The 121896-nt window shown below is 41.0% G+C and overlaps 1 protein-coding gene across 3 annotated transcripts; it reads right to left on the bottom strand.

Annotated features, from left to right (window-relative positions):
- Nucleotides 1–610: 610 nt before the first annotated feature.
- EGFLAM (EGF like, fibronectin type III and laminin G domains) lies at nt 611–75196 on the bottom strand. 3 transcript variants are annotated; one of them, XM_039383786.1, is made up of 24 exons: nt 74952–75196; nt 57799–57911; nt 55806–55889; nt 54190–54216; nt 49750–49867; nt 49365–49500; nt 42680–42846; nt 34000–34115; nt 33419–33755; nt 30840–30940; nt 29520–29620; nt 28299–28443; nt 26265–26454; nt 22453–22578; nt 21475–21718; nt 17033–17144; nt 15374–15490; nt 11764–11944; nt 9268–9291; nt 7034–7112; nt 6047–6190; nt 3362–3445; nt 2188–2291; nt 611–1651 (listed from the first exon to the last, which is right to left on the bottom strand). In XM_039383786.1, exons 1-24 carry the CDS (start codon nt 75070–75072, stop codon nt 1497–1499), a joined length of 3126 nt encoding a protein of 1041 aa, XP_039239720.1. In that variant the 5' UTR covers nt 75073–75196; the 3' UTR covers nt 611–1496. The 3 variants fall into 3 exon arrangements, with proteins under 3 accessions (XP_039239720.1, XP_039239721.1, XP_027570396.1); XM_039383787.1 differs by having other exon boundaries at nt 57799–57908; XM_027714595.2 differs by lacking the exon at nt 9268–9291.
- Between the last annotated feature and the right edge of the window lie 46700 nt (nt 75197–121896).

The following is a 121896-nucleotide window of genomic DNA, read 5'->3' as shown; positions in this document are numbered from 1 at the left end:
ACAAGATCTTTCACCTAAGCGATCGCGATCTGAGTATCCCTTTCATCATGCAGGGCAGAGCTGGGGTCTCCTTAGTAGGATTTTGCATGTGCCATTATCCAGGTCAGTTATAGTTAGGATGAGTCTAGGGAATATCTTTGAGCACCCAGGGACCTAGGGGCACTCTGAGACCAGTAAAAATGCAGCAGAAACTTCCACTACTTCCACCTCATCAGGTCCTTTTAGCTCACAGGTATTCAGATGAGCTTGAGCCACTGAGGAGGTTTGTGCTTGTCCCACTGCGGGCATGGGGCAAGCTCTGGTGGGTCTCTCTTCTTCCCCCCGCCACCCCCAAAAATGGCTCACTCATCCACTTTGAACAAAGAATTAAGGAAGAAAAATCTCCAAACTATGAAATTCTGGACCATTGTCTAATTGTGTCTCAACAGCATTCTGTTTGCCTGATTAAATTACAGTTTGGTAATCAAGCTCCATAAGTGTTGTTCCAGCGCCTAGAAAACATATTACTTTAAGAGGACTGTGACCCACCAAGGTCTCTTGCAATCCCTTTTCTCATTTCTCTGGGGGAAAAAAAAAAGGTGATTTATAATAGCACAGTAGCAGGCATTTGCTCTTTTTTCCTAATCTTTTAATCTGTTTAAGACAGGAAAGCTTCATAATGTACAATTTCAAACTGTCAAAATTTACAGAACAAAAAGAGTCAGATGTAAAACTGGTCATAATTCACAAATATCCCCATTAAAACTGTGTAATACAGACATTAAGCCACAGGTCACTTTTCTATTTTTAGGAAAGTGTGCAAAGAGCTAACTGTATAGTACACATAAATGTTAAAAGTGATGCCATGTAAGCAGGTCTGCTGCTGCTATAAAAAATAGACAAGTATAAAATTACTTCTACAAAATTGGTTGGTTTTGTTGCTTGTAATAAAAAAGTAGACTTGTAAGAACTTTCCTCCTCAACAAACAACAATATTTTGAAACCAGTGATTTTAGTTGTTATCCTGTTACACAGGATGAAACATAATTTAGCTAAATCAGAGAGTCGTAAGATCTGCTTGTTCCAGGACCAACATGTGATTGCTGAAATACACTGCCTGATGGTGTATTTGTTGAACAGCACAGTCACTGTATCACTGCAGGGTGGGATGATTGCAGGTGCTTTCTCTGATACTACAAAAGATAACCTAAGAACCACAACACAGTCATTGAGCTACTCACAACATCACACTTTGCCATTTGCACTGATGCACAACCGTAAGCGTTCACTAAACACTGTAAGGGTAGAGGGCACGGTTCATACACAAAAAATACTTGGTTTCATTTGGTCAGGAAAGGAGAGCGAATGAGAGGGGAAAATGTTCTCTTTTTTGGGGTTTCCCTTTGGCTTTGTCACCTTCCCAGATGGCAAACGTGGTCCAGCTGTAGAGGACTGTGTCACACTCGGCCACACACACAAGCACACGATGGGTCCTCAGCACCGGGATTCCTCTCTTGTCACTTAGTCCCACATGTGTTGATGTTCTTCCCATTGGAGGCGTCCTCCACCAGTGAGATGTGGTAATCAGTTGACAGCGTGAGGTGGGAGATGCAGCCCACCAGCCCCCGCAGGTACTGACGGTTCGTGTGCAGTGCAATTTCCTTCATGCCACCTGGGGGAAAGGCAGACATCAGAAACTCTTCATCAGCATAGGTGTCTGCTTCTGTTTGGCAGACTGCACACCCAGCAACACCATTAGCTTTCCTAGAGCACCTCAGAAGGGAATTTTGATTTACAGGTTCCTCAGTGTTGTTTTGAATACAGATTTTAAGTACTTGAAAATACAGAAGGGATAAGCTGGAGGTAATGAACTGGGATGATAATTATTTATTGCAGAAACTGTAGCATCAGTAAGAGCTGAAGAAGCCTGTGCCCAGATTCCTACTAAATTTGGTGTGGGGTTTGCAGCTGCCACTCACTGTTTCTCTGTGCACCTGCCAAGGGTATCACAGTGCACCCCACGGTGCATCCCCCCCACCCCATCCCAGTCAAAGAGGCCTCCTCACACTAACCAGGCTGTGGACCACTAGAGGCTGCCACGTGATGGTTCCACCTTGAGCTGGACAGAGTTGGGACACTCTGCCTTGCAGCCAACCTTGCAAACACAGAAATTATTCTGGGTCCCAAATGTGAACAATGAGCACTCACCTACATAGAGATCCCCACTGATATTTAACTGCCTCATCTTCCCGGGGGATTTACCAGTCCTGGCACCATAATCATCCACGGTTACTTTGCCAGACTGTCCATCCCTGAAATGAAAAGCAAACCAGTCTCATGTGTCCAGCCTACTACCAGGCAGAAGGAAGAGCAGCAATATCTTCCAGTGGCCAGGAGACCAAGGAAATTCAGTGCTTGGCAGGGTTCATGGAAGAGGCTTGGGACCCCTGCCGGGAAGCCCCACAGACAGTGTGTTACGGCAGTCCGAACTCTTCAGGGTGATTTTTTTTTTAATAAGGACTAAGATATCAAAGACCTGCAAAGGGTGTGGGACACATTTGCAGATAAGAAAGAGCTGGGAAAGAAGTAAATTGCACAGCTAGAGCAGAGAGCAGGATGGACAGCTTCTGACCTGTTGTTAAAAACCAAATCTAATATTAAAACTAAACAGCAGAAGCTTCAACAGAAGGGAAAAACCAGGCAAGCTGAGATAAAACATACTAAGAGGCAGTTTTGCTTCTTACTAGTGCCTTTTGGCCACTTCCATTCTAAGTATGGTCAAAAACAGCATTGACATAAATGCCACTTGGTATTCTCACTGAATTTGGTAACAAGTTGGGCTAATGTCAGACTGTGATTTCCAGGGAACCAGCATCTCATGAAGAGAGGCATGTGTGCTTTCTGTGCTGGGCACAGTTACCTCTCATTAGGTAATGAGTTATAAATATCAGTTATATATACACTGCAAGATGTCTATACCTCCTCCAAATAGAAAAAGTAGGTTTACACTGTCCATGCTCCAGTGCTTGTGCCAGCCCATAAAATGCTCACTAGGGAATTTCAAAATGCAGACATTAAAGAAAAATACTTTTAATCCAAACGGTATGGGTTTAAGAGAACGTCTGTCACAGCCCCAGAATAGCCCTGCATGACTTTGGCAGCCTGCCTTGAGCTGTGCCAAGTTGGCACTGCCACCTCCAATATAATAATCTTTGTGTACATCATCCTGAAACAGCCAAGTTGCTAACAGTTCCACTCCTAAGCCATGTCTGATTGTGGAGCCACAGTGATTCACACCCAACCAGCATCCAGACACACCAGCCAGCATCTTTAATGGCAGGGTGGCTCCAAAACACCTCCCAGATGAAGCATGTCTGCTTACCGAACAGCTTTGACCCTGTGCCACCGCCCATCGCTGAAAGAGCCGTTCACCATGATGGAAGCAATGCCGCTGCCCAAATTGTAACTACAATTAAAAAAAAAAAAAATCATTAAAATGTTGCTGCCTCCCTCACAAGGACCAGTTGCCTGCCAAGTTGTTCAGGCATTCTTACTCCCTTACAGCTCAGGTTCTGGGGCAACCATTGGAGTCCTTTGGAATAGTCCCAACAGCAGCGCTCTTATTTTACAAAGTCAGGCTCACAGAGGAGCAGTCAATATTCCCTCCTTCCCAGGTCAGAGTGGGTAGCATCACCACCATACCATGGGAACAAGAAGGGAGCCTTTGCAAGGCAATTCCACTCTGAAACAGGGGATTATGAAGGTCAGTGACCTTTGGCCTAATGGGAGAAACAGTGGGAAGTTGCAAACAAGGTTAATAAATACATCATCACAAAAGCAAATTGGCACAGAATCTATAACAAATTGACAACTCATCTGAATTATAGACAAGGTTAAGACCTTTTAGAATGGATGAAGCCTAACAAATAAATGCAGAGATAATCATGAAGTTTCCTGCTTCTGCTGCCACCCTAATTATTTATTTGTGTCTGATTCTACTAAAATTATTCAGCAGACATAGCGTCCGCATCATGTTTACACTTCAGGCATCTTAATTTCTAGGTCCCAGAAGTTTGGGCCACCCTTAATAAAGGGGAAGTAGATGATACAACACAGTGAGCTATTGGGTGCTCAGCTGCCTAATCCAGCAGGATGAACTAGCCAGAGTCAGCTGCTGCCTGACTTCAGCCCATACCAAGCAAAAGAGATTAAAATCAACATCGCCTCTTCAAAAAGGCTGAACATGAAGTTAATTCATGGCCAGGATAAGGTACTTGAGAAGAGCACATAAAGTCATGAGCTACCCAGAGCAAAATGGTTGCCCTGAATTTGTTTCTGCCCCAGGGGTTTAAGTGAGTCTCAAGCAAAAATCTCCTTTTAACACAGGATGCAGATACCAGTCTAGGTCAGAAGCTACAGAAGAATTTAGGTGTTTAGGATTGTATCAAGTTGTTTGTAAAAATGAGATTCATATCCCTTATGAAAGGGGATCCCTTACAACAGTGATATAACTTTCCACAGAAGCAGGAAGCAACAGAAAGGATTTACAGCAGCAGGTACGTTGTACAGGGAGTAATGCCATAGAAAATGGGAAAGAAAAGATAGGTTTTGGATTTCAAACTGGACCAGAACACAAATGTCTAAACTTGGGCTACAGAAAAATGCTTCTAACCAATTCACAGCCCTGATATTCTACTGACCTCACCTTTCGAAAGGCCAAAAACTAGCATAAAGATCAACCTTTCTGAACGACCATTTTTTTTCTGCATTTATCCTTTCACCATCTTCTTTGTTGCCCTCCTTCAGTATGCAGTGATTGCTTATGAGAGTTTTACTTTTGGAAATTAATTTTTCATGTTCCTAAATGTAAAAGGTACAGTAAAATTTCAGTAAAATTCAGCTGTTTTCTCCTAAAACCTTTGTGTATCTTCATGTCTGAGGAAGAGCAACAACTTTAATAGAAAATGCACTGTGTCTGGAAAAATGACAGAATACAGTAGCCGCTTACTACCATGCATACCAGGCAGACAGGCTCTTCCAAAGACATTTAAACAGTGTGCAATTTCTGCAGAGTCACTGCCTTGCTTATACAACAGTGAGGAAACTAAGGATTTTTACAAAGTTAACCACTGAAAATCTCATTTTAAAAAAGCTTAAAAGAAATTAAGTAGAAATGTGCAACTTATCTATGTATCCATGGTAACAAATGACAGCCAAGTAAAGTAAAAGATGGCTTCAAATTAGCTTAAATAACAAAATCTTTGCCATTTAATCAACAGTGTCTCACAACAATCCATAATAATGATTACATTTGTAGTTTGCTGTTTCAGTACTTGTCTTGCACAACCTAAAAGGGAATCAGAGGAAAGACAGGGCTTTCAAAAGACAGGAGGCCCAAAAAAGCATCACACAAAAAGTTGCAGAGCCTGCCTGAGTGCCTGCAAGGGAGAAAGAGGTTCTGGAGCAAGAACCCAACATTTCCCAATAGTCCCCAACTTCAGCATTTTGACAGCAGCATTATTTCTTAAATGACCAATTCTGTGCATGGTGGTACTAACAAGGCCTGGTGACAGCTGTGTGTGTGTCACAGGGTAGAATATCTGGGGGCTTGAGATGGCAGAAGCCCTGCTCCCATGTGCACTCTCTGGCAAAGAATGAGCCCACAGTGAGCACTGGCATCAGCAGTTTGTCCTTGACCTCTGATCCCTCTGCCAACACTACTCTGCTCTGCTTAACTGAGATGGTGAGTGCTTCAAGAAGCATGATCCCCTCGTAAGGTAACTTTTAGATAATAACAACAAAAAATTATGTTTTAAAAATTGGGAGAGAATAGAAATGATGCAAAGCTTGCAGCATGTTACCTGTTCAACTCACATCCTTTTCTAGACAGCAAATGGGACCCAACACTGAACAAAATCTTGAGGTTCTGAGTGTATCACACTATGCCAAAGGACAAGTTCACTGGATGTGTTGTGACAACTCCTTCAAGCCCTGAGTGTACTGTGCGCTACACAAATATGGGAGAGGAATTTTACCTGAATATTCAAATATGGGAGAGGAATTTTACCTGAATATTAAAGCTCCTTCCTGAAGGCCTAGAGAGATGAAATCACTGTTAGCTCGCATGGGACTGTTTCCCCTCCACATCAAAAGTCCTTCCTTCATGGTAGTTTTAAATCTCATAAACACGTTCGTTCTTGTTCCTGATACCCTGTTTAATGTGGAAGAAAATAACAGTAAAATAGTGAACTAGGACAGTCTTCTTTCAAAAAAAATCACAAAAGATCATGCAGCATTTCTTCTTGCTGGTCTTGTGGGTTGCTGTCTTGCAACACACCTACATGCCGATGTGCGAAGGATTCTGGTTCACATCCCCATTTCCAGAATTTCAGTGGAAGGAAATTGAATTTGTCCCTCCAGAAACCCAAACACAATAGATACTAGGTTATTCCACACAAATAAGAGAAAATCCTTTTCTCCTCAAGCCTGGTGTGAAATTCCAATAAGCAAATTTTGAGAATTAGCCAGAAGACAGTGGAAGAAGCATAAGAAGGCCAAATCAGGAAGTCCCAGTAGGTGAGAGCTACTGAGTTGCAGGTGAGGACATTGGTGAAGCCTCCTTTAGTCAGTGGCTGAAATACAGGCAGATGGTTGAATTTGTTGAAACAAGCCACAGTGTGCTGGGGATCTTCTAGAGTACACAGCAGCCAAAAAAAATAATTTCGAGGATGTAAATGTTAGGCTAAAGGAGGAGTTAAAGTCCTCAATCTCTTTAAAGATACAGGCTCTGTATGTCTGGTTTTGCTCTAAGGAAGCATACACCAGTCCATGTCAGATGTATGCATGCCATTTCTCTACAGGCTGCAAGATGCTCAGATATTATAACTAACTGAGCTGTAAGGATATGCATTTAAAATGTATTTTTTCCCTGAAATATAGAAATATGGGAAATACAGCTTAAAACACCTAAATATACAACAGCCTCCCACATGAGGGTCCTAGCATTATAACAGTTAACAAAACAGAATATTTCTGTTCACAGCAGATACATTACCTTTTCAGGATATCTGGATTATCATATGTGAGGTAACTGCGACCAATAAATTGTGGGATTTCAATTGCTTCTGTAATGGCTGAGAAGTAAGTAAAAAAATGAAGATGAGTGTCAGTTAGCTGATATGGAAACAAAAGGAAAAAATAGAGACAAGACTTTTATTGATTTACTGCTTCATTGGCAGGCACCTGCAAGTGAAACAGAACAGAGCTGAACACGCTCAGCTTTGCAAAAAGGCACTACCAGTTCATACCTAAATGTAGGGGCAGTAGTAAAGGCAATATAAACTGCTGACAGTCCCTCCACCTACAGTCTTCATGTCTTGGGCCTAATGTATTGCTCCACTGCAAATGTTAGCACAGAAGAACGTGAAGTATTGGGAAAAGATTGCAAATTTTATCTTTATCCCTGTTTCCACATTATTTGATTCTCTGTGTGATTTACCTTCCCTCTTGCCACAGCTTATGCATTAACCGCCCTTGTTCATAGTCTAAGAAACTCCTCCCCATTTCCCAACAGAGCACCATATGCAGAGCACATTTGGGACCTCTCACCCTGCAAAAGAAGGCCAAGAGGCAGCACAGCCTGTGAGCTTCCCATGTTCTCCTTTAGTATAAGTGACTTTGCACAGAGTGGCTGCTGTCAGTTCAGAGCTCACCTTTGGGGTGCAGTGTGGGGTGAGGCAACCTCCTGGGAGGATTTACAGGGGGTCCCTGGTCACTTTAGGTCTATTGAAAGTAACTGAGACCATGCTAAAGGCTGTATGGCAGAGGCTGTGAAGCCCCTGGTTGTGTGCATTTGACACTGCAGCGCTGCCTTGGAGGGTATTTTGCGTGTCCCCCACAGAGCATCTTCCATGTCTCTAGAGACAGCCCCAGGTACCCTCATGTTGGTATGGCTGCTGAAACAGCAGCACACATTGCAGTCAGACCTGGAGCTGGTGCACTGCTGCCCGTGGAGAAGACTTGGTAAAATAACTCAGCTGTGTGTGATATAAATCATTGAACATCCTTGATACAGAGCCCTTCAGTAGGCTTTGGAAACTGGCCTGAACAGATTTTCTGTTGAGTGAACATCCTACATTTTGTTGCTGATGTTCCATAACTGACTGCTCCATTAATATAAGCCAGTTGTATAAATTACTTAAAATAGATGCCTTCATCCTATTTTCTTCCCTAGGGCTAATCCCTTCAACTCACAGCTAATCCCATCTATATAAATTTCAAGCTTTCCAGGGCAAGGATGCTTGCTTTTTTTACACAACACAGTGGCTGGCTGGGCTTTCAGAGTTAAGTGTAACATAGATATGCAACAATTGGTGTAGTCTGGCAGCCAGTAACAGCAATATGAAATTTAGCTCTAGGTGCCAAGACTGAGAATTTTAGACAGTGACAAATGACTGTTTTCATCCATAGTGAAATCAGGAAAGTTGCCTAATGTGTCTAAAGAAACCATCACAGGCCATGGCCAGTCTTCAGCCTGCCAACGTCATTGGAAGATGGCAAAAAATGTGTTACACTGACCAGACATTCCTTGCCAGGTCTGACACTTTCTGCACTGGAGAGTCTCTGACCATGTCGAACAGCAGCAGAGCATGAAAGGAGCCCTTGTTCCTTCATCACATCCTGCACTAGAGCCCCACTGCTCTTGCCTTCAGCTGGGGAAGGTGCCTGTGCCATGCAGCAGCCCTTGCTCAAGCACTCTGATTTCCTCTTTAGAACTTGATATGCATTTATCTCTGCTTGCCCTTCTGTATGCTCTTCACTTGCTACACTGAATTTGGTTGTGGAAGACCAAACAAATTTTAGCAGTACCCTTGATGCATGTAGGATTTTGCAGCTGGGAGGGAACTGGGGCAGTAAGGAGATCTAGGATGAAACACCTCCACTCTTTGCTCATTATGATTCAGCAGAGAAGCACCAAAGCTCCTCATGACAAGGAGGAATGACTTCTGAACTGCAGGGCAGCCTGAAGTAGCACCTACCTCCACAAAACACTCAGCCAGCTGCCTGGCCCCTCTGCTCTGTGAATATAGGGACAGCTCTACAGCCACTGCTCTGAGTTTGGCAGGTGCTTTGGATGCAGTTTGAAATATCAACAGCGTGAAGTTTAAGGAAGTACTACATAACCTTAGAAAATATTTTGGCTTATTGACAGAAACTTGCAAGGCTTAATGGAAACCCAGCACAGACACACAGTGACAGAGCAGTTTTCACATAATTTGCAGTACTTACTGTTTAGGCAGTAACTTCCACACTCTGCAGTGAGTCAGCACAAAACAAAACAAGAACATTCTGGTTTTATTATTCTAAAGCATAAAAATCTCCCTTAGTCTAGTTTCATGCCCACTTTTCTGCAAATGTGTAATCCCCCACTTACCATTTTCGTAAGTGACTACAATCACCCATGAAGGTAGCACTCTTTTGTTATTGTTTTGCCCTAAGTATTTATGTTTGCCCACTCAAAACACTCAAAGGTGCAGACAGTTAGGACCAGCACCAAACCCTTCTGCTAGTCCTAGCTTTCAAATCCCAGTGACTCACAAAGATTTACCCAGCTATCAGCTCTAACCAGGAAATCATGAACATTTAACCAGCTCTAAACAGCACTTTGCTGTTCTACTCCATCTTGTAATTAAGTACAAAAATACCTTTAATACTCACCACAACTTGAACAATATAAAACCTAACAATGCCAGCAGAAACTCTATTGAATCCTCCATTACAATATGAATCAATATCTCATTTACCTCACACCAGCATTATTTGAGTTTTTAAGTGGTGTGTATAATTTTGAAGAATGATGTGTAGTCCCTCACAAGCACAAGGTTTTTAAGAGTGTGGAGTTATAGCAGCTCACCAGAAAGAAGGATGGAGATAGCACCTTCACGTCACATAGCTTCTGAGTGCACTAACCAAAACCCTGTTCTGAAATAGAAGTGGACACAGATGTGCATCCTGCCTTTGCCACATCTGAACCCCACCAAAGAGACACAGGTAAGGATTATTTTGAGAAACCTATTTCAGGTTGTCCTCATCAAGGCTGTCATGGACTGAGTTTCAGGAGGGACTTCCATGCTCTCTAGAGCACATCCATTAGCAAAACCTTGGATTTTCGGTGGCAGCTGAAGCTGCACAAGTGCAGGGAGGGTGAGCTGCACCGGAACAGGAGCCACAGGTAGCCAGGACAGAAGCCAGGTGACTTGTGGTTTTGGACACTTTAAAATGAATCAAGGTTGGATTCACATAGGAAGCAGCACCCAGGATCCAGCTGTCATAGGCACAAGGTGCTTCAGACTGTCTCTGAAAGCCTGGACACTCATTCAGCTGACAACAGCAACCAGTAGCACTGCTGGCACCACGAGCTTGGCACACTGCTCCCAGGGCTCAGCACAGGTCAGGAGCCCAGGAGTGGTGAGGAGCTCTGGCACCAGCAAATGAACAAGAGCTCATCAAACAGACAGGGAGTCAGACACTGAAACTGCAAATGATTCCCTTGCCTTTACTGCCTTTGGAGATGTCGGTCCACCTAAGAGAAGGTCACTCTAAACAAAGCTACATCCTGGGGACCTCACTGCCACTGTCCAAGCTTTGCTCGGCCCCGGCAGATGAACCTCAGGACTAAAGGGTGGGCTCAGTTCAGCGCACGCTGTGTCTCACCTAAAAATCCACTGCGCAGGCTGGAAGGGTTAACTGACCTTTCCCAAAAATCTTCGCTCGCGAAGACTGGCCATTATATATATACATACCTAGAAAGCCAAAATTCTAATTCTCCCTCCTCCCCACAAAGTAGACAGGGTAAATGACGTTGGTTTGGCTATTAGTTAGACCACAACAGCGTAAGCAAAGGGGTTGCTTGCATTGTATCTTAATAAAATGCTTTTGTTCTAAGATGTTGTCTGTTATGAAGAAAAGGCCAATCTATTCATCACAGTTTAACCAGAACCACTACTTTTAACTTTGAAGTCTATGCCTGTGAGAAATGAAGCAGTGGGTCAGTCAGACCTTTCGAACTGAATTTACTGTTACATTACAAAACCGTCCCTTAGGAGTTTTTCAAGACCAAGCCTGACAGAAGGGAAACATCTCCATCTAGTGGAATAACCCAAGGCACATTTTTCAAAACACTTTTCATGCAATCTTAACACTTTTCTGAATCTAAGGTTTGAACTATTACAGTGGTTCTGAGGAAAGACGAGTAACATGCACGTAGGTGAGTCTTCCTTCTTGGTTGTCTCTTTTGCCATACCAAGGTAGTGTCTGTGCAGATGATGAAATTACTATTAGAGTAGTCAGTATCTAAAACAGTACTAGACCTTTTTTTGTATGAGAACAGTGTTTGCTGTCAGCCCCACGGATAAAATTACAAGGGTTATTGATGCTTGTGCTTCAGGATGTAACACAATTGCTGGCTGGAGGACACTGTCAGGAATTCCCCCTTTGTATATCACTGCATAACTAGGGGGTTTATGCAGTTGGCCACCACAAGCAACCAGATACCAGGTTACTATCTATGGATCACAGCTCTGTGCTGGGATAACAGTTACCATATTCCTAAACAACAAAACAAATTCTTCCCTGGGTACATGGAAAGTGCACAGATGCAAAGGGAGCTCTGGCCTCCAGGCTTTCTATTTCAAGGGATGTTTAAAACAGTGGTTGTAGGTGCTAAATCTTTCTTATTTTTGCAATCAGCTCCAAATTTCTGGGTTGAAATGCAGCCATCATTACCTTTTTGGCAGTGTTGCCCATCGAAGCCCAGGGGACAGTCACATTCATAGCTGTCCTTCTTGGGAACGCAGGTGCCTCCATTTGCACATGGTGAGATCACACAGGGGTGGGCAGCATTTGCTAGGTTGATGCCAAAAGTGAAATCCTGTTTCACATCAATTGTTCGGTCATTCAAGACAATCTATGTGTTAAAAAGAAAAAAAAAAAAGGTAGGAAAATAAATTGTAAAAACTCCAAAATTTACAGTATTGTACTGCTGGTTAGAAGACTTCTCTAGAAGACGTCAGAGAAATGTAACTCTCAAAACTTGGCCCAAATCCTATTTCTTGTAATGTGTGTTTTCCAGTTGTAGAGGTCCAGCTCATCCTGTTGCTCGCCTTGACCCACTGAAGATTAATTTCTCATGTGTAGTGTGACAACCCCCTTATGGGGTAAAGTTGTGTGGGATTTACCAGGCTTGTGTCTGAATACTGGCAGAGTGCTTTGTAGCCAAGCCATGAGCTAGGATGGTAAAATTAGATGAGCACTGCTGAGGAAAAGCATTTCTGAGATCAGGAAACCTTTCAGGAGATGAATGTTGACAACAGAAATACTAAGCAGAACAGCTTGTTTTTTGCATTTTCTATTGCTCTCTAGTATCTCATCTTGCCTGGAAGAAGCTTGAGTTAAGATGAATGAAAAATATAAATAATGACTTCACAAAACTGTTTTTATGTAAATGGAAGAAACTGCTAAATGGTGGGATTTTCCTAATGTGTCAGAAATATATGTTCTCCAAAATAAACCAACATTTGTATAATCTCAGCTGATATCTAGGCAAGAGAGATTACATGTGAGTATGGCTTCTGGTCTCAGCTACATCAGAAAAAGTCCATCTTCACAAACAATAGATTTTTAAGGCCAAAAATTGCACTCTAGGGAATCCTAGTGGGAGAAGGGTTTGCATCAAGCATATATGCTCTATTTGAAACAGCCCTGCACAACTCCAACAGCAGAAAAACATCCAGTCCCATCATATAGATGAACCAGGGAAGACTTCACTACCTTTTCAGCTTCTTTCTAAGTTTTGGCTACATTGTTCCAGAGGTTAAAAAGCCCACACTCATAAAAACATGTATTTTATTTCTGAGTTTAAACTTAGTTTCAGATTCCAGCCTTTGATTCTCATCTAGTCTTTTTCTGCATAATTCCAGCACCTTGTATCCAAAGAAACTATGTAGGAACTAGCAGACCACAATAAAGCCAGTTCTCAACCTTATCTTAGTAAACTAAATAGATTGTGATGGTAGGTCTTTCTACACTCAGCATATTTTCCAGTACTTGGTGATGTTTGTAGCTCTATTTCTATGCAGTTCTCCAAAATCCTACTATGTATAAACACAGCACGAAACTAAATGTCCCCAGTACCCAAAAGGCAGGTAATACTCTTCCCTGACATTCCATCAGGTCTCCGAGAATACAAATCCAAGACTGACAGAGTTCAAGAAGCGTTTGGATGATACTCTCAGGCACGTGGTGTGACTCCTGGGGATGATGCTGTGCAGGGCCAGGGCTGGACTTGATGATCCTTGTGGGTCCCTTTCAACTCAGCACATCCTGTGTTTCTGTGACCTTACTGAGTACACCTTACTGAGTACATCATAGAAATAAGGGCTCACTCTCAGAATTTCCCAAACCTTGTCACTGTCTTTACTCCAGGGCACAACTCCTCACCTTGTAAGTGTGACCTGTATTATCTGCTCCTAGGCTTCCTCTCTTGCACTCCGAAATGCACTGTATTTAGTCAAGTCTGCCTTCCCACTGTTGCCTCTGTGACTGACCTGTTCCTACCGGTATTACACATTCCCCCAGTTTCCCCGAACTTCATGTTTTCTGCTAGACAGCTGACAAAGACAGTGAAAAATGTCAGGCCAAGGGATAACATCATTTCCACTGAACTGCAATTACTTTTCTGTCCTTGAGCAATCGTTAGCATGATTCAGTACAGAGTTTTTCAATTTTTTAAATAAAAAAACTATTATTAAATTTTTTTTTATTTGCTATTTGTTTGCATTAACCTGACACAAGAACTCAATGCTTTAAATGAGGATTCAGGGCCAACCTTCTAACCGTATCCAAATTATTTTAAGTATGCTTAGGAAGAAAAAAAATAGTTCAGTTTGAACTTTCTTTTGATTATTTACTAGGACTGACTATGAATTTATATTTTCTAGAAAAGAACTGCACCCATGCACAGCTGACCTCATGGGAACATTATCCCTAATGTCTGCCAACAATGGAAAAGATATCCTCCTTTCATGTGTCCCATATAAAATCGTATGAGGGGAAGGCAGTGAGGTGTGCATCTGCAGTGCAGTGGAAGAATACACGAAGGGGACTGGAATCCATTTTAATTTTTGAACCCCAGGAAGAACAAGAAGGCCGAGTGCAAGGCCCTGCAACAGGGTCAGGGTAACCCCAAGCACAAATACATGCTGGTATTAAGAGTAGCCCTGCAGAGAAGGACTTTGAGGTGCTGGTGAGTGAAAAGCTGGACATGAGCTGGCAATGTGTACTTAGAGCCTGGAAAGCCAAACATGTCCTGGGCTGCATCCAGAGCAGCATGGCCAGCAGGTTGAGGGAGGGGATTCTGCCCCTCTACTATGCCCCTGTGAGGTCCCACCTGGAGCTCTGCATCCAGTTCCGGGGTCCCCAATATAAGAAGGACATGGAGCCCCTGGAGGGAGTCCAGAGAAGGCCGTGAATATGATCAGGGGGCTGGAGAACCTCTGCTATGAGGAAAGACTGAAAGGCACAGGATTATTCGGCCTGGAGAAAATAAGGCTCTGTGGAGATCTTATAGTATCTTCTGGTACTTAAAGGGGAGCCACAGGAAAGCTGGAAAGGATCATCGGCAAGGAGTGATAGAACAAGGGGAATGGCCTCAAACTAAGAGAGAGTAGGTTTAGATTGGGTATTAGGAAGAAATTCATCACTGTGAGTGTGGTGAGGCACTGGCACAGGTTGCCCAGTGAAATTGTGGATGTCCCATCCCTGGAAGTGCTCCAGGCCAGGCTGGATGGGGATCTGAGCAACATGGTCTAGTGGAAGGTGTCTCTGCTCATGATCAAGCTAGGGGCTTTGGAATGGATGATCTTTAAGGTCTTTTCTAGGATTCTAGGATTCTTTTTCACTCACAAGTGTATTGGTTATGTCAGACATTTAACTGTCTCAGTGTGCATACACAAGTATTTGAGCATTTCTTCCATTTCTTTATTTATATATAACGGAAGTTTGAGAAACAGAGCTACAAACATCACCAAGTTTGAGAATGCTAATCTTCCCATAGCTTTGTATGTCCTTCCGAATTCAATCCCATATGGCTTCTGCTCATTTATTAGTACAGTATGGAAATAAAGAGGGAGACTGGTAGTAGTAATAACTACTGGCTATTAAAGTTTAATGACTTTCCGCTGTGAAATAATTCTTTAAGCACTTTGTGGTGGGCTCCTGAGGTGAAATCCTAGATTATTCTGAACATTGCTAGTTGCATAAGGGCAAGTTTCCACATACAGTGTGCATTAGATGGGATGGAAATAAATGCCCCCAGTGTGTTTGTCTGGGCACATACCTTTTGGATGCTCCCGCTGAAGGGTTTGAGGATCCCAGAGTTCTTCTTCACATCATCATAACTAGGGACTCCACCAATAAATATTTCAGAGCTGCATTTAATCTGTGTAAAAGCCCCCTGCAAAAAACATAGAATAACATTTTATTAGAGTAGCTGGAACCATGCTTGTATCTTCAGATTAGCTTACATTAATTGTTATAGCCCTACATTAAATGCTATAAAGCTTACTTCAGTGCTTCCTTAATCGCATTTTTTAGTACAATTCTCTCAAGAAAGTCATTGTAGGACACTCTCTACTTGACTGTGCTTTATCCTGATCAGAAGTAGCTGGAAAATCTCATATATTTCAAAATGGCAATACTGAAAGAAGAAAGAAAGGCGATTGACTCATTGTGTTTCCCACTGCACATCTAGCTTTATTTGCAAAGCCTTTAGGTACACTGGTGCAAATCTAGAACCCAAATAAGGTTCATAAAGCTAAAATTGGAGCAAAGTTCATCCAACAGAGACTAATTTAATGTTTCCAACGTCTGAAAAGATAACCTATAGCAAGTTATGGGGCTAAATGAAAGAAACATTGATCTTGCATTAGTTACGAGAAGCAGTTGCTCAGGATACCTGATGGGAATAATCAGGGTCCTGGAGTGAACTAAAAGACATTTAACAGCTAACGGCAGGATAACTGCATGATTCCAGCCCTGTAGAAGTTCCTGTGCTTTCTTTGTTGGCAGCTCCCAGCCAACCTCCTCCTGCAGCTGCACTGAAGCACTTAAGACAAAAAAAAATGAGAGTCTTCATCTTAACCCATGTATCTAAAGAAGTCTTGACCACTCCAATTGAATGTTTCTCACTCAGTTTGTTTCTTGACAGACAACTGGATGTTCAATTTATTTAAATTGAACAAGAATAGTCTAAGCTTCCCAGTTTGCTGAAAAAGCTGCTGATTATTCTGCTAACAGGATCTGAAGTCTGGTTTTCTGTCCACACTGTCCACTAGGAAAGAATAAAGGACACTTTCTAAGCAGTTCTAACCTCAGGTTCTTGAGATAAAAAAAATACCTCTGTGCTTGCATTTGAGTGCTTAGAGTGAATATCCCACTTGGTACAAGCACAATTTCACTTTATTACGAACTTGACTCACTATAATCTCTCAGTGAGTGAAGAACAAAATGCAAGTCATCAACTGTTTGAATATTTCAGCTCTTACTCTGCCCTACAAATTACTTTTGCAAGAAGACAAGAAACAATTGTCTTTTGGCCTACCTTTCCAGAACAATATTCAGAGAGAGCTAAAGAACAGGACTTCGGGCACATACTTTTCAGCATAATTCTTCTCCAGATGACAAATTTCCTACAGCACACATTATTTAGCAGACTTAGCCACAAGTACCAAGAAAAGAACCTCCAGAATAAGTATGAACCAGACACAAAAATGTGAGTCCAGTTACATGTCAAGAGTAGGTAGGGATTTCAGCTGCTTCCCTGTCATCTGAGAGAAGACTTTGCTCACAGATTTCCAGCTTTGGGCTTAAGATGTTTCCCTAATGTGTATACTTTTTTAAGCTTGTAAGAGCTTTGAGAGCAGACTGTATAATTCACTATGCAATCACTTTTACAGTCTAACAGTTGCATTCAAGACAAGTCATATCATATGCTCACCTCTGCCATCCCTTCCACTGGCTTTTGCTTGTCCACTTGTAGGATACCATTCTTCGCTGTGCGAGACACTCGCAACTCATGCCACTGACCCAGACTGACAGGTTCTTCACTCCTGTTTTAAGGGGAAGAAAACTTTCAAGTATGTAACACTTTGCCTTCCTGATATTTTGTGATGTTAAAAAGTCAAGTCCTCTGGGAGGATTTCCTAAATAAAAAAATAACCATAAGCCACTGTGATTCTTTCCTTATAAGGGCGTAACAATTTTCTGAGTCACATCAGCAAAGACCATGTTCCTACAGCAAATAACAAGCACTCTAGCCTGTGTTTTAGCTACCTCTAAGCTAGTTTTTCTGTTCAGTCACTTATAATGAGTAAAGACAAATTTTTGTCTCAGCTGTACATCCTCATTTCACTAAAAGCTTCCCACTAAATGATTGGTCTAGTCCTACATCCTTCATCCTCTTTTAAAACAGAACTACTTCGTGTTGGCTTATCATCTCAGTTTATGCATCCTATTACAGTGACATCTATACACACACGTGCAGCCCGGATGCTGTACATTAACAGGAAGTAACTAAAATACAAGCCTAATGTGATGAGATCTTGGCTAGAAACAATAATCCCCAGCTGTGCAAAGTATTCACCAGTCTCAAAGGAGGCATTTTTAAACTGTTCAACTACTAGTTCAACACTGATATGAATAGCAGCCTGTATGAAGGGCAAAACCACATTTCACTTTACAAGTTTAACAGATCTTTGTACCTTGTTTTCAAATGTCATTTCACTACACTGGTTAAAACATTTTATGTCTAAATGAGATCTTGCAGGATTCCTCCAGGAGCAATGAAAACCTGTGTTTGATTCACTGGTCAAGCTGGAAAAACCAGAAATCCTGCTATCTAGGACTCCTGGAGACTTTCTAGCTTCCAGTTAAAAAACACAGAATTTTTGGGGATGAAATAATGGTTTGTATTTTCAGGTTATTTACATTTAAAAAAGAAAAAACATTATATATTTCAGAATGAAAGAAATGAAAAAAAATGTGATTTTAAATAGTGAGTCAATAGTGATTCAAATGCTGATTCAAAAAGGTATATAATTTTGAAAATGTGAAAATAACAATTTCTTTTTTTTTCTTAACAATCGACTTGAGTTTTGTAATCTTTCTCTTGTATCTATTTTGATTCTCCCAATTTTCTCAAAGCCTGTTTTTATCTATTTGGACGATGCTGACAATACTACTTGTCACTTCTGAATGACACTTGGTTCAGAAAAGTTCCATAAGAAAATATCATCAAGCAATGCCAGTCACTTCTTCTTCTTCTTCTTCTTCTTCTTCTTCTTCTTCTCTCCTTCTTCTTCTTCTTCTTCTTCTTTTCTCCTTCTTCTTCTTTTCTCCTTCTTCTTCTTTTCTCCTTCTCCTTCTCCTTCTCCTTCTTCTTTTCTCCTTCTTCTTCTTCTTTTCTCCTTCTTCTTCTTCTTCTTAGGTAGCACCATTTAGGGTTTAACTACCTTGGGTAAATCAATCAGAATTTAATCACCCTGATGAAGTCAATGTATACATATAAAGGGACCAGATAGGTTTGGCCACCTAGTAAGTGGCATTACAAACATTATCTCTTCTGATTAGATCATCATAATGCTAACTCACCTGCTCTGCTAGATTTAATTAGAATTAGGAATGACTGAACCTTGCAGAGTCTTCACTTCAGAGCTGCAAGCTGTTTCTTGGAATCACGGGCTTTTTGAAACAAAATTTTCTTCAGGCATTTGAACACTCCTGGCTCTTCACGTGCTGTGAGGTTACATTTCCCCATGTAAACTGAACCTTAAAAAATACACCAAATCCTGAAGATCCTGACCCTGTGCATGCCTGGCCAAGGGAAATCCCAGGGGACAACAATTTCTCTTTTGAGATATCTCAACAAATAGTTCAGTTGCTGCAACCCTTCAGAATCCCTTCTCCATGTCAAGCCCCTTGTACACACTGTGTACTTCCATCCTGGAACACACCAGGAAAAACACAAGCTTCACCAGCATCAGGTTTCCTACTGCTGTTGCTGACATACATAAATAAGCTTGCCTCATTCTAATTAAAAAGACATCATAGTTGTGTTCTGAATATATTATATCTAACAGCCCGATGGTTCTAAGGAAGAGGTAGTCAGGTTGCCCAGAGCTATAGTCCCAGAGCTAAAGACAAATGGTAAGCATGAAGCAGTATGATGAAGATCAGGGCAGAATTTTAAGCGGATATTGATCAAGCCAGCATGAAAAACAGGGAATCTATTTATCTTATGTAATCACTGACAGAGCTGACAACAGGGTGTGAGTTACACATGTTATCTAGAAAAAGGAGGTGAACAGGACAACCTGACAACTCTCAATGAAGTCGGGTTGTCTCATGAGTCTCCATTACTCAGCTATCTCACCACACTCTTCACCCAGTACCTGTAGTTCAGGTGCTAGCTGTCATCCAGTTTGCTCTTCACCTTTCAAACAGAAAGGGGCAGTGTCTACTCCCAGGCACGTGGCTGTGGCTTTTGCCACATTTTAAAAGCCTACATCTCAGTAAAACTTAAGTCTAAAGTGTTCTGAAGTGCTACAATATTCTTGGAGAAAAAAAAATTACTTCAATGTGTTATGGTTGTCAGTAACAGGAATTAGATGACTGTAATCAGTAAAGATTGAAGGCTTTTGTAAGAAGGGCTATTCTGGGTTGGAGCAAAGGTCTACAAAATTAGCTATTTCTGCCACTTTTCAGCAAGAGAATAGAACAGGGCAAGTATGGAGGGATTCTTCCCTTGATATATCATCCTGGCTTCTGGCAACTTGTCATTTAGCAATTTCCTGAGTCGGAGGCTGTATCCGTACAATTGTGTTTAATCTCTCTCAATGGAGCTTTCTTCAAATCTGTCTAATTTTTTTTTTAACCTATTTATAGTTCTGGCATCTGTAACATGCTGTGACAATTAGTTTCCACAACTTATTTATGTGCTGTCTGAAAAGAAAAAAACAACAAAAATCCTTCTGATTCTTACATAGAAAAAAATACAGAATAATCGTTCAACTCCATGTCATTCACAATTTAAAAAGCTTTATCATATTTCCACCAAACTCTTTTTCCAGGTTGAAAAGTTCTGCTGTATTTGTAGAAGCTGTTTCATCCCCTCTCCTAGATACCAACACTACACCTCTTTTTTAATTTTGCTAATTTTTTCTGAAATGAACTGACCAAAATAGCAGCAAGTTTTCAAGACAGGGTGCATTGTGGGTTTTAGCAGAGGCATTGTTCCTCATTCCATTCCTAATAATTCTCTGCATTGTACTCACATTTCTGTACTTGCCTCTGAGCAGTTAGCTGTTGCTTTCACAGAACTATCCATGACAACTCCAGGATCTGTCTGACAACGCTAACTGTTTTTCCACAGCTGTACATTGTTAGGCTTGTGCATTATTTTGCATTTCCTCCCTTGAAATTTCATCTCTTATTTTGTCATCTGAATAGGTTTGTTTTCTTGAGTACTCATTCAGTGTAAAATCAGTACATTTCTCCTAATTGCAGTATAGTCAAAATTCCTGATGTCCATCCACAGGAGTCACTGGTATGCAAGACTTGCAGGCAGTGTACACATTTTGTATAAGCTTTATATAGATTATTTCAAATATCAAGTCAGACTGGTCAAACTGGCAGACTCCCGGACCATACCCAACATACTGAGTGCCTCTGTTCAGCCCATCGCCTTTTCAGAAAGCCTAGAAACAGCTGCCTGGAAACTGGGCACTCAGTTACACAGAGAGGGAGAGCAGCCCTTTTTGAGGCATTTCAGTGCTTCTGTCCTAGACATTAATTTTGGAATGCAATGAATCATTCTCAAAATATCTGTCTTTATCTGGAAACCTGGGGAACTAACTTAAACCACATCTCTTGGACAGCTTACTTTATATAAATTGGAACCTAGCCTCGGGTTCCCAAAAACCAGCACTATGAGGAAGTGGAGAGACCTGGAGATATACCTTCTTGTGTCACCTTCACCCTGGTGCTTACTGCCTGGAACTCAAAATCAGGGTGGAGGATGCTCACAAAAGTGCCAATATTGTGAAATCCTGTGGTAGAAAACATGGATAAAATCCCCCAGTTAGCTATGGCACAATGTCATGGAGGCAAGAAGGGAATTTGTGCAATACCATACGGACACAAAAGTAACATCTACAGTAAGGTGGTGGCACTGATAATAAAGCTTTGAAACATAAACCACTATAGGAAGAAAACCCTCTCCCCCTGAATACAGTTTTAGCATTTCTGTGCTAGGCACAGAAGTAGGCACCAGAGCAGTGGGCTCACATGCCTCATCATAGCCTGTTACTCTTTCCAGCCCACTCCTCTTCCGGATTAGCACCATGGCACTGTTGGAAAGGAAACATAAGCAACACCATTTACCTGATAACAGCTGTTCCTGAGCCACAGTCGAACCTGAATTCCACATAACCAGCCACCATGTTAATGGAGAGGAAGTCCTTGCTGTCTGTGTCGTAGCTGTACAAAAGGACACCAGTCTCTAAATCTGGACGAAATGTCAGCTCAAACTCCATGAAGGAAAGGTAATTCTGTGGTTCCAAGGGCCAGGGTGTGCTAGCAAATGATCTTAAGGACTCGTTGAACTGAGGTATGGCCAAGGTGAGTGCTGGAAATCCAGAAATCACAAGCAGGTCACTTGAGGCTCAAATGTAAAAGACTGACACTTACCAACCAGTATCAATTCCGTTTGTTAAGGAAAAGCTAACATTTAGCAAAACAACCTCAAAATTTTGTCATTGAAATTAAAAATATTTTTTTATCTTAGCCAATACCGCTTAATTCCCTCCTTTTCCAGGGACATATTAGTGCTATGAAACATCACATTTCTTTTCTTTAGTGATTCACCATAAGGTTTTTCAAAGTAGGAAGCACACAATGGGTGATGGCATGAAAAGTTCTACAGCATAGAAAATAATGCTACATGTATTTTGCTATTTGTATCTCTCTGGTTTTAGCAGGAAATTGCTATTGTGTCCTTTACATTTCAGAATATACAACTGACACCGGTTTTAGGAGAAAAGTGGGTATTTTTTTAGAATTAATGGTCAGCTGTGGAGTGCTACATTATTTTAGCTTTTGAAAAGTAAGTTTGAGATGCCTAATTACCGTTAGTTTAAATAAGCAAAGAGGTTTGAGAATCACTGATTATGTAGGAGCTGGAGGTAGCTCCAAAGTGGTGAGGGAAGGGTTTCAGTATGTGACTGTAAAAAGATGAAGTAATAAGTGGTCTCTTCTGTCGATGTAACAGCACAAGACCTCCTCAGATGTCTCTATGTGGAAAACACATTGAACACTAAATAACACACAGAAAGAAATAGAAGCATTCCAGCACCCACTCACCTTCTTCACAATGATGACCTTTAAATCCAAGAGGGCAAAGGCAAATGTAAGAATCTGCTTTGCTCGCAGTACAGGTACCACTGTTGATGCAGGCTGCCTCATCACAGATGCCACTGCTACACTCACCTAAACACAGAGTCAGAACACCAATTTATCAGAGAAGTTTGCCAGAGAAGATTTATTTAGCTGTTGAACATCACTACTAACTAATGAAATATGCTCTCCTGACAGAATTCTTTCCCATTTTGTCAAATGGTATACAGTTAAGACAAAGTAATTTGATTTTTAGTATTTTTTTCTCTTAATACTAGACCAGCAAGACACCTTACAAATAGCAAGAAGTAGCCGTTACTACAAACCATAGCAAATATAGTTTTCAATCATTCCCTGAATTACTTATCTTCTGCTCTTCTTCCTATTTCCTCATTAAAAAAAAATTTCTAGATTGTTTACAAACACTGTGACTTGTTTAATTTCAATTATCTTAAGTGCTTCTTTGTTCACTGTGAATCCATGTCATGCTGAGCATGGAAGGTGTCAATCATCACCAACTAATCTTATTAGCCAAAATGAGGTTGGCAATCCTCTTGTCTGAATAAAAAGGATCCATATCATCAGCATATGTGCTTTTTCCAAGCATTTCTACTATGCTGGCACATCAACTGAAATAACAAGGAGATTATTTCTTCTTGCTGAAATTAGGCTGAAATTGTTGTAGAACAAATAATTTACTAATTTTCTTCTTAAAACTGATATCTATAAGTCAGATTATACAACAGTTAAATGTACATCTGATTGAAATTCTTGTTGATTTTGATTGCTTTCTCCTTTATTTAAGTTTCCGATCAAATAACTCTCTCCTTGTCAGTAAATAACAAACTGATCATATACATTAAGAAAACTGAAGTAAGATTTTTGTGGTGTAAAAATGTAAGCACACATTCAGAGGGACAAACTAAGAATTACACATTTATTTTGAGGCACATTGAAGTATCATCTCTGACATGACAAAAGTTTAATGAGGCAGCTCTGAAAATAGACACGGGGGAATAGTTTTTTTCATCTGAGATGACTGAGAGAAATCTTACAAAACTATTGCAGTATTTGGGGTTTTTTAAAATACAGCATTCTGATTGTAAGGATGGTCTCCAGACCAGGATTTTACACATCTTCAATAATATGCTGGTGCTAGTACAGCCCCAGCTTCACAGTTTGAATTCCCATCCCATAGCCAGAAAGAGAACCACAGACAAGTATGCAGATGTCAGTGGCTGATGTGCTGGTTCATCCTGATCACTCTGCTGTTGGCAGTGGAAAATAACCTTTTCTCACTGACTCAGGACAGAGGCAGTAACAGCTCTCAGGTCACCTGGTATAACGCCCTGCCAGATTAGGCTTGTCTCATATTGCACATCTAAAAATCTCCTGCCAGCCCATTTTTCATTGTATGGAGGGAAAGTCTGTGTACAGTAGTCATGACACAGGGCTCCAGGGCTAACTTGAGGAGCACAAACAAAATATACAAGTCCCCCACAAGGGAAACAAATGTTCTTTCTCTGTGGAAGGGGACAATTATGTCTGCCCCATACCCAGCCATGGGAGAAGGGATGCTCACAGTGCTCATTGACCTATGTTTCTCCCTTCTAGTCTGCATTGTAATGGACATAAGTGAAACAAAGCGGGACAGCTATCTTGTCTCAGATCTCTTACATATTCATCAATTATAGTGACACTAACAGAAGTGATTAGGATTAGCTCTATTTTATAGACAATGAAACAGAGCCAAGACCTGTGTGTAAACAAGGATCTCAATGTATCAAGTGGAAGACACAAACAGAAAACTAATACAACACTGATCTTTGCTGCACTTGCTGCACTCTTAATCAGTGCTGGCAGTATGGTCAAACAGCAAAGTTAAAGTCATTGAGAAACAGAAAAGGACAAGGAAGATAACAGTAGTGGGACAAGTCACGGGATCACTGGTGTGAGAAATAGCTTGAACTATAGCAGTCTTGGTATTTAAGGACAGGCTGCTCTCCCATTATCTCAGTGACTTATCACCACAACCTTTGGGCCAGCACAGGTGACTACACCGAAGAGGCAAATCTAGAGCCTGATGGCTGCATATGTTTGGCTGCAATGGCAGATGAAGAAGGAGAGAAGCTGCAGCAGGAGTCCAAGGTCCTGCTGCGCCTGCTCTGAACCACAAGCCCTGCCTCCCCTGCCAGCCTCTTAGCTCACGGTCCAGTGGGACTTCTGCTATAGCCAGCAGAGGCGGCGCAGGGGCAGGATGGTCCCCTCTCCTCCCCACCCTCAATTCCGTGATCCATGTGCCACAGCACCTCTGATTTATATACATTTTGCTAACAGAAAGAAAACCAAAAAACCAAAAACTGGCTAGCAAAAGTCATCCCCAAACCCTAGTAGAGTTTACTTGCAGGTTTTTTGCTTTTAACTTACATGACGTATAGTTTGCAAGTCTCTTCTGGTACAGTTTCATATGAATGTGTGCAGTCATGTAAGGATAGTAAGGCTTTATCACTCAGTTTCGAGTCACACATTGCAGAACACAGCATTTGTTTTTATTGATGTTGATTGTTAATGCAGTAGTATGTGGAGCATTCATGGATGGGAATGAAGCTAGCTGTAGCCCAAAAGCCGATAGAGATTAGGGCTCAGGGAACTTCAGCAGGGCTTTCATCTATCTAAAGTCCATAGATTCTCATTCTATCGTGAAATTACACTCTGCTTCCAAAGTGTTACTCTTTTCAGTAACTGTTTCTTGGGCCACTCTGTTCTCCCCCTGTATAGCACAGAAGTTTGATCATGGTATCTAGAGAATACACAGCAATCGGTAAGAAGTTTCTTATTAGTCGCTTCCTTCTTGAGGTGTCAAATGCACAACTAAGAAGAGAAGAAAGATGACTTTGTGGTTGAAGCATGGCACAGAGAGTTCAGTGATATGGCATCTATTTCTTGCCTTTACCACTCGCTTTCTAACTTGGGTTTACTCTTAAACTGTTTAGACTGAGAGGTCATTAAAGCAAGGATTTTATTGTCCTGGGTTTTTTTTAACTTCCCATTACATGGATGAAATAGATTAGTACGTAAAACAGGACTAGCCAGTCAGCTTCCCTAGTTCTCCATCTTTTAATCTGTGAAGGGGAGACAATGCTATAATACCACTTCACAAAGCTGCTGAAAGTATTTATTCCTAGCTATTTTCAAATCATACCATGACTCTGGAAAGTAAAACAATGGATGGTAGTCAGGAAAGCCTATTTGCTTCAGCAGTGATGGGGTTTAACGGGGAAAAGCCCTCTGTAACAGCCACAGTGCTGCTGTGGGTCTGAGATATCCATGTACCACTTTGGACAAGCGCAATAGTATCTTTAGGCAAAACACATTTTTTCCGATCCATATAGTTTCAAATACAGCCTCAGCATACACACTATTGATTTCTGATGACATGACCGTGTCAGTCAGGAGCATGAAAAAGCATCCTGAGAGATGCTGGCAGAAATATTGGTGCAAACGTAACATCAGCAGCATGGAGATCACTGTTTGCTCATGAGATATAGTTTTACTATTTATTATGCACAATAACTGTGCCCACAAAAGATTTACTTGTGCAGTGTGATTCTACTGTGCATTCTACTACAGACACACCACAAGCAATGTGCACAGAATAAAAACAGGCAAAAAACAGAGACCGCACCTTACATCTATCGAACCTGGACCATTGTTTCAACAGGTTAAAAAGTAACCCCTGGTTAATCACTGATTAAAGGACCCCATACCGTTACACTTACCGACATCAGCACCACTGAGAGCTTTCCCTAATGGCCAGGGTCTCATATCAATTATCTTTCCATTGATGCTGAGTGACTGGATGCAGCCCTGAAATCCACGGTTGGTGCCTGTGGCCCTGACCAGCCAGTACACACTGGGAGCACCGCCAACGTAGAAAGGAGTCTGGAATGTAATCTTACTGTATTGGCCCTGCAGGGAAAACAGAGCACAACACTCTGTATAACAGACGTAACATAGGATATTAAGCCACAGTCATTACAATAAATTTTTTTCCTTCCACAAAGAATTGTGTCAGGGAATAAGCAGGTTGCTTACTGGTAATTCCTCTCCATTTGTCATTCCTCAAATCAGTCTACCATTTTAAATAAACTTTTTTGCACCTGCATCCATCAGACTACTACAAGCACAATAACAAACTTAAAAATCACTATGTTTTGAGGAGAGATTGTGATATGACTTTTGCTGCAATTTCTTCCTTTACTTTTGCCAAAATTGTTTGTCTTCTAAACATTAAGCCCTGAGGGACAGAGACCAATGTGATATTGCCTTTTGGACAGAAACCAGCAAGTGTTTACCATTGAATAATAATGAAATGACAAAAAACAAGAGTAAAAAAAAAAAACAAGAAAAGGCAAAAGCCAATAAAATTACCACTTGAGAAGAGTTCTGCTCACTTTGCCAGTGCTAAATTTAGTGCCCACCTTTTTTGAGGGGCATTAACAAGCCTACAGAAATGTACACATACAAGTTTACTAGCACTGCTACAGTGCATAGGAAAGAACAAAAAATATCAAAAAGCAACAGAACCTTTTTGGACCATTGAATCAAACTCTATGCTATTGTGGGCAACAGAGTCACAGTTCCTTCCACAAATTGATCAAGATACGTTTTTGCCTCCTCCCCAGCGGTTGCTTCAAAACTTCACTGACCTTTAGAAGAAAATACTTAATATTCCCAGTTATTCAGGGTCAGTTTTAACCAGTGTGTGCTTGAGACAGTACCGACCTTTAGTTTAAAAGCTTTCTGGATTTTTCATCCCTGCCCTGCCCCCATAGTGTTTTAAACAATAAATTATATCACCATAGCCTATGTTCATTTGGTTAAATAAGATAAAGTTATTGAGACTGCAGGTATTCACTTGCACAGTTCACTGTAGAAACTGTACACATGTCTCCTGATTCACATGTGCCCTTTGTGTAGCATTGGAAACAGAGAGCAATACTACAGACATTGAAATTATTTTCTCTGTCATTTCCAGCTGATGAGAACTCAATGCAGTGCAATTCTTTTTCCTTCAGTGCTTGCACATGAAAGTGTACAGTAATAAGATGACTGAAGCTGCTTTTTTCAGGGCTAGGAATGACATGCTAATAGTGGCCATCAAAGGAAAGGCATTTGAAACAATTTGAAACTACCTTTTCTTCCAGTGCCTAATTTCACTTCTGTTTTCTGGCCATAGATGAGCAATATTTTACCCTGTAAGCCTTGTATGAACTTACTGGTGTTAACATAAGTCAGGGCAGAATGTCTATTTCCATTACTCTGTTTAAATCTGTCTCCAGGATATGCATCTAATTACACTTCTGTATACAAGCCCTGTGTGGCTATATACATATTATACATAAATATATATACTTGCATGCCCATATGGATCTAATTTTTATGTCTGAAGAAGCAGAGCAGCTCTCTGAGGCTAAAAAAGAAAGCAGGCAGGGACAGCAGCTGAACAATCTAGTAAACTTCTAACAGCAGCCTCTATCTGAGACTAGCAAAGAGTAGCAGAAGGGTGGCAGAGCAAGCGTGGAAGACAACAGGAAAACTGTAGTGGGATTTGGGGATATTTATCTTTGTGATTTCTAGACTACATATTTGGAAGAGTAATCTGTACACTGGTACTAGTTCACTAAATGTCCCAACACTGATGAATAAAAATGCACTTTCTAAATCTAATCAGACTTCTGGTAGCAAGAAAAAAGATGTCATCATAACTTTGACATGGTCCAAGGTTGAGCTGCAGGGGCAGGATTACCGACCTGAGATTTTCCTGTCACGGGAGCATTGTTGTCCATCCTGAGCCAGCCATTCACCCCATCTCTGAACAACGTGACACTGTGCCAGTTCCCCAGCTTGATTTTGTTTTCACTCGTTATGACTCCAACTCCAGTGCCACAGTTGAACCTGGGAGCAGGAGACAGAGAGGGCAAGGTGACAATCTCGCAATAATCAAATAACCAAAAGTCATTTTTAGACTCCAAATATTCCTTTTGCACTTGGGAACCTCTCTGTTCCACACTGCATATAAGCACAGGAAAATCAGACAGCAGGTCTAGTATATCTGTTCTAAGTTTCAAACTTCATCATCTGTCTTCCTACCGTGGAGAAGATTTTGCATTCTCTGACCATACCGGCTGCATTGCAAAGTTTGCCAACAGCTGAAACTGTTTCAGGATGGAGGGTATTACAATCTGAGTTCCTGCTATCACAGTAATTTCTCCTGGGAATTTTTCTAGCTACCTTGTGAAAGGCAGTGCTACATTAAGAACTCAGCTACTGTATTTGAAACTCAGTACTCATTGACAAGAAGACCTCCAGGAGAGTCTCTGTGGAGCTGACTGCGCACAAAATGTGCCACTTTGCCCGTCTGCCATGCAGTGCAAGTGAACAAAAACACTACCTAAGGCACATCACCCACTTTGTTATTCCCCACTTTCAAAGCACTCATTTTCCTAAGTAAGGAGATCCTGGAGATACTCTTTCACATGCTTCATATCCATCAGACTGCAAGAAACCCTCTCCTTCATTTAAAAAACCTGCAACTGTCATCTAAACAGGCAATACAAGATGAAGTTCCTGGCCCCTTTCTGGATTTTCATACATTATCTGCAAGTCTTTTGCTGCAAAACAAAAACATTGACTATGCACCCCTCGATATACCATCACCTCAGCAAATATAGCAGCTCACTGGGACTTCTGATAACATAGCAATGAGGCCCAGACTAATGTCTTGAAGAAAGCTGATCATTTTGCCTTTACACTGAGGTCTGAATATAACAGTTCAACAGGGTACAAGTTCACACACTAAAGAAGGATGAGAGAAAAAAGTATTAAAGAATTTTTAAATTAAATTACATTGTCCATTTTGTGCACTGCATGGAGCAGAAGGCAAAGACACTGCAGATATTCATCACATATAGCAGTCCCAGGAGGCAGAAATGGTTCTTTCTCTTTACATCAAATTAGGATGGAAGTTTTACCTGAACTGGAGGCTACGCCGGATGATTGCCAGTGACATAAAATCACCCCGACCATGTTCATTTTCTCCACAGTATAGCAGCAAACCATCTTCTGATTCAGCCTGTAATCATTGTATCAACATGAAAAATCAAACTCTAAGCCTCAGCGTAACAGATAAAAGCAAGCAGCAGTGGGGAACTTTTCTCTAGAAAGGGTCAGCATTTTTCAGATCGAGTTTTTAACTTGCAGAATCAGAAATTGGTTGATCAATTTTGAACCCTGAACCTAGAAAATCACTGCCTTAAGTGGTTTAAGACCATCTACTTACAGTCTGATACTATCAGACCTGAAAAAAAAGCCTGAAAGTACCAAAGACTGTTATACATGTTCCATGTGAGACTTCTGAGCACAAAGTCTAGCAAGAATGTCCTAGCAAGCCTGTTAAGTGTAGCCACATTAAACTTACTGAACATGAATACATACACCCTACTTTACATGTTCTGTGAGCCTGACACTCTTCAAGACGAACAACCCATGCCGGTAGCACTTCTCCATATGTGCATAACGGCTGACACAGCGGCTTTTTGCAGCCATCCTGCATTTTAAAGTGACAAACTGCCAGCAGAGTGTTACATCACCACATAAGGCAACAGACTGCTGCTGCTCTAGTGACAGTCTCACACCCAGGCTGTGAAGCTGGTGAGTCTGCCTTTTTGTGGGAGTAGGGATGCATCCAAGAGCTCGGCCACCCTCCCTACAGGCAGCCTCACCAGTTCTGTCCCTAAACAGAATTAACCCAAGCCAGAGCTGTATTTTAAGTAGTAAGGTATCCTGAATATATTAGCTGGTGTCTCAAACTTCACAGGTGGAAAATAACGTGCACTTAAATCCTGGAGGATGGAAGAAGAGCTCTGAATACAGGATACGGTGTTTTGCTCTGTATGACAGGATCATAGTTTCCTTTAAGCAAAGATACTACATGCCACTTCCAAACTCCAATTCATAAAAATTCCGTGTGTACTTCAGCCTGTAGCTCTTTCACATGGCTACAACCTTGCCAACGTACATTGCCACTAGTCCACAACACCAGTATTATTAGTCCCAGGAATTCTCTCATGCTGTGCCTACCAATAACGGATGCAAACATTTTAGCTGCTTACAAACTTCATTTACATTCACTGAAGGTTAAGACAGATCTTTACAGATGAAGGTTATGTACAGGTTCACCACAATTACATTATGAGCTATACTGAAGCTGTTATTTTGCTATTGTCCACTGCACTAGAATAAGTAAATAAAATTTAAAACTCCTATGTGAGCTTGGAATTGCTCAAACTTACTCTGAACTCAAGGGTCATTTGAAATGTCTGGTAGGATTTTTTCAGTGGTTCAAAGGTGATATATGAGTAGCCAGAGAACTGAGGATACTGGATGCTGATGTCTGAAAAGCAAAGAGAGAAGCCTGTTATTTAGCAGCTTTTTCCCATATAAAAATCAATATATGCATTTAGTACTAGATAACATCAGGTGGAAATGAAAGGAAGAGTTCCTCCAGAGGCCATTATTCAGCAGCAGTCAACAATCAGTTAACCTCTTGCCTTGTCCTCCCACCACTTTTCACAACTAATTCCTTTATTCCCAAGGACCTGGTGAACTTGGAAAGAAACAGGATACTGAGGGCCAAATACTGTTCAACAGTTTAATCACAGGCTTCAGAGAAAATTTCTCCAGATTTTCATCCTTGTTACAGAAGACAGAACCCATCAATTTTGTATTTATCTTCTTTTAAGAATTCATTGAACAAAGAGAGAACAAAGTAATTTTCTGTTTGGCAGGATTACGAAAACATATGCCGGAAGTGTGGCTCGATTCAAGGCTGCATTAGTCACTGCTGCTCCATAGCTGCTGCATTGAGCATCTGGAGAATCACTGGATGTCTCATAACAGCCCAGCAGCTTCCAGCACTTCCCTCAAGTTAGCTCAGGGCAGAGGCTGAAGAGAGTGATGGGAAGAAGAGGGTCCCTGTAGGCACCTCTCCATCCCTGGTTGCAACAGTGGCTCTTCTCATTGGTCTTGTCCACTGGCATTATCAATGCTCACTCTTCATTGTCTTATGTTATTCCCTGACCCTGAGAGACAATGAAAATAAGACATGTCTTACTGCTCCCTTTGCAGCTAATTTCCCTAAGAAGCACTGAGGACAGACACAGTTTCAGGCCTGAATTCTTATTTTTGCAGCGGATTTAAGTCTAATGAGGAGTCCTATTTCTCTTAGCAATTTGAATACTGAGTGTGTTTTTCTTGCATATTTGCATCTGGATACAGTTCTCTCAGCTTTTTTGTTTGCAAGGCATACATTTTAGGCTGAGGTGAAGAGGACCAGTGCTATAAAACTGAATGCAACATCAGCAGAGAGCAAGCCCTGATCACAAGCAGAACTGACTGGACCAGAGTGCCATGCAGCTGTTGATTGTGAAGAGAAGTCTGTTTCCATTCAGACTAATATACTATTTAACAATACTGGCTGCTGAAGAGAAATTCAGTACAAAGGAATATCGGCCCATGGTGCTACTACTTACTAAGGAATAACACACTCCCCAGTGAAAAATGGTGGGTTTGGACTGATGTTAACAAACCCGCTCTGCAAGTTGTATACAGCTATGTCAGTTCAAATAAATCCTCAACTCTTCATATTTGATCAAGGCCTAAAATCACATCTGCAGCTGTTTCATGTCGCTGAGTCACAACAGATTGTTTTCAGAATGAGACCTCTTTGCTCCAGCACTCCAGTTGGAAGAAGATAAAACACTCTCAGTGTCTGTAACCCTGATGCATGACACTGTGCATCACGAAGGTCTAACATCACCCTGTTGAAGATACATGTGTCCCTGGTACTCTGCTGTGTGGCAGGGTCTTGGCAGGTCAGATGAGCATGCGGAGGAATGGACGGATCAGCTCTTTTTTGGCAGGAGGGATAGCACCACTATAACCAAGAGGACACTATCTTTGTGTGAGTTCTGGCATTCATCTGACCCCTTGGTTGCCAAATCAGAAGAAAAATTACTCTGAGGGGAAAAGTGTAACCTGCTTATGGCATGGTGAGGGAGCTGGACTGGCTTACCAGGTGATCTGCTCAGCATTAACTCTGCTAAAGGATGAGTTTAGGTTTCCAAAGGGAGAGATCAAGAAGACAATGAGGGAAAAAGAAGCAGGACGGCCTCCTTCAGCTCAGCAAGCTCTTGTCCTGGCTCAGATGCCTTAAAAGAAGGCGAAAGGATGAGTGACAAATCCTGACCGGGACAAATATACCCAGACTGCAGGTCATGCTTTCTGAACTGGGAAGAGGGTTTTATTCCTCTCTTTCCCCTGTCTGCCTGACATGAGTGCTGGGGTTACCACTCCAGCACTTCTGCCCTGCAGACAATGGGGAAAGCCTCCTCTGGTGCTATTTTTACAACGGGAGCTTTGACTCACATCCCTTCTGCAGGACCAGCATCATCCAACAGACCACACTAGAAATGGGAGTGGTTCAGGGCTCCAGCTGGTGACAAAAGGCAAGCATGAAAGGAGGGTTGAATATCTCTTCTGGAAGCTGTGGATGCCACAATGGACCCTGTCACACCCAGGTGACTACCAACATATGTGGCTTCATCACCCCCTCACTCTTAGGGGGAAAGAGGATTAACCTCCCCTCTGTACCTTCACACAAGTTCTGCATTCAACTTTATTAAAGAATGACTTTTTCACCCCTAACCAAAGAAAAAGAAGAAAAGGGGATGATGTCTGAAACGGGATGTGGAAGTTGCTGCTATCCTTAGGGATCCATTAAGCCCAGCTGGCTGCTTCCAAAGTGCGCTTTGGTTGGTTCCTTGCTTCAGACAAAGAGGAGCCAGCAGCAGCAGGCACACAGCCACCTCACCTTCCGCACAGGTCTCTCCTCCTTTTCCCAAGTTGCAGTGGCAGCGGGAGCCTCCCCGGTCGTAGTCATTGATGCAGAAGCTGTCCACAGAGCACACGGCCTCGTCGCAGGACAGGTCGAAGAGCCGTGAGGCAGAGGACATGCTACCCCTCCTCGCTGCCCAAGCTGTGGTTGCTCTCGCTGGGGTGGATGGTCGTGTGGTGGTGGGAGTGGAAGTAGTGGGTTCAAAAGTGGTTGTAAGGACCCGGGACAGGAGCCTGGAACTAGATCCTGGCGCAACCTTAGTTTTGACCAGGAATTTTCTGTTGCCTCCTTTAATAGCAGGAAGTGGTCTGAGCTTAAAGGAAATAAAGAAACACCAATTCAGTAAAACCTAAAATGCTATAGGGAAATTAAATAAATACCTTTCAAGATACAGATCTGAGGAAACGAACTCACCCTCAACAAAGAAAATGAAGCAACTACATCACTATATCTGAGCACATAATATCAGATATTAAATTACCTGACAGGACCGGACACTTTAAAATATCAATACTATAAAGAAAACAGAAGTGCCAAAATGAAATCTTGAAATTTACCTCTTCGATATAAATGTCATAGTCTGAATCATCAACATCAAATCCATCACCATCACCAGTCACTGTGTCTGTGATATACCGATGCCCATAGCTTCCACTTCCTAACTCTTCAGAGCCTAAAAAGACATAACTGGCACATTCAGTTCATATATTTTTTTCTCTTTACACACAGCAATTCCGACCTTACCACCCTCCAATTCACAACGCTTAAATCTGAAGTAACGTCATTGTTCATCCTGTACAGACAACGCAAATGTCAGCCTGAAGATGGGAGATGCTGTCCAAGTGATGTCCACACAACTTAAAACAAAGGCAAGGCCTCCATTAAGTCACTTTTTAGGTGATTAAACAAACAAAGCAGGCAAAGCTCAGTTCTCCCTCTGCAAACTGACTTTTATTCATCATTCTCCCAGGACAAAATTTCTGAGTTTTTTCAGCATGGACAACATTTTAGTGACTAAATAGTTTTTAGGTCAAGCTTTTCCCTTTCATAAATACACAGTTCTGCATCTGCCCTACCAGCAACCAAATAAACTGTAACAGCAAAAGAGACGCACAAAGGTAGGGTATGCTCTGCTTAGGATGTAATCCACCTCCACTGACCCCAAAGCTCCTGAAATTAGCATCCTAAGTGTATTGTTAGACTATTTTTTAAAATGGAATTTAACACCTTGAAAAATGAAACATGCAAAACCATCTTAACTCAGAGGGTAGTTGGGCATGGGAACAGGCTCCCCAGGGAAGTGGTCACAGCACCAAGCCTGACAGAGTCCAAGCAGCTTTTGGACAACACTTTCAGGCACATCATGCATTTATTGGGATTGTCCTGTGCAGAGCCAGGAGTTGAACTTAATTATCCTTGTTGGTCCCTCACAACACAGGGTATTCTATGATTCTATGACCATGTGTTTTTCATGTACATAATCTGCTTCTGTCTCTCCCTGGAGCTCTGAACTCTGCAACAAAGGACTCTGGGCTGGGAATGGACAATTTTAACAGTAAGGGGATCCTCATAGAAAATATCTGTATTTTCTGCACTTTACAGTGCAATTTCTACTTAAACATTGATTTGCACTTTTTAGCTATTAAAATTTACCAGAAGTCATGAAGAAATATACTAAAAGCAACCACATCACTACAGTTACTTATCATTTCAGCAAGGTTAAAAACAGACATTTTCTAACCATTAAAACAACAGACATATATCTGCCTTTTCCACAAAGTATTTTCTCATCACTTAAAAACAGCATAGGTAACCCTCGCTTTACAAAGGCTCTGTAAGGAGCTGACTACAGCTGCTTGTTTATTTTAGCAGTCAGAAGATGTCCATATTTTCTGGTAGCTAGCAGGTCCTTTATACTGCAAGCTGCAGAGATGCAAAGTCTTGCTAGGTACTGCCTGTCTGCGGAAAGGAGACTCAGAAAATGCCACTTGATGGTAGTGAGAAGTACTTCACTACCAGTACTAAACAACCCGAAGGAGCCAGAGAAAGCTCACGAGGCTCAGCAAACTTTCAGAAGAAGCAATGTGCACCCAGTGCTATTGGGCTGCTTGAGTCAGTCTGACTGGGGTCAGCCATCTCTCACCCCGGTGGACAATAAAGCAAAAGTATTTCACTGACCTGATAGGGGCGGGAGTGCACTTATCTAAATCGTTTTGTACTCTTTTCTCCTTTGCTGTGACTGCAACCCAGAAATCCCAGCAGACAGTTATAATCAAGCGTATGTGCACCAGATATGAACATGTGCCCTGCCTGGCTCACTGGCCACACTCCATACGCTCTGTGGGAGTTACTTATCAATGGGGTTTACATGTTACATCAGCACACAGAAAAATTGGAGGCAAATGAGTAGAGGTAATGAGGCATACACACTTGCAACCAAAACAGCATGCTAGACTGGGATAGAATATGGATAAGTCTTTTCACTGTAGCATGTAAAGCTAGTAATCTGTAAATAATACAGTTTGGCTGTACATTAAACATTCAGCACCAAGTTCTACCAAATAAGCTGAGCAGAGAACTCTTAGCTCTATGACTGGTAATGAGATGAGGTAAACTGGACGAGCTACATCCAGATTATTTCTGCTAGTGACTGTCAATGCACAGGCAAGGGATTACTGTTACAGAATAAGACTGCACATTTATGAACCGGTCCCAATCCTGCAACCACTGGAATGAATTCCAACATATTGAAAACAATAGGTATTATCACAATGTGAACAAAAGCCCTTACTCCTCATATTCACTTTTACAGTCACTCAGGTTAATCACCTTCCAGGATAATTTTACTCCAGGCAGGAATGTAGGAAGACTAGAGTAGAGTAGAATAGAAAATTATTCTGTTGGAAGGGACCTATGATGATTGTCTAATCCAGGTGCATCTTCAAAACATAACTGCATCAGAATCCCCTTCTTTGGAAACAGTGATTCTATAAGAATGCATTTCTACAAAGAAATTTCTCTGTGTAAAACTTCAAACATAAACATTACAAATATGATTTGCAGGTTAAGAGAAACCATATCAAAGAAGCAGAGCCCAGCATTAACTCAGCTCCCAGCAGACGCAGCAATTTTCAACTCATTAGGAGAGTGTTTCTTTTAAGTCAAGCCTGTGCTATTACTAATTGCCTTTGTATTATGTATCTGAAAGTATTTCAGAGCTAATTTAGTTCTTCTAATAAATGAAACTGTAATTTACCTAAGAGCAGTGAAAGTCAAAAGATAATTTGGAAAAAAAAAGGAAAAATCACAATCATTTGTCAGGGGAAACAATCCAATCTGTATTCAAACAAGCTGTGATATACAAACTCCATTTTCTAACTTAGAAGTCATAAGCTACAACATCTGTTATAGTCCAAATGCTGTCATATTTTCTCTCTTTTCAGTCAAACTATTGGCTTAGTGGGATGTAGGTTCAATAAGAGTGCCATATCTTCATGGATATTTTGTATGAATATATATATATTCTATATATGAATATCTTTATATTCATACACATACACACACTTGCTTAGAGGTATGGACATGATTTTAAAACCATGCCAGTTTTACGGAAGTGTAACTCTCCTGATTTGAGTTGAGTTATCACTAAAGTACATTAATAACTACCAGCATCCAACGAGACATGGTAACGTAGGAGAGGCTGGCAGTTCCCCAAGTAGCAGGTGTGCTACTTTCATCTGGGAGATCAAAATGTTCCGTGCTTTTCCAACAGAAGACCCTAGGAGACAAAATGTACCCACTATTTTAAACCAGACAATGACTCCTTTCACATTATTGAACTGGTACAACATTTGGAGCCTGGAGAGAGCAAAGAAGGTGACTTATTGTGTTTGGTGAAAAGACTGCTCTGAGGCCTCTCTTCAAAGACCTTCAGGATGTAAGTTTAGCGCCACCAGAAAAAAATGTAACTTCAGAAGGTGTCCTAGTATCCACAGGTCTCTAGCACTGCCCCAAATCTCCAGTTTTACCCCTTCCTGGCTCTACCTATCTGAGTTTCAGCCAGCACACCCTCCATTGCTCTACCCACTGATCTGTGAGCAGTTTGGGTAACTCCTAATGCATCCAGGAGCAATGCAGTCATGGAATGCACTTGCTTCTGATTACGCCCTTATACAGGTGAGTACACACACGAATGACGAGATGTAAGCCCATTGGCTTCTCAGTTGCATTCTTCTTCCTTACCCTTGGCTTTTGCTCCCTGGACATGGTATGACAGTCACATGTGATATGATGTGATAAAACTACAGGATAAACAAAATGAAAGAAATTAACAGGTCCTTTTGTAGAGAAATCCCCACATCACTGTGGTGCTTTAGTGGAGAGTTCATCTCATAATGGGTGGCAAATCAGGGACAATTAAGCAAAGTGGTACTCTGCAAATACCAAAACAAGACTGAAGAGATTATAAACATGCTATATTTAATTAAATATGTTAGAGTGTGGAAGGAGATGAAGTCTGATTAAGACCCTCTACTAGGTCCTATAATCCTGTTCTATAATTAATTGAAAAACTCGTGGGGGTCATGAACCATAGCCTCTTTCCAAATAATCAGGGATTAAGTTATATTAAAGAAATCTTTCTCAAAACAAATAGAAAGCCACATAAACTTTTGTTTTGCTCATTAGGTTGCCACCAGCATGCTGATGAGACACAAGAGAGTGTAGGAGGCAGAGCAGGGGGCACTGCAACATGGGCAGGTTGAATGGAAATGTTAAGAGACTGACTGCCTTCATGCAGAACCCTTCACAAGTCTAAATCAAATACACATCAAGAGTATTTTAATGTGACTTTTGTGCTTCTCAGTGACTCACAGTGAGATGCTGCGTATCACTTGGCCTGTCCCTTGCTTTTTGTCCCTGTCCCTATAACTACCAACACCGCTTTTGCAAAGCCTTTGGAGATCATAGTTCTGTGGAAAACCTTCTCCATTTGCATTTTCTAAGACATATCACTATCATTTAAATCAAGGTTTGGGCAGAGACTGCCCTTTTCCTGTGCCTGAGCCACAGCTGACACATTCAAACTCCGTACAGAATATTTAAGCACCTGTGCCAATGCCTGCCTCAGAGTGACCCTGGCGGTGACAGCCAGGACCAGAGGAAGGGCTGTGCCCCAACTAAGCAGACACTTCTGTCACGTTTTCTGTGGAGACAAGCAGGAGGGTATTTTTAACAGAAGACACTTCCTTTGTTGGTCTGGCAAAGCCCAAGGCTGGTGACCTTCCAGGCACAGTGCAAACCCCATCTGTTTCCCGAGGAGGTGAAGGGTATTTAAGCAATTCAGGTGATGACACTTTGTTTGATTCTTGGGGAGAGTTTATTTGTTGTTTCTAAACTGAGCATGTGCAACTTTTAAATTTCCAGTAAATTGTCCTTGACACATTGAAAGATCTGACTTAACAAAACCCTAACAACCCTATAAGTGAAATACCCGCAACCTACAACTGTAATTAAGAAAGGCAACAAAAACCTGATTTATTACATCATTTCTGTCTAGAAAAAAATTAATGAAACCAAATCACAAATAAATGAGAGCCCTTGGGGGAAACTTGCCCTCTCTTTCATCCCTGAAAATGGAGCAATAAACCAAGTACATATTATTTACTAGGTAAGTGGGTAACTGCTTATAATCAAGGCCACATGTTCTATTTTCAGACCCTGGGAGGTCTGTCACATTAGGTGATACTGTCAGCATCCCTTTAGAGGAGCAAATAAAGACAATGTTTTCCTACACAAAACTGAAACAATGCAGTCAAGAGTACTGCAAAGCCACCTACCTTTTAAAAACAAAATTAGAGAATTATCTGTGAGAATGAGATAAGCCCCAGCAGAAAACATCCCCAAGTAGTGTGGCCTCATCAATACCTCAGCCTTCCTAGAAGAGCTGCAAGAAAATCTACGCAAGGCAATACAGACCCTGAAGTTCCACTGCATTTGAGGTAATGCTGGGAATTTATTATTCATTTGAAATAAGCATCAGAAAAGCACTAATTATTTCAAGTCAGGCACAAGCATCCAGCATATACAAGCATAAAGCTACAAATTCTTGAAATCCAGACACACTAACATGCTTAGGTGCCAGCTGTATGTGAACTAAGTGTAATGCAAAGGAGCCAGTTATTGTATGAATTTCTGCCAGCTTCCTGAAATATTTCAGGTATTTCTCAAGAATACACAGGTAGTCAGAAAAATAGCATCAAAAATCTATGGCATGTGGCATGTTTCACTGTTTAGACTGGAGGAGGAACTGTGGTAATAATGAAGACAGTAATTCTTAGGATATGCACCCTGAAGAATAAAGATGCTTCAATTTCAGAGATGCCAACTGTCTGACACCTTTTTGGCAACAATAGGTGACTTAGAGGTATCTGCTGGCGCTTTAAGACTGTCAAGCAACTGGTGCCACCTGAGATGCATTACCTGAGACATTCCCAGAGGATTATCAGGTGTCTGTGAGATGCCTGGGAGGCACATCCTGCAGCGACTGCTGAAAACCACGGAACCCAGAGGACCTCAAATATGCTGAACACTTACGCTTGAGCAACTGAAGTGAGCCATTAACTGTCCAAAGAACTGGGCTTTTTGACTACTAGAAGTGGGAAAATGCCTTCAGATACATAATGTGAATTAGGAGTAAGTTGGTTGCCCTTGAGTTTAGCATGCTTTTTTTTGTTTGTTTCAAGAAACTTGTCAGTGGTTTAAATCATTCTTCAGGGTTTTTTAGTGCTTTGGGGAAAATTAAATGTTCAGGCTATGCACAGCTTTAATCAATAGCATTTTTTCACAACAGAAGTTTAGGTTTTCTACTAATTCACAATGTACTTGTGTATCTGGTTATCATCAAACCAGTCTCCTACATAGACATCACAACTAAAGACAAGTGAGAGCTGCTGTCAGCTACACTATCATCTCAGCTACACTCCCCCGCCCCCAGAAAGCCACAGAATTTATTTCTAAAGGCATGCATCCTCCAGTACTTTTGAACACCACTCCTCGCTCTGCAAAAAGCTAGTTATTGTGAGGACAGGTATCCACAAGGTGACACAGGCTTTCAAGCATAGTGGCTATGCACAGTTTTTAAGCCTATTTTCAAAATCCACCCTGTAAACCTAGAGCAGACTGGCAAAGGAACAACACTTGCATTTGCAAAGGGCCCAGAGTTTGCCAAAGTAGCCCCAAGTACAAGTAACCTGATGCGAGGCTGGAGCACATTACAGACACGACACAGCCCTGCATTGAAGGAGCTCTGCCCCTCATGAGGGTCTCTGTCCAAGCCCTGACAGCCCCTTAGTGCAGGGAGACCAACCTCTCAGCCACTGCAGTACCCACGTGCCTGCCTTGGACCGGCACAGAATTTTTAAGCCCATTCAGAGAAAAGTGAAACATGCATAATGCATTGACTTTTCAGATCTGATCCAGGCCCAGAGAACCAAGCTCATGTCCCCTGTGAAGCTCTCCAAAAATCAGTGCTTATACACACTGGTTGTGAATTCGATTCCAACTTCTAATGATAGAAATCCAGGCCTCTGCAGAACATGCAGCTTCCAAAGGCAAAGTGCCTTCTCTGGACTACTGCAGTAATAAGCAGAGCATGAAGACGATTCCACCCTTATTAACAGAGCTAAACACTTTATCCTTTCTGACCGAAGGATGCAACCACCTACATCCAAAGATAAACAAAACACCAAGGAGCACACATGTGTGCCTGAGGCAGCAAGAGTTGATCCCGGAGGATCGAGGGAAGGAGGAACCCCAGAACACACTGCACCTTCAGACTTTTCACAAATATTTACTTCAGGATTTAAACTTATGAGTTCAGCAGCCCTAGCAAACTACGTGCCAACTGTTTAAGTGACTGAATTTATGACAGAGGAATAAAAAGAATGGAAACTACCTTATAAGAGTCAGTGAAAACAAGGATTCCAAGATAAGGAGGTAATTTAGAAATAAATCCTTAGAGGGTCACACTGGTGGATCACTAAACCTGTTGTCCACATTTCTGCAGCATGCAAAATCTTCTTGCAGAGCTCATAGTCCCACCTAAATATTCACTGCTCATTTCCTGCTAGTTAATTAAAGTTGATTTGCAAGTGAGGGGGGTGAAAAGAAAAAAAGTCAGTTTTTCTGCTCTTTTTTATAGTTCATTAATCTGCTCAAATTTTATTCAGGCATTTTCTTTTGTGGTATTCCATCCCCTATAAACGCCTTCAAAACTGGAACTTAAAAGTACTGATACACTTTTTTATATAAAAATTTGAAACATTAAGGATATAGCCCAGATAGTTCCCATAATTTGCCAGTTTTGGCTCCCTTTCCTCCATTGTTTCTCTTTGTGGCATTAGTTCTCTGTTTGAAAGATGCGATTTGCACGATTCCCAACACCCTCTGTGTTGGCTTGGTCAGGATCCTTGCATACAAGCTATGACTTTGGGTGTGATGAGGAGCAACAGCCCCTCAAAGTCAGTCCAGAGGCACACCAGCACTGGCAGAGAATTGTATACCAAGGAAGGCCAGCAGCAGCTGGACCCACACTTACTGCAATGTACATAGCCTACCTTGCTATACAAACATAAATATAACAGTTCACAAGTTGGGATTTTGATATGTTTGAATGTGTTTTCATCTAAAATTTTTACTATGCAGCTTCTGATCAGAAAGGGAGGTTTACTTCCTTATATAATTATATTCATGATTGTGCTTAATCATTTCAGAGCCTTCCTCCCTAGAAAACAGGTTTGATTCGGTCTTTCTGAGTTGCTGAAATTATAAATGTAATATATAAGATTCAGTTTGAAAGAACAGAAAAAAAGGTGAACAATAGATTTGTCTCTCCCATTTCTCCCCATGATATTCACTTATCAGTTCTGCATGATACCAGCACAAAAGTCAGTAAGTAGTGATCCAAAAATATCTGGCAATGACCTCCAGAGCAGAGAAATGGCATGAGAGCACTGCTGCCTGGCTCTTTTCAAATCTTTGTTCATAGCTTGACTTTCACGAGGTGCTGCAAGCTCCTCAGACAGGACCGAATGGTGTCAGAATGGGAGTAGTAGTGCCTGTGCTTGTAGAGCAACTTTTTCCATCAGCAGACCTCCACAAACTGCCCCAGATACAACTGATTTGCAGATATACTTTATTTTTATATAGCTTTAATTGAAAAATGCTGGTTCTACTCACTGAACGTTCGGATGATGTCACTCGGTGTACTGGCAGGGCTTGATCCATAGGAGTTTGCTGCTCGGACAGCAAACTGATACTTGGTATTTGGGAGAAGTCCCTTGAGAACCATGGACTCCATCTGGATCTGCTCTCTTATTACCGTCCAATTGCTGTCAAGGTCTGGCCTTGAGGATCAAACAAAGACCAGATCATAAATAATTAAAGCTCGTTGTACAAATTAACTGCCTTTAAACTTTCCTGGAAAATACACAAATAAATGAGATAGAAGTCTACTAAGTCATCACTGAAAACCTTCACTCTTAAAGGACCCAGACTGTGCAATCAACCATTACTAAGCCGTGAAGCCTGTGATATCAAAACTGGGCAATCATACAAACTCAATATTCAGATTTTGCTTATAAAGCCAAGGAGGTTATTTAAAGGACTAATTGACAAATCCAGGTCTATTTATCTGTTTCATGGGTTTTGGGTTGATAGCTTTCAAGTGGAGGTCTATTACCTGCACCTGCCTTATACCACCCACGTGGCTGTATAAAGTAATACTTTGCAATAGTGGGAAAGATCCTGATTTATTTCTAAGAGCTTGTGCTCTAACACCAGTAAGTCACTTCAAACAAGCATTAGCAAGATGAGAATCTAGTATTTGATCTCCCAGGTAATCAGATTAATCCACACACGCAGGGAAATCTGGATCCAAAGTCTCCTCTTCAGGAAAAACAACAAAGAAACCATAAAAACAAACAAAGAAAACCAACCAACCAAAACAAAACAAAACCAACCAACCAAACAAACAAACAAAACCCCAACACTCCAATCAACCACAAAGATAACCCAAACCCCACAGAACAATCATGTAGAGAACATGACCTATATTTTGCAACAGCTTTCCTATGTCTGTCTTTGGACAATGCCTAGTTAACTCTTGATTCATACTGGAAGCCAGCTGCCAATAAATGCTTCTCTAAGTGCCATTATAATTCATCTGAAACCAGTATAACCATTCACATGACAGTTTGGTATCAAAAGTTTTAGGTTCATACACAGAGGGACATCGGAAAGGGCTGGTCTACTTTGAGAGAGTATTCTGATGTTTTCACACCATTTCCACTCTCTCTAAAAGTGGCCTCTTCTTACAAAAGAGAAAACAGAATGAGAAGCTAAACAAATACAAACAAAACAAAAATGTAAGCATTCATGCTAGGCCACCCAAAATATTAAAATTAAAGTTTATGAAAGTAAAATAGGGACAGAAATTGCTTTCAGAGAAAATTATTTCAGCGTCCTTGTGATATTTATTACAGGAAGTAAACTCCAAGTGCTCCCTGAATCTACCAGTGTTTACACAGGGCTAGCTGCAAATGTCTCCAACAGTCTTTGAATGAAAATTATAGCACAAGGCAGGCATTTTCTATTTATTTATTTTCAATCGGAAGGAAATGCCGAAATCAACGTATGTTTTCTTTTACCAGTCAATACAAGATTTATTGATCACTGAAGTTCCATTGTTTTGTGCCAGCTTGCAAATGCAGTCACAAAGCAACAGCTCCCAGCTGCCTGGCTCCTGCAGTGGTACATAGGACACGAGTATTTCATTGTCTTACTAAAAATAAAAATAAAATCAGACAAATGCATAAGATGTAACGATGGCTAAACAGACTATCTTAAGTCACCCTCCACCACCATTTCCTGGTTGACAGTAGAGCATTTATTTTGGCTACTCTTCCATTGCTCCCCTCCTCTGAGCTTTTGATGCCTGGGCCAAAATGAAAATATATAGTGTTTTCCAAATGAAAACTGCTAACATTGCTTCCTTCCACACGCTTACTTAGTAGTGTTTTCAATTTTCCTGTACACATCCTTTTTTGGCTCCAATTCCCATCCAAAGAATTCCTGCTAGCTCAAGAGCTGCCTCACAGCCTCTTTGAAACAGACCTTGCTGATGTCTGTGCCCAAATGGAAACACACGCCTCTGATGAAGGGACCCAAAGGACACATTGCACTCTACAAAGATTCAGGAGATAACACAAACACAGGCTAGCCTTCAAATATGCTGTCTCTCACAACATTTCTTTCTGTAGAAGTTTATAACAACGGAAATTCCTCCAAACATGTAAGCATCTGCAGCTACTTCTTTGCTACTTCTTTGCAGCTACATTCTTTGCTACTTCTCCAGAACATTCTCTGTGCAAACAAATTGGTACAAGATGAAGACATGGCAAACAGATGGGGACAGGATAACAACAAACTCAGCTGGTGACTTATCCATGGCCAGCCAGCTCCTGGGTTCCCTAAGATGGGAACATTTTGTTGAAAACTGTCTCCATGGTTCTTCTTTTTTTGTGTGTGTGTCAAATTTAATTTTGTTGTTAACTTTTACACTAGAAGGGTTCATTTTGATATCGCTTTTCCCACCTTACTGCAGCACTACATTCCCCTGTATAGGGTCTCTCTGTCACACACCTTGCAGGGCAGCTCCAGAGGTTGTAACCGTGCATGGGGAAATCAGACAACTTCCACGGACAGAGTCTGCTCTTGAAGCTACAGCTGTGCACCTCCAATGCACAAGTGCCATGCAGAAAGAATCTTGCCAGTGACCAAGTCAGACTGTTTCTGAGATAATAAATATATGGCTAAAGTCAACAGGACAGAATGGGTATAAACTAAGGGCAGAATTCTCATGCCATACGTACCCAAAATATTTGCACTATTGCTTTATGTTGTAATGTGGAGACTGACTCAGCCTGAGAAAGGAAATCTTTCTGATGCAGAGAATGAAAATTTTCTACTCACTTGAACTTCCTTTTAAAATCACCTGGAAATGTTTTAGGAGTGAAGCACCTGCTCGCGATCCAATCTTTATAACGTTTTTGAATGTTCTTCTCTGCCATATTTATAATCATCTCAAGTGGCAAATTCATCTCTACAAACATTTTTAAAAAATATTCCTACAAATAATAAATACAATGACAAATACAATACATTCTCATTCACTACAAAAAAATTTCCTGTTGAATATAGCACACTATATGATATTATTTTCATTGATTATTATTTTTTAACATTATTGACACTTTCTACAAAATATATCAACCCAACTGCCAGGAAAGGAAAAATGGCCAATTCTTTAAACTCAGTCTCCTGTTAGATATTCCTCTGATCATGTCTAATGTTGTTAAGCACTTCCTCCCTAATTTCTACATCTTTCACTCCTCTTTCTTCATTAATTACCTTTTCAAGGATTTAACCCTCACAGGTAGTGAGATAAATGTTGAGATATGACTGTTTGATGAAACAATCAGGAAAAAAGTATTAAAGGTATTTTCCCTGGACAGTGGGAGGTGTCTCCCTGGTCAGATCTTTTGTTTCAGGTTCTTTGCAAACAAAAGCAAACAATGACTGCCTAGTTCAGTGCAATGCTAGGGACAGATAATTCAACAGGAAATGAATTAAGGGATAGATTTTTTTTTTTGGTGGGGAGAGAGAGGGAAGGCTTCAAACTGATCAAGAAATGTGCATACAACATTATGCTGAATCTGCTCCACCCTAACATCTGAATACTGGCAAATCTCCCAGTTTTATCAGCAGAACCTGCCTAGTTCATTGCAGCAGAAGTTTCATATCACTATCAAGATACTGAAAAATTCGCCCTGCATGCCAAAATTAATATTGAAAGATTTTGATTTCATCTACGTACCAACAAAATGAAAAGAAAGTGACCTAATCATTTTAAGGGATACATTGCTAAAACATTTGTAGCTGCTATATGAACATAAAAATTTGGGTAAGTTAATCATCAAGTTGAAAAGATTTGGTAGGCATTCAACAGATTAAAAATTTGAGTATTTGGAGTATTTGAGTGAAAATATCCAAGGCATTTTGAGGATTAATTTTTTATAGTGTCTTTAGGAAAAACACCCAAATCCATAGGCTGAAGTCTACAGTATCACTTTAGACGCTTTCATAAAAATGCCATTTGTCTTAAAATATTTCTCATCATTAACCAAAAGAATATTTACAATGACCCTACAAACTTTTACAGACACTGTCAGCTGTTTTGGGTTTAACGCGTTCTCTCACACATTTCTTATGAACGATGAGGTGAGAATCGAGTCCCTACAGTCTCCCTCTTGATTTTCACCATTTAGACAAGATGGGGGTGTGGTCTCCTTAGCATCCTCTTAAAAGTCAGCAGCAGAACAGAACTTTCACTAGCCCAGCTCCTCCTACATCTGAAACCACCTGTAGCCCTCCACTGCCTATAGGGAACCAAAGAGTCCTAAGGGAAAATTATACAAAGTGCCTAAATAAACCACAAAATTTAGACCCTGAGTGGATTCTGATATCTGAAAACAATTAATGCACTGAATTTTCATGAGGTTTTAACGCCTGATATCACAGTTGAGAAACTGAAAAGAGTGTTTTCTCCCGACATGTGTTTTCTAGTCATAAAGTTAGTTCTGTAGAGGTGGAAATTATTTCAACAATGTGATACTTTTTAGACATTTGTGCTGCACCCAAGAGAAATTAAACATTTGCATAAGAAAGTCATTTATTTCGCAAAAGCACAGCATAATGTTGTATTTCTTTGACATAAGAGGACTTAATTCTAAATTTGCTTGAACCAATTTGTTTTAGTTTTACATTGGCTTAATTTAACAGCTTTAAGTCATGGTAATACATTTTATAGTAATTAAAACTATATGCAGCAAAAGACAATGAAACTTAAATGTTTACCTCTAACTGCTATTAGAGCTTATGGCTCATTGAACTTTCTCCAAATATATAATTAAGCTTCCAAGTCTAAGAGAGCATAATCCCAAAATTAACAAATGCATTTCCAGCTGAGCTTTAAACCTCAAACTAAACAGTGTAATCAAAACATTGTGCTGTTAGCAAATTCTTTTCCCAAGTCCAAAACCAACGAAACACTGAAATTTCAATCACTCGCATCTTTAGACCTAAACAGTCTAAAGGCAACTTTACATTCCCTGGCTGAACAAAAACATTCAAGGGTGCATTTTCAATGTGTCAGATGGAGATGACGGTGCCCACTTCTTCTTCCATTAGCAGACTCCTGGTGCTATGAAGGAGTGTACATAAACCTCCAGGCTCCACTTTCCAGTAAAAGTACAGAGCCTGTAGAAGTGCAGTCAATCAGAACTCAACAAAATCCCTCCCCCACCCACTGAGTAAATGAGAAAGATGCACAGAGAACAAAAGGCTCAGATAAAAATCGTGTTCAAAAAATAGATATTGGAGAAATTTCTTGGTGATTCTACAGCAGAAATTGCACGAGGGAGATAAGAATCTTCAGCCCCCGTGTCCAGCATCGCAGTGCAATGAACACTGGATGGCTTCCCATTAAATAATGGGGCATTTTGATCCAAAAAGTACTTCAGTTCACAAGTAGGTTTTCAGCCTGGGAATTCTTTTTGTTATATCTATATCTTCTAGATTGCAACCATACTTTGAGCACTTTGAAAATCAATAGTTCTTCCTGTCTATCTCAACAACAACAACAACAATTCTTTATCAAAAATTACTCTATTTTCCTGAAGAACAATATTTTGACCTTTTCAGAACAGAGTAGTTAAAGAAGCAATCCCTCTTCTTATCCAGGAACCTCAACCAAAACCTGTCATCAAGTATTCACCCAAAGGATTAAACTTCCAAAGGCTGAATTTTGCATTCACTGTAAGAGTAAGCATAAGGGCAAGCAAATGCAAATAAACAGCTTTGTATGAACATATGAGCTCACAAAAGCATATGGACAGTCAAGTACCAACACTTGTTTGTGCTTGCAGATACAATCACCTCCTCCTGACCCTTCCTATGCAGCTTATATAAGCAACTTGATTGGTAAATTGTCACAGTTCAGTTCTATTGCTGCAAATTTTAGAGAGTTCAATGTAAAAGAACACACACACACAAAAAAAGCCCCATCCACACCCCTCCTTCCCCCCAAACCCTAAACAGAGAGACCAACATTTCATGTAAATTTGATTAGCATTAGCACAAAAAAGCAAGTCTACATCCGGCAAGCTCAAGACCCAAATGACTTTGTGTTCAAGAGGTGTCTGTATCTGGCACTGGGTGATATGGTTTAGTGGTTTATGGACTACAGTGGCAGTGCTGGGTTGACAATTGGACTAAATGATCCTGAAGGTCTCTTCCAACTGTGACAATTTTATGGTTCTATAACTTTTATCAGGTAAAACTGCCTAACATACTGAATTTTCAATGCTTGGATTATATCCTATCCAGAGGACATAATCCTCTAGCCCAGGGGACTGTTGGCCCAGGGGAACTGCTCTGCCACACACTCTTTTCTCAGCATGGTTTGACAGCATTTGATGACAGGAGAAACTTAAAACTTCATTCACCAAAGCCATTATTGCAGGGAACAGATCAAATCAGACCTTATTTTTCTTCAATCAGAAAGAACAACTTACTGGTGATTTTATAACAAATTGGATTGTTTCTGGTTTTGTCTTTAAATTTTCATGGTAATTCAAGACATATTGAGAAGAAAACAAAGTGTACTATACACAGTAAGTAAATAAGTTATGAAATGGATCTATATGCCGTTTAATAGCGCAGTTTAGGTTAAAACCAAAAACAAAAATCAAAAAAACACTGCAGTACACAAACACTGAAATTCAAGCTCCACTGGCAAACTTGCCTGATAAATTCCACCGTGTAATACTGGATAGGAGAACTTCCTTCGCTCTCTCCAGGCTTCCAGGACAATGCAACTTCTGAATCAGAAACTACCACGATCTGGGGCTGGTAGGGTGGGGCCGGGGGCATGCACTTATCTAAGCCAGAAGTGCAAAGGAATAGCATTAGAGAAGAAACTGGGCTACTATACACAATGACCTAACTCCCACAGACCCAGGAATCAAATCCATAGGCTTCTCCTCCCACCTGTTGCCCCTTTAAAACCCCACATTTTTGTAAAAATAATAGCAAAATATTACATTACTGCATACGACAGAGATTTAGGTATGAGTGTTACAGACATGTGCCTTTCCAGTTTTGCAACATAGCCCTGTATTAGGCATTACCTTGGGATAAGGTTGTCACCTCTCTGGGCATGCTGGGTCGTCCTTTTCCTGCCCAGCCATATGCTCCAATGCTAACACGATGTGGAGTGCCTGGCTTCAGGTCCCCAATGACAACATCCTGCCAGAGTCAAGAGGAGACAAGCACAGCGTGAAAGTTCTCCATTGTAACTGGGGATGCTGCTGTGAGCTGAGATTTGAGTATCTTACAGGTCATTTTCCATGTACTCTCCCAGGAGGATTGTCCCTAGCCCAGAACAGCTCAGAAACAACAAACACAAACAGTACCACGTGTTTCCTCTCAAGCTGCAGCTTTGCCCCAGGGGAATCCATAGGGATGACCTGGATCCATTTCTCAGCATAACTCATAAGGTTGTAGATCATTTGCATTTACTATCCAGTTTTTCCCTTGGTGAAGTTAAAGGCACATACTATTCTTTCCCTTGAGCCAATTGCTGGTGTTTGGTATCAGTCTGGTGCATTTTCTCTCTCTCTTTTTTTTTCTTTTTTTTGGTTGTTTTTATTTTTGTTTTAAATTCATAGGCCATAAAAACTCCTGAGAATGAAGCAATCTGATGCAGTGTGAACTGATGATCTTTAATTTCTCATGGAGCAGAACCCTATCCCATTGCCTCTCACAATTTTACGAGCTCAGCTATCAGCCTTGACCTGAAGTGAGCATTTCCCTTATTTGTCCTTCTGCTATAAACACAGAAAGATTAACCCACAGACAACTACTGTAAGGGAAGCGATGCTCAACTCCATATGAAGACCTTGTGCTGATGAATAGTGTTCAGAGGAGCCTGTTCAAATCTCCCAGAAATTAAAAAAATGTCACCAAAACATTACATTTCATCACTGGCTGCTGAATATACCACGGATGAGCCTCAGACACTAGATCTGATCTTTATTGGAACATGTGCACAGAATTTCAGTATTCTTTACCTGCAGCCTACCTCTAGTCTCTATTTTAATCTCAGACTTAGGAATTTTGACAGCATATACAAGTAAACAGAAATACCAGGTTCTACACCACAGACTGCTCTTGGGGGGGGGGGGGGGGGGGGAAGGTCTCATAAAAAAGTATTTTACAGAGATTTTTTTTCCAGTTTTCATTCTCTGATATTAAAAACATTAGTCACAGTACATGTGAAAATCGGAGATATCCTTTTCTCTTCATGCTGGAACAGACTTTAAATCTGCATTTCCAGTTAAACAGTAAACAATCCTAAAATTTTATTAACTGCTAAATCTACTTATGATGATCTTTTGGAAAAAACTCTCCCTCTCTAACCTTTGGGGAACTTATGTTATTACTACAACGTTTTTCGGCAACACCCTGTCATCTATCATTCCTTTGGCTGTGGTTTTGGAGCTCCAATACTGATTTCCTATTAACATGGACCACCTGACCATTATCCTGTTTTTCCATCATTTACCCTTGATCTGCTTGAATGGTCTAGATGAACCTGAGAGAGATGATAGCGATGCTGGAAAAGTAACTGTCCAAGGAGAGGTAGCAAGGACACTCACTCTGAAAGATTAATCTGGGTCTTTCAGTTTCAGAGCTGAAGGCACTTAGATCTTTCAAAATATGATCTGAGAATCCAGTTGCTGAAAACCCAGCACCTCCTTCTGGTGATGATACTAGTGACCCTACTCCTGCTTTTCTATCCTCTATGCCATACATACTGACTGTCTGCATTTAAACTGTGTGCATTTGTTCCTGCCAGTATTCCTCTCTCATTCTTCTGAGAAAAAAAAATCCTTCGTTATTTGTCTTACTGTTTTCACACTATTTGGGAACTTGTTCCCCACAGTGAGTTGGATATTCATGTACTTGCCTCATGTTATTACCTCCAGACCCAAGTCTACAATGAACTAAACAGAAGGAATCTTACTGAGCCAACCAAGATCAAAGTCCTAATATCTACTTAGGTCTTTAAGTTCAACATGTGTACCCTCAAAACCTCATGCCTTACACATGTGGCTACCTGCCTCCTTCTAGCAACATCCTCTCCATGAACACAGCTCTTGGACATACAGTGCTTATCCATGAGACCAAGCGTCTTTTAATCTTCAAGAATCAGGACATCAATGAATAACTGAAGATTCAGGACACCATAAAGCTACCCTGACCTGTAGCAATTTCAGGGAATACCCGCCTTACACCAGAACACTTTCAAATCAAATCCTAGAGAAGAAACACATTTCCTTGTACCCCATTGTCCAGCAATCTGTGGGTACATATTTCATCTCTTTTTTTTTACTTGCATTTAGGAGATGGGTCTTAAAACTTAAACCCAAGTTTTCTCCCTCCAAGAAGAGACAGAGTGGCCTCACAGATAATAAATTTAGGTAGTATATGGAAGAGTGAACTTGCCATCGTTTTTGTAATCCTTCCTTGACTCAGACTGCCTCTATATTTTGAAGCATGATACCCCAAACTGGACATTACATTGCTGATAAGGCTTCACTAGTCACCAACCTCACTTTCTTGTCTTATATAACACTCTTGCTAAAACCCAAAAAAATGGCATTTGATATTTTTATTACAATCTCACATCGCGGAATGGAGTGAAGCATTGCGATGCCTTTTCTGTGGTAGGAGAGTCAATTGCACATAGAATAATCCATATATCCCTCCCTGCCCGGCCACACAGCTTGCCCTCCCTCCAAGTGTGTTGAAACTGCTTTGTGAGGCTGTGCAGTAAGCTGCCTCACAGAAACTAGCATTACAAATTATTTTCCAAAGAAAGTCTGTTTTCTGTTTTGTTTTAATCCAAAAAAACATCAAACTCTTAACTACAGCACAGCTGCAGGAACGGAGCTGGGTTTAATGACTCTGTATTCCCTGATGACAATTCCTTCCCTGCGCTACTGGTCTCAGCTGGTCACTTCCCATTTCGTACTGGTGTGTTTAGTGATTTGACAGGGAGCACTGTTGCTCCCCAGGGCTCTGTGCCCAACCTGAAACCTCCCACCTTTAAAGTCTACTAATTATTATTGATTTTTCTTCTTTTTTAACTACTTGTGCTCAGGTTCCTAAATGCCATGCCCAATTAAAACAACCACCTTACTAAATCAGACTGGTTGCTGTCACTTGCATGTTCTCTATTTCATGATGATATACAGCTATAATACATTATCCACTTGCTAAGACACAGGCATATGCACACACACATGCACAGAAACAGGCAGTGCAAATCACCTCTTGTTACAACCATCCCACACGGAACAGAGAAGCCTCTAAGAAAGCAGCAGGGTTGTACCCAGCACCAGGAGAGGTGGCTTAGTGATGGAAACATGAACTATGCAGACTTAACCACAAGACTATTGCAGATTTCTGTTGAGTTTGGTATGAATATAACAGAAAGCATTTCAGTGAGAACACCACTTCCTGAGGATTAATGACAGCTGGGAGCTGATTAATCCCAGCCAGTTGTACTTCTCCACAAGTACCCCTCAGAAGTGTTATTTTTATCAAGCAGAAAAAAAGGGCCCAGCATGGAACTTCAGCTCTGAAATGTCACAATCCAGACTCAGCTCTGCAAGGACTGAACCAGATAGTCCTGGTTCAAGTGCATCCCGAGGTCTCATCCTGACATCAGCCTCCTATAGTTAACCAAACTTCCCTTAATTCTGACCATGAAAGCTGGGCAAGATTCACCAACTTCATGAGATTTCTCCATTCCTACAACAGGTCTCAGGAAACAAAAGTTTGCAAGAGGCTGTTGGTGTTAGGGATTTCTGTTAAACACTGAAATTTCTGCCCTTGTCCAACCCGAATCTCAGCAACTCTTGATTGCTTTCCCCTCACAATAAAGCCAGCCTGTTTACTGCCCACAGGAATTAGACTGGACTGCATGCCATACTGGAAATAATCAGTTGATTCACCAGCTGCAAAGCCATTAAGAGAGTTAGTATTTATTTCAAATTTGTTTTATACCAGTAGCTACTCTCCCACTCCTTCCTCCTGGGCATTGCATGGTTGGCCTCTTCCTGAGCTTCTCCTCCTTCTCGGTTCTTGCTGGACTAGCTCAGATTTTTTCCTCTCCATCTCCTCTCCAAGTGCCAGACTTTGTTCTTCCCTTTTACTGTATGTCTGATTACTTGGCTGTCCCCATCACTTCTAAGTACTCACTGCCTGGATGTATCTCATTCTTTACACAAATTTACTCCAGCAAAAAAAAGAAAATCATAAATACCTATGATGAGTAAGAAAAACGTTTATCCATTGGTAAAAAGGGAGCTACTTTGCCTCTGGATTTTGAGCTTTTGCTACTATTTGCTGTATTTTGTCCACGAAAGATCTAAGTGCTAACTATAATCAACATCTGAGATAAAATTTTGTGTGTGAATTTGTGGAAAGACCAGGTCAGGAACACTCAATTCCATTTTAAATCACAGCTGTGACCAAGTCTCATGTGAAGCAATACTTACAAAAATTGCTTGTCCTTCAAGTTGATCCTGGAAAAAAGCAAAATAGGACTTGTTAAAGAACTAACATACTAATAAAGGATGGCAAAACCATATAAATAATGGGTCAGGGAATTAAAACAAGGCAAATGCTGCAACACATAGCAGTCTATTTGGCTTTTAATCATCTGCATGAGTATTGGGATACAGACTCTCTCCTCCCAGTGAGTAAGAAGTACTGCTGTCAGATTAAGAAAGAAAAACAATGTGCTGTTTTATCTTTTTTGGCACTACTAGCAGGAATGTTTTTTAGGAAAAAAAAAAGGCAAGAGAGGAAACAGAGATAAAGATAAGAAGTGAAAAAATAATGTGTAAATAAAGAAAAAATATATCATGGGAATAATATTCTTTCATTTGCTGTGATACCAGAAACCTGCAGAATTCAGAACTGACAACCAGAGTGATGGAAAACTGCAGGAAATCTGAGCATCCCCCTCATTCACACTTCTCGTGGGGAGGTTTCTGAGCACTGCCCAGAAGGGATCAGTGAATGCATTTTCTTGAACATCAGGTGGGGAAACTGAAGGAAGAGGGGTGAGAAAATAAAGGAGAATGAAGATGAGCAGAAGAAAAAGGAGGAAAAAAAATGAATTATGAAGAAGGATAACTAAAGAAAGATTGGAAAGCCTGCAATGGTCCTCTGTGAGCACATGTAAGCCTTTGTTCCCTGTGCTGGTAACATTGCTGTCTGGTGGACAGACTCCCCTTTGCAGAGCATGCTGTGAAAGTGCTCCCCTCACAGCACCCAACCTGTAACACTTCCACTCTCTGCTCAAGCAGAGTCCAGAAAATCTTTGTTCCCAACTTGCTGATCTCAAGGAGTAGCTTCTCTGCACTGAGGAAGCACTGACATATTTCAAGAATACCATTTAAAAGCAGACAGTACAAAAAACACCCAGAAGCAGGGAGAAATTGCTTTCATTTTGGCACTAACTGCTAAGCCGTGCAACAGAAGAGGATGGTAGTGTTCATTCACAAATGGAAATGGAAAGAAGTGGGAAAGAAAAAGGAAAGGAGGAAAGAGAAGGGGACAATGAAAAACAAAATGCAACGGAGAGATATAAGAAAAAACATAACCAAACCAAAACAACAAAGAGACAAACAAACCAAAACAACAAACAAATAAAGAAAAGCAACGAGAAAAAGTAGTGCTTTCAAGAACAAAAGAAAAAAAACCAGAAATTGAGGGAATCTTCTAGGAGATGAACTTGGAAAAAGTGCAACTAAAGCAGACATACTTCGGGAGGCCACAGTCTCACACAGAGACTAAAAACACACTGAAAACTCTGTGTGTTAACTCACACACCTGCATCAAGACACTGTAATACACATACATTGATATTGCAACTCTAACTGCGCACAGACTCAAGCAATTCCACCCCTTCCATGTGTGAAAACACACAGAAAATGCATATTCAAAGTTCTATTTTAGGAGATGTCAAAGGTCAGTACTAGGAAGATACAAACAAGTTCCAATTGTTTTACATGATAAAATAGTCAGACAACAAAGAGACATGTCCAAGTTCCCACTTGCATGTTCTTCTCCAGCGCTCTGACTGTTGGTGAAAAGAAATACTCACCATGCTAATCATATCCAAACTCAGGGGAACATCATGTGAGAGCTGTTTAACTGCTTTGTCACCTTCAACTTCTGAGTAAAAGACCTTGGGAAGAAGATATAGTCAAACCAGTTAAAGCAATATCTCAGTGCTTCAGAGTGACTTAAAAAATGAGTGCACTGTTATCATATTGTGGACAGCATTTGAGCCCACAACCTCCTACCTTTTGGAATGTATGAAAACCTAAAGTCCTTTAACATTCCCTTCTCAGTGGCTAGAAGTTGTCAGTGTGACCAAAGGACACCATCATACAGGGTATATGCTGAACAGATATGAAACACAGCCTAGATTTTAGGGTAGACTTGAACCAACTTGAATTGTGCATCATTTGTCTGTGGCCAGCATGGACAGCTAAAGACTTGTGGGACTAGTCTGCACAAGTTAGACACCGTCTTATAAGGAAGATGTTGACATTACATGATTATGACATTATAAAAATTGCTCTATCATAAAATGTCTCTCCATGTCTGTTGTCATGTACTGGAGACTAATTAGAGAGTCTACTTTCCTGCACACAGAGACCCTGAGATGTCAAAGGGTCAAAAGTTAATACAGTGAAGATGATTTGGGTACAACTCTATCAATGCTGTTTCTCACTAGTTTTATTATCATGCCACTCATGGGCTCAAGGCTTAAAAATAAACTGGAGCTCAGATGCTTGATCCACTGCATGAACAGTGAAAACTGTTTATGACTTTAGCCACTTACTCACTGCACCTCTGTTTTCACACACAAGGGTGGACCCAACTGCATGCAGAGCCCAGCTGAGGCAGGTCCTGGCCAAGTGCTTCTTACTTCTAGACTACAAGCACTTTCAGAACAACAAAAACAACCCTGCACCTGGGCTGCACTGGTGTCATTTACAAGACCATGGGATGAAGGAACATATGTACCAGAAGTACCTATCGCAGGGAATATTCTCACTCTTTTAGTGTACATTAATAATAAAGGCAGTCAGGAGCATTCTGCTTCCCACCTTTTCATATAAAACTGAAATTTGGATATGTTTTTCCTCAAAATTTCATATCCCTCCACAGAAAATGCTGATTAAAAAATCTGCTGGTTTTTGTTTTTTTTTCTTGAAGAGGAAAACAACACATCCTAGTTAACATGCCACACCTTTGGTGCTAATTTCCCATTGCCTAACTTCCATTTTGGGACTGAATTTTATTGCCATGGAATACCTGGATTAAAGCAATATCTAACAAAAAAGACTGAATGGCATATTAGTGCTCATTGCTCTTCTGTTTGCACACTAAAACACCATAAGCAGTTTAGGCCAGCCGTTCTCTTTTGCCCTCTAGGTAGAAGAGTAATATGGTGGTTTGGTGCGGATCAGAGATACCCTTCCAAAATTGCTGGTTAAAACAGGAAAATCACTCAGCTTCTTTAACAGAAACTCAACTCTGAGGTGGAAGGGGAATAAAGCAAAATCCCTTTTGCTATTTAAGGCTGTAGCTAGGCTCCCAGGGATGCTATGCAGTACAGTTCCTATCAGGAGAAGAGACACTATGAAACACGCCTTTTCTTGTACCTGCTGCCAGTTTGGGAAGTTTTAGAGGGTTAGTTTGCACAAGATATTCCTGCTAAAGCAATTCTCAGGCTGGAAGTACAAGTCAAAGGATCTGAACGCACAGTGTAATATCAACCTGCTCTGCTCTACTTTACTGTTTTATCAGCTGCAGAAAGCACTGAGACCCTTGCAGGGAAAGCACAACAGAAAAACAATATATATCCACTGCGAGCCCTTGGCATCCAACACAAATTTCCATCATAGCTTGTTACTAAAATGTGATCTGCTTGTTTCTTAAAGTTACAGTTCAGTCTGTTCAAGCCCACTGTCCCCTGACTGCTCTCCGGGTGACAGCACTGTTTGTTATGAGAACGGGCTCTCCCACCCAGTTCACTGTGCCACATGTGCAGGCTGAGGTCACGGAGCAGAAGGATCACTTACTGTGTATCCCGTGATGGTGCTCGCGTGCTGCTTTGGCATCTTCCATTGCACGCTGAACGCTGTGCAGTTCAGTGAATCCAGCAGTATATTGAGAGGAGGCCCCAGCCTATCTGCTGAAAAAAAAACAGCACTGTATAAGTAGCCACAGGACAAAAAGCCCCCTCCTTTAGCTACCTGGCAGGTATGGATTTGAAGAATAGACTTATGCTGCCCCTCATTCCAAACTATCAAACACAGCCCACTACTCAGACTTAACTTGGGTGCCCCTTTTCGCTTTCCACCTCTGCCTTACAAGGTGGCAGTGGAATACCAGGAAAGAAGGAGCAAAGGGGGACACCTCCTTTTCCCCAGTGGAAAAGCTGTTGATCAGCTCAGGAGCATTCAGTGCCTCAAGCAATGCCATTGAGCAACCCATAGGCTTTTAAATGTACACCTGAGATGCTGGATGCTACCCAGGACCAAAAGACAGGGACAAACATCCGTGGTGTTTGTACAGCCTGTGGTACAGATTCAGCCTGCTGGGAAAGTCTCCCAGGAATGGTGTTGAGGACAGCACAGCTCATGAACCACACCAGTATGGATATCTTTGGGGAAGGAAAGGAGTTCAACTGTATGGATGAGAGTCAAATCCTGCCATGTTCCCTGGGCCCCTACCCATTTTCTTCATTACCACAGACTTAGTCCCACGGATTCCTGCTTGTTCCTGGGGCTCTAAGCACAGCAGAGTGCTACCTCTTGTGCTCACCTCCTGCCCTGCACTCAGCAGTAGCTGGAACCATGCACTACCAAGTACCATGTGCAACTGAAAGGAGAAGCAGAGATGAGCAGCCAGGGCTGGGGTATCACTGTCCACTTAAGAAACATTTCACATTCAGGAAACACCTTTCCAATATTCACAACACCCAGGGAGACAGATTGACATCACACATCATTAGTAATAATGAAGAAAGAATACCCCCTAAACATTCACTCTTAACATATTCATGGCATCCTTGTATTACTTTCTGGGGAAGTTCTATGAGACAAGTTTCCTGGAAGGCATAGTTGCCGAAAAAACAAATTTTAACCAGCAATGACAAACAGTTATGTAAGGCAGGCTTCAAATTCATATTCTGAATGCACTTCAGGCCAATAAAATTATTTACTGAAAGTATTTGGTGAATAATTTGAAACAACAAATAAATTTGAACAAAATTAAATCCATTTGCAGACTATCTGCAAACAGAGAGACAACATCTGTTAAATAAGGAGCCATGTCATGAATTATTCACTCAGCTCTAGAAAACACTACTATCTCCAGGTTGCAGCTGATGAAAGAGACACCGAGAGCCAAATACTGACCTCAGTTACACTGGCCTATAAATTGTTACTGGAGGAGTAAATACAAAGCCCTGGCCTAAGACAGGGAAAATAAGAGCAAGGAGTCAGAGAGACCTATATTTCTATCCTCCTTGTTTAATTAACCCTAGAATTTAGAGAAAACTCTATAGAAGTTAGAAATTTCCCTAGCACAAGGGCAGTAGCAGGTTGACGTGCTTGGGAACCAGGTGTAAGCACTGAATCCGGAAGCAGCCTCAAATGAAGCTCAGTGCTCACACACCGCTGCCTCCTGCCTTCTCCGTGATAAAACTGTGCAAAAAGCAGGCACATGGCACTCCCCTTATCAGGGAGAGGGCTGCCTCATGCCCAAGCCAGGAGCCAAGAGGAAAAGGAAGGCCTGTGTCATCCCTGACCCATGCACAGACTTATTTCCTGGGGAGGACAGAGGGCAAGGCAGAGAGGAGTATCTCATGCAGTGTGGCAGTCCCACAGTCCTCTGCTGTCACCGTTCCTGCCCTGACAGCCTAGCAATGTGCATCGGGGCATTCAGAGTCACTGTTGGTTGTCAAGAGCCTGAATTTCACAAAACCAGGCAGAAAGTAAAAAACGTCCATTTTTTGACTGAACTTTCCCTTTGCAACCACGGCAAAGTGACTGCAGGATCTGTCACAAGCAATGTTTATGGCACCGAGCTGCAGGAGATACGGCTTTTGAACAACTCTGCTGCAATACCATATCAAAGTGGTTTGCAGCTGATCACAACTGCTGCAACATATATTGCTGCTTTACTGACAAACTATTTTGAGATAAATATGAACTTCATGTATTTTGCATGATTTTACGGAGCATCATGTATTAGGCACACTAGAAACAGATACTGAAACTGGTCTAAATATTTATGTCTTTATGTCAAATGTCATGTTTAGACCATTAAAAATAAAAATAGTTTCCAGGGGTAAACTCTTTGGGTATTTGTACCCAAACAGTTCAGGTCAAATCTCTTCTTAAAACTCAGCACAAAATCTCTTAACCTGGTAGCACCATTCATAGTGCAAAACTACAACAGAGCATACTCCCTTCTGCAGCCCACTGGATTGGGAATCTGCAAGCAAGGGAGGTGTGACATATTCACTGCTTGCACATATTCTGAAAATCCGCCACAGTGATGATCCCCTCTGCCAATGTGCTCTGCGGTTTGGTCTGGTGAATACCTCAGAAGGCATGGAGATTTGCTCTGATCATAAAGAATAAGGAATCAATTTATATAAAAAACACAAGTAAACACATTTTGTACAAACACCGTTGTTCTCCTTTCTGGCCCATCAGGCACAGAAATTTCAATATTGTCCAAAATGCTTTGATGGTAATGGAAGCAACGACTCCAGTCCCATGTAAAGAAGGCACTAACTAAAGGGGAGCACTGTTACACATATTATGACTATACATTATGAAAGTATATCAAATACAAGAAATTAGTGAGGATTTCGCTGTACATAAACAATGTTGAGCTGACAATATTGTGTTTACTTTTCTGCTTACAGCTATTTTCCTTCTCGTTTATACATCTTTGGCTCTGTACTTCTAAAAATGTGCAAAAACTGCTAAACCGGTAAAGAAGTCACCAAACAAGCTCTCGAAGTAAGCTGAAGAATACATGAGCCCTTTCCCTCAGATGGAGTAAATTTCACCATTTCCAAATAACGACCATTATTTAACTTTTTGCTTCACAAAAACAATTCAAACTAAAGATGGTAAAAAAGCTTATCCCATCTCAATACAAGTATTGCTTCCATTGTGGCTCCCTTTGCTACACACAACAGCCTCTGTCCACATATTAAGTGCCTCCTGGGAGTGGTCCCCAGCCTGGGCCAGTCAATTATGCTATTCTTTACTGTGATGAATTAAGCAATCTCTTCAGCCTGATCTTTTCCTTCAACTACTGCAAGAAAACTGCTTATGTGGACACAGGCAAGCTTCTCCTCCCTTCCAGTCATGGACTGAGCCCAAAGTCTTACTACAGTGATGAACAATTATGAGAAAAGAAACCCAACTTAAAAAAAAAAAAAAACAAACAAAAAACAACCATTTCTAGTGTTCACAAGCTTCACATCTGAAGTGCTTTGGATGAGTTGGATAAAATTCATCTTTACTGTTTTACAGTGTACTAATAGTACAACTATTCTACAGTAAACTTCAAAACTGATTTAAATTTTAAATTAGGTTAAAATAATAGTGACAGCAAACAGATTTTTTTAGAAGTAGTGATGAATGCAATAGCTGGAAGGATTGGTGTTAAAAATTTTTCTTTTAGAATTTCAACTATATTTTGCATTTTATCTTTTCTTTTTAGATGTATTTGCTGTTTCAAGGCCTGCAGGTAATCACAGATACTTACACATCATGAAATAATATGCAAATCATTCACTCATGCACTCCTCATGCAATAATACGGTAATATATTTCAGGGAAAACAGATGGTTCATTTCATCTTTAGTAGTTTGTGGGCTGGAAAACCAAAATCTTTATACTACATTTTCTGTACTACTACTAATGACAGGGCACAGGCCAATTAAAGGAGATAAGCATTTCATTACTTTACTTTTAAATGTCTCTGAGTAACAGCTAAGACATACTAACTGAAGTACTCCTTACTTTCCAGGTTGGTGTGTCTCCTATTTGTGTTCCATGAAATATGAGAAATTTGATTAAATTTGATGAAATGCCAGCTATCACTACTAACATGTCACAGTGTGAAGAAATAGGAATAAAAAACCTCATGAAAAATAATTCAAACACATTTAAACTGAAGTTTTCAGAACAAAGGATTTTCCAGAAATATCCATGAATTTCTTCTGTTTGAAACATTATTTCATTGCATTCACCAATTCATAAAACCTCCAAGTTTTACTGAAATAGCATTTTATCATTGTAATAGCTCCTTTCCAGGAAAACAGCTTGCCCATTCCTAGAAGTGAAACAAAATACATTATGGTCCACTCTCTCTCACTGAAATATTGGTGAAATCCTTATTTATAAAACAATAAACAGCAATAAGGTCTTTTCTTGTTTCCCTTCCTTTTACAGACAGAACAAGGCTATGCAAACACCAGAGTGGAAGGAAGACAGCATGACAAACTGAAAAGGTCAGGAAATTCTAAATGAAAAAAATGTGCCATTTTTATATTTCTTTGAAGCATTTTCCAGCTCCCACTGCCCTGCAGCAGTACATAAGAGAGCAAGAATCTCGCAGCCACAATAACTACAAAGGACAATGACTTGAAACCGGAAAATCTCAGACAGTCTCTCCTGGTTCTGCACCCAGAGTAGCGACATCAACACCAAAAAAAACCAACAACAAAAATGGGAAAACCCCGATAGTCATTACTCTGAATGAGTTGCCTCTCACTGCATCAGATCCTGACAAAAGGAAATCCAGTGGATCACCTGCACGTTGCCACGCTGAGTACCAGTGCAGAGAGGGCAGGTAACATGGGCCTGTAAAGGCATCATGGGTTTTGAGCCGGACCACAGCGCACAAATCTTTGGAGAGACTAACCCAAGCTTCATTAGTACTTTAAAAATACTGAAAAAAAAACCACAATGAAAAAACGCCCTCAACATTATAACAGTAACAGACTTGGACCCACGTGATGTTTTTCTGATGTGTCGCTTATCTGCCACAGGTACATCTGAGGTGACAGTCACCAGAGGTTTTATAGGCTAAGGAAGGGGAATGAAGGAGACAAAGCTCAGCACTTAAGCTACAGTGTAACACAGCAAATCCCATTAACTACAAACAGCCACAATGTCACTGGTGACTTTGTCGCAGCTTTTCCTGCTTTGCCTTCGCCCTGCAGGTCACAGAACAGAAAGACAGCAGTGGGAAGCCCTGATTCCCTCCCTACACTCCTCCCTGGAGCAGGGGTCTGCTCCTGGGAAGGCTCCAACTCTGCAGAGAAGGGAAGAAGAGCGGAAGTGAGCTCTGCACAGTGCACAGTGATATCTAGGACTGAGAACAAAAAGCAGAAACTGCTTTCTCAAAAAAAAAAAAATTAAGAAACAGATATAGAAAAAACTTCTTTGGATGGTTACGCACTGGAATCACTTTTGGGGAATTCCTGGTGCTGAAGGCTATAAAAAGCAGGGGACATCATATCTCTGAGCAAAGGTCTAGTTTATACCTAGTTTATACCTGTCTTGTCAAGAGGAACACATGGGGAACTCTCCGTGCAACTCTTACAGGTTTGTGTTCTTAATAATTACCAATCAGGAGCCAGTTTGATTAACACAAATGCAAACTTGCATATACTGTACCTGCATCTGAGACAACTTGGTGAAATATTTCACCTGATGGAAGCATTTCTGCTTCCAGAGTAAATGAAAGGGTTGTAAAAAGCCTCACCAAGACACTCCACCTGCATAACCTCAGGTGTCTTTCTGGAAGTCTGAGTCAAAATCTAGTGCTCAGTCCCTTAAAATCCAGCTTGTGATTTGGCTGTTAAAGCCACAGAGCTGGGGCATGGCTGCCATAATTCTTGACATTTCTGCAGCACCTCGGCCTGGCAGGGGAAAATGGTAGCCAGGTTCCCATTCCTGGAGAAGGGGTGGCACTGAAGCTCACCTCACACTACTCCAGCCTACTGATTGCTTTAATGCAAAGCTCAGCATTTTTCCTGGCTTGGGATTTCCCAGCTGGGCTCTGTCATGTCCTGTCCCTGTGGATGTGTCCATGACTGGTGGGCTGCAGTTAGCCCTGCCTGCTGCCAGCACCCTGCCTGTCCTGCCATTGCCTGCCCTCTTAGTGGCTGCTTCACCAGTTTTCAAATAACTTTTAAAAAAAGTGTCTCAGAGGGTTAAGTGCCAGAAGGTAGCTGAAATCAAGCAACAGGATGACACCTCGTCTGTGCAACAGACTTTAATAATCAATGGGACAGGCTGCTTAAGAACCAGCATGCCAATAGCTTATCCTGGCATTCCCTCCAACCCTGTCTCCCTCCACAGTTTTCTACACCTGGACTACACTGTGAGCATCCATCACTTAAGAAGCCATTCAGCAGAGAGGCAGCAGAAAGCAGCTTTCCAGCCAGGAAGCCCCATGGGTTTGCACAGGCTGCCTGAGGTAAGCATAGGGGAAACTGCATCTGAAAAAAACTCAGTGATCCAGATGTGCAGTTCCATCCTTCCTCTGGGCAAAAGCAGCTGCTCACTGCCAGTGGCCAGGGGAAGGTCTCATCCCTTTCCCTTTGCCACCTCCCCACTCCTCCATCCCTCTTCCTCCAGGTGTTTCTCTCCACCTTCCTATCCCAGGGCTTCTCCCTTCCTCTTGGCACTGATTTGAGCCATGTGATAGAATTCAATCCATTTCCACCATAAAAAAAAATAATAAAAGAAGAAAGCTGTTCTCTTTTATCTCGTGGGTTATGCATCTGAGGTGCTAGGAAGCACTAATACCATAGGAGCTCCAGAAAGCATGGCACTCTGAAAACAATTCGAAGCAGAAAGAGGAAAACAGTAACAAAGTTGATCAAATAGTGCTTGAAGTTCATGACTGAGTCTTAGGCATTGTTGGTGAAAATAAACTACTAAGCAGGAATTTCACTGAAATGAAATGAAATTATAAAAATAAGGATAAAAGTCAGTCTGCTGCATTTTTGAGCATTTATAACACAGTACAATATATAAGAGAACTATATATGAAAGACTTTGTATTTATTATCAAAAAACATTAGATAGATAAAAATATATCTATAAATAAAAAGGCCAGTTAAACTGAAAAATGTCAAATAAATAATTTGAAAATTTCTTTTACCATCTATCAATATCACTTAAGGATGTACTTTTCAAGTGTTTGCTATCCAAAGCTTATTTTCTTTAACAGGAATCTTGGCAAAATTGTTCACAATACTTGAAAAATGTTCTCCTAGATGTCCCTTAATCTGTTTGCTTTATCTACTACATATTTCTCTCTTGATGAAATTCAGAACAAAACAGCTCTAGAAGAAATAGCTTTCTTAGTACAAGAAACAAAATGCAACGGGAGCTTCCTGAAAAGTGGTCAGATAGAAAAAAATTACAATCACACACACTTTACAGACACACATGCAAAAAGATTAAAGTACAAAGAGGACAAAGCTGACCACGTGACAAGCAACAAATGTGCAGGGTGAGGGCTAGACATGTAGCATCGTGGTTTCCCACAATCCCTCCAAATCCTGAGTGATTGTTTTGAACCTCATACTCATTATTCACAAACTATCTGGTCATGCAACAGAAAGGATCACAAAATAAATGTGCAGGTTTGTTATCCCCAAAGTTCTGGCACAGGCCTCATACAGCTACAGAAGACAAAGGGTAGCAACCTCCCACCAAACATCTTTGTACCGATCAAAACTCCAGCAAACACCCATTTCCCTGTAGAAAGCAGAGTAGTTTGTCCAGTTGGTGTTTCCAGTCCATGACAGGATGAAAGACAGCCCAAAGGAAGATGAACGTGAGACCTGAAACAGACATTTTCAAGAGATTCTTGTGACACACTGAAAAATCGCAGAGGGGCTGAGGCTAGAAGGCACTTCTGGAGATCACCTAGTCCAAACCTCTGCTCAGAGCAGGCTCAGCTGAAGAAGGTTGCCCAAGACTTTGCCTAATGGGATTTGAATATCTCCAAGGACAGAGACTTCACAACATCTCAGGGTAAATGCTCAGTCACCCTCACAGTAAAAAAAAGTATTTTCTTATATTTAAATTGAATTTCCTGCTTTCACTTTGAGCCCATTTCTTCCAGTTCTGTTATAGGGCACCACTGAGAAAAGCCTGGCTCCATCTTCATTACTCCAGCCAACAGCTATAAACATTTTTAAGATCCCCACAAGTGTCTTACTCCCAAAACTGAACTATTCTTCTCAGCTTCTCCCCACTTATTCATCTTTGTGGCTCTTTGTCAGACTCGTTGCAGTATATCCATGTCTCCTGTTTTACTGGGAAGCCCAGAATTGGACCCAGTACTGCAGATGTGTCCCTCCCATAGAGAGGAAGGATCACCTCACTTGACCTCCAGGCAACATTCCTCCTAATGGAGGAGTGCAAGAGCACATCCACAAAGGCTGCCACCGCACAGTGACCCTAATCTGACAGGAGAAACCTGCTCAATGGCAACTGAAGTTTTATTAAAGGCTGCTGAAGGTCAGGTTAGGGAGGAAATCCTTCTCCAACGCAGTTCCTCCATAAGAAATGGGACAATTTCAGTACCTTCTGCAGTCAGGAAGTGTCTCCATTCACCAGCACTAACAGTAAAAACCAGAGGAAGTTCTTTGTCTCTACTAAGTGACTGAAGTAGATGTGTTTTTTAAACCTGAATCCCTGCAATAATTTAATGTAGGACGTGGCTGTGTATCTAGAGAACCAGTAACAAGCAGCAGGATGTGAAAGCTGGGAGAACGACAGGAAAGGACAAAACCTTCTTCACTGCAAGAGACAATGGGAGATGGAAATATATCACAGCATAAAGACCAAATATGTAAGGAAAAAATAGCACAAGACCCAGACACAGTTTTGACATCTACAAAGCTAGTGTCTAATGCTCCCTAATTCTCTCAAAGCATTCCCTGTTCCACTGGCACCCTGTTTTCTGCAGCCTGAAGAAACGTTTTGGCCCAAACCTGTACCAGGGCTATCTCACGCAAGCCATGCCCTTCTCTTACCATCAGCTGGTTCAAACAGCTTGCTTTTTCCCCCTTTAAACCCATTTTAGTTGTTGTCTATTCCTTTCTCCAGAAGTGCCTGAAAGAATTGCTTATATTCTGCAGGTTTCTTCTTCTATCCTATGATCTTACGACACTGCAAGTGTAAATGGCTGGAAGGCACCAATCACACTACTGAGTAAGTAATTTCACACACACATGGACAGAGTCACAACTCTTGGCTGCATAAATCAACACATCACAGTGCTGCCACTATGACTGTTCATTAAGATGAGAACAGTAGCAACCTGCACACAACAGGTTCATGTGGGCACGAGAACATCAAGAAATGGGAACAGGAACTAAAAATGCCAGCAGAATGCTGGCCTCCAGGCATGGCTGGAGTATCAGCTGCAACGCCAACATCTCTGTAAACAGTCATTTTCATAAAATGTTTGCTTATTTTTTGAAACATGTTACCTTCTCCTGTAATTGTCTAGAAACCAGAATATGAAAAAGAGCTCACATTTCCGTTCCAAGGAACAAATTCTGGCTTCTGCTATGTCTAATTAAACCACAAAAGTTTTGGTCCTAGACACCTACTTTTCATCATTTGTAGTTTGACGGGTTTTGTTCAAGGTTTTTTTTCCTAAAATTATATTCTAGTTGAAGTTTTTCATGCATGAAAGAATTAAACTTCGGTAAAATACTGTATAATGTTTGCCTTTAGGATTTTTTTCAGAAGATTTATGAGCCCAACAACACAAAGTCAGTCTTGATTTAAAACTTTATATGTGTAACAGTGCCTCTGACATACCAGAAGGACCAGAATGACTTTCTGTATTTGAAAGCAGCATGGTCAACCTTCACAAGATGCCCCTTTCCCCTCATTTTAGAAAGATGATTCAAAGTGCAAACTCTAAATGTACATAGGTATTGATATTTGACTCTGCCATGATTTTTACAGATGCCAGCAATTTTAAATTACTTTTAAAATTGAGAGAGGTGGGAAGCATAACATGGCTTGGGAGTCTTCCATCTTCAAAGATCTTTCTGTATGAGTTAAACTAGACTGACTATATTCCAAGGACATGGGGAAACTCAGAACCGCTGAGTGTCTTCTCAGAAAGACTCTCTTAACATAACTGCTATCTGCACTGTAATTAAAAAAGTGCAGATAGATATTTATTAACTATAAGGTTAATATATGCATATTATATATATATGTATAAGAAACACATCCTGTCACTACTTATTAACTACAAGGTTTATATATATATAAAAATCACATTATTATATATATTATTATATTATATTATTAATTATATTATAATATATAATTATATATTATATATAGTGTATATATTAAATGATGTAATATATTATATAGATATATAATTATATTGTTATATATATATATATAAGAAACACACCCTATCACTACTTGAGGATACACTCAGAATCATAGAATCATAGAATCATAGAATCATAGAATCATAGAATCAGTTGGGTTGGAAAAGACCTCCGAGATCATCGAGTCCAACCCTTGGTCCAAATCCAGTCCATTTACTAGATCATGGCACTCAGTGCCACGTCCAATCTGCGTTTAAAAATCTCCAGGGATGGTGAATCCACCACCTCTCTGGGCAGCCCATTCCAATGCCTGATTACTCTCTCTGTAAAGAATTTTCTCCTGATATCCAACTTAAATTTCCCCTGGCGGAGCTTAAGCCCGTGCCCCCTTGTCCTATTGCTGAGTGCCTGAGAGAAGAGACCAACCCCCACCTGGCTAGAACTTCCCTTCAGGTAGTTATAGACGGTGATGAGGTCACCTCTGAGCCTCCTCTTCTCCAGGCTAAACAACCCCAGCTCCCTCAGCCTCTCCCCATAGGACTTATGCTCCAGTCCCTTCACCAGCCTTGTTGCTCTTCTCTGGACCTGCTCCAGCACCTCAATATCCTTTCTGAACTGAGGGGCCCAGAACTGAACACAATACTCAAGGTGTGGCCTCACCAACGCAGAGTACAGGGGAAGGATCACTTCCCTGCTCCTGCTGGCCACGCTATTTTTGATACAGGACAAGATCCCATTGGCCTTCTTGGCCACCTGGGCACACTGTTGGCTCATGTTGAGCTTCCTGTCAATTAGTACCCCCAGGTCCCTTTCTGCCTGGCTGCTTTCCAGCCACTCTGTGCCCAGCCTGTAGCGCTGCAGGGGGTTGTTGTGGCCAAAGTGCAGGACCCGGCACTTGGCTTTATTGAACTTCATCCCATTGGAATCAGCCCATCTCTCAAGTCTATCTAGATCCCTATCTAGATCAGAAAGCCAGGTTCAGAATATGTTAACACCTGCATATGGTTTATACCTTCTAGCTCTAAAGATTATCCAGGTTAATTCTGGCAATGCTTGAATGAGAGATCTTTTTAAGAAAACTAAGCCAAAGCATTTTGACTATTCAATGGCAGGGTAAGCAAGCCACCAACACAACAAAGTGTTTCTCCCACGGCCCCATAGCTGTTCTGTTCCTTTTGAACAAATGGCTCCCTGTGCCAATATTGTGTGGATTCCTCTTTCATTAGAGGCCAATATACCACTGACTTTCCTCAACGGTAATCTTTACTCCTGGGTGTAGTTACACTGCGCTCGACAGAAGAACTGGCATGAATTTGATGTATTTCACATTATACACCTCTCACCTGCAGAGTTTTATGGATCGTCACACAGTGTATCATTCTCTAGGCTATTTAGGTACCTCATGATGAAGTTTTCCCCCTAAGCATCCAGTTTGCAGTGGCTTAAACCCTCCTGAAGCAGTTACTCTCAAAGATGAACTTGGCTGTGCTTGTTCTCAGCTCAGCAACCCTGAAAAGTCTGAAGAAAAAAGTTCATCTTTTGCTGTGGTTTGGACATTCATTCATTATATGAAATAAATAATTTGGTTTTCATATATAAGCATCTTAACTAAAAATAAAAAATAAAAGGAAATTAAATTTTGCCTAGCCCTACTCAAAATTATTTTCTTTCAGTTGGAATTAGTTATGGAGAACAGTTTGGGAGTTTGTTTGGCTTTTGGGGTTTTTTTAGATAGATCATTTGTTTGCACAGAAAAGCATTACGAAATTTCATTCAAGATCACACAGCTAACATAGTCTCCTGTGCCTGTGGCTTAAAAAATCTTTTGTTATGTGATCACAGAACACTAGTGCACATTCACCGATAAATATGGTCAAACTGTACACTCCATAATGAAATAACAGACTCTGCAAAGACCTATTCATGGCAATTTACTTAGATTTCAGGTATCTTTAATATCCTTTAATAACTTTTTAATATGAAAAACTTTCTTTGGTCATTTTAGGGTTTCACTTCCCTGTTGAAAACGTTCTATCAGTCCTGTTTTGAGGACATGAAGCAGCAACATTAGGCACCTTTTTTAATAACTTTTGTTTTCAATAAGACCACATTAAAGGGCTAGAAACAGAATTGGGCACAAGTTTGAGTCCTAATGTAAGCATGATCTGAGGAACAGGAAAGACCCAAGTATACTCTTAGCTAATCAATGAGTTTGAGGGGCACTGAAGGGAACTCATTCTCTGAAATTTTCCATTTTAAGACATGGTACTCTTCTGCTCCTTCAGGTGTCTTTTGGATGACTGACACTCAGAATCCCTGCCATTAAGTTCGAGATGAGTCTGACTGTTGTGTGTGCTCCTCATGAGCTGTACACAGTACACAGTGCTGTGCTCTGTCTAGTCCAGTGTATCTGTGTATCTGCCAGAGAAAAAGAGGGTGTTTTTTTGTGCAAGGAACTCTGGAAGATATGGAGGCATTTACCTACATACTATCACTAAATTAAAGTCTAGTAGCACTGATTAAAATTGGGGTAAAACTATGCTTATCCCAAGTCTTACCACTGTCTAATGTGTCATGGTTGGAAAAGGATAAAAGCATAAAACCACTCTAATCCCATTTATAAAAATGAAAATCTGGCCTCAGGAGGACTGATAAACTCTTAAAGACAGTCTGTGATGGCCTCAGGGCAGAAGGATTTCCCAAGGATTGCCCCAGTGCCTTAACTCCAAAAAAACCACTCCTCTCCAAAGCATCACTGGGAACCCCAATGTGTGGTATAGTATAATTCCACCAATATTTAAAATGTCTTGTCTTATTTTACCTTTCTGAATGCTGGTGAAAGTCTGAATAGTCATTTTAGATAGGGCATTGGGAAAATGGTGCCCAAGAAAAATGTTTACTGAAAGTTTCCTTTTATAGAGGAAGATAGCAATTTCAGGATGGACAGGACACAACACGTTTTGCTGTGAGTGAGGCTAACTAAAACCAGAAAACATACTGAATTTACTAGAGTATGGACTCCAGAGCAAGAGCAAGTCCACCTAAAATGGGAATGTCACATAATGTTGTGGTGCAACTTATACCCAAATGTGACAAATACATATATAATTAGTGCTTGGTTGATTTTATTGGTGTTGAAGACATCAGATATTTCTGAAACAATAAAAGATTGATATTAATCTTCCCTTGAATAAATTATTCACATCTTCTTTATTGGTTTTAGTTCACAGACACGCTCTATCTCTGACAGCTCTGCAGCCTTCATGTTAGGAATCATTTAGCTTGAGACTCTTTCCTCTTCTCAGACATTTCATATTCAGCAGCAAATCAACCTTAGCCTTGCATGATTTACATGTAGGATTTATTATGACACTGAACTACAATTCACTCTACTGTTGCTCAAAAAAAATTGTAATATTTAAAAACTCAAGCAAGTACGTTCTTTCCCAAAGACTGCTACATTTTTATATCTGTAGACCTAATTTCAAGGCAGTTTTACCTGTTTCAATACCTAAATATGGCTAGACTTTCAAAAGTGTTCTGTATCAAACAGCTCTTATTATAGTCAGATTTTGTAAAGAATTCAAGTATCACAGTGCCAAGTTTTTTGGAAAAAAAAAAGTCATTTACTGTAGTGCTAACCAAGGTTCTCTGCTCTTTTCAAAATCTGGCCCTGATATTGAGTGCTATTCTCTTGTAAAGTCTTCAGACCTTACCCAATCTGATTCCTCCAGCACTTCCTCACAAAGCCAGTGATGTCTACCGGTATGGACATCTGGGAAATAGATACAAGCCGAAATCTTTGTTTATATTAGCTGGCAAGCATAATATATATATAAAACAAGCAGCATTCCTACGCATCAGATATGATTATTTTTACTCTCCATGCAGACCAACTTAACGGTTTTATTATTCTACAGGGCGTTGGAACTTTTCACTCTGTTACTAAAAAAGCATCAATGCAATACAGTGCAACAACTTTATGTCATGAACATCCACAGGCAATCAGCTAATTGGTCAGCTCTTTCCCCTTTAATTCTTTAAAATCATAGAACCATTAAAATTCAATATTATTGTGTTTACATTAGCAGCAGTGTAACGTAGTGGTGGCTAGTTTTAGGCTCTCTAATCTTCAACCAGTTGAAACTTGAAAGAGAAATGGTGAAAACCTATGTCTTTGCAGAAGGCAAAAGCAAGAAAACAATGCAAAAGCAGCAGTAAGAGTGCCAGCTTCTGGGAATACAAGATATAGAGAATCCTGGGCTAATCTGCTCCCAACTATGCTATTCACGACACAGTGTCTAAGGATTTGTTTTAAACCCTTCCCAAGGAGTCTGTCATCCTGTTTCCTTGTCGCTAGCAAATGTATTATGTAACTGTAAATAAATGTTCAAATGAGTTTAGCAGTCATCAGGATGTTTCATATTTGAGCACGACAGCCTTTTTCCCTGAAGATTAATTTAAGAAGTTGCAATACTGACCATTTGACTATATATTTTTAACTTCATAAACAGATTTCTCAGTCAGTTGCTTTCTTGGGATTACAAAATCGATCTTTGTAAGCTGAGCCCTGAGCTAAAACTTGGGAAAAATGGAGATGCATTTTACTATCTTTTTTCTTTCAAGCCACAGGACCTCCCAGTCAGTTCCTGTTATTGAATATGAACTCGTTTTATGACTTCTCTCTCAATATAACCTTTAGCTTTCACCTCAGTTACAATTCCTGTACAAATCTCACTTCTGTTGCTACTAAAAGGGCAAAATGAAAGAAAAAATATCTTAAAGAACTTTTCACTATCTTATCTCTTCTTTATTCACTGATTGTGTGATTTTGGAGCTGTGAGTAAATGAAAGTTCCTTTCCACTCTTAACCATGTGATGTACTGCAGAATAAGGAAGAGATGTTAGTTACCTATGAGTTACTACACTTGTTCTCAGTGTTTTGGTACCAACATTTCACCGTAAGGACTCAGCCATGGGGTTCTCAGAAGCCTGCAATTACAATAGCCCTGGGCAGAATGCAGATGGGATTTAAATCATATAGTGCTGCACACAAACTGTCTGGGGGATTTCCCTCTTCAAATCTTGCTACAAGTGGATATTCAAATGTTTGCACAAATTGTGGAAAAAATTGTTCCAAATAAAACTCATTACTTCTTATACAGCAAGAGAAGTAAAAATTGAATGATTGAATCAGTCAGTGAAATATGTTATAAAAAGTGAACACAAAATGTGTACTTACAAAAGTAAACACAATATTAGCACACTAATTCATCTCCCTCACAATGCTACAATTAGTTTCCAAGCCTTAAACTGTTTTAATGCACTGAAATTCATTTTCCCCAGGTCTGTCATTCTGCTGTAACTAGGGGAAACAAATACATCAGTATGCTACAGTAGAGGAATATTTTAAAATATTTATAACTTTCCATCCACAACTCCACATATCCAGTTTTTTAAACACAAGCTACTAATCATATCATTCACAACGACTGTCTGCCTAATTTCCTCAAGTACTTAATGGTAGCTATTATGCCAAGCAAGGATCATGGGACTAGATCCCTAAGAGACAAGGTCAGACCAGTAAAATTAGCCATCTGTCCAGTCAGGGTTTTAAGCTCAGGCTGTATTTAAGTATTAAGATTCCAACTGTACAGTCATTTGCTTTTTTTCTCTCAGAAACAAGAGAACACACAATAACGACTCTAAAAACCAGCAATGCAAATCTTTAAACACTGTAGAATAAAGACAAAAAGGATCTGAAGCTACAAACACTTTGTGAGCTGAGGTAGAATTTACTAAACTTACTATATTTTCAATTGAACCAATCCCAGTGTACTCAGTGATAAAAGTCACAGCTGGCCTCAAAGACTCCACAGTCTTGAACATAGTTATCTTCTCTTAGCACCACGATTTTTAAAGCATGCAGAACGTCAAACTTCCCCATGCACTGTGTCCCATCTCGCTGTTTACATTTTACCTCAGTGTTTCATACACTGCAGACTGTAAAAGGGCTGTAAAAGTTGCTCAGACTCAAAGTTTTAACTTTCAGCCACTAAGGACCACGAACAACCTCCTCAATCAACGCACAAACCGCCCCGACAGTCGTGAGAATCCTCCCGCAGGACACGGGTAACGCTCAGACAGAAGCAGGATCAGGACCACATCATGCTTGGTACAGAATAACTACATATTTGGACAAAATGATTGCTTTCCTAGTAATTTTCCTTTCACGTTTACTACTCCATGTCTTATGTTACTCGCTTGCCACACACATACATGTCACAGCCACAGCACAGCCTTGCCGACAGATCACCTCGGATGTTCACCGGCTCAGACGTTCACCTGGATCCTAACTCTGCCCACGCAGCACCGCAGGTTACGGGATGCAGGGAAAAACTCCTTCCGCAGTAGCCTTAGTCTGGTCCTGGTCTGTAACTCGACCGAACCCACCGGCACTGGGTGCAAGATGCCAGAAGAAACGGATCGTACACCGATTCCGCAACTTCACGGCTCTCGGTGGCACACTCCCTGCCGCTACCTTTGGGCATCCTCTCCTCTCCGTGAGTGGGCACAGCAGGGGCTCACAGGGCAGGGCGAGGAGAAGCGGACGCCCCGCCAGGCACCCGCTCACGGACGCGCTCCCACAGACGGAGCCCGGCGGCCCGACCCGAGGCACTGCCCCCACACCGTCACCCTCTCGGCCCCCTGTCCCCGGCCAGGGGCAGCCCCTGTGCTAACGGGACCCGGCACTTTGTCGGTGCGGGGCGGGCACCCTCCGTCCAGCGCTGCCGCCCGCCCTACCTTGTCGGCGGGGGATGTTCCTGCGCGGCGCGGCCGCGCACCCAATGCACGAAGCCAGGAGCAGCAGCAGGGCGAGGCAGCGGCGGTGGCAGCGGCGGTGACAGCCGCCCGGCCCCTCCATGTGCGCCGCGTCCCCCCGCCCGAGCGGGGCGCTGGGGGCCGGTGGCCGCGGGCGAGGGGCGCCGCCGCCGCCGCGCGTCCCCTGCGGGCGGCGACCGGACGGGGAGCCGGGCTGGAGCGGAGCGGATCGCAGGGCTGGTACTTGCGCCGGACAGGGACGGGGACGGACGGAAATGGAAGGGGGGAGGAGGCCGGGTCCGGCCCTTTGATGGGATTACGGCCGCCCGGCGCGGGGCACGGCGCGGCACCTCCCCCGCCTGGCGCCGCCCGGCCCAGCCCCGATGGAGGGGTCGGGGCGTCCCCTGCCGGGAGATCCCCGTGCCGCCGGGACCCCTCGGCTGGCCAGCCCTGCCCGCGGAGGGGGACAGTCAGGACCCACCCCTAGGTGCCGTGGGGCGGGGTGTCACCCCTTCCTCAGCGGGGACTCTTGCCCTTCCCCTTCCCGGGAGATGTCCTCGGCCCGTCCCGCCCTGCGAGACCCCAGCTCGGCTGCTTCCCTCCCCAGGGAGCATCGATATTGACATGGGATTCTTCCTTTTTTTTTTTTTTTTTTCCTCGGAGGTACGACCCTGAAGTACTAGCCAAGTTCTGGGGCAAAGGCGAAGCTAGGAAGAGGATTTGGCGAGGAAGTTGTTGCTGAATTAAGAGGATAAATTAGGTTTAATCCCCCCAGATGGAGGCTGAGACCTATCCAGCCACTCAGACTAATATAGAAACTCCTGTGGGGATTAGAAGGGATGGGGAGAGCTGGGGGGAGCAAGGCAAGGGGAAGCTCTGGGGTTTGAAGATCCCACAAAAAAGCAGAGATAAGCAAGAAGACCAAAACATCCCTTCAAAACAATATAGCATCGGTGGGACAAGAGGCCAAATCCATTTTGTCTAGTATCCCATCTTTGAAATTTAACAGACAGAGGCAAGTACCAGAAACTTAATACCAGCACACATGAGATTATCTGCCCTCTGCTTCAGGTCTCATCCTAAGCTTGGTTAGTTATAAAACCTGAAACACCAGAGTTGTTATGTCCTGAGGGTTTGTGTGGGCTTTGGGTTGGAAATCATCTTCATCTGTTTATATTGCTGTTTACTTTGATAACTTTCAGTGGGTTTGATGTCCATATAAATTATGTATGTTTATACAGTCTCTTTTTGAATTCGTAACACTGATACTCCGTTCAATGAGTTCCAGGCTGTAATTTTATGACATGTGGAGAAAAACCAGGAAGACAACAGAAGAAAAGCTGTCTCTCTGTGGGAACAATGCTGATGTAGGAAAATAAGGAAATCTGTACCCTTTCAGGGTATGAGAGGAGACAAGGAAATTATGATGAAGTCCTTTCGGACAGAAGATCATAGGAAGGGAGTTGGAGCCCCTACCTGTAAAAGTACTGTACATACCTCACGACGAAGTTGAAGAGAATCAAAGTCCTCACAGGAAACAGCTGAGAGGACAGCCCTTGCTTACCTCAGGGACAAGGAAAGGAGGCAGACACCTGGTCCTCTTAGAAAGGGCGGAATGCAAGTTTCAGAGTGATCACTGCCAGGAGAGTATGCTTGAGGCTGCAGGAATTAAAGTGAGGAGTAGTGGTTTTTAGCGTAATTGGGATGCCAGTGGTGTGTCTCTCTCACACCCTTATCAATCTGCCTTTGCAGAGAGGAGGAATTGCAGTAGGTATGGGAAAAGTGCAGGACTCATGGCAGGAATTCCTGGCAGAGTCAGGAACTGTGGTGTGATGTGAAACTGCAGTTCACAGGGAAGAGAATGAACTTTGGATTCCATATGTGCCCAGAAGTCACATGGGACTGCTCACTCACCAGTAAAAATGGCAGACAGATCACAGCCAGGGGTGGAGAAAAGCAAAGACTCACCCTTACGTGTCCTCCAAGCCATTGTTGTTTGTACAGTGTGCTGTCATCAAATGCATTACTATTTCTGCTTTTCTTCTTACTTGATCTCTTCCTTTTTTCACACCCCTATTTCTATATTCTTTCCTCTGACTTTCTTTTCTGGCAGCACTCATGTTGGCCACTGTAGTTTGTCTTCTCACATATGCCTGTCTACTAAAAGTACTCTCTGATTAAGTTGGGCATATTGAGGCCAAACCGATTGGATCAGCAAAGTTTACACCACTGAGTTTCCAGCAACTATAAGATTCAGATAGATTTTGTAATTTTCATTACAGTTTTGGGAGATTATCTCTGCAGCCATGCAAATTGGAAACTTGCCTTCTGCTATGGTGGAGAGGGATATTCAGTTCTGGATGTATGGAGAGGTGCTCTTCTTGAAAATCCTAACAACAACAGCAATCCCCCATAAGCCTATTCAATTCCCTCTAAATAACAGCATAAATCCCAGTGGCTTTCTCACTGGTAAGATTTTTACACTCTCCTCATTGGCATAGTCCCTGTTGTCTTCCAGAAGTATACTGATTAAAATTAATAATGCTTGGCCCACATTTGTTTTGCAACCTCTCTCCAGAGGGAGAAGCATTTTAGTGGAGGATCTAGAATTAAAACTTAGAATTAGGTTTAAAAGATAAATGTATGCCTTGCCATTCATTGATCTGGGAGATGGCAAGATGAGTGAAGTTTTTAACTAACATACTTCTGACAGTGCTGAGCTTTAGAGGGATTCATGTGCCAGTCCCAGACCAGCTTGTGAGACACACCATCCTTTTACAGATGAAAAAATTACCTTTATCATGAAGGACTCTGCCGAGCTAGAGAAGCACAGTTGCTAATGACACACCATGGCTGCATGTTCAGCCAGTTTTTCTCCTCATCCTCACCTGAAACTTGTTTTGTCTCGATTTGGCTTAATCAGTGGTCTGTGATTGGATTCAGCCCTGAAGCCATCTCTATGCTAGTGATGAGATTTTTTTCTGACTTTCAGAATACACAGATGTGTAAACTATCTGTCATGTGCCTGGTTCATCGGTGGTTGTAAATAGTAGTTGATAAGGACTGAGACAAAAATTTTTGAAAATCCATAAACCCAGGAGTCTAGTGGTGGTGGAGACAGTTTTCCAGCATTATCTGCTAAATATGCTCCATCAAGGAAGATGTTAACTAAGCCAGCATACGAATTTGGAGATTGTTGACCTGTGTTCAGGTCAAACGTTCCAACCTTTCTCTCATTCTGTAGCAATAGGAGGGAGTCAGACTCCAGTCCACAGTTTCTTACTCTGGAAAGCAAGGGGATACAATGCAGAACACAGAATTTTTCCCTCATATCTCTTCTCTAAGAGGCAACACATGTGCATACAGCAATAGGAATGCAAGGAATGACATCCTGGGAGGGCAGGAGAAACATTGTCTCATAATTCTGCATACCCAGACCCCTCTAAAAGCTCCATCCAGAAGGTTTGACTTGATTCAGCTTGCAACTGGGATTTGCAAGTGCTGAAATCAAGAGCCACCAGTTTTTTTTGAAAGGATAAAAATAGATATAAATGTAAAACACCAAATGCTCAAGCATGGCCACAGTCTCCATTTCAGGTTTTGGAGGTCCAGTGTAACAGGACTTCATTTTTGGGGTAAATTTCAATGTTAGCACGTGAGGACGCTCCAAGAAACAAAGCAGATATCTAGACTGTTAGTCATTCATAGTTAGAAATAGATCCCCACAGTTATTTTCAACACTTGATTTTACAATAAATTACTGAGCAAGGAGTTTGCTGTGGAAGGACCTAAAACAGGATGTTTACCCTAAAAGTATTTAGTAAACACAGGGAAACCTTTCTCTGCGGGCAGTTAAGTGAGCACATGGAGAGACTGGAGAGTGTAGGAGTCTGGCCAGTGAGGTTAACAGGCTTTTCCACTGTGATTCATGGGGGCAAAGAAGCCATGTCTTTGCCTTAGGGCTTGTCTTCACTTGAAAGAGGCATGTAAATTTATAACATTTTCCAGAGTTGCTCCACATGTGGACACATTTAGTTCAGAATAGAATTAAAAGAAAACCAGTGAAGAAGTCTTTAGAGGTAGCATTATAAAAATGGAGACATCTACGTTGAAATGGAATATTTTACACCTTTATAGTTCTTTTCATGATGACAGTGATGGGGGCAGTTTAAGACATTAAGAATGTGTACATTTTCATAATTATGAAGAATGGATTTTTTTTTTGACTGAAGACTCAAAAATTTTGTTGTTCTCCCTCTTTTTTAATTTTTTTAATAATCTAGCATTTTTAAAAGACAAATTCTGAATATGTGGCTTTGTGTTAGTTTGCCCATGATCCACTATAGATTTTTGTTGGGAATTTTTTATGGGTTCCTCTCAAAGGAAGAGCACAAACTCTTGGCCTACTAATGTCCTTTTAGTATGCCAAGGTCATTCTACCTATTTTACCATACTGGTATTAATTCCAACATAAGATATTGACTATGAATTATACCAGTCTATACATGTGATAGATTGAATTATATAGAAGTGAGGATCTTTTTATTGGCTTTAGTAACTTCATAAATTTATGGAAAATAGAAGGATGATTACTCACTGGTTTTCAAATACAAACGTCACAAATGTAATATCATTTAAAATCAGCAAACTTTAATTTAGTGGGTCAGTTTAATTTTACAGAAATAACAAACAAATCACGGTATCTTATAATTTAATCAGAGAGCAGTGATGTTTCATGAATGTATATATTCGTTGCTTCTACTAATCATTATTATAAATAGTTGTCTAACGGGTAAAAAAACCCCAAACCAAATAACTAATTACCTGACAATTTAATAGTTGTTTACAATTTGTATTTCATTTATCACTTACAAAATGCCATAGATGTGCATGGGACGTGTACAACAATATGCAATATTTCACCTAAAGCCATAAGTCTTCGGAATACACTGATTTCCTCTGGCTTAACTGAGTATCTTGGATAGACCTGTTTCTGATACCCCAAGCCGGCATGCATCTGAACAGGTCAGAAAGTAAGTTCAGGCTGCCCAACAAACTCAGGGAGTAACAGTCATGGACACTCCAGGTTCCCCGCAGAGTTTGTAGGGTTTATTCCCTACTATATTATTAGAAAACATATAAAGGTTAATGTAAATTTAAACTACCTTTAAACAGTGAAGGGATGAGTTTATCCTATTAGGTTCTTAGTTTCTTACACCTTCTACTTATTTTGGATCTGGGTCTGAACTGAGCCTTCAAGGCTCTTGCTGTCTCTCTGTTTTCCATCAGACAGTCTATGGAGCCTTGATTTAATTCATTTTGGGGAAGAAACCCAAAACAATCTCTGCCTGCCATTTACTCATATTTTAATACAGAAACAACTGTACATCAGAGACATACTACCAATTTACACATATTAAATGCTGAAAAAACAAAACCAAACAACACAGCATCAGTTTTCTCTTGTCACATAAATAAATATTTTCCATATATTTATTCCCCAAACTGACAGTTTGAAGTCCATCACACTTTCCAAGGCCTCAGATTCTTTCTGTCCACCATTGCTCCCACATGGATTGGCTGCAGCATAGCCAGAAAGGCCACACACATGAGCATCTGCAGGTGATAACTGTGCTACAAAAAAGGGCCTCTACCGACCAGATCTGCATGAGATAGTCTTTACAACCTTCTTTCTTTATGCTGTCAGCTCTGCTTCCTACCCTTCCTGCTTCCTGCTGTATTCCAGTCTGGTTTTCAGTTCCTCCATCTCTTTGCTTCCTATTCCATTTCAGACTAGTTTTATTAATTACAAGTCACTGGTTCCTTGTATTCTATCAGGACTTACAAACTCCAGTCAAGACTAGTAATTCTACACACAGAGACAAAGAAATAGCATGGAAATCCTTGTTGTACTCAAAATTTTTGGCCATGCAGAAAGTAAATGCTGAGAACAAAAGCAGGAATGGGAGGATGATGAGCAACCAGAAAAATAGTAGCCATAGCCCTGCAGTCACCTGACCAGTATTAGCCATTACATTCCTCATTGTTGTCTCACTCTTTTGCTCTCACTAATTTTCACTTATGCTGCTTTAGTATTTATCATATTATAAAGTGCTTTTTCCTAACATTATACATTTTTATTACTCACAGAATGACACTTTGCAGTATATTTATAATTAAGAACTAGTATGCAGAAATGTATATATGTACATGTATATGTCATATTTAACTAGTGTTAAAACAATAGGATTATACTGAATAAACATTTGATGTTCTATTTGTGTGCCAACTTTATTACTTTGTTTAAAATTTAAAATAGATGTGATTAGCAGTGAGCACAATCATTCATTTGTGCAAACACTCCAAAATGAATGTTGTAGTCTATATGTTCAAATCCAAAATTTAATCCTGGAAGCTTATTTTTGTAAATAGTGCTTTTTCTTACTTGTATAGCAAATAATTTGACAGCCCTTTGGCTGTGTTCTACAAATGTCCAAGGCAAGCTCCAAAGACCGCTCCATCTGAGTAAATTCAACCTCGAGATGGGAAGATTTGTAAGCACAAGGAGCCACTTGGAAATAGGGCTAGCAACATGAGTGGTAGCTTTTAAGAGCCAAACCTTACTCTTGTAGTTTATGAGAAAGCTGTTGAGTTATTCTGTCAGATTTGTTTGTGGATTTGTAGGTGTCAGTTTTTAATACCCTCTCCTTTTATCTTCTTTGTGTCTTGGTAAAGTGGAGAAAGCATTGGTTTGAACTCAGAGAGTTCTTCATATTGTTCGTAATTCAGCTTACAAAGAAACAGCAGAAGTACAAAGACAAAAATTCCAAAAAATTCTCACCTAAGAATCTATACGTCTCTCTCAGAGAGGTCAATAATTCCCAGTTTTATTTCTGGTGATTTAAAAGAGCACGTTCTTCTCTTGGACCTATGTTAAATGTAGCGAAAAGCAGCAGAAGGAAGAAATGAGCTTTTTTAAAAACCTAAGTGTTGCTTTAGACACTTGTAAAGTTTACTTGCAGCAAATATTACATATTTATTTGTACGTGTAGGAGGTGTTGGGAAAATTATATATAGGTTTCTTTTCTTCTGTCTTTTCTGTTTATGATAATAATATAAAGAAAAATGAATGATCCACAATGCTCTGAGGACTTCAGGGCACCATTGTTATATTTGTTTTCCCATTTCAGTCCTCCTGCTGCTCTCAAAAAATGTGACTTCAAAGATTGTCTTTCATTGTTTTTCTACTTAGTATAATATGTATCATCTTCCCACCCTTCCATCTGTAAACTTCACAGCCTGGTACGTAGTTCCTGCTTATGATTTTATATAGATATATATATTATGATATAATTTCTTGGGGTAGTTCCCTCAGATTCCTAATCAGGACTTCAGAATCAAAGAATCACAGAATGGGTAAGGTTGGAAGGGACCACAGCGGGTCATCCAGTCCAACAGTCCAACTTCCCTGCTCAAGTGGGGCCATCCTAGAGCACATTGCACAGAATTGCATCCAGATGGTTCTTCAACATCACCAGTGTGGGAGACTCCACAGCCCCTCCGGGCAACCTGTTCCAGTGCTTGGTCACCCCACAGTAAAGTTCTTCCTTATGTTCAGATGGAATTTCCTGTGCATCAATTTCTGCCTGTTGCCGCTTGTCTATTGCTTGGCACCACCAAGAAGAGTCTGGTTCCATCCTCTTGGCACCTCTTCTTCAGATACTTTATATACATTGATGATGTGCCCTCTCAGTCATCTCTTCTTGAGGCTGAACAGAACAAACCCTCTCAGCCTCTCCTCGCAAGAGAGATGCTCAAGTCCCTTAATCATCTTTCTTGCCTTCTGCTGGACCTGCTCCAGTAGCTCTGTGCCTCTTGTGCTGAGCCCAGAACTGAGCACAGACTCCACGTGAGGCCTCACCAGGGCTGAGCAGAGGGGAAGGATCACCTCCCTTGACCTGCTGGCAGAGATCTTCCTGATGCTCCTTAGGATACCATTGGCCTTCTTGGCCACAAGGACACACTGCTGGCTCATGGGCAGTTTGTCCCAGGTCCTTCTCTGCAGAGCTGCTTTCCAGCAGGTTGGCTCCCACCCTGTGTCAGTGCCCAGGGTTATTCCTTCCTAGGTGCAGGACCCTGCATTTGCCCATATTGAATTTCAGAGGGTTCTTTGCCCACATCTCCAACCTGTTGAGGTCCTTCAGAAGAGCTGCACAGCCCTCTGGGGTATCAGCCGCTCCTCCCAGCTTGATTTTGTCAGCAAACTTGCTGAGGAGACCTCTGTACCTTCATCCAAGTTATTGAGAAAAGAATGAGGAAAGAAGATATGGATCACAAAGAACCATTCAGATTTTACAGTGGACTATATGCATCTTTGGACTTGTATAGTTTATTTACAGTGGATAAGGGGGAGAGGGGATGAATTCTGTGGAAACCCCATGTGAGAAATAATGCAATCTGTGGCTTTTTCAAATTTGCTCCTAATTCTCATTCTGTTGAAAGGAGTACCCATACAGTAGAGGCAAGTGTACTATTGTCTGTTTCTGCTCTGTGTGCAGAAGGAATATGATTCTTATTAATCTTTGCAAAAGAAGGGGTGAATATTGCTCCAATTTTATCATTTCACCTTTATGCTGATAACACTCCTGCAAGGCAAGGGATAGGGAGGGCAATCATATGCAGCTTCATTTATTTTGCTCACTAATACCTATTCATTGTGCTCCAGTGAATTTCCTGATTCACTGGAAATCAGTGAATTTCACCACCCTCCTTGCCTGCAGGGAAGAGCAGTAAAGGAGGGATTTGCAGAAAAAATGAAATTTCTGGGAAGGCCATTGAAGAAGTGGAAGACTACGAGAACTGCTAATTCACTTTCACTCAGTCAGTCCCTTCCACTCTTTCCATAGGGAAATATAACCACTGGAGGAAAAAGCAGAAGTCTTAAGAAGTTGAATTTTTCTTTCCAATTCAGTGGATCAAGAAGAAAACTGCTGAATGAGCACCACGTACCTTGTAGGAGCCCAGTCATTTTCCTGAAGTCTAAGGTTTTGAACACATCACGCTGGATACAACATTACATACCAGTTCACCTCTGGGACTTGACATTGAAAAACCCACTTGTAGGTATCACATGGTCTCCCAATTTGCATGAATGTGAAAGGTAAGAGGTTTCCAACTAACTTTGTGCATCGATTCATCTAAGATGTTCTCTTTCCAAAAATCACTGAAAACTTCACTTGCCACAGATTAGTTCACTGTCTTAAAACAGAGAGGGAATACTGTATAGTTAATTTCAGCTGTCTTGTAGCTTGATAAGCCTGTAAGAAGCTTTTGAAAATCATAAATTTTTTAAAAGATCTATAAAAACTGTTTTTAATACTTGCCCTAATAGAGTAATAATACTTATTTAAAAATAGCTTGTAGCAAGATCCAACCAATGAACCGTAAAGGCTCTGACAGCACTAAGATAGGATTACATGGTGAATAAGTTGTGAAATCTTTAACCTTTTGATTTTTTGACCAAGAAAACACAAGGAAGATGTGTTATTTATTTCATAAGCCTAACTCAATATGATCTTACCTCTTTCTTATCATCAGAAAAGCCTCCTGCTTATAGAAATACAAAATTATTGGGTTAGTGAGGTAGTCATTTTATCATGAAATTGTGATTCTTATTTTTTGGGCTGAATGGTGTTTTAAACAATACAGAAATTTCCTTTTGTTTCACCCATAGCACCATGTCTAGGTTCTATCAAATTCTTGAGAGACAAGTTCATCTGTGACTACTAAGGGTGATTGTTTGGCAGCAGTCACTGGCACAGGAACTGTCCAGACTGTGAATATAAGGGAGTTGGGAGATTCTTTGTTTCCCCAAGAACACAAGACCAAATGAACTTTTGAGTAGTCATAGAGCAGCAGATTGTATGGACCTGGAATCATCATCCAGCTTTTCTTGAATTCATAATGACTATGTTGTGGATTCATACTTCAGGTCTCAAATGTCTTGGCAAGTTGCAAGACAGTACAAGGAAAGTGGTGCTGATCTGTAATGCTGTTTCAGAAGCTGAGGGTACCATTCCATTCCATTTGTGTATTCATAACTCTAAAGGTGCTCAATGGTTTCTGTGCAGGGCAGCTGTAGGCTCACATCACGTGTGATATCCACAGCAGTCTATTTAAAGCTACCTCAGGTGTTGGTCAGTTATGTTGTCCTCTGGCCTGTTCATGCGTCTCAGTTTCCTTTGACTTTGAAATTCAAGGCCAGATGTTTTCCAGCAGTTGTCTAATGCGAAGGCAGTTTTGACTTGCATTTCCACTCAGCAGTCATGTCATCTTGCAGGATGGGTGGAGTGTAGGACAGCATGCTCTTGTCCCCCTTCCCTCTTAAGCTTGTTTTCCTAAAATTACCACCCTAGTTTCAATGCCCTTTGCTTCTCTGTTACCTACTGCTGAGATCAATGGCATCCCAACTGCAGGGATGAAGTCACTGTGAGGCAGTGTTTTTGGACTTAAAGTTATGTGTGAACTTGGCCAACTGTCCCCTTGCCATGGATGTACCAATTTATTTTCTCTCAGAGAAAGTGAATGGAAAGGTATATTCAGCTTGTAATTTGAATATGAGTTCTTCACTTATCTGATTAACATTTGTTACTGTTGATCTAATATAAATAAAACACTTTGTTATTTAGAGCACATACTTCTGCAAAGCTTATTAGTGCAATTGCCTTACTGGACTGGAACCAAAGCTAGTAAAGTCAACAGAAAATCTTTTAGTGACTTTAGAGGATTTCGCATTTGTGAGGTGACTGTTGAGGTGTTCAGGCATAATGCTTAACACCCCTGTGGATGAGGCCACATGAAGCTGCAACCACTCGGTTTCTACTGCAGTTCAAGGCAGAAAGGGCACCTGCTGTAGTTGGTAAACTTCTCTTCATATTTTGGTTTATGCACATATGTAGGATTTTGTATCCAGCTTCCAAAAAGCATGAAAGTCTCCAAGCTACACTGCTTTGAATACAGCAACTGAAAAAACTCTTACATAGTCTTAGTGAGTCCATAAATCTCCTCTGGACACCACAAGAACCCATCAAATTTACTTTCTAATAAAAAGTGAAGAAATGACAAGTTATGCTTTGGTTTACCAAGACAAGAGAGAGGAAGCTATTGACCCAGCCCCCTAGAGACTGCCTTAGTTCTTCACGTGCACATGATGCAGATTAATAGGATCCTCTGTATAGTCTTAATATCTGCACAGATATGTTGTAGCAAGAATGGTAAAGCTAAGGCTCAACTAAATAAGCTGAAATATTGAAAATAAGGAGCTAAAGGGAAAAATGAAACTATAAACTTAATTAAAAAAAACAGCTTCTATACTATAAGAATTGAGAACTTCACATTTTTAAGACAGTGGTTTACTATATGCCACATCTTTTTAAAATTGTTTTGAATTAAAGTACTCTGTAATATTATAATTTCATTAGTACTGCTGTACTAAAGGTTTTCCTTTCAGAAACACATCCATGTGTGCATGGTGTAGTACTTGCTCTACTAGTATAAAAAGCCTCTGTACTAGGTGGGATGTGCATACTTAATGCGTGTCATCAGACCTGCTGCTTCATTAGGCCTGATACCCAGGGATCCTAAAATATGTCCAAAAGTTCTTAAATTCTGTCCAGACAAAATTTCCAGACAGAACAAGAAAATCCAGAAAAATGGTTGCTCTAACTACATTGAATAGCTGTCCATTTCTTGTTTATATTCTAGTAAGCAATGAATACTATCAAAAATTTGAAAAATTACTTTCTTTTTAGAAGGAGGTAAATACTGATCTTTACACAGTTTGAAAGTAAAAATACAACAGCTTATACTCAGAGTAGCCTATCCATCTCTGCTCATATCAGTGGAGCTATTCTGGATTTATGCTACCATGTTTCAGTTCAGAATCAGGCTCAAGACAGAGCAGTGATAATGGGGATATGCATAACTATAGATTAGGTGGAATGAACTGGGCTATTTTTCCATATTCTAGTTACTAAGTATTACACATTATTTTTATTTTTTCCATATAAAAGAATCAAATCTCATAGCCATTGGATGCAGGGAGTCCAAGGATATTATTAAGAGGAGACACTTGAGTACTTTTTTGTTATGTAGCACTAAGCTCATGCCTTCATCTGGAACTGCCATAGCAACAAATGCCACCAATGTCTTTGCTTTGCAGCCACGTTTTCTGAGGTCAACATTGCTGCTGCCAAACAGACAGATGGCCAATAAGGATATAAATGTATGCCCTCTTTACATCAACCATATTATCTTTTGTAATATATTAGGTCAGATCCTCTGTAGGTTTAAGTCGGGACAGCTCCTAGGAGACTTCATCAGCTTTAGAAAAACACTGTCTCCTACAGTGACCAAAGGTCTGGCCCCAGCAAATTACCTTACAGCAGTGTGGGGAGTAGAGAGAGTCCCAGTGTTGATGTAGCTTGTGTTTTCCAAACACTTCCTCAAAGTCTTTAAGGCTTTCCTTTTCTCACTCGTCCAGGAGGAAGGCAGTGGCGGTTGAGTCTTCCTATTAATTAAAAGTATTCTAATACTATATTTAACATCACAGAATGTTTTTACTTTTTGTTTTACATAGTGAAGATATGTGTGTTTGTTCTCCTTTTGGCCACCTTCAAGGAAAAAACATATTTTCAAAAGAATTAAATAAAGAACAAACTGATGCCCATAAAAACTTCTCAGATCTTTAAGGGCTTCCAGATGCACTTTGTTAACAGGAATAATAGAAGCTTGCTTCCATTGTATCGTATCTGTGAGACATCACGCTGCTTCTTGGATTAAGCCAACTGAAAATATAATGAATGCTGCCTTGTTGGTGTCATATTTAGATCTCTTTCCTAAAGAATACTTTTCTATATCTTCCCTGGATTAATTTTTCTTTGATTTATTTCTATTCCTGTACCAATCCCAAAAGTAAGCCATGATACTTTCTTTTAAGAGAGCCACTTGGATCTATCTAATATTGTTTTCTTTACATGCAGTAAAATGGCAGTTATTCCAGGCTCACTCTTCTAGCCTCCCTGATCAATAAACTTTATATATTTTTGTTTTCTGTAGCCCATCAGTTCATCAAGACCTCAATTAACCAAATCTATTTTGTGAGGCCCATATGTCATGTAATTAAGAGCCTAAAACAGTTTCATGTCTGTTTTGAAAGGTATTGCATTACTATGTACAGCTGAAAGCCAATACTGTAACCTTTCCTCTAACTATTAATCTGATGCTAACTTTATGCAGACTTTAATTCTTAAATAACTACTATTTTCTCTGTCCAGCACCACCAGAAAGGCACAGCAGGAAGAGGATGTCTGCAGTGCTCTGCCTCTGACCTCCCCAGGATACTCTGGCTTTCAGGCTGTGGCACATTGCTGCACTGCAGCACCACTTACTCCCAGAGCCCAGAACCCACACCAAAAAAGCCACAACTTGCACACAAACACACCTACATAACAGTAAAGTGTTTTGCAATTGGTCCTTAACTTTGAAGCAGTTGTGGCAGCACAGGTGTCTGAACCCAACTGGCATATCTGTCAGCTCTGAGTGCAATAGACTTGGTGTCATTATGGCTGTGAAAAACCATCCAGACATGCTCTGCTGCTGGTTATAATCACATGCTGTAACCACTTCTCTTGCTATTTGCAAACCCATTGTTCATGAACTCTAGAAAAAAAAAAAAGAAAAAATTTTTCTAGGTGGTAAAAAAATTGCCTAATTTTCTTCATATGAATGAGAGCACAGGGGCCTTGTGCTCAGAGACTATTTCCCTTTAAACCCTTAAGAATACCTAGCCATGTTGTAAGGATTTAAGTTCCCTGCCCATGTTCTATGTGTATGAGATAGTTTGAATGTCATACAGAGCTCTTAGAAAAAAAATTTAAACAGACCTTTTCAATTAGCTACAGCGTGAGTCTCAGAAATCAAACACTAAAGTGCAGGCTTGTCAAAGCTATAGGGAATCATTGGGGTTTATTTATTTATTTGCTGGTGTGACATGCTGTCTTGAGAACAAAATTGATACTGCTCCAATTTGCTGGGTGAAGGAAATAAAAAGACCTTCATTCTCCCCATACCATGAGAAGCAAAGTGGTGACTTAAGAAATGGGCAGCAGTGGGGATAAATAAGTTCCTCCCGTTCCTGTGGAAACCAGCCACTGTCGGTGGCTGATGATAAAAGGGCAGGGGAGGGGGTGGTGCAATTATGTAGGCTAGAGGTACAAGCTTCTTCAGAAAAAATGAGGGGGCAAGAACTAAGGCTAAAGCCTACACTTTTTCCTCTACCTGAGGTTGTGCTGCTCCTCCCGTTCATCTCAGCTTAGATTGGAAATTCACAGTCCAGCCCTAAAGGACTGCTCTCTTATTTTAGATTTGATGGATCAGTTGGGATCTGGACAGGCTAGGGATTTGGACAGGCTGGGTCCATGGGCCAAGGCCAGTTGAATGAGGTTCAATAAGGCAAAGTGCCGAGTCCTGCACTTGGGTTGCAACAACCTCAGGAAGTGCTACAGGCTGGGGGAAGAAGGGTTGGAAAACTGCCCTATGGAAAAGGACCTGGGGGTGCTGGTCATCAGCCAGCTGAACATCAGCCAGTGTGTGTGCCCAGGTGGCTAAGAAGGCCAATGGCATCCCGGTTTGTGTCAGAAATAGTGTGGCCAGCAAGACTAGGGCAGTGATAGTCTCCCTGTACATCGGTACAGGCTGCTCAGGAAGGTGGTGGAGTTACTATCCCTGGAAGTCTTCAAAAAACATGAGAATATGCATTTGAGGACATGGTTAATGGTGCACGTGGTGGTGGTGCTAGGCTGACGGTTGGACTTAATGATCTTAAAGGTCTTTTTCAGCTATAATTCTAGAGTGAGGTTTTACCTTGGAAGATGTTAGAGAGGATCCAAAGGCTGGAAAACTCAGGAGAAAAAAACTCCATGAAACAACTAGCACAAAAAAGGGAAAATGCACATGGATAATAAGCAAAACTGAAGTATGCTGCAGGCAATTGGAACATTTCTTTTCAAGAACAGTTCTTGTGAATAAAGGAACCTTCCACTCACTCCTCTCTGAGTATAAACTAAAGGGGAGATTATAGTTCTCCCCCTCCCTCCCAGCCTGGCTCTATCTGGTAGGTACAGCTGGTCCTGTCCTACCTGACCTTCACGCTGCAGCTCAGCAGCCCAGTCTGAGGTATAAAACTACTTCTTCAATGGTTGCTATTACTCCTATGCAACTGGACAGAGAAAAGGTGGGCAGAGATGGGATAGCACAGCTATCCCCTGAACTTCTCCCCTTTGAACTGGATAAAGTACTACGGAGAAAGGGCTCTATACCAGCAGTGACTTTATTGTTCCTCCCTGTCCCCCTAGAAAAAAAGGAGAACAATGACTTAGACTAGACATTGAGTCCTGCAAATTTTGCCATCCTTGTAGGGTATTAGGTCTATGAGACGTCCTTGACCTCACCAAAATGATCCAGATCTCCATTTCTTCCCTTGGAAGTCTGTATAGCTCAGTAACTACTCTTTGATAAAATGGATATATTTCCAGTTGGTAGAGAAACGGAACAGTTACCTTCTAGTGAACGAATGACAGGATCTTCATTCCAACAAGTCAATGTATTAAAGAGAAGAGCCATCATTCCAAAGCAAGACTAATATTGTGCAGTTTCCTAAATTGTGTATGTAAATGCGGGGAATGCATAATCAAGGCAATGGCATACCCAACATAAATTACTAAGAGAAAGGCAGAACAACAAAAGAATAATAGTGAACATTGCATGCAAAAAAGTGGTACCAGCATCCACAACATCATAATATGGCTTTATCACAAAGAGCCAGAAAATGCTTTGTCAGAGAGAAGTGCTAGAATGTTTAGTGCAGCCTTGCCATAAACAGGCAAACAGAGGATAAAAGAAAAGAGAAAAGAAAAGAAAAGAGAGGATAAAATCCACTTTGTTTGCAAGTCAAAGATGAAAGTACATGGATACAGTCGATGTACAGGTTTAGCCTAATGACAAACAGGGAGATTTGAGAGGCATACTCAAAAAGAAGATGTGTCTTGATAGACAGAGATAGTGAGTGCCAGAGAGTAGGATTAGTGAAGAGCAAATTCCAATGGGGAAAAGACTGGAGCCAAGCATGTAAGTGTGCAGGGTATGTAAGGTCAGAGATATGAAACAAGTCTAGGGAGAATCATAAAGACAGGAAGTCAAAGGTGAAGAGACCAGCTCAGGACTCTATTGGAATGCTAAAGGAGCTCTGAATCCCTCAATTTTTAAAGGAAATATTTGGGATGACATTTTGTGCATTGTAAAACTTCAAGTCCTGGAGTTACATAATCATGTATAGAATTAAATATTTAGTTTTAAACCACAGTTGCTATAGTTTAAACTGGAGGCAAAAATGGGTGTTTTGCATAAATCCTAAAGAATTGAATAACGAAAGGCAATTGTGGAAGAGAAATTTGTTCGCCTGGGGTTTTTTTACATTATTTTAAAGCAAATAATATTATTTCTGAACATTCACAGTCCTCCTTCCTCCCCAGTCCCACTTTCAGGACAGCAATTCAGGAGAATCAGGAGAAACCTCTCCAGTCCATACCCCTTCACAGCCCGGTGATAACTGCAGCAGTCTCACCAGACATTATATAGGTGTTATGGTGTTTTACATTGGAGACAGAAAATACATATTCTAAAAGAATTATCCTGATAAAAATCATAGAATCACAGAATGATGTGGGTTGGAAGGGAACTTTAAGGTTCATCTAGTTCAATCTCTCTCTGTAAGCAGGGACATTTTCAGCTAGACCATTTTGCTCAGAACACCATCCAACCTGACCTTGACTGTTTCCAGGGATGGGGCATCCACAGCTTCTCTGGGCAACCTGTCCCAGTGTGTCACCACCCCCACGATAAAAAAAATTCCTTCTTATATCCAGTCTGAATCCTCGCAGTTTAAAATTAATTCCCTTTATCGTACCTCTACAGGCAGGCCCTACTTCAAAAAAATCCTCTTTGAACAAGACATCCATGTATGAACTTACATTCCTGGAGTTACCTCACTTTTTCAATTCGAGGAGAGACGACTATAACAAAACACACACCACCCCCACTTCAAAGTGAGGGGACAGGAAGTGAGGGGTTGTGAAGTGCTGGGATCTCCCTTATCCAGTACAACTTAGAGCTTAACAGCAAGAGGCCTTCTGGCTTCACAAGCAGATGTTTGTGTTATCAATAAACCACCAAAAGAGAATGAGTGATGAAGAAACAAGATGTTCTGGTGCTATACTGAGCTCATCCAAGGTGGTCCTGTGAGCTGGAGTGCTCTGTGTGGCACCTGTACAGCCAGACATAGCTGCACTGACTCTGCTTTTGCTCACAGGGACAGATGACAGCAAAGTCCTGAAAAATTAACCCTCTCCCATTCTCAGAGAGAATGAGAAGCTAACTTGGAGTATCTGCAGCAAGTAGTAATTCCATTTGCTTTTCACTGTATTCCAGGATAACAGTCTTATTTTCTACTTGGTTACCAGCATCAAACAGCTATTAATAAAAAATCAAAATAGGGTCCAGATTTTTGATTTTGTGCTGTAACAGTGCAAAGCTTGTGAAGTAATATCTGACATGTTATGTTAGGGGAAATCTAGATTCTCCCATGCAGCAGAGAATCAATGCTGGATTCTTGGCTGTAGCAGATAGTAAAGCACATCAGTGTGTAACATATGGAGATGGACTGTAATTTCCTGTCAGCAAGTTCGGACTCAGAGGGCATGGAGATAAAGAGCAGAGGAATGAGCAAGGGCACTTTGTTTTTGCTGTGGGCTAAGCCTGGTGTGGCTCCTGTTGCAGCATGGTGGGCAAGACACTGGAGCAGGCAGGAAAGCCAAGGTCGATAGCTACCTGCATCTCTTTGCTAGGCCGAGATTAGAAAGAGGTGAGACACAGAACAGTGTAGTTTGTGAAGGGCTAATTTTTTTTAATATATACCTATATGTTTATGTACATATATATCTATATCTATATATCTCATCCCTTGTGCAGTCCTTACTACACTGCTAATCCCAGCGTCTGTCTGCCAGCACTAAGACTGGGGCAGTGAGTTTAAGCTTAGCATATCTTTGGCTAAGAGTCATTACCAACTTTGTCCTGCTGCTTTTGGTCATCTCAGGCCTGTCCTTAGTGTACCCAGCTGAAACAAGTGGCTCCTCCGGATGAGAACCACCATGTAAAGCTAAATTCCAAATCTTCATTTATGAAGCTGGGACAGGATGAGGCCGACTTACCGTGTTGGACATTAGAGCTGAGCTTCTAAGCTTAGCAAGATTAGTATCAGCTCTGTATCCAGCACAAGGGGACTGAGTTTGTCTGGAGCATGAGTTCTTTTCACCTCGAGAAAATCTGCAGAAAATCAAACTCGGTGCAGGGAAGTGATGGTCTTGAAGTGAGAAAGAGCTGAAATGTGTTAGACATTAGTTAGACTCCAGAGACCATGAGTGATGCAGCTACAGCAGCAGCAGCCTGGAACATCTGTAGAGCAGCAGAAGCTCCTAGTACTTTCTTGAGAAGTATTTAGGAAAAAAAGTGGGCTAGAGTGAGTGTTTTGAGCTACCTCCCAGGATGTGTGAAAGCCCTATGCATTGGCTTATTAAACTTACGGAGAACTGGACAAACCCATTTTGATTCTTGTGTGTGCTGTGGCAGAAATCAGGATATCTTTATGCTTAACACTGCACAGATGTATAATCTGCTTCCATCCTGCTTTGCAAAATGCATAAAATGTATTATATGAAATAATGTTATACAGATAGAGAGTACACTGGAGTTTATTCTTCTTTATAGACACTCAATTTTCATTTAAAGAACTGCTTCAGCTTCATTCTCAAATTCCGAAGTCAGGTAGATGAATTAGTGTAGGAGAAAAGTTTCTTGGATTTTCTAATTTAGAGTCCCATCCACCCCTGGGAAAACACCAGTTTTGAGAAAATATTTCCATTTTCCAAAACAACATTTTGAAACTAACCAAAAGTGTTATTTCAAAATGTCAATGCTTAGTTTCAAATTTCTATCTTAACTCAGATTTAATTTTCTCTAATTCAACAAGGAAATTCTCAGAAAGAAAATGTAATATTTTCTTGATCTTCAGTTTTAGAGAAATCTGCAAAAGAGTAAATTCCAAGGATAATTTACAGTTTGAGAACAAAACTTACTGCTTATGTAACATATAATGATTAGTTTTCATGTTAAAATTTGTGTCCTTGTTATTTCTTTTTTCCCTTTTAACATTTATATTGCATAGTATTCAGTTAATAATAATTTATCCAACCTCACAGACAAACACAGATTTAGATTAAAGTCAGAGGGAAGTTTGCCATCAGCATTGATAAGGACAAGATTCAGACTCAGGTTCATTGCCTCTATAATTTTACCTTACCAATGTGTTTTGGCTGACTGCACATCACCTGATTCACAAGTTGATGACGCAGGATATTCATCAGTGAAAAGCCACTGATATTATGACTGGATTTAAATAACTAGAAAAGCTTGTGTATTTTATTAGGAATTAGTCAGAAGAGCAAGCCTAGGAATATGGTGTTTTGCTAGAGCATTTATATTATTGTTCTCTGTTTCTCCATTTTCCTTTTGCAGAAATGAAGTCCTTTTTTTTTTATCTCTGAGGTGTTCAGGCTATATAAATCTAATTTTTTTTTCATACCGTTGGTTGTTATTTCTTTTGTTATTGCACTGTATTTTGTATATTAGATTCTCCAATTCTCACATACGGTACGCAAGAGAGAGACAAAAGAGTGAATCCTATCCACGGAGAAACTATTTCATTGAGTACAAAGGACCATGAAGCTGTGAGTGGTGTAGTTGTATAAATAAATTAAAAAGCAAAGAAAATATATATGGAATGCAATTGCTGACCATACACTTTCTGTCAGATGTTTAATATTTTTTGTCAAGGGAATGACATTTGTTTTATTCTACACCCAGGCTGTTAAACATACACACACACACACACACATAAACACCCATACCAGCATACGATAGCAATAGTAGCTCCAGATGACTCACCCTGTCTTTGGTCAGTGCCTTTGTCAGTGAGTGCTTTATTCTCTGAATTTCTAGTCATTCAAATACACTAAGCTAACATGTAATGTTACTACTCTAAAAATGCATGTGAAAAGCAACTTCAGTACTTGGGGGAAAATCATCTCTCTCTTCTCTCCCTGCTGCTTTCCTAAAGACACAGGACTTGAGCCTGGGGCTGCATACCAGAAGGTTCCTGCCCTCCTGTACACAGATGCTGGGAGGTTGAATATGTTCTGTGTGCAGCAGTTTCTGTGCTTTTAATGATAAGCAAAAAAGAAAAATCTGAATGTAAAGCCCAGCATATGGAAATGGGAGTTCCTTCCACAGATCAGGAGTGCAGGTGAGGTTTTGGACACCCAGAAAATGTGATTATTTTCTGTTCTACTTAGAGAAACCCAGCTGTTTGCAGAGGAGCAAAGACACTGCACTGCCACACTGTACCAGGACTCCAAAGAGAGGTCCCTTTCTGCCCAGACTCATCCATGCACAGACCCTCTTCAGCCAAGCTCAAGCAAATTTCTCTGTGAACACTTGTATTTCAGCCCAGGATAGGCTTCTTTGACACCAGCAGTTAAAGCAGTCCCCATTTACTGGGAGAGCAGACACAGGTGGTTTACAGCAAAGCAGTCCTAAGCACATTTCCCCACACTGGTTTAGGATCATGCTGTGAAGAAGGCTTGTCTGCCCAGGAAGGTCATTGACCGGTGGGGGAGCTGCAGTATCTTGGTTATCTCACTGTCAGTGCTTGTCTCATCTATTCCCTGTGAAGGAGATAGAACACATTGATGTGTATTCACCTCACCACTACAATGCAACCTTGAAGGGTGGAGAAATCCCTGCAGCAGCCACCTGGATGCAATGGTATCACTGATGTCACCAGCAGAGGACATATTACAACCACTCTGCATCCCACCTCCCATCTTGAGCCCTTGGGATGACTATTCCAACTTTGGCAGAAACAAGAGAAGCATGGGATCTACTAAACTGATTCTCATGTGGAAAGGGACCATCAAATAATTACTAGAATTTAGTAGCATTTGTTGTTAACAGCATTTGTGAAGGATGGTGACTTTGAAGCCTTCAGTCTCAGACATCCACCCAGATTAAGAGAAAAAAAAAAAAGGAGACTCCCAAATACATCTCCTTTTCACACAGTTTATGTAGCACTCATGTAGAGACCAAAGAGATTTCTGTGGGGTATGTGTTGAACCCTGTTGTTATTAGATATGGACACCATATTCTATCCCTGCACTCTATTCAATCCCATAGATTGATTGCCTTTGCTGAGAAAGGAACTTCTGAGCAGCTCTATAACCTTCCATCACTCCCGAGCTGATTTCTCAGAAATCTCTGCGCAGACATTACTTGATGATACTTCCTCCTATATCACAGGGCCTCCTTACAGCAGAAGGATCAAAAGCTGTGCTGTATCCAATTTACTATGTGGTAAATAGGACAGACGCATATTCTTCCTGTGTCAGAGCACTTACAGTAATACATTTTAGGGGGAACAGCTCTTGCTGAACGGGTCTTTGCCTGACAAAGTTTGCTGTTATGAGATTTGGTCTCTATGTCCAAGAACTAAGTTTTGTTCTCAGTCTGACTTTCCATGCCCTGGTCCCCTTTCCAGTGTGGCCTATAGTTGGTAAAGAGCATAGCGTTGTTCAGTTAAACAGCTCCTGCACACAGTCTGACTTTGTATTCTGCATATCCATAGGCATCTCCTGATGAGAGGGGGCATTGTGCTGCCAAGACTGCTGGTTGGAAAAATACTTCTGATCATGTATAGTGCCATTGTTGTTCAATATCACTGCTTGATCAGCAAAGCTGTATCCTAACTCCTGCTGCAACATTCAAGAAAAACACGTATGTCAGTGAGGGATCTTGGCAATAAATCCTCAATGGCTTAAGAGCTGGTGAGTGGCAGAGTCCTGTACAAGATACAAAGTTCACCCCCTTCCAAAGAGAAGACTCACAGGAAGATTTAGAAGAACCGGCAGTTTTAATTTTCTTTTCTGTGAACATCATGCCAAGTGCTGAGAAGGCACTCGCCTAATGCACTCAATGCTGATTGAACCTGTAGAAGTCAGTCATCTGTGGGAAATGAGATAAAAACAGGAGCCAACTACAACCATGGGCTGGGGAAGGCATTGGGAGGACAAAAGAGCAGCAGAGAACACAGACAGAAGCTGTGAGGCAAGATCTGAGCTTTGAGCTTATTTCAAAGTGGGGGGGTGAGACACTTGAAACTGAAAATAGTGGTGAACAAGAGGGAACTTTTGGAAGAGGGCTTTAGCTTAGAAATGAATGATCACAGGTGGAGGACCCATCCAGAAAAACTAGAACTCACTGAAATTTCTTGTTCCCAAACTAACTTACTATTCATCTGATCTTCATTTATTCTTTAAGAGTACCTGATTCAATCCATATTGTAAACATTACAATACCACACTAAGAGCCCTATGTACCAGAGCTATGAGATTAACCCAGCAGCGCAGCTTCCATTGAAAATAAGTAAGGTCCTAGCCCTTACTGTAAAGAAATCTTATAAACATGAAGGTAACTGAAGTAGCTGAAAACTGTAGCAGTGAAGCATATGAGCTACCCTTGTATTTCAGTGGCAGTCCTTACTTCAGCCCACCGGGTTTGTCAGGAAAAACACTCAGGGTGTTGTAGGAAAAAAAGAGTTCAAAAGAACCCCTAGGACAGAGGCTCCCAGGACTGAGAGAGGCCTCCTGTATCATTTTTCCCAGGTATTACAGGCAATCATGGAAGAAAACTTCAATGTGATAATACCAACCTTCCCTGGGTAGGAGGAAGGAGTGGCTACCAGGAGTCTAGCTCTGCCTACCAGCATCAGAGATGATAGACACAAAGCCTTCCATTGAAAGAAAGATAGTTGTTATACATAGTATACTGTATTTAGAAGAGCCTTTCTACTTGCTCTCCCTCTGCTGTAGAAGAAAATTCCCCCAGATGAGTGTCAACAGTCTGTTAGTGAAAGTCTTCACAGGACTGTTTTATGTTCAGTGCCTACCTGCAATATCACACAGTCTCACGCTGCATCACAGTCCTGACAATCCCCAGCTCTTAGACAGCCACCAGTGAGACTGAAAGTGTTTTACTAGTAAGGGGTTACATCTGCATAGCTGATGAGAAAACTGAGCTATAGAGAAGTGACTTTCTGAAGGCCACTCAGCCATGCAGGGTCAGAAATACTCAGTGGAGTCCAGATCTCTGGGGACTTCCAGGACCGGACAGTGCCGCTGTCCCATCTGTGCCACAGGAGTGGTTCTAGGCATTGCAAAGGCCACCTCTGAATCTTTCTTGTGTTGCAGTGAGTTCCCTGCCCTTAGCACAGGCAATCTAAAGGTAAAACAGGCACTGGAAAGTGTAATATAAGCATTTGGATTAATAAAAGCATTTGGCTGTAGCTTAGTAGAAGGGTTCTACTGCCTGAAAAGCTGCCACAATAGTGCTTCAATTAGTTATCCTGTTCCTATGCCTGTTCGTTTTCCTATCTTCTTATTTCTTTAGAACTGACTGTGCACCTATTTTGATAATAACCACTCAAATCCCAGCAGAGGCTGAAAAAAAAACAAAAACAGCTCAGGTTAACCCTGGGTCATTTTGCTGGCAAGAATGGAGCAAATGAACCATGGAAAAGAAGGATGGGTTGGAAAGGGAGGGTGCTGGAGAACGACACCGCATTTTACTAACATCAAGATAGCCATCTGAGAGCTGGCAAGACACTCAAATTCCTAAGGCTTGTGTAGTAGATATGTCTGATGCCTGTGCTAGGGATAAGCAAGAGGCTGCTCTAACACTTGTGTGCAAAGCTAGTTAAGTTGGATACCTAAATTAATGATCTATCTACCCACAACCATTTCCTTAGATGCCTAAATACAATTTACCTTCACCCGCCTTCACTAGAACGTAAAATCCACCATACTTGTCCGTGGTGAGATCTCTGGGTAAAAATCGAACTCAGAAACAAAAAGAAGGGCCTTATTTAACAGGACCACAGTTCACCACTTTTCTTTTTGTTTTTAAATGCAGCAATACAAATATCTCTGTGATTCTGTGATCTTATTTACTTTGTGATATATTATGGATGTACAACTGCTTGCTACACGGTGCAATGAAAATTAAATCTTCACCCTATGGGCTTAGATGGAACTTGCAGGAAGCAACATAAATAAAATGTATTATTCATTTTTCATTGCCTATTTGCTGTTAAGGATATAAGAGTTTGCTGTTCAAGTGGCTTATGAATTCAGAGTGCAATAAAAATGAAATCAATGACCAATATGCCCAACATTTAAAAACAATTCCCTATGAAATAAAACCTTATTTCCTAAGGTGCCTTTCATACCAACTATGTCCCAACAGGTTATGTATACTGAAAGAATCCAATTACAGAGGTAATAAATAGGAAGGGAAAAGTGCAATTAAAGGGATAGTGGCAGACAAGGAAAAACATAACTAGTATGAACAAATGTTTCTCTTACTTGGCTTTATAAAAGGATATTGGTGCATAATTATTAACTTGGAGGGATCCTGTTGGAAGAGCGTAAAAACCCTGGCATGCTCCATTTTCAAAGGTCACAATCAGCAACAGTTTATCAACTGCTGCACTGGAGGATATGCTAATGTTTAAAGGGCATCAAATCAGGCCCATAAAAGCTAATGGAAGTCTTTTGTTTTCACTGTGTGTTGGATGAGGTTTGAGTGTATGTATTAAACCACTAATAGAGATCTCTTTTTTTCATCTAGATCTCTACATCAAAAGAACAAAACCCCAAAAGGACTTTTTCAAGAATGGTAACAAATCACCTAAGGAAGATAAAAACCCTTTTAACTCTGCAAGTGTGATGCCTTTCTGGCACTTTTTACTCAGATGTTATTTCTCAAGATGCTTGGAAGACAATGTGTTTTCCAACCGTAAAATAAACTCAGTGGGCCAAAAAAAAAGGGAACTGTTGTGTTTTTCTGAAATGCAAAATGCGCTACCTATGTAGTTGACTAATTGCTATATTAATTTCATTAAGTAATTTTTTTTCTAATATGGAAGTTTAAGTCCTCCTCATACAATGGGAAAAGAACAATCCATTGTAGTGGAAAACATCAAGCAAAATATTTGCACCTGAGCAGAATGCAAAATAAAAAACAAGTAGTAAAAATACTATCCTTAAACTAACATATTTCTGCTTCTGGGATAGGCTCGGTTTTCTATCTGACAAAACCAGTATGCTTGCAGATATTTAAAAAAAATAAAATAATATAATCTCATTTCTGTTTAAGCATGTTATGCTGATTTCACAGATAATCAATAATGGTTTTCAAACATTTATGAATGTACCAGATTTAAATATGAAATGTGCAAGCAAGAGACATTTTCTATACAAAGAAAGAGAGTGATTCTATCATACAGAACTGAATTAAATACTTTAAGAAAATCATGGCTGAGACAATCATTTCTCTTATTATATTCAGAAGGTAAAAATGAGGGAACGAAAAAAGTTATTTAAAATAAAGGGAAAAGTTATTTAAGATAAAGTGAAACACCGACATAAAGAATGGAGATAAAGAGCTAAGGCAAAAAAGGAAAGTGTATGCCCAGTAGAAGCAAGGTCAAGTGATGTGGGAGGAATATAGAGATGCTGCTTGCCACTGCAGGGAGAAAATTCAATGGCATCAGCCTGTTACAGGATGAGGATAGTCATCTCACAAACAGGGACACAAATAAGGCAAATGTATTTAATGTATTCTTTGCCTCTATCTTCAACACAAAGGACAGATTAAGGGAGTCTCAGTGCCCATGGAGGAACATAGCTGTGAGAATGGTAACCTCTTAGTTGACCCTGAAGTTGTGTAGGATCTGCTGCTCCAGCTGGCATCCTGTAAATCTATGGCACCTGATGGAATTTGTCCAAAAATCCTCAAAGAGCTGACTGATATCATCGCAAGGCCTCTCCCCATGATTTTTGAGCAGTCTTGGGAATCTGGAGAGGTCCCAGTTGACTGGAAGTTGGCTAATATTGTCCCAATTTTCAAGAAGGGCAAGAAGGAGAACCCTGGGAACCACAGGCCTGTTAGTTTCACTTCAGTGCCTGGTAAAGTTATGGAGAAGATTATTCTGGGAGGTATTGAAAAACACCTGAAGGACAACACAGTCATCAGTCACAGCCAGCATGACTTCATGAGGGGAAAGTTCTGCTTATCAAATCTGATTTCCTTTTATGACAAGGTAGCCCACCTAGTTGATCAAGGGAAGCCATTTGGTGTAGTCTTTTCAGATTTTAGTAAAGCTTTCGATACTGTCTCTTACAGTATCCTTCTGAATAAAACACAGCTGCGTTAAAAAAGAATCACAGAATAATTTGAGTTGGAAAGGACGCACAAGGATCACTAAGTCGACTTCTTAAATGAATAACCCTTACAGGGATCAAACCTACAACCTTGGCATTATAAGCACCAGGCTCTAACCAAGAGCTAATCTCAAGGTCCATGTCATGCAAGTGGTGAACAACTGGTTCATAGGTTGGCCACAAAGAGTTATAGTGAATGGGGTAACATTAGGCTGGTGACCAGACACTAGTGGGGTTCCACAGGGCTCCATCTTCAGCCCAGTCCTCTTCAATATCTTCATAAATAACCTGTTTTTGAATCAGCAGTGCCCTGGCGGCCAGGAGGGCCAACTGTGTCCTGAAGGGCATCAGGCAAAGCATCGCCAGCTGGTCACAGGAGGGGATTGCCCCACTCTGCTCTGTGCTGGGGCAGCCTCACCTGGAATATTGTGTGCATTTTGAGGCACCACAATATAAGAAAGACATTAAGCTCTTAGAGAGAGTCCAAAGGAGAACAACGAAGATGGTGAAAGGCTTTGAGGGGAAGCCGTATGAGGAGCGGCTGAGGGCACTTAATCTGTTCAGCCTGGAGAAGAGGAGTCTGAGGGGAGATCTCATTGCAGTTACAACTTCCTTGTGAGGGCGAGAGGAGGCATAGACACTGATCTTTTCTCTGTGGTGACCAGCAACAGAACCCAAGAGAATGGCCTGAAGTTGCATCAGGAGGGGTTTTTCACCCAAAGGGTGGTTGGACACTGGAACAGGCTCCCCAGAGAAGTAGTCACAGCACAGAGCCTGCCAGAGTTCAAGAAGTGTTTGGACAATGCTCTCAGGCATCTGGTGTGATTCTTGGGTCTCTCCTGTGAAGGGCCAGGAGTTGTACTTTGATGTTCCTTGTGGGTCCCTTCCAACTCAGGATATTCTATGATTCTATGACATAAGAAAAATAGTTGCAAACAGTGTCAGAGCACATTTAATCTGAAAACCAGAACATTAATAATCAGCAAAAGAGTAAATATCTGCGTAAGTCCTCTAAAAGGACTAATCATGGGCCAAGAATAAAGATGTTTCCAGATGCAGCTAGTCTGGGTCTAGGTGAGATGGTGTCTCATAGGAGGCTAGACCTAGTGCCCAGGGGAGTCCATTCCCGCCATTGTCCCACCTTCCCAAAATACTGCTGAAGCCAGCTTTTGAAAAGCTTGGGTCTGTTCAAAACCTTCCCAGCTTCAAGCGAATCTTCTTTCCATTCCTGTCTCATCCATCTTTCACAAGCTCTTTGTGTCCTTCATATTCCTGAATTTTCTTCTGCTATCCCAGATTTTTCTCTTTTCTAACTTTAAGGTCAGTATCTAAACCATTTCCTCAACTGCTCTTTTATCACTACACAGTAAATTTCCCCTCATCGTGCAGCCAAAGTCTTCAGTGCCTCTTTCACTCAAGGCCTGCTAGAAAGTCTCCCCTGAGATATGTCATAAGTAGAAATATGAAGTCAGAGAACTCCAGATTTTGGCAGTGACTGCTGAGAACATGCTGAAAAGATGAAAATATTCTCATTCTCCAATGGAAAGACAACTTTGTGATAGGCTTGAGAAAAAAAGGAAGCACTAAAAATCTTTTTACCAACAAAGAAGACAATCTTTGTTAGTCTATTTTATTTTAACACTGCTATAGCCATAGATATTGCTGGGCAATTTTTTTGGATTATCTGGATTTATCTGGTTATCTGGGATTTATATAGACAGTCACCTCCCAAAAAGACACTGTGATTTCTGAGAAATATTAACTAGAGAAGACAACCCTCACTCTTCATTTGAACTTTACCAAAGTCTCTGCCATACAGGGCTGTGGAAACACAAAAGTTTTCCTTCCTACTAAAACACACCACAGTAATTAATTTTTATATGATTTTCTAAAGATCTAACTGAGTAGACACTTGACAGAAGAACCATTCCAAAGGTATGGTCAAGACTCCTGAACATAAGTTTCCCCCTAATAATCTAGATCTGGTTCCTGTGGACTCTACAACTCTTTATAAACTTGTGCCTTGTAGATACCCTAATGGGTAAAGTCTATCACTAGGTAGAGCAAAGACAGTAACCTTGTTCCTAGGCTTTGATAATCAGGTCCAGGGCCTAAGTAAAGCTAGGTAAATTCTGTGGGGAGAAATCTACACATTTTAAATAATACAAGTAATTAGTTAGCAGAACAACACACCTAGGATCATAGTGGATTTTGCAGTCTTTCTCACAGGCTGGGTATCTTTCTAGAAGCTGTGCTACTCTGGGCAAACAAACACTCTAGTCAATAGCTGTAAAAACCTTTCTAAATACGTGCATTAGCAGCTGTATGGCCTGTATCTCTGGGCTGTGCTATAAAAGATATCTGATAAAATGTTCTTATAGTTCTTCACATTTATGAAACAAACAAAACAAACAAAAATACCCTTATTGAATACCTTATTTTTTGAGAAGTGTTACCACTGCAAAATTCATCTTTGAACTGTAAATGTAGTTTAGCAACACTTAGAACAGGGTCTCCCAAACTGAGCTGCCTAGATAGCGCAGAAGGGGAATTCCAGGACACTGTGCTAGTTGTAGAGCCGGTAATTGCAACAGCTTTTGGCTTTTAGCTCACTCATCCACTGTTTTCTCTCTCAAAAGCAGGAACAGAAGCTCTTGGCTATTGTTCAAATAAAAAAATATATACTGATACTCAGACAATTAAATCTCCGTGTCCTCAGTAGAAGAGTTACTAAGAGGAAGCAGAGTAATATGGAGATCTTATCTGTATTTAGAGATAGCAGAGTTGGAATTTTAAAAGAAAGAGCCTTATTTAGAAAGGCGGTACCCCAAAAGAAAAAAAAAAGCCCCAAACACTCTTAATGACAAGATATGACCTTCTTTGCAAAGAACCCCTGTGTGTGAGCTGTGCAGAATACACAGCCCAGAAAGGACCAGGTCCTTAACTGGTTTGTTCATTTGTGTCCCCTGTAGTGTAATTAGACATTCGCAACTTCTCAACTCAAACCCTTGAAGTCCAGTTTTTAACAATAAATTTCTACTGAAATCTAGTTTAATTAATGTGTTTTGGCGTACTAAGCTTCATCTGCAGTACTGCCTCAAGCACTAGCATAAAGATGAATAAAGCCTTTCTCTTTAGTAAAACCTCTTATTTTAAAGATGATAAACTTCTGTGGCTGAAATAAGCGCAATTTGAGCAGAATGACTGCAATTGTTGGTTTTGTGGGACACCTAGTGGGAAAAAAAGGCTACTGTCATGGGTATGCAGTTTCTCAGACGCACTAATGGAAGGAGAAAGATAATCCTGCAAGCACAACAGCATTAGGCAGAATTGTTGTTAGAAACATAAGGATGCTTGCACTTGAGTTCTTGGGAGGAAAGTCATCTGCTACTCTGAGTGTGTTTCCCAGAGCACAAGCACTTTCTGCTCTTCCGTTGTAGTCTGGCAGCTCCCATGAAACAGTAGAGGCATTCCCTCTGATACCACGTGTGATCTTGCACATGGTTACATGATAAAACCAGTGGTGAAAGTAGAAAAGCCCAAATATCATCATGGGCTGACAAGTTCGCACCTTAAAAGGATCTTGAACAGCCCATACATTCCCATTGCTACTTCTCCCAGCCATAAGTAGGTCAACTGTAGATTTACCCAGTTCAGCATTCCTCTCCCAAAACAGCTCCTCAAGAGTTACAGGCCTTCTCAGAGCACCTTTCCAGCCTCCAGCCATTCCTTGCACAGGAACTACTCCATTTCCTCTTTATGTCAAACAGCATTTTTTTCCATTCAAATAATGAATCCTATCTTTCAATCCGTGCTAACTTCTGGTATTCACAAACCCATGCCAGTGTTTTGCACGCTTCAGTGCCTGTGATGAAATACCTCCTTTTGGTGTCAAGTCTGACACTACCTTGTTTAATTTAACCTGTCCCAGTTCTGACATTATTATGAAAAAGAATAATAGAATCAATAGTTTGGATTGGAAGGGGCCTTTAAGGGTTATCCTGTCCAATTCCCCTGCTATATACTGGGACTTTCTCCACTAGGTCAGGTCATAGTCCCATCAAACCTGACCTTGAATGTTTCCAGAGATCAGATATCCATTACATCCCTAAGCTACCTGTTCCAGTGCCTCACCACCTTTCTTGTAAGAAAACTTCTTCCTTATATATAATCTAAATAGACTGATTTTAGTTAAAAAACTTTGCCCCTTGTCCCATGACAACAGGCACTGTTAAAAGTGCCTTTATCCCCAGAGATTGGACTCTCTACATACCTTCTCTGTATTCCTCACAGTTTTGTAGCCATCTCTTCCTTTCCCCTTGTAGCATATCTTTTTTGAAGGTAGCAGAATCCTTGCCTATTTAGTTGATCCTTGAACCAATGTTGCTGCAAATTTTGGTTCATCTTTGCCACCCTTCAAAATGTTGTCTTTTTTTTTTTTTGAGGTCTGTCCTCTCAGTGACGCAGTTCTGAGTTGAAAACAGTGGTCAGAATACATTTAGAGGATGAATTTCTGGAGTATCATAATGGTATGTCCCTTTTTCTCTCCGAGTAACTCTCACTATTCTATGCTCAACTGTTATTGCAAAGTGAGCTGATATTTTCACAGATTTATGTTATTAGTCTCCTTCCTGGGAGGTAGCAATTAGTACTGAATCTGTTCCTGTACCTGTTTGGGTTGGTTGTTTGTTTTCTATGTTTGGGGTTTTTTAGTGGTTTTGTTTGTTTGGGATTTTTTTGTGGTGGTGGTTGATTTTGTTGGTGGTAGTTTGGGGGATTATTTGTTTGTTTTTCATTCAAATGCATTGTTTCATGTCTGGATTTCACTAGGTATTGTATCCTCTTACCTGCCAACACCATGAGATCTTTCTGCAGGGTGTATAATCCTTCATAGCTGTTTTTTCTGTTTATTGCTGTGAGTGATTTATTATCACACGCAAAATTTATTATCTTCTCACTCCCTTTTTCTACATCAAGTCACATAGCACAGGTCCTGGAAAAGATCCCTAGAGGATTGAGATATATATTCTATATTTCTACCTGTAACTAGTTATCAATCTATGAGGGACCTTTAATCTCATTCTTTTATAGATTAGTGGGTTTATGACACTTTGAGAAATATCACTGAAATTCTCCTGGAGATGAGCACATGTTCACATAACCAAGAGCTTCTTCAAAGAGTTCCAACACATTCCTGAGGTGTTATTTTCTTCCTGTAAAGTCACACCCATCCTTTCTGCTCTATGGCATGTAGATTCATGTCTCTACTAAATCTAATTTGCAGTGGTGCCATGGAGACTGAACTGAGTTCCCCTGTGCTCTCTGTTCTGCCACACTCTTTTGTATCATCCCTCATACCTGGCGGCTGCCCCAGGTAAGAGCAAAGCCACCTTGGGGGATATCACAATGTAAGAACAGAGGCTCAATTGCAAATAGCCCTGAGACTAGGCTACATTATTCCTGTGTGAATGTGTAAGTGGTATCTCTGGTTCTTTTAAGGTCCTCATTCTTTGTCTCTTAGAGATAACTTACCGTTACATCAATGACTATTGGGAACAATCCCAACTCAGGACATGAGAGTTTTCCCTGATTTCAGTGAGCCCATAAAGCATAATCTTTACCACTTAAACACAAGTAAAGGAAGGGCAAGGTAAAATGAGAGAGAGCTGTTCCTGTTCTTTACCTTAAAAAATTCTCCTGTCTGTCTTATGCATCCCAGTTCTCCTCTCCAAATTCTCCTGCCCCTAAATTTCTCTTGAAACACAATTCTTCTAGAACCAGCTCAAACTTCACTTCTGCACAATTTCTCTAGTTCCCCAGAGTAACATATGTGTTGGGATGCTTGTCTGTCTTCATGAAACAGTTAATATTGGAGATAGAGACCTTAATTTTTTTTATATTGTAAAGTTAAGTAAATGCAGGTGCGTAATTTCTTTCTTTCTTATTTGAACAATATGTCCTGCAAAGACCTTCCTCCCTCCTTAAAAGTACATTTCATGAAACAGGAGAGTATACACAATTTTTAATTATTACTGTACTACCAAGGTTCACTAATAAACACTGATGTGTTAAGACTGAGGAAGAGCATTGACTGAAAGGTCAGCTTTTTATCATGCTTTGAAGATTGACAACATCTGGTTTGTCAGATGGAGTGCCACAGAAATTCCGGGATGTTTAAGAGAGGCTACCTTACTCCAGTTGTGAAAAATACTCATTTAGAGGCAGCTAGCAAAAGAAGAGGAGAATAAAGTGTGTTGTATCTGCCTTCCTGTCACCAGTCACAAAAAAAACACGTTGACTGAGAGATGTATTCAAGTAGTTAATTGAGCATTGCTTGTAATAAGAGATATAAGAGGGGTTTCTAATGCTAGAAGTTAACTGTGCTACAGCTAGCAAAGGGGAATTCAGAACTTGCCCTCATACATCAAATCTCTGCTATGTTGTTTATGAGCAGCAATTTGAGATCAGGATTGGATTTGCAGAGGTATGTGAATTGTAAACAGTTTGTAGAAATGGCAACCAAGATTCCTGCATGCTTACTGTAGGTCTGGAGAAGTTTGGAAGGCCTTATTGTTCTTTAAACTTAATTACCAGGTACAGTTAAATCCTAGGCCAGATTTTTATCTTACATCACGCAAGGAAGGCTGAATTTGATCTTTTGAAGGCATGTCAGTCAGTTGCTGGGAATATCATATGCATGGTCAGCATCAGATATGCTCACTTATGGTATTTCAACACTGCTAAAGGAATCTCTCTTAATATTTTATGTTCAACCCTGAGATGAATCCGAATAATTATGGTGAGGTCTTTGCTTAGAGCCCTGTGCAGAGTACTCTTCTCATTAATAAAGCTTGATGAAGAATGGAAAGTAGGAGGTCTCTTATAATGCTTTGGAAGAAACTGTAATCATTTTATGCACTGCTATCGTGGTGCAAAAGGATACAGAAAGTGCACAAAGATGAAAGATACTACGGTATCAAAACTTGTAAACTCACAAAATATATGGAGAAACAACAAGACCCATCTGTACAATATGATCACTTCAATCATAGTGAGTGCAGGAGTTCAAGCATTAAAAGATCACTAAGAACAGCAGGCCTGCTGCTAGGAGGATTCAGTTCAAGGGAGGTTCCTGTGAGGGAGGGAGGGAGGGAGGTTCCACTGGTCAGAAAAGCTGAAACCTCATCATGTTAACACATTACTAGACAAAGCATCCCAGGAGCAAAAATTTAGGTCAATGTTTTTAGTGTTCAGTATCCCAAGTTTTACACAAACTTGCAGCAATTTCTAAAGATATGAGCTGCCATTTGAAGAAATTCATATCAGAGTTCAGAATTTGCTTTGCACAGTGTACAGCTCTTGACCAGAGGCTCTCGGTGCTTCCCCTTGTAGAAATCTACAGAAGTGTGCTATGGCAAGAGTATTCAATCAATAAGGGGGGATTTGTAAGTTTAAAATAGCACCAGCTGAAACAGTAGGCTAGCATCATGTAAGCATTCTTGCACTCTAAATTCTGATGTCAGGCTTTTGGCTGGTAGTGCAGCCAACATTTTTTCGAGCCACTTATATAATGCAGGATAAGCACAGGACTTAACGAAGAAATGGAAAGTGGGTTCGACAACTGAAGATTGTTGAGCCAAGGAAATCAAAAGAGGCACACAAGCAGCTTCAAAACGCTGGGTGACCCGACCCACGGCAAGGTCCGCAGTGCCCGTCCGAGGCTGCTGCCGTCGGGGATCGCGGAGCGGTGGCCGCCAGAGGGGGCCAGTGGCCCGTGGACCCCGCCAGGGCTCAACAGGTCCTTCTCCTGCCCGGTCTCATCTCAGTGTTCCCGCTTCCCCTCCAAAAGTCCCTTTCCTGAGTGCTTTTACTTAACAGAGAGGATCTGTTTTGTGTTGCTTTCAAATGCTGGAAAGGTTCCTTCGAGCGGTTGGATGAGAGTGGGAGAAGCCATGTTGAAAGAGTAAAGAAAGAAAGAAAGAAAGGAAAGAAAGAGAGAGGAAGGAAGGAAGGAAGGAAGGAAGGAAAGGAAGGAAAGGAAGGAAAGGAAGGAAGGAAGGAAATGAAGGAAAGGAAGGAAAGGAAGGAAAGGAAGGAAGGAAAGGAAGGAAGGAAAGGAAGGAAGGAAGGAAGAAAGGAAGGAAAGGAAGGAAGGAAAGGAAGGAAGGAAAGGAAGGAAGGAAGGAAAGGAAGGAAGGAAAGGAAGGAAGGAAGGAAAGGAAGGAAGGAAGGAAGGAAAGGAAGGAAGGAAGGAAAGGAAGGAAGGAAAGGAAGGAAGGAAGGAAGGAAAGAAGGAAGGAAGGAAGGAAGGAAGGAATATGAGAAAAGTAGAAAGGTAGACCCTGAAATAAAACACTCAAAAAGAGCAATAAATCTGAGGGCACACACAGAACAGGGCGGGAGAGGGCAGTAAACAAGCACAACAGCACTTTAGCACAGAATGGTGTTTTCTCCACTTATACCAGAAATAGAGACAAAACTAGGAGAAAATCTGAGGAGGAGTACTATTGCAGAATTCTTGCAGCTGTGACAAGCAGGTCAAAGGAGGTGATTCTGCTCTACTCTGCCCTCATAAGATCCCACATGGAGCTCTGCATCCAGCTCTGGGTCTCCAACACAAGAAAGACATGAACCTGTTAGAGCGGGTCCAGAGGAGGCCACGAAGCTGATCAGGGGACTGGAACACCTCTGCTGTGAGGAAAGGCTAAGAACACTGGCATTATTCAGCCTGAGAAAGAGAAGGCTCCAGAGAGCTCATTGTGATTTTTCTATATTTAGAGGGGGCTTATAAAAAACAGAGGGAGAGCAACTTTTTATGTGAGCAGATAGTGATAGGACAAGAGGAATGGTCTTAAACTGAAAGAGGATAGATTTAGATTAGATACTAGGAGGAAACTCTTATTCAGAGAGTGGTGAGGCACTGGAACAGGTTGCCCAGAGGAGCTGTGGATACCCCATCCCTGGAAGTGTTCAAGGCCAGGTTGAATTGGGCTTTGAGCAACCTGGCCCAGTGAGTGGCATCCCTGACCATGAAAGATTGGTTACAACTAGATGATCCTTAAGAACCCTTCAGCTCAAGCCATTCTCTAATTCTAAGATAAGTTTTAGGATACCTATTTTCAAGTACTTGTAAAAATTTTACCCTTTGTTCTCATTTTTCTTACATTCACTAAGGAGAGATTTTACTATGAATCTGATTAGTTGCTGCTACTAGTTAGGAGCATTTTCGAGATATTTTGCATGAGGCGGAATAATTTCAAGATGGTTTTGGGTTTGACTTCCCATAATCGAGATTCTCATATTACTGCCATGGACTTTATTTTATAATTTCTTGGAAATTAATGGAATTGTTCCAAATTAAAATTTGTTTGTTCAGAAAGAAAATCAGGTCTTTAGACAGGAAAAATAGAGTTAAGAATTATTAACAGGATTTTTAATGTTCTGTTCTGTTATTCTGCTTATGGAGCAGTTTGTCTGGGTCACATAATTATGCCCTTTGTGGTCCAATTTTTTTTATATGTTATGTTAATATATAACCCTTGCAACTCTCAGGAAAAGATACTGAGGATCAGAGCTGAGTAATGCAGTTATGACGTCAGTCAGAAGTTCTTAAGGGATTTCCCACACAAACAAACTTCAAAACCAGTTTACAAGGTATTAATTTCCCTATTTACTTCATAAGGTTGAGTCTGAAATCCGCTATCAGCACTTGACTTCATGAACTCACTCCAGTGCTGCCACACTTACCTCACACTGCCTGAAGTGCTGGAACCACTACCTACCAAAACATCTCCAGCTTCACCTCTTCTCTTTAATGTTCTAAATACTGCCTGCTAATACAAAAATACCTGAGCTTACTACTACAGTCAGACCAGTCTGGTGAAACATTGTGGAGGACCTACTTCAGATACAGTATCTCCATCAGGGATAGAGCTGAGAAAGGATGAAGGATTGTGCTTCATTTGATAGCCTACATGTAACCTCACAGTACAATTAAGTGCTTCCTAAACATGTTTCTAATTTAACAGCTCTGGACTTCTTATCTTTTTCCAGAGATTGAGATTGTAATAAAGATTGAAAGGAGTGTAAAACAACAGTCCTGAGTATATCAGGAATGCCAATAATGCAGCATGTAATTCCTTCAGCTAATACTGGCTTTTTGTGGTACCCATGCAGCTGAAGTCTCTTTGAATAGAGAACAGAAGAAACACCGGATACAGCCTTTGCATGCATTGTCTTTCTCAGTCACACTGCCCACTCCAGCCAGTCTCAATTTTTTCAAATGCCAATTAACAGGTGTGAGAAATGCTACTTCTTACCCAGGGACCAATGTCTGCATAACAGTGATACTATCTTGGCAATCCAGTCTGCAGCATAAATATCATGGTGTTTGAGCCCTTGGGGCCTGTGGAGTTTACAACTATGCTGTCAAGATCTCTTTGTTGGGATAGTCCTTGAAGTCCTGCCAAGACGTAGGGGACTCTGGTGCTTTTATGTGCTCCCAAGCACAGCTCTGGCTCCAGGAGTCAACACTCTTGTCAGGCTGAGTGATGGTGTGAATCTCAACTCTCGAGCTGAGATTCCAGCGGGGAGTGTGACAGTGCATACTTGCATGATGATGCCAGAGAAGCAGGTGACACTGGCAGATAGCTGGAAGGAATAGTAACTGGGTGGCTTCTTGTTACATATCCTCAGAACTTCACAGGATGGAATTTGAGCGAGAGGAACAGTTACAAAATGAGGTTACAAAATCCGGATGTCCTGATCAATTCGAGACAGTTGTAAGGTACCTAACACTGCATGCACAGGCAAAACCAGTGTTCAGCACCGGGTCAGGATCTGTTTGCATCATATTTTAACTAATCCATGGATTAATCACATTGCAAGTCAATGAGCTGTTGCGCTCTTCCAGGCTCTCCAGAGACTGCCTGGAGAGAAAAGTAGGGGTCGATACGTCAAAATAGTGACACAAAGAGGCACAGTGCAAGTATGTTTTCCTTGTAATAAAAAACTACACAGACCCAAAGTATTCGAACACAGCTTGGAAAGAAAAACAAGAATTAAAAGGGCAAAGTTTATCTCAGCCACATCCCAAAAATTCAAGGAAGTTGGGTCAGTTCTGAATTTGATTCTCTGTTGTACAATAAATAGAAGGAGCAGCAGTTTGTAGTCTGAAGTACTTCACTCTTGGTAATTCTCAGGAGTCATCAAAACCTTCAAAACTGACAAAACTCTTGCAATGGAGGACATTACTAACAGGTTTCTGTGCATTACCTGCATTTCTGTTGCTGTTAAGCCATGAACATTGAGATGGCAGCATGCCTGCTTTTCACGTGGGACAGAATTTGAAGATGAGTCCAAACAGAGCATTTAGATGGCCATGTTCATTCTGCTGACAGCTGGGGCTGATTCTGTAAGTATCCTTAAGCTCTGCTAACTACCACAAATGAATGAGCTAAAATCTTCTAGCTTAACCATGGAAATGCAGCTGAATGTTGTTTCACAGTCTTGGTTTTTAGACTATTTATCCAAGGGTATAATCCTGTGAGGATCTTGCAGATGCTTGTGTCAGCACCAGCAACTAGCCATGCAAGTCCTAGAATGGCTAGGGAGGCTTCTAGACCACTCACTGCTTCTGAAAAACTTTTCTCTTGTAGTTCACTGCTAGTACAAGGCACAGTACCCAGATGAGACAAAAATCAACAACAGAAACCGTATTTGAAAGATATCATTAAAGGACATATTGTTCCTTTCCCAGTGTTGACCTTCAGGGACAAATGTGTTTAGATAAGTGTTGTTTTGAAGTGGGTTTTGCAGTAAACAAGGCTGTTAAGTGTCTCAAATGTCTTTTAAGACTCTATGAAACAAATCCATCTGCAGGATCAGTTCTGCGATTTACTCACTATCCTTGGCCTCTCACAGAGAAAGACTGTTATGATGAAACACTTCTGACAGCATTGTCCAGACTGGGAGGTGCTGAGGATCTTCTGCACACCGAAAGTAACAAAAATCATATAACTTACAGATTCAGAGCCAACATGGTGTTTTCACTGCTAAGATTAATTTTGAGCTCAGTTCTGCAAGGTATTGCCTGTTTACTAGAAACCTAAGGTTAAAATAACAGATTGGATGGTATTTGGTGTCTCTTTGTAAAATTGAGCTCCTATGAAAATCACTTTAAGAGGTGATCTTCCAATAAATGTGAAATGAAGTAAAGCTGAATCCATCTGTCAAAGTGGCTTCTCCATAAACCAACAAGGAAAATTACTCAGGTAAGTTAAACATTTGAATTGAAATCAGTGTTGTACTACTCGGTGATAATGAAAGTTGTATCAGGGTTGTGTACAGACATCTTTAAATTGCATTTAAAACTTTAAAAGCACTTTTTTTGGGCCTTAACACATGGCTCCTAATAAAACAGTCACATAGTGTCAGACCTAAGATGAAAAGAAGATGAAGGTACTCTGCAGGTTGGTGCTGCAAGATTCTGCACTTTTAACATTTCAGTTGATGTTCCATGTAGGCTGATTGCTTAACACTGGCTTTTCTCAGTGCTTACTTTCTGGATTACAGTCAAAGAATTCAAATTGGAAGAGTATTCTCAGCACTCTGGGAGAAGAATGAGTTTATGAGTTGACAGATTTAGCTAAACCAAGATCATCTGTGAAGTTGTGTGAACAGAAGATTTGGCCTCACAAAAATCCCTGTTCATGTGGTCCTGCAGTAACAGTGGTGATGTCCACATCAAGGAATTGCAGCTGCTTCTCCCTGCTGTCACTTGCTCTTGGGTTACCTCTATTCCCGCCCAGCACAGTTCCAGAGCTTGGGTATATCTGAGCCGCCAGACTTACTTTTACTTCTGCAGTCAACAGAAGATTGCACTGTGCTGAAATGTTTCAGCTCCTTCCTGTGAAAAAGATGTGTTTTAGCTTATTCTTTCCCTTCTGTCTTTAAAGAATTTTATATGAAAAATGTTTTCAGATTTGGTTTCTTCAAAGACCAAAGATTTGGTTTCTTCTGTGCTGGTCGTGAAATTGCTTTTATTTCTTCCTCAGAATCTATGTATCTATTAATATGTTAAAAGCATTTTCTTAGGTTTCTTCATTACTACCAGTTTGTACTGCTGCATTGTGCTAAGTGAAGCATACTGAACACAAATATTTTTAGAGAGGAGGCAAAACCAGCAACACATTTCCAAACACTCACATTATGCTCTCAGATGGCTGCTACCAGCAATCTGTTCTAACCTCATGCCTGAGTGGATCATAATCTTGGACAGACAACTGCTACTGACACTGTTCAGTGCATGGTGTAGTGACTCCATCCTGATGGCAGTGGGTAAATGATACTGCCACCCACAACCACCTGTTCTGCCCACGTGGCAGCCTGCTGCTGAGGCGGTCTGTGGAGACATGGCACCCACCTCCAAACACAGGACAACATGCCCTCTGGAGCAGGGGCATGTCTGTCTGTTGTTATGCAGTCAGACATACCAGTCTGCATCTCATTTCAGACTTTTCTCATTTATAATCCAGTCTATAATGCAACACGGACCATTAAAAACTTGAGCACCACAAGCTTGGAAATGCAGATGAACAAACTGCCTGTAGCAATGCCTTCAGGGCTGAAGAAGCCATGGCTAATCTCTAGGCAGGGTCCTACTCAGGTTTTATAAATCCTGATTTTCTTCTCAAGCGGTCCCAGGACTTCAGACCCTGCTTTATATAACATTGTTTAGGATTGTGATGCTCTTGCCTGCCAAGGCAGAGCAAAGCTGTGGTGGAGAGACATGACTGAGCAAGGTGAACCTGCACAACAATCCTCCCTGCCTTAGGATTCTTCAGATATTCCTTCTGCAAAGAGAACTGAGAAAGCTCCTTAGAGACATGGAAGTGTTGTGACAGTCTCAGTCTCACCACATCATTCCAGATGTGCCCAAATGTAGGGCAAAGTTGTTTTCAACATTGGGGCATGACCCAGTGATATGTTACTACTCAACTTTGTGCCTGCTACTGTTGGATGCACTGTTGAATCTAAGTGGAAATTTTACATTATCAAAAGGTATTCCTATAGAAGAAGTTTGCAGGATTTTCTTTATTTAGGACTTACATTTCAGAAAACTGAATACTGTAAGATAGTGATTGAATTATTTGTCCAGCTTCATTCACTCTATATAACCTTGCACAACCTTGCACCACTCTTTTTGAAGGGAAAGGAACTACACAAGTTTCCAAAATGAGCAGGTCTTACCTTCAGGTACCTCAGCCTATGGTTCCACCATTCCCAGAGACAAGTCCACAGGTTTTCTAGTGCTGGCCATAGACAAGGTGTGGATAGGGATAGGAAAGCTGGAAGCTGAAGTTGAATGAGAATGCAGAGAGGAGGAGTTGAGGACATCAGGAAGTTACTGAAACTGTGCTGCACTCACAGGAGGGAAGCAAAGTATTTTGGGATATCTTTTATTCAGCAGCTGTTCCTAAAGTTTCATATGTTCTGCCTAGACAAAAATCTGCTTTTACTCAGCTGTAGTTGAAACTCTGTAGGACAATACTAACAAGGGAGGATCGTGTTACTGGAATTACAATGGCTGACATTACTTCCCCTGTGCAGGTGTGCAAGGTACTCCTTTGAACCAGTCCAACCCTGCTTGGCCCAAGACTCAGCTACCTGGGACACTGACCTCCCTTAAGAGCCAGGGCAATCCCAAAATTTAACCACTCCTATGAGTGAGCTAGGACTAGGAGATTTTCAGGATGAGGAATTTAGTTCTGAAAACAGCCAAGCAGCTCTAGAGTCTTGGATCTTTGGGCCACATCAGCTGTTACTGGACACCACAGAGGAATGGTCAGCTGATGGATTGTTAAGAGCTGGCTCTAAGGTGCTGTGACAGGGAACAGTTACTTTTTCCTTACTAAGAAAAAAACCAGCCCTACTCCAACCATACAGTTGCCAACACAAGGAGATTCCTTCTCTTTCAAAGCCAGATGATGTTTGGCACTATCAGAGTGGGGTTGTTCTCAATGCCATCTGCTCATTGAGCAATTTCAGTGGACAGCTAATGCAGAACAGCAATGTTATATAAATCACACACTACCTCAACAGGCAGTATCTTCCTTGCCTAGACCAGCTCTTTGCTGAAATGGATGCCTTGCTGTAGTGAGCCTCAGCAGTTAACTTATTTTAGAAAAGGGGATAAGGTCAAGATCACCAGACTGGCTGACTACACAGCTGGCTAGAGTAGCCTAGCCCTTGGCTACAGAGAAGTCTGAACAGGTATGTATGCTTAGAGTGCAAGTTTAATCCTCATCCAGTCAGAACAAAAAAAAAATTAAAAAAAATATATATACACAACAATGGATGGATTATTTGAGGAAGAAACAGGTAGCATATCCACAGTATAAAAAAACCAAACAGAATTTCATTCATTTCAATGAGAAGATGAGGCTCTGACTCATTCTGTATATGCAAAAATAAATAGAAATAAAGTCTTTTATTGATCTGAATTTGTACTATGTCTGGTCTACTGTATGTAGCTGTGCTGTGGTAGGACGTTTGACTCTCTTTTCTTACAAAATGAAAAAAGTAAAACCTCCTAATTCAATTCAGAAATTTGCATTCAGTTCCCAGAAGTGTTCTAGCTTTGAGCTTTAGGAAATGAAGAAAGTGTTTGAACTTTAGAAATTCCTTGAATCATTAGTTTTAGCAGATGCACAATACAGTAATCATCACAAGTGCTGTAACATTCATGTAGCTGACATTTTATTAAAAGATGGAAACATACAGATGTGCTAATCCCTGCAAAGTGCACATGCATCACCACAAATGACTTTTTATTCTTAGGCCATGGTGACCAAGCGAACAAATGTGTGGGCATTAATGATTTCCCCTGCAGTGTGCTCCACTAGGTCATCATCAGAGCACAGCGTTTATTCTGGTTGAATAAAATGCTTTGGGCAAGTAGCATCAAAGAATCCGCAAGGTTGGTAGTTGTGGCTTTTTTGGTTCTAAAATGTACCCAAAGGATCATTAGTCTCTGAACACATACCTGTGTGGGATAGACCCTGACTGGCAAAGTTAGTGCACAGGCTAATCTCTTATAGAACTGCTGTTGTAATTTTCATATGTGCTTCCTGACTCTTCATAAGATATACGGAAGGTATGGGTTATACTTAAGGATATCAGGTCTGTGAAAAGTAAAAACATAAGTTAAACAGAGGTGCTGACTTTTTGTCTGACATTATGGACGACACAAGCAGCCAGATCACTAACAGAGCTTTTTATTTTCACTGCAGATATGTTAGTTCTGGTTATTTATGATGCACCTGCAAAGTGTCTGTGGAGCTTAAAATAAGTGTCTCACAGAGAAAGTTTGACTTAAACACACATTTTGTGTGGGGGGTCTGATTTTTGAAGAAATGGACCAACAGTGCTATTAGAGACACATGCCAAAGAACTGCAAGCTTGTGTATGTACCAATTAACATCAAATCCCTTGTTGATGAGGAAAGGTCATACATGCACTCCTCATAAGAAAGCAGAGCTGCATATTAAGGCAGATGAAACCCACGTATGTCTTCCTTTGCTCTCTATTGTTTAGAACATTTGGATTAAAAGAGACAATCTCTGTTTTGCCCCATTGCTTATTCCACAAATAAAATCATCACCATTTGTATGAGGAAAAGGTATAAAGAAGCAGTTTCATTGCTTATTAAGGGCATTTGGAAAATATTGGTGCCATAACCTATGGATATGATGCTGCTTCTGCCCAGAGCCATCAGCCTGAGTGGTGCACTACCCTTTCCTGCACAATTTCTGGTCCAAGCAAGGCCAGTGAGTTGACCTCAACTGGGAAACAGTTGTTTCTTCTTCTTCACTAGAGGCTGGAGGTTTATTCCTTCACTGAAGGAATTAACAGAGCCAAAATAGTTGAGTCAAATAGTTGAGCTATTCAGGCTGGACTGCCTCTTTCTGGGGCATACCAGAGGGACCTTCCTAGTCATAAGGGAAAAAAATTCCTTTGGATTTGCTCATTACAAAGGGACCAGCTATTTTCGCTTGTAGTAAAAGGCAGAGGCACATTCAGTCACGGGTTACTCAGTTCCAGTTCCTTCACTACCCAGAGAGAATCAGGTTGTTCAATGAGGTGACAGTTAACTAAACTTTGTTTACCCAATAAAGCCTGTGGGAAGCAGTTTCAGAGGCAGGAGGTGCAAATGCTGCTTATGCTAACTCCTAAAGATATCCCCCAGAAATTTCAAATGTGCAGTTTCTCCATTTTCTAATTCTTTCCCTTGGGAATAGACTATTGGTATGGTCAGGACCTGGAGCAATAGTGAGGAGGCCAAGCCTTGAAGTGGTGCTATTTGCTAAATCACAGCCCTCCAATACATGAGTTGCCTGCTATTTCATTTCCTGATCACCCTTAAGATTTTAACCTGTTTTGTAATATATGTCAGGTCTCCAAGAGTTTCATCTAGTGCCAGTAAAGCTAGTTGTAGCTCTGCTGTCATCACAGATCTAGTGTCCTGCTTAAGAGTACTAAGTGTCACTTTATTAAAAAAAAAAATAAAAATAAAAATAAAAATATAATCTGTCTCTTATATTTCCTTTAAATACAACCTGGCAATGATCTGTCTCCATGGGAGGCAGGTGGTGCTGCCTGCAAGTCCGTGTTGTGACTGAAGATGAACAAGGAAAGGGAGGATTGAGTCAATGGCAATATTCTTTCCCGAGCACTTCTACCTCTCATCCAAAGTGTCTGTTATTAAGAACTTGTTATTTTCATAACACTTGGATAATGGGCAGTGGGTGTTTCTGTGGTGACATTTTGAGAGCTCAAAGATTAATGTGTCATTTTACTATTTCCATTCTGATATCTCTATGCTGATAAATGCTTGGAAATCTCACCATCCCATTAGTAATATTAAATACGGTGAACCTGGAGTTTAGGGAGATATAAACCATTTTAAAATTGAATGTGACCAATCAAATGCTCTCTGGGCAGTTTTCCAATGCAAGCACTCTCCAAGCTCACTATCAAAACATGGCATAGAAAAGACCGACTAGACATTTCTTTCATAATTGAGAGTAAGAAACGTGAGATTTTGGGATAGTCCTTTATGAACAAGCATAGGGACAATCATGCAGATATTTCTGCTTTCAAACAGTATTACGAAGTGGATAATTAACATTTGGATGAGCTTAATTTAAATTTTCCCATCAGTGTTGGATTGAATCTTTGGCAAGTGGAAGCCTCTCTATTATATCATTTTGTTCTGACAAACTCCACTCCTCTAGTCCATAAAAGATGGCATTGTTTTTGTCAAAGAAAACTCAGAGTAAAGTACAACAAGTACAAAAAGAGATGAATTAGGGCCTGGGTGGGGGTTTCTCTTTGACACAGAAACTCTTCTTTTACCAGTACAAAGCTGAGACGAGTTAGTCACCACACTGATGAAGTCAAGCCCTGTTCCAGTACACTTTCTCCACGGTCACCCAATGAGTCAATGAAGAAACCAGGTTGAGAACACAGGAATTGCTACAAGACCAATAGTTTTACTATATTTATCCAGGCTCTTGTGATTGTTAAAGCTTTTTTTTTTTATGGTGAATATCAGCAGGCGGCTCAAAGCAGGCATTATTTGAGAGCTATACAAAATAAGGTACATAGCAGGTCAGCACCAGGGAGGTGGGAGTGCTTCAGAGGCTTTTGGGAAGGGTACAGAAATCCATCCAAGATGCATGATGAACTTTAACATTTAAACATTTTCTCAGGGGAGAAGGAAAAAAAGAATTCAATCCCCAAATGAATAGAATGAGAATGTGACCCCAGGAAAGGTCATTAAAGTACAGAGGCACTTTTCCACTCTGTTTGGTTTAGACACTAGAATGCAATCAGGGCACTTGGCAGCTCTGCACTTCTACAAGCACCTTAGCAGCATTATGTTTAGATGTGTATATCCTGCTGCCTTATGTCTCAACCATAACAGGATCTTTTCTCTACCCTGAATAAACAAAGTCTGATCTTTTCCCACATCATTTCTATTTCAGTAGAAATAAAGAGGTCTGGTTATTGGTCTTGATTCCAGTAAGCTGCTTTCCTCTATGTATGGGCTGAGGCACACAAAATGGTGAGCTACTTCTGGACACGATTTGAACGTGGACTCAAGATGACGCAAGCACAAGCAGGGCTGCTCAGACCCACTTTGTTGGGGGACTTCCAAAGAAGCTTCAAATAGAAGAGCAAGTGTTTTGAATAGCTTGCTTAGAACCCTGTGAAGCACTAACCATCACCTGTAAGGTCTGAATGAAAGAAAGGGTTTGGCATGGAGGTGAACTGGAGATGGCTTAGCAGCTCATCTGTGCTTAAATTTAAATAGCCAATACTTAGCCATTTCTTCTTGCACTTACCTTCCTTTTTAGTCAGGCGGTGTCTTTTCTTGACTGTAGAATAGACTTCATGGTATTAAACCTTCAACTAATACAGACATCACTGCTGAGAATCAGAAAACAAGACACAAGAAATCTTCCACACAGAATCTAAGGCCACGTAAAGAAAACTTAGCAGTTTGTAGATTGTCACAGCATATTAAAAGAAGGACAGGGAGATCACAGCAATGACATCATTAGTAAAGGTAAACATAGCTTCAATCCAAAAGCATCTTCAGAATAGCTACCAGTATGGAATATCATTACAATAAAACAAGAGGCTGTGTGGACATTACCATGTGGCTCCTGGCTCACCTCTGTCCCAGATGACTACCTAAATGTGGGTCTTCTACAGTTAAATGTCAATAATTGTGGCTGATTCCTCAAACCCCCAAGATTCTTCTGGTGATTAGACATCCAAATGTCACTCCTTAGGAAAGTCTCTTCACAAGGTTGATGGAAAACAGTGTGGGATGAGAAGCAGAGCTGTCTACCCTTCTCATCCACATATTTTTTCTCTAGCACACTCTACCACCCTGTGAAGATAGCCACTGGGTTTCATCTATTCAGTCAGCAGAGTAACCTGACTTGGCATCTCCTGTTGCCATTCAATAACTGTTTCCTCTTCTATGTCCATAAGTCATTGTTAAGTGAGGACACGAACAAGGGGCTTCCTATTTCTGTCCTTCTTCGTTACCCATTAACATGAATTGCTTTGTTGGCTGATTCAGCTGTTTTCTAGAAATAGGTGTCTCTGGTACTGGCCTCTCTCAGTTTTTTCCTGGCTTCCCTTAAAGCAGGACTGTGGAGATCATGCTAGTGCTGTCCTTACACAGGGAAGAGACTGTGGGAGGTGGGTGATTTCACTGCACACAGGAAGAGGACACACAAAGAGGCTTCTTACCTTACACTTCCCTCCTGAGGACAAGAGTGCCCAGGAGCCAGGTGAGCTCAGCTGCAGGACAAGCTCAGCTTGCTCTGCAAAACCATCTC

This window comes from Pipra filicauda, unplaced genomic scaffold (genome assembly GCF_003945595.2).
Source record: "Pipra filicauda isolate LSUMZ 115617 unplaced genomic scaffold, ASM394559v2 scaffold325_size820570_pilon, whole genome shotgun sequence".
In the NCBI taxonomy this organism is placed as follows: Eukaryota; Metazoa; Chordata; class Aves; order Passeriformes; family Pipridae; genus Pipra; species Pipra filicauda.
Note: the sequence above shows the minus strand (reverse complement) of the source record. Positions and strands in the feature narration are given on the sequence as shown.

Bases quoted from the DNA above. Each gene is read 5' to 3' on its own strand.
- EGFLAM (XM_039383786.1), bottom strand. From the start codon at position 75,072: ATGGAGGGGCCGGGCGGCTGTCACCGCCGCTGCCACCGCCGCTGCCTC. The intron at 49,868-54,189 runs GTAAGTATTGCT...TGACTCTGGCAG, and splicing joins TTGAAGGACAAGCAATTTTT to GATGTTGTCATTGGGGACCT. The intron at 30,941-33,418 runs GTGAGGTGGCTG...TTTGCTTTTCAG, and splicing joins AGGAGAGACCTGTGCGGAAG to ACATCAGCATCCAGTATCCT.